Genomic DNA, 139,193 nt, shown 5'->3' on the forward strand with positions numbered 1-139,193 from the left:
TTTACCAATTTCAGGTAGTATCGAACATACTGGAATCTGAATGGAAACAAATGGGATTTCCCATTTGCTTTATGATGTATCAGAGCTCCTCCAAATGCGTGCTTGTTTAATTACTGCATGATCCCTTTACACAAAGAAAACACTAGGATGACATTGGTATTATCCAATAGTGGGCACTGGAAACTATTTTACAGGAACAGAAATGCCCTAACACAATCAGATCTTGAGTCCAGCATTCTGCCTCCTATAGCAACACCTACTAAACATTTCTGGAAAAGACGGACAAAAAGTACAATGTGGATTGGCTCATTTTTAATTGTTCCATCTTTACGCTAAAAGGAAAACAGAGCAAAAACAGCTGGCTAGAAAAAGTAACACTTAACTACTAAAGACTGGTGTGATAAATACTCTTTCTGGAAATAGGTTATAGAGCACATAAGAAGGAAAAATGCAATTTGAAAGGAAGTGCTTGAATCACAACAATCAGGGAGTTTTAGAGCTAATTCATCTGCAGTACAGCTATTTCATCTGCATCCTGAAAGTCTGCGGCTAAAATTTTGGTGTCAAGCGAATATGTGACATTCAGATGACAAAACTGATTCCTCCTCCTACCCCGTCTTCCCTTTTCTCCCGCCAAAGCAAATCCATTTCACCTAGCCACATCAACCCTTTCTCTTTACCTTCATGTGACTGACCCTAATGCTCGGAGTCTCATAACCTCCTCTGGTGCCACCATACGTAAACCCACGTCCTGCTTCACTTTCTTGTCTCCTCTGGAAGCTTCCTGCACCCCATCCCACCAGCGGTTTCTCTTCACTGTCCCCCAGCACTGCCCTGTGTGACCTGCTGTTCACATTGTGATCAGCCCTGGGTAGCCACAGGCACTCTTGGGCTTCCCAACAGACTACTTCAGGGCACGTGGACTCGGCAAGGCCAGTGCGGTGGAACTGGCAGTGTGAATTTCCAGGCCCAGCTGGGACTGTGCTGCTGCCTCTTGTCTCACAAAGCCACGTGTCTTCACAGACACGTGCTGACAGCCTCCATGTAGGCTCTCCAGTAGCTTCCACCAGGCAGACATATACAAATAAATCTGTAGAAGCTCAGGACTAGACAGATGTCTTTTTGACAGAGCAGGAAACCCCAGGCAGACCCCAGGTTACCCGTTGTCTTCCCAGAGGTCTGCCTGCACACAGCTGGGTACCAATCTCCACCTGGCAAGTGGAGATGTGGCAAGTGGACTGTCTGTTGTGAGGGCCCCAGTAGCACCACGGATTTCAGCCTGCGGGTTTCTGTTCCAGCAGCAGCGCAAGTGCTGCCTGTGCAGATCCGCACCTGCTTGCAGGCAGGTTCAGACACATTTAAGAAGGCCTGAGATGAACCTTTTCACATGTGCACGCTCTGATGGGTCCAGTTGATACAAACGCCTGTCATCATTAATGTTTTGAATCATTAATTCATTCCACCATTTGCTATGAATCAGGTACAATTAGGCTCCCGCACAGACCGAGACAACCATCTGACAGGGCTGTCATATGTAAGCCCTGCCAAGGAGGCGTGTATGCCGCCCAGCCTTCTTTTAAACACAACACTAAGCAGTTTCTCTGTAAGTCCAACCATACATACAAAACGTTTGTGAGTAAAACTAAATATAATAAATCTGTTCTCCCCAGAGACTCTTATCCAGTGACCCTAAGGACCAACAACATTCTTATGAATAGATCCTATATGAATAACATCATATACGGTGTGTTCAGTTCTGAGCCCCTCTGTACAAGAGGGACATAGAAGTGCTGGAGCATGTCCAGAGGAGAGCTACCAGGCTGGTGAGGGGTCTGGAGACCAGGTCATATGAGGAGAGGCTGAGGGAGCTGGGCATGTTTAGCTTGGAGAAGAGGAGGCTGAGGGGAGACCTCATTGCCCTCTACAGCTACCTGAAAGGAGGTTGTAGAGAGGTGGGGGTTGGCCTCTTCTCCCAGGTGAATAATGACAGGACCAGAGGAAATGGTCTGAAGCTGCGGCAGGGGAGGTTTAGGTTAGATATTAGGAAGAATTACTTTACTGAAAGAGTGGTCAGGCACTGGAACAGCCTGCCCAGGGAGGTGGTTGAGTCACCAGCCCTAGAGGTATTTAAAAAACGTCTAGATTTGGCACTTCAGGGCATGCTCTGAAGGGCAGAGATTGTAGGTTGTTGGGTTGGTTTTTTTGTTTTTTTTTTTTGTATGCGTATCGTTGGACTCAATGATCTCAAAGGTCCTTTCCAACCATGAAGATTCTATGATTCTAAGAACCACGAGAGAACAATGAAATGATGCACCAGACTATCAATGCAAGTAGAAAACTGCATATTGAGGTAAAAGGAAAATGAGGCAAAAAATTATGGCAGAATATTTGAGAATATTCCTCCTGTCCCAGTTGTGCCAGGCTTTGCTTGTGGGACCCAAACTGGTAATGCCGTTTCCCCTGTAATGTAATCCAGGCTGTGTAGCAGGTCACAAAAATTTAACTTTAACACAGCTGGATATGTTAATTTTTATTGCAAGAGGTGATATTCACCTCTGCTTTCTAGTTTGGCCATAACTCTCAGGTTCTGAAGAGACTGAAAAGAACTGAGGGTACAAAAGGGTGCAAGGGTACAAAAGCAAGGCTGTTTCTGCTGTTTGTCTTTTCTCAGCACTGTGCTGCTACTGGGCGGCCACATCCACAAAACCCTCACACAGAAAACAGGAGACTCTCACTGCAGAGTAGTCACTGACTTTAACTTCTTCCTACACATTGCAAGATAAAAGTAGCGCGTGATTAATCACCAACAACAATCTTAAGGGCTGGATTCAAAGCCAAGCGTTTAGGGACAAAACGTGGGAATACTGTTGTCCAAAGGAGAGTGCGTCACGGGCACTGCCTTTCTCTCAAGGGGCCCAGCACCCTCCCCAGCTGACATTCTTCAGGCTCAGTCCTTGGCCGTCTAGATGTCTGGGAGTACAAGTGCACAAATGTCACCAGAGCACGGCAGTGAAATGCCCACTTCAGCCTCAGGATGTTTCTCAACATGGGCCGAACTATTGGGGTTCCAGCTTCAGAAAAGGACCTGAGGAAAACCCTCAGCATGGTCGCTCTCAACTAGGTCCATGCAGGAGCTTCCATAAGAAGTGTCACTTCCCACCTCTGCAGATGCTCAGGGTGCTTCCTCTGCACCCTGCCACGGAGAAAGACGTGGAGCCCCGATCGCTCTACAAGGGGCAGGGGCAGCTCAGCCGCAGGGTACAGAGAGGCTAAGGTAAAGAGGCGGAGGAGAGGGTACCCTGGAAGGACTTCTGGCACAAAAAAAGGATCTGAGGGCATTCCAGAGAGAGTTTCTGTCAGTGCTACAAAGCTTTATCTTTCTCCTCCAAGGCTGCAGTGGGCTGAACCTGGTGCGTGGTGTTAGGACAGTTTACAGGCGCTCTGCTACAGCACAGTATCTCGGGCTGAGGTTAAACACCATTTTTCCCGGACCACTGCTCTGTGGCAATGATAAGAAAATGCCAATGACAGCCCAGGTGAGCACAAATACACACAGGAGTCAGGTGACGAGGCCAGCTGCTGACCTCCAGTGGAGGTACATCCATACATAAACACACTGACTCCACAGCATCTGCGGTTTCACCGCCTTGTACATAGCCCTGCAATCTGCTACTTTTCATATCAGATCCACATATGCAGCAACCTTTGTTTTATCAAAACCATCATCCTACTAACTGGAAGCACCTCCTGCTTAACAGACACATATTTAGCCATTACATTAAAATATCCTTGTATATGAACCATTTTATGAGTCAGAAAGTAAATTTGAGCAGTTACTCATGAATGAGATCACACGATTATGATAGGTCCTGAAAACGTCGGTTTAAATGTTCAGAAGAAGACAAAAAAGCACATCTGATATTGGGAATAACTAGAGAAGAAATAAAGAAGGCAGCAGAGAATGTGATTTTGGTACTGTTTAAACCTCTGATTTGCTTGTGCCTTGAATTTCACGGGCAGTTCTGGTTTCCTCATCTCCAAAAGAATAGAGCAGAAGTGGAAAAAGATCAGAGAATGGCAACAAGGGCATGGAAGCTTCATACGCGAAACAACAGAGCTTTGAGCAACCTGATCTAGTGGGAGGTGTCCCTGCCCACAGCAGGGGGGTTGGAACTAGATGATCTTTAAGGTCCCTTCCAACCCAAACCATTCTATGATTCTACGATTCTTCAGCCAAGAGAAGAGATCATGGAAAGGGAAGTTACAGGCATTATTACAAGATGATGAGCAACACAGATGTCTAATGACTGTTGATTGTGTCCTCCAATACAAGAATTAGATGATATTAAAAGAAGTTTGTGGGAACAAGGTTAAAAAAAATGGATGTGGGATGCAGCAGAGAAGGTGATTTAGCAAGGAGTTTTTATTTTTGTATACATTGCCTCTTGTCCTACCAGCGGGCACTGCGGAGAAGTGTCTGTCTCCTTCTCCTTCATTCCCTCCCTTCAGATATTTATACACACTGATAAGATCCCCTCCAGGCTGAACAGTCCCAGGTCTCTCAGCCTCTCCTCATAAGAGAAATGCTCCAGTCCTGTAATCGTCTTTGTGGCCCTAGACTGGACTCGCTCCAGTACGTTCATATCTTTCTTGTACTGGCAAGCCCTGTAAAGACTTACCAGTGAAGACTGAGGCACAGAAGGCATCGACTGCCTCAGTCTTTTCTGCGTCCCGTGTCACCAGAGCCCTGCTGCATTCAGCAGTGGGCCACATTTTCCCTGGTCTTCTTTGTGCTGTTTATGTACTCTTAGAAGCCTTTCCTGTTACCCTTCACATCGCCCACCAGATTCAAGTCCAGGTTGGCCTTGGCTTTCCTAACCCTACCCTGTAAGACCAAACAGCATCTCTGTCATCCCGCTGGGTCACCTGCCCTTGCTTACATCTCCTGTACGTTTCCTTATTATGTCTGAGTTCAGTTAGAAGGTCTATGTCTGCTCCTCCATGTCACTCCTCCATCATCTCCTCTCTAGCAGCTTTCCTACCTGACCTTTACATCAGGCTCTTCTCTTCACAATTCCCCAGCATGAATTTCATTTCCATATTAGTGAGCCATTCAGGTCCTCAGATATAAACTCCAGCACCATTACATCTGTGTTCCTCACACAGCTTTGGTTCAATCTTCATACTCCTGAAGAGTGCCGTTTACCACCCTGGGGCTATGCCTGTCTTAGCAAGTAGTTCATCACAGCAGGGTCAGATCTGTAAGGAGAAACCTGATGTCCAAGCTAAATGTTTCATTGAGTTTCATCTTGACTTAAGACTAGCTCAAGGCCAGCAGCATGGAATGAATACCCAACAGCAACTGTAGCATGTCAGATAAACTCCTAGAGCAAGTCTCTGGCTATATTCGATCCAAAAAGAATCCATTTCACACCCAGAGACAGTTCCATGGTGCAAACTAATGAGTGCCGGAATGCGAACTCAGATGGGCACTGGAATGTCATCTAGCCTGCTTTCGCTGATCTCCTTCTATTGTTGATTCTGTGTCCTCATAATTTCATCCAACACTCTTGGCAGAGTCTTGACTTACCTCACTGGTACATGCAATGAGTTTGCAATGACACCGCTCATCTACCTTGTCAGCTAACAACATTAGAGTTGATTTTCCTTAGGCAAGATTTCTCTGGCATTTCTGTGTTGTGTTTTCCTTCCTTTGACTACAGAAACACAATTAAATCAAGGAAAAGTCAAGCTAATAAATCCAGAAAGAAAATACGATTTTTGTTCAATTATATTTTTAGTACTTTTCCCCTCAATAAATATTTTTCCCTTAACAGTCTTCCAATACACTGGATTTTAGATAAAACAAGCGCACTTCCAAAAAAATTCCCAGCAACCGCTGACACCAAGAACAAGGGCACCGCTTATCACTAGCAGTTGAATCATTGTACTGAAGTTGATAAAACGTTACTGGAAGTAGGCATCTGAGCAGGACGCACCGCCCACAGACATCTCTGCAATGACAACAAGAAGGTTCTTCCCAACACCTAATTTTTTGTTCTTCTTTCCTTCCACACTTCCAAACAAATTGCAAAGCCCTCCTTGTGGAGGAAAGGCCTAATCAAAGAAGCGTGAGGAAAACAGATGCTAATTCCATAGGACAACTTGTGGAAAAAGGAGTCCAGTACTCCGCTAGGGCACTTCCCTGGCTGCACATCTCACTGGTGACACCACCAGGAGGAACATGTCCCTCTGTCACTCAGCTTTGCTTGCCTTCTCAGGGGGACTCCAGGGAGTAGAGGGGTGTCACCCCTCACCCCTGTGTCTGGACGTCAATGCTGGGGCTGGACTGTTTGGCTTGGCAGGCAGAGCAGTCTAATGGTCTGGCAAACTCTACCTGCAAGTCCTACTGCTTTCATAAAAGAAACAGTAATGGCAGCCTGGTCCAGACTGTCCTTTCACAGTTCCTGGTCCAGACTGTCCTTTCACAGTTCTTCTAGTCCTGTTAAAGCCCCTCTTAAAACTGTGTACTTGGAAGTAGTGTACCCTGAGGCAAAAAAAAGAAACTGTGAACAAGTAACAAAATTGCATATGCGTGTCAGGTCTGTTGTGGATCTTAATTCATACCTCCCGGTTCAGGGATCTTGCCTTCATCTGTTCGTGCTGCTCAAAGCTCTGCCACCGCAATTTTACGCCGTAGCATTTGTCCTGGCTTATCTCCTGGCTATGCTGTTTTCTGCCTCTCCCATTCCTGCACGAGGCTCCTACCATTCCTTTTTTTTCTTTTCTTTTTTTTTTTTTGGTATGAATCAATCTGAACCAACTTTTCCGCCAGTCTGCAGTTCTCTGCAAACCTTTTAGATTGACTCACCTTCAGAGAAACTTTTCAGATGCTCCTGTCCTACTTAGTGCCAGCTCTCAGTTTTAAAGTCGTAGGATTGTGGGAATTCCAGCTATTGCTTTTTCTTTTTTTTAAAGGTTGCCTTCTAGACCACTTGCTTGTAAAGAAAATCCTGACAGTGTCACCCGTAAGAAACAGCTGGCAATTAATTTATTTTTAAATAACATAGGCATCAACCTATTCTCAAGAAACTTACAATTTCTGAACATTGGGAGACGATAAATCAAATTGGAGTGTTATCTTTCTTTTCTTCATTGATACTCAGCAAGTGCTTCCCCCCCGCCAAATTCTGTCCCATTGTCTTTTCACTCAGAACCCTCTAAAGGAATCCTTGCCAACATTCAGTTCATTTTCTTGGCTCTGTCAGCTCATTTATGTACCTGTATTTTCAATATGCTTTTTTCAAGACTCAAGGTCCTGTATAGATAGCACATTTGACTGAAAACATCATATTTTATAACTATTTATATAATTTTAATGACTTTTTTCTATTACTTAAAATAATACTCCATCAAATAATGTACAGCCAATATTGAAGTTGACAAAAATTAAATTGTGTTTTGAGTCTTCCATGTGGATTTTAGACAGGATACTTTGTTTTTCCTATCTTTTTGTTTTGTCTGGTATAATTCCAAAGGCATTATTTCAATTTTTCTTTTTCAAACTAGGTTATCTACAAGTGACTGCATGCAGTCTCACCAGTGTTGTTCAGCACTGCCCATGAGCAGTACCTTCCATTTCCCTTTTTTCTTCTTTGCCTCTTAATTAGCACTTCTAAGACATGGATCATCATGCGTAATTTGAATACTACTGATACTGTTTTGCAAAATCCTAAAAATGACCAGTGTTAAAAGTTTGTGCGTAGGTAACGTCAAGCAAGAAGGCAAAGAGAATTCCCTAAATCTCCGAGATCAGCTGGAGCTGGAGCCTGTACTACCACCTTTAGGCTGTACTACCACCCATCGGCTTAAAGTAGAATCTACAAAAGCAGCAGCGGACAAAGCCTCTACTCGGCTGCTGCAGCACAGCCTGCCACCGTAACCTAGCTCCTACGAGGCTCTCAATCCCCACGGCTGAAGATTCCTCATTCCTGATGGATTTAGCTGCAGTGGCTAGACAGATTACTAACCCCCGTTACGGAAAAAGAGTATCCTCTTTGACCATAGCTAAATGTGACAGGGATTTTGGCTTTTCAAGGCAGAGTTTCTGTCTGGGCATATGGTATCTTCTCGGTAGCTGGTCCAAGACTAGAATTTTTTCCTACAAAAAACTGAGGGAGCGTGAAAGTGTCATCACTTGAGATGTTTGGGGTTTTTTTTGGTAAGAGAACCTTAAAATATTTACCATTTTCAAATGTAAAGTTATCTTCATAGCTGTAGATACAAGTTGTCTTGCTCTTCTTTCTCGTTCTGGAAGATGTTTCACTCAGGATCACTCTCTACAGGTCAAGATCTTAGTATTTGGAAACAGTTCCTGTGCAGGACAGAATCCAAATTAAGCTTGCTATATCCTTCTGTAATTTCTTTAGGTTTTATAGCACCTGCAGTAGCATTGCTTGAGTAGAAGAAAATGTGTAGGTCCAAAAATAATTACATACAAATATCAATCTTTTCATGCCTACTTCAGGCATAGTTTATCATATTACCTAAATATTTAGGTAAGACAGATCACATTTATTTTTGTCCAGGAGCTATGAAAAATGTGGACCTCTGAATGTTATTCAGTCCATCCTGCGTATCTTGCGAATGGAGCTTTTGTTATAGGTATCTATCTTTTTACATCTTAGAGTAAACAGGTGTCTTTTAGTAAGCTGCAGCATTAGTTTCAATTAGATGCTTGCCTAAAAAGTACCTAAGAATATAAAAACTTTTAGTATTATCTCCGCTAACATAACTTTAAAATTTTTGCTTCACATCACAGAAGAAAAGATTTGCATGTAGACTCTTTTGTTGGTATTAAACATGAGCTTGTTTCATACACTCAATAACCAACCCTTAGCAGCGCAGCTCATTAAACATAACATCTTGCTTTACATCAGTTCTATCTATCTGAAGAGTTCTTCATGTTAAAAACAAGTAAATTGCACTATTGTTACCAGTTTCATACCTCGGAACCCAAGCAAGAGGAGAAAGATAAACATTGTACAGAGAAAGATACAAGTACAGCTTTCTGGGCATACGAATATCGCTATCCATGGATTTTGAGATTTAGATTTTATTTGCAGCTGGCAAAAGTAGTAAATATTGAGCCTAATTCATAATATAGTTATTACTGGTTTTACACTAATACAAGGTAACAACGGCAGAGAGAATAAAGGAATATTCTATGAGTCTTTCTTTACTGAGTGTGAACACTTGGGATTTTTTTAATGCCATTCGTGCTTGGTGAGACTGACCATGAACAAGGAGACAGCCAAGGTCATTCAAATTCAACAGCAGACTGCACGTGTGGATCTTGTCAGTATTATGAGAATGCCTTAGTTTTATAACTTTTCTAGACTACTGTTCACATATGAACTGTCACCTTGTTATTCTGTATCATGTATTTTAAAAGCCACAATTTATTTATTGTCTGTACTTTTATAGCATTTCCTTAATAAATCTTCCATGTACTGTCCATTATTTTCAGTAATAAAAATATTTTGGAGCATTTACAACACAGAGCTATACTAGTTATAGGAGTTACATGGGTTTTGTTTGTGGTGTGCTTTGAAGGTATCTTACATTTTCCATACGGCTGCTTAACCTAACTGCCCACTTCAGAATACATGATTTTTTTTTCTCTTACTAATATGAACAAGTCAGCTGCATAAGCTTGCTGAGATCTTTATTATTGTCCTATTTTAAATTATAACATCAGTTTAAAAACAACTGCACTTTTGTCACATCCAGCAGAGGGCAAAGTTGTTATTTAAGCAGTTGATTGTTTAGTTAGAAAGGTATTCTAAAGTTAGTTTAATTTCTTTTTTGCAACGTCAGTATTAGTGCGTTTCAGAGTATTTGGCTGCAGCCTTACACTAAGTTATAGGCATGCAATTGCATTAGATTTCACTGAGGAGTGATAAATCTTCAGGGATTATTTATGCATAAACTGAAAGGTAACACACCTTTTGGAAATACAACTGTTACTGCAGCAAAACATCTAAAAAAATACACCTAAATAGTAAAATATGTAGATATTTCTGAAAGCAAGGAGTAGGGGGGGGGGCAAAGGGAAGCCCTTCTTCAAAGTTAAATGTCTGTTCCTTTCTGTATGTTTGCATGTAATTATCTTTCTAGACTTTTTATGTTAAAATTCAGGTAAGTTTTACATTAGAACTGCTTTTGGAGCCTACTAATTTTGACTTCACAATCTTTAATTTTTACTAAACGTTGCTTCAGATACCGTTGAGAACCCGGTCCCAGCTGTTGTTGGGAGACAAGACGATACAGTAGTCAAAGCTTTGTCCATTAATATATAATCCTTGCTCTACAACTGCATACCTTTTTCTGTGCTTGCAACACAAAACAGCAGACACGATGTTGCTTTCCTAACGCATTCCTTATTCCTCTGAAATTTGAATTTTGGATATTTGTAGTGAGTTGTATAGGCAGTAAAACAGCAGTGGTAAAATTGTTTAGAGGAATACAACAATTTATGATTAACACCTGCTAGATATTATACAAGGCTGTGTGCAAAAAAGGTTCTCTGAAACAATGGTGCGGTTTGATACTGTCAGGTGAAACGGAAGACCACAACAGGGGTTAGATAGCTGTTAGTTTATTGATAATATACTCTCACTGCAATCAGTGCGGGGAGCCCCAGTAACCACATGGAGGGTTATGAGGGAAAAGCAGACAGCCTGGTCAGGCACCCGATTGAGGCTCCGTCCAGGGACATCCCTGCCTCAACTTCAATACTTTTTGACAGGATATATATATAAAAATACATATATATATCGTGCCCACCTGGTTACACATCAAAAAACACAACGCTGCAATAATTAGAAGCTCAGGTCACCGTGACCTCATGATCATCAGTGGCAGCAGGATATTTGCACATGATCTAGTCCCAGTTCACAAAGCATCGAGCCATGTCCTTGACTCCTTGCTGATCTTCCGAGTCCTCCCCTTGCAACTTGTATGTCCCAATGTGGTGCATTTCTCTGTACAAACTGCAGGGACCAGGTTCCAAAACTTGGAGTAGATGATTTTATACAGTTTTTCTTTCCATTCAATCAGTACATTAGTGAAAAAAAAGAAAAAAAAAAAAGACATCCTTGTTGTATAGCTATTTACACTTGCAGCAGCACAGATATTTGTGTTAAAAGATTTATGTACAAAGTATGTTTCCTATTATTTCCCAATTCAAAAAAAAAAAAAAAGCAGATGTATTCTTAAGTTTCTTCACCAATATAATCTGAAAATTTATACTGTGTTTAAGGAAGACTTTTGAAATAATGTACACAAACAAAGATTACCTGAAAATACTGCCTGAAGGAAGACAATCAGAATGGCAATATGCCATCAATAATGCTCAGAAATGCAGCTATTTTGAGGTTAGCATTTCTTTTGTTCGCTTGGCTGTCTTTATTCTGGCTGATTCATATCAATCCCAAAGTAAAAGTCATCAATAAGGTGCTTCGTTAAGACATGGAAAATAGTCTTCAGTCTTGAAGAGGACTGGAGGTTCATAGAGGGTCTGTTGTTGTCGTGAGGAAGACGATTTCTGCAAATTAGATAAGTTTATTTTTCGCCTTCTTAAAAAAGCAAGTTTTAAAACAAAGCCTACAGAGCTAAAATGCAAAACAAGAAGAGTTTCAAAGGCGTATCTCCTTAGTCAGGCAAATTTTTAATCATGGCTCAGATGGGTCTGGCATGTTCTTAGTGAAGAAAAGCAGCCTTTGACTTTTGGCATTCTATCACCTGAACAGACCTGAAAGTGTAAGCTATGCCAGCTCTGCAGGAGCCAAATGGGTAATTTTTTCCAGCTGATGGTATAGTCATTGTAACCTTCATCCTTCCAAAGCCATATACCTTTACCTTTCCTGCTCCAGCTTTTGAGTTCTCCTCAGCTGCTTCCTTTGAGTTAACCCTAGCCGGTCTTCTCATTTACTTAGTTAAAAAAGTCTTCACATGGAAGCACACCTAGCAAATGTTTCTTTCAAGAAGGTTGCTGCTCCTGCTGAGCTTCTTCATCAAGTACACGCTAGAATATACGTACTATGACATACCGTTAAAAATAATATGGTAGTGGACTGGGAAAGGCTGTTACACTGTTTTTCAGGAAAAGCGAACACATTTCGTTTAAATATTAACTGTACGTTGTTTTGCTATACCAATGCTATATGCTATACTCCAATGCAATTTGCTATACTCACTTAAAGAGACAACAGCAAGGACCACTGCTGCCTATCATGTCAGCCTTCCTGCATGTAAGTAATGCTGCACAGCAACACACACCCAGTGTATGTTTTCAATACACGGTCTTAAATAGAAGGCTTGAAATCAACACTTCATTCATGAAAAATTCTTTTTGACGCAGGAAGTGATTTTGATGAACTACTTTGCAGAGCTCTCAGTCAGCTTGTCTGCAGAGTTCTTCAGGTACTTTTTTGCCTGTCTGCAATGAGGAAATTAGTCTTCACCAATAATAAAATTAAAAGTATACCAAACATCATTAGTATACCTCCAGTTTGGAATGATTTTACTGTACCAAAATGAGGATATAACTAAGCATAGCTACCAAACAGCTAAGTGGAATTTCTAATATTCAGTTGAGCTGTGTATTTGTACCCTCTATATGAAATCTCCTGTTATATACAGAATCACTGATTTATGACATTTAAATTGTATTTGTCTTTAACTTTATGATACCATTAATCTCTCTGAAATAAGCTTGGTTTGCCATTCAAGTTGTAATGAAATAAAAAAATATAAACAAACATCGGATCTATAAATAATGGACATTATCAATGTTCTCTGTATCTGAAATTTTGACAAATGTAAAAGTAATCTTTGAAATCAAAGTTCTGTTTTTAAAAATTATTTCCTATCCTGTATTGCCAAATAAGAAAACACCTTGCAAGCATGGGAAACTAAGGTCATGGGTATTCTGCAACTCATGACACTGATTTAAGAGGCACTATATTTGCAAATGTGAAAGAAGGGCATAATTTTAATCCAGTAAGGGAATTCATAGGCAGGCACAGTACTCACAGTTGCCTAAGTACACATTTATGAGTAGTTATCTTTGCAGCTGCTTAGGAGACATTTTTAACTTTTGAGAGAGTCTACATCCTTAGTGATATTGTAAGTCTTAACAGTACTGTACTTCACACTGCCTGGTATTCACAAGGGAAGAACTCGAGGCAAAATCTGAAAGGAAGATTTTGAATACACAGCTTGAGAAATACAAAATATATCCTTTGTGTAAAGAAACAGATACATTTAAATGGGAAGACAGTGAGGGGACTCAACTGAATTAAAATTGTAGCAGAAAAACATGAGCTATAGCTACAGTGAAAATCATGACATCAGTACAGCCTTCTTTTCCAAAGGACTGATATATTGAGTAAGCCAGTTAAATGTTCGACATGAGGAGAAATCTCTATAGGGATTTTCATTCAGACATGCTTGTGTTTACTAGTGAAAATAGATCTTTTACCATGCAATACACAGTACCACTGTGGAACAGTGACCTGCCTTTTAGTTAATCAATTAATACCAGTAATTTCTGAGGGCTGATTTTATTGCTATCCATACTCAAACCAAGAAACCACTGGACATGCCAGGTTCAGCTTGCTGACACTTTCAAAGACTTCCCACCTTATTAATTATGGTAAAAGTGCTAAGCTGATAAAAGCGTTTCCATGCAGCACTATAAAAGCACTTTCTTAGAACTTCCAAAATTTTCAAATGAAGATTATAATTCCATGGTTGACAACTGTTTTTAGCAATGAAATGGAAAATATTGTTGAATATTCAAGGCAACTGCTGCAGTTGTTTGATTTTGTAATTGGTCCATGAATAGCAGCTTTGTGTGTTTTTTTTTTTAAAGAAAAAATGACATCTCTCTAAACTTAAACACCAAAAACAAAGAATGGTGAAAGAAAAAGAAGGAATGAGAAGTTAACTAACTTAAAGACAGCATGAAAATCGCAGTGGAGAACAGGTTTCCTGAACTAAGTCTCACCAAGACAATATGAATTCTTTTTCCATCTATTTTTCTCTGCTGCCACACATGCTTGGAATATGTAGGAACACAAATACCTCAGAGAGCCACAAGCATCTTCCCCTCCCCTTCTGCAAACCTACTTAATTTCAGCATTCTCACCAGTACTATGACACAAAAACCTAAACTAGTACAGGATGAACACAGAAAAAGATAAAGAAAAGAATCTGGGAGCTGACAAGATGCAAAGAGGAGTACTTATAAATGGTGTATTGGTAGGCGATGCCAAGAAGCATGAGGTTTACGGAAGATTTGTTTTTTTATTTTTTTATTTAAACCAGGAGGTTATTTTAAAACTAGGGCACAGTGCCAGTTTAAGGTTAGGTAAGGCATCTCTCTGAAACATACTAGAGAGAGCACTTCAAGTCTTTTGTGGAGAAACAGTTCACCTGTAGTAACAGGGAAAGATGGAGAAAAACACACCCTTAGAAAGCTTAACAAGGTGCTTATGTGATTACTGAACTGTGTGGACTGAGTACAGGCAGAACCTTTATTTTAAAAATATTGTGCAGTGTAGCTTTCATGTCCTTTTCTGTAACATTTCTGCAGTGATATTATTAATGCAGTACAATCCTTTAACAGTGTTGTCCGTACAGGCTCTTCCTACTTGCTTTATATACCATCAGACATCAGGGATGCTTTAACATAAAGGCTTGTGCATTACGTGCTCGTTTCTGCCCTTCTGGGTTTTTTTTTACTAAGTCTGAGAACTTTGCAAAAATCCTAATACAGTACATAAGTGTTTTACAGTTAAATTCAGACATATGTGTAACAAACTTACTATTTTAATCATCCACTCTGGTAAGCAGAGCAACTAAGCTGGTCATGTGCTAACAAAAGCTTACTTACATTAAGGAAGGATGGCATGCTGATTGTGTGCAAGATTTTCTTGAATGTGCTTGGAAAAGCTCCAAGGTCTGTTTCTGCTTTTATGACCCGTTCTTCCAGTCCAGCTACGCTGTTTCCAATCATCTTCACAAAAGCCTAGTGTGAAAAAACCCAAAGAAATCCAACTTTTTCACTAACAAATAAAAATAGAAGATTATGTATTTCATGACAGTGGTGAAAGTTCCATTACTTAAATGAGAAGGAGTCAAAACCACCATGCTTTATTTCCCTTCCACCTACAACAAATCCATTTTATTGCTGAAAAATTACTTGAGATACTTAAAAGGCTGCAAAACCAGGTTAAATCAAACAAAACAATCAGTCTTCCTTTCCCTATTTTCAAGTAACTAATTTAGATTTCTTAGAATTTAGACTTCTATCTGCCTTTCTACTAAAAGTGGGAACAGGGATTTGAATCAGAGTTTTGAAGCTTTACCAGGCATCAACAGACTTCTCACTCAACTAGTTTCCAAATAGCTCCCAAAACAATAACTTTAAAAGAAACTTGACACGCAATTACAGTATATCATTGATTCTTCGCCCTATTGAGAAACAGAATACACCTAGAAGATATCAGATACATACCTCTAGTTTGTCAATCTTCCTGTATATCTGTCTCATTTCCGTAGCTTTTGTGTAAATTTGAGGTATACTTTCATTGACAACTTGAGAGGAATCACTTCGAATCTAAAATGATTCAAAGAAATAATACAAAAGCCAATGAATAACCCAAAATGTTAAGTAGTAGATTTTATTCTGGAAACTAGAGCTGTGCTCAAATTAACAGGTTAAAACTCATAGTTTAAAAATACTAGATTAGTATTAGTATAAAAATACTAGATTAAAAGTAATAAGCTAGCTTCTTTGTACAGTTTAGTAAGTGCCTGTGAATAAAATTTATTTTGTGTAGACAAGTATTTACCTTTATAACTGTATTAAAAATAGTCTGCCTCAGCCTCATAAGAATTAAGAGATGCAACATTTCCTAAGACATGCTCAAGACATGCTAAAGAATCAAATACATTACACTAAAATTTTTACTTAAATTTTACTACCTGTATATTTCCTTAACTTTGCTAAAAAAAAAAAAAGACTTTTTTATTATTGGTTAAAAAACAAACAAACAAACAAAACAAAACAGCAAAGTTCCCCTAGAGCAGTGCAGGAGAACCACATGTGAATGCTTTAAAAAGACAGCCTGTACACCAGTGTCAGCTTATAGAAAATTCAGTGCCCCTGTCTCCTCACATGCAAAAGTGAAAACAAAGCTGCCTTTCTGATGAAAAGGTCTCCTAAAGACAAATCTAGCTTTGGAGGTTTGGCAACTCTGATTAGATACTTTGATTACAAAACCCAGAGAGGATGGGTTTTTTGTTAAAGGAGAAGCAGCACACTATATTGTCCTTTCAAGTATCTAGCATTATGCCACCCAAAATTGGATTCCACGTACGTAAAGGACAAATATACAAACAGAATTATAGAACTATGCAGTTATACAGCTATATGGGTATATTTGCTCTGACATGAAAGTTCAGTAGTTTTCATCAATGACTTATTTAATTGTCAAGTGTGTTTTCATACCAGAACCTGTCTGTCTAGACCAAAGGCTGCTTCCCATCTCATGTTTTTAAATGAGAGAATACATATTAAACTGCATTCTGACTTCAAAACCACAGCTACGTGCAAGTTATACGTACCATGTCCAGCATTCCCACAAACTCATCCACTCTGGTCAGCAAATCTTCTAGACTCTTGTCTAAGCTTTCTATCTGCAAAATGAAAATCTTTTCAAGGTACTTGAAAACAGACTCTCCCAAAGAAAAACCTCCGAGTACAGACACCGGCCCGACTAAAAACAGTTTAATAGCAATCCCCCGGCTTTCCCACCTCCCGCCGTCGTTAAGCGCCCGTGACCAGCCGCACCGCTACGTCTCGGCCTGCCCAAGCGCCCCCCCAGCTCCTCTCACGGGCCCAGCGTGCCCAGACATCCCGCTCTCTGAGGCCGCCCTCCAGTGACAGCCCCGGCCCTCCCGCTCCCCGCCACAGCCAGACGGGCCGCGCCGCTGCCGGGGAAGGGCCCGCCGCTGCTCCCTCTCCCCGGGGAGCCCGGCAGGCCGGGCCGCAGGGGCGGCGCGGAGGCCACCGCCCGCCCCGTCCCCTCACCTGCTCGCTGAAGAGGCTGCGGTCGGCCAGCAGGTAGGCGGAATAGGCGGCGGCGGTGGCGCCGAGCGACGCCTCCCAGGCGTCCTCGTCCTCCGGTTCCCCGAGGCCGGACGCGCTGCTATGGCTCTGCGAGACGTTCCCGCTGTCCGCGCCGCCGGGGCAGGTGGCCGGCGGGTCAGCCCCAGCCCTCTCAGCCGCTGCCGCGGCGGCCGCCATGCTGCCGCCACCGCCGCGCCTCCCTGCCACGCCTCGGGCCGGCCAACGGCCCCTCACGTGAGCGGGGCGGGGCCGGCGCAGGCGCACTCCCCACCGGCGGCGGCCCGGGGAGAAGTGGGGTGTCCGGCCGCGCGTGAGGGCTGCTCCAGCCTCAGGCTCCGCGGGAGCCGCTGCCTGCCTGGGTCCTGCCTGGGTCCTGCCGGGGGTGGGGGGGGCAACGACAGAAAGGTGGCTACTCCTGCCAGCGCCTTTGTGGAGGATTTGTCCTTTAAAGAGGACTTAACGTCCCTCTGGTCCCTCAGCCACCCACCGTTAAAGCCCTGTCCAACAATTTAATGTCGTACACGAAGGGGCATCGATGTGTGAAACCTAAATGGTTTAGCCTTGCAGGGTGAAGTTCATCTTAAAAAGACAATTAGTATAAGACGACTTCAGTTATTGATATGATGGACAAACCTTATGAGGAACGACTGAGGGAGCTGGGGTTGTTTAGCCTGGAGAAGAGGAGGCTGAGGGGAGACCTTATCACCCTCTACAACTACCTGAAAGGAGGTTGTAGAGAGATGGGGGCTGACCTCTTCTCCCTGGTGACAAGTGATAGGACAAGGGGAAACGGGTTCAAGTTACGTCAGGGGAGGTTTAGATTAGATATTAGGAAACATTTTTTCACTGAAAGGGTTATTAAACATTGGAATAGGCTGCCCAGGGAGGTGGTGGATTCACCATCCCTGGAGGTGTTTAAAAAAAGGGTAGATGGGGCACTGAGGGACATGGTTTAGAAGTGGCTCTTGTCAGGGTAGGCTAAAGGTTGGACTCGATGATCTTAAAGGTCCCTTCCAACCTCAACAATTCTATGATTCTATGATTCTATGATGCATGCAAAACCAGAAGCTTTTTTTCCTTTTAGCTGATGCAAATGAGCACAAAATGCTTCCACGTCTTAAAAGTTACGTTGCAAAGTAATGTCAAAGCATCGATGTGTCAGCTTTGGAGCTATTCACAGCTTCTAACTGAAATCTTGGGTACAATACTTTTGAGGTATGAGATACAGCTTTTGTTTCCTTCTTCTGACACGCTGAAAGAGTCTGGATATTTTATTCAAGCCGGCTTTATTTGGAGAGTGACAGAGCAGGGCAGGGCAGCACTGAGCCACAGGCACCGGGGGCTTCTTCTGAGAATCCAGGTTTGAGTGTAGGAAACTACTTGGTTCCCATGGGAATCAGTATAACAGTACCCTTTAGTAAAGGCAGTACTGAGGAAAAAAAAAACACTATGGGAAGAAACTTGGTACCGGTAACAACCACAGGAATCAAAGTCTGTACTGGTAGAGAGAAAAGCATTACTAAAATGGTTACGTATCTGCAGAGTCATCAAAACCAGGTATCTTGTTTCCACAGGGAAGGGAGACACCTCTACGGAAAGATGTGCTGAGCATAAGGGAAAGGATATAGCATAGAAGTAAGACAGTGCACATTTTATTGCAGACAGTCACATTTTCATCAGTTAAATAAAGTAAAATGAGTAACTTCAGCCAGAAAAATCCACTTTTATATAAAAGTAATCTTATTTAAGGTGTAACAATTTTCCTGATAAAATGATCTGATTGACTGAAGCACGTCCAGGTATTCATTTTTTTACTGCCCCAATAATCAGATTTTTTTTTTAAAAAATGAAAACCTTTGGTAAAGTACAAACACAGCTTTAAGAGGAACAGAATCAATGTTCTTTTCTTACTGTGCTGTGAAAAATAAGTACAGTTCTATAACCGCTGTGATACCTAGAAGAGGTTTAATTATAGTACGTGAAAGAATTTTAAAATAAACTTTTAAAGCAAATCTAAAAGAAACATACTACGTTCAATGTCCCAAATATATTTAACAATGAGCAGAAGACTGGTTGTTCCACAGGTATTCTAAATGAGCAACAATGAATTAGTCCACACATCATTTGTCCAGCCATTACAGATCCCAAAATGGAATGTAATTTTTTTCAAACCAAGACTTCTGAATTTTCATATCCATACAATATTTAAGAAATGTCTATTCCACCATATAAAAAAGCTTTAATGTACTACAAAGTTAAAAACAAAAAGAAAATGACATAAGCTAAAAGTAGAAAAATACATTGTAAAACATTTCTATTTTGTTCCTTACACTGATCAAGATATAACAAAATATTTTAGATTAGACCACTTTCATAAGTTCACGGCATTTTCAGAAGCAGACAGTTATCGACTCAACAGCCACTGGTTACCCACTAGCCAGCATCCAGTGAAGATGCCTGGCCATCATGAACATCCAGTATATTTTAAGTTTCTAGAAATCCTGTGTAGATATTAAGCTTTATGATTACTAGAAGAGTCCAAAAATAACAGAACTATTCTAAGTTAGGTTTGACAGTCAGTCAGCACCCCTCCCCTGTATAGCAATTACCCAATCTTTTGTAAGGAAAGGCCTTGTGGATTTAGGTTGCCACAAAGGTACAAGCAGGGACCCGCGTCAGCTCTGAGGTGAAGGGGACAGTCCTACCACACTCTTCCATTTTTGTTGCTTTCTCGCTTGCATCCCTAAAATTCACATGAACCATGATATTAAAAAAAACAGACATGATGGGGAGGGAAAGTGGGAAGAGAGGTATTATCTAATAAATATCGAAAAAGAATACATTTACAGATAATGGTGCTGAACCTAGTTTTAAGCCTTTATTGTCACGTTTTTCTTGCCCTGTGCAGCACGTCTGTGCTGCAGGCAGCCCTGCCTCTGACCAGCGGGTGGAGCTGATCGCACAGCAATAACAGCAACATCCTCCAACCTTGCCTCCTCAAGCTTTTTAAAAAGAATAATAATATATATAGTTTCATTTGGAAAAGCTATTTGCAGCATCTCCTTAACGTTGTTACCACCGGAGTAGGAAACCGCTACTTTTATAGAGCTTGTCTGGATTAAACATAAGGTTGCAAATATGGTGTAAACAAGTTAGTGGAAGGTCTGTATGTAACACTAGAAGATCGGATGGCTATTAAGAAGCACTCTCTTTTAACTGGTGTTAGAAGAAAACCAGATTCCACCTCAAATAGACATGTCTGTTACTATTAAAATCTAATTTATATACATGCATGTATAAATACATCCACCCATGCATTCAAACCCAAGTATGTGGCACTGCCATTGGCGGCCTATACGACTGCTTAGATTTATACCAACTAAAACAAATTTGTGTTCTCACTTTAGGGCTGGGACATAAACCAGGTTTTACACTCTGTCATTCTCCTGACAAATTTTGCACTGCATGACAGTTTTATGTCTAACTCCAGATGCCACATTTCCTAGAAAGCAACAATTTTCTGCACCCATGAGGTCTATGAGAATATCAGCTCTCTGTTTTGTGCATAGCATGTTTCAAGAGTCAATTGTCCCAATTGGCACTTAAGACTGAAAGGAGAGTTGCGGGAATTGCTACTAAAGTGTAATGACTGTTCCATCCTCCTCGATACCTCCTCTGGGGATAACTAGACTGTGTCGGGGATCAGTTTTTAAGGAACTGAGTAGTTTGTGGATGTTGCCGTTGCTTTCTCGGCCAGAGTTGTTGTTGAGCACCAGGTCCCTTTGAAGTCTGTGGCTAAGGCTGCTGCCGTTGATTCGAGAGAGGCTACTGGAAGTAAGGCTGTGCAGTTTGGGAATGTGCTGTGGCTCCAGACCGCCCTCGATGACAATGTCAGCCTCTTCATCGCTCTCCATTTCATCAGGGTGGAAGTTCTGCAGCACATGGGACGTAGGCAAGCTATGGTGACTAGCAGTGCTGTCTGTCGACTGGCCAGAGCTACCAGACATCCTACTGCTTCGAATAATATTGTTCCTCTGGTTTGCTGGCTTGACTGTGATAATAAGATTATGGCTGTTGGCAATCATCATGTCTGTGACTTGGTCGAGAGTCTTTCCTGCTACTTCAATGCCATTAACTTCCAGGACTTCATCATTCACAGCAAGCAAGCCTGTGCTCTCTGCTAAGCCTCCAGGAACCATACGAGAGATGAAGATACCAGGTACTTTTTCTAGTCCATGAGGAGTAACCCTTACGCTGGTGCCATCGCGAATGTAAAATCCTAAGGGTTTCTCACACCCATGTCGATACAGCCTCACTCTCCTGTGTGTTTCAGGAAGGATGTCCACATCGATAATGGAAGACACTGGTCTAAAATCATGAGGCATGCTAATGTTAATGTGGGGACGCCGGCGGAGGTTGTCATTGCGGAGTGTCACCAGAGCTTTCTTCTTCCTTGATAGTGTGTTGGTCCCAAAATTACTGTAGTCCACTTCATCTGAAAGAGAAACAGTACCAATGTATCAATCAGAGAATAATTCAACAGGGCATTTTCCTCTTAAATATGGTTCAGTGAAGCCACACTCCTCATAATATGGAAAAAACCAAATTAATTCTTCCACTTACTCTGACCGTTTTTACATTTTATGTCTATCAGCACATCCTTCAGGATAAATGAGTTGTTTTCAATGACTACCCGTATTTCTTCCATATTTTGAGGGAAAAAGACTTCTGATTCTCAACTCTTGTTGTCAGCTGTGCAGAATCTAATTACTTGCAGCTGCAGGCTTAGATGTGAGACTGTATTTTCAGAGTTGGATTGTAATTTTACATAGACATCTCAAGTGGGCAAGGAGCGTATACACATTTCTAACCTAAAAGCCTAAATCGCGGAGTATTTTAACATCCAATACACAGCCTTAACTGATAGCAGACCTTAGGTACAAACATGAAAGCAAGGTGTGATAGAGTAGCTGGATATGCGTTTTTAGCCTAGCCTTTTTTAATAAGTGATTTATGTTAATATGCATCCCTCAGTACAGCACTTTTCTCTTTGGAATATTTTACTTCATTTTATTGCTGTCAGATTCAGCTGAAAAGTGCTAAAAGCACCAAGTACCAAAAAAGTTCTGTGTAAGCAAGCAGCCTGGTAGAAAAGAGAAGCAGGGAGAAAGAAACTGCTCTGCTGCCTAGTCCGTATGCTAAGGGTCCCAGAACAGACACAGACTCAGGCACTCCTGCCCTTGAGAGGAAGATCCATAGGAAAGCAGCCTACATAGGGTCTACTGATTAAGAAATTGCTTAAATATTTCTGTCTCTGTAGTGGTATCTCAGGGGTACATGCAAAATGATCACCTTTAAATCTGCCTAATAATATAACAAGTTATTCCATATAAGAAGCTCATGTTGTGCTTTGCATAAAAAAAATACTTAGCCATGAAGTTGTTAATGTACAAAATGCATCACTGCATTTCACATTAAAAATACTGTGCATATTTTAAGCATGAAGCATGCAGTAGCTGGAAAATTATTTCACCAGGAGTTTAAGCATACTAACACTTTTCAGATAAACTGACAGACTTTCAGTTTATTCCACTGTTGAAGACGAGCAGTAAAATACGAAAGTATAATTACAGAACTGCCACTAAGAAAATCTTCCCTCTGACAAATTCACCCTGCGTAATAATGTTCAAGAAAGTAAGACAATACCTCCACCTGATAATGGTTGAAAAAAGATGTGTTAGTAAAAACAAACTCATAATTACATTTTTATTTCTTGCAAGGTCTCCTTTTCAAGTCAGCTTTCAAGGCATATTATTGGCAGACTTCAATGAAGGGACATTAAGTCACACAACTCAAAGGACACTAAAAAAAAAAAAGTGCTAAGCAGCAACCTGATCTAACTGAGCCTGCGCGGAGCAGGGTGTTGGATTAGCTGGCCTCCAGAGGTCCCTTCCAGCCTAAATTACTCTGTGATCCTACATAGCTGGGAAAAAAAAAAGTCATTTTAAGATTTCAGAAAGAATATTTCTGCATACTCCTATAACTTATTTACACTGGCTTTACTAGCACTGAGGACATCACAAGGCATCTAGAAGGTCATCCTGAAGGAAAAGCTTCTGTGAAATAAAGATACTCATTGAAAAAGTTTGTTGTGTTCAAATTCACACTCACCTCTTGTCTCTCCTCCAAGGCCATTCAGAGCCATACCACCCATACAGGCCCTACTGTGTTATTTAGACTGCAGTGGCACAGAACTCCAAGTCTTTAAAATAACTCAAACATGAGAAGCTCACAACTGGTTCCTGGAAGCATACACACAGCCAAGACAGTGACTGTGTGGAGATGGCATCTTCTCAAGTCCACCTGGTGAGCAGAGTCCGTGCAGTTGTCTATGCTTTTGAATGCACAAGCCACCTGTGGCAGCCAAAGTCAAGTATTAATCCTTTTCTTTCATCAAGAAGATCACCATCATCTACACTCACCTAGACTTTAAGTTTTGATGGATGATTTTGAAGGTTGGCAACAAATACTTTCACCTTGTAAAGTATGGGTCCAGAAGAGATGTCTTTCATCACCACAGCCTCAAACACTGTGCCCTGCTCACCCTCACAATTTACTGATAAGGTTCTGCAACAGCCCTACAAAAACAGCTTGGGGATTCAGATCTAGAATTGAAATTCTTCCTCACTTGAAACACAGCACTGTAGAATAGTAGCACTGTATGTTAAAGCCCAAGACAACCTTTCTCCTAAAATTTCAATTTAAGATGGCAAATAAAATTACATGTGGGTTTATACGTTTAAGACTGTCTCTTGCAGTACTGGCAAACCAAACTCAAAATAAAAGCTGCATCCCTTAAAGACTCAGAAAATAAGGTTGGCAAGTGCAGTTTATTGCACTTGGGTGAAATGAAACACACACCTTACTTATCCATCTATTCCCTGAAAGCACCCAGGTAATTGTTCTCTCCCTCTCTCTCTACGTTAGTGTATTAATACTGAATTACTTTAAGGCAAACTTGCAAAAGCTTTACAAAATAATTTACCTGGGAAGATTTGTCGATAACACTGTTTTCTTGCCTTAAATTAACAACAACTCAAGAGTTCATTCTCACAATACGGAAGTTTGCAATGATCAGTCAGTAATGTCACAGGAGAAGTATGATGGTTGTCCTGACACGCATAGGTCATTTCTGAAGCAGCTTCCTTTGGCTGAACCACCACCAGGGCAATGGCACAAAAGAAATGGTTGTTTTGTGCCTGTGACCTCCTCACCTGTGCTCAGCCCACTAATCGGTCTCCCCAGATGACTGCCAGCATTCCTAACCTCTGAGCAGCTTCAAAACAACCACCTCCTTTAATAATGAAAAGCCCAGCTTACCACAAAAATCTTTTTTTCCTCCAAACATGAACCAGGCAGAAGCAAGGATGATATTACAAGTGATATAGGCTACTCTCAGTGTTGGACCACTGACCATTTTTGGATTTAGTATTTCACGGCTGAAGCACAATTAAAAAAAAAAAATGAAGTCCATGTTCTGTTGATGACTGGATTTTTTGTGTTTTTAGAACAGTGTCAAGCATTAGTTACCAACTCTGACCCTAAGGAGGATTACGTATGAGAAGGATGAAGTCCCAATTTTAACAGGCAAAACTATTAAAACCTATTATAGGTTGGAGAAATGAGAGCTAATTTGGAGAGCTTCTACCAAAAAAAAAATCAACTAACTATTTTCTAGAAAAAAGTTAAACTGCAGAATACATGCTCCTTGACAATACAGAGTTTATTACATTATTTGTATTCAAGATGACCCGCTCACTAGCAATTACACCTGCTTGGGACTTCACCTTAAAATTAAAAATGAAACAAACACAGAACAGAACAGCTCTCCCCTTGCTATTCAGAGCCACTACTGTTGCTGCAGAAATTAAGCAAAGTATCTCTGCTGAAGTTTAGCATCTTCTGTTGCTGTAGCTGCAGAAAGCCATCGGTTCCTAGCACAATGAAAAAAAGAATTTCCTTCCTCACAAGGTAACTGGGAGAAGTCAGTCTACTCCCTCTTATCAAGTATGGGGTGGTCAAACAGAGGTGTATTGGCTATTTCCAGTAATGCACTGTTCAGCTGGCACACATCAGACTGAAAACTATATCATTGCATAATTTACGACGACACACTTTTAATGGAAGGTCAGTACCACATATCTTAGGTTTTGAGTTTCTCGCCATATAGGATTGCAAGAAGGAATGCCACTTCAGCTAATGGAACAGACTGCTTGATGCCAGGTCTTACGAAGACCAGTATATACCATATGGAACCAGAGAGAGCTCATTTTTCTTGTTTCATTTGTTACAATATCAAATTCTCCTTTTGGAGAGCAAAGAGTCTACAGAAATCTGTATGCATACTGGCAGGAGAAGTGCCATCAAGCAGCCCACCTGAACAGTGCTTAAAGCCTCATATTCTACTAAGTGTCATGTTTTCCTATGTCTTGAATGAGGCTGGAGTGAGACATGCAGGTCACAGAGGGCGAATTAGTCTTTTAGGTGCTGGATATGTCCCACATTTCTTAGAATGGGTCAGATTACATGGAGCATTTTCATGTACAAGGTGTAGTGCTTTCAGACAAAGATGTACTATGAGCTGGATGGATAATCCTGGATAACCACTGAACTTTGGAAGACTTGGACCTGAATTTTACTTGTGCACATAATTTGCCTCCTACTGAAAATAGTGTTCCTGTAAAAAGAGGTGAACAAGAACATTTATTACAGCTGGAGACAGAATCCTCAGCTTTCCAGTTCTGTCCTACATAAAACCGCAACCCACAGCTACACAAAAAAATACCTCCAACTCATCTGTAGGCACTGAATATTATTACAGCTCTTCTCTCCAACAGCTTCAGTTTTCAGTACATTTTAAGAAACGTTTTGTTATCTGGCAATGAGTTACATAAAACCTTAAGTATTTTGGCTGCATCCTTTCTGTTAATATATGCTTTTTTTTTTTTTAAATAGAGTTGTCACTAACCATATACCCATGAGGACCCTTCTGTTAGAGAAGATATATGCTACAGGTCTCTTTGTGCAGAGATGTACCTGTGCTCACTTTCTTGACCGCAGTGGTGGTGTTGGTGTGTGTTTGTTTTTTTAAACTGGTAGAACTACCTCCACTTGTCCAGCAACAGCAAAACCCATTAAAGGAGGTTTTCACTTCCAAGCATGGATATTTTACTATCAGAATATTGTTATTTTTTTAAGCATATGTAGAAAGTTGTAGACAGTAACATCACTGAGGTCCTCTTCTATCGATTCTGTAGTCAGCCTGTGACTTTACAGACTTCACCTTCCTGGTGGGCATCTTAAATCCTGTATTTAAGTCACAGTACATAACAGCAGAGCATACTTAAAGGGCTATTTATAAGGGAAAGAAAACTGCTTAGAGCATCTGGTTGTAGCCAAAAGAATATTGTATTTCTTTAATTTACATGAAACAAGAAATTATAGACCTTCTGAAAAAACCACCAGGAGCACCACTCCCACTGCTTGGACAGCTGCTTTTCATAGGAACTGCTTGCCAGATGAAATACCAAAGCTTAGCCAGATAAGATTGTATAAACAAGCTGAATTCCACAGAGAAGCAGACTGCCAGGCTCCTATAGGAACAGTTCATTTCAGACTCTACGTTTTCAGTGTACATGCACTCATGGCTTATTATTTCCTCTGGGAACTGTGGAACATTAGTTGACAGCTCTGGAAAGTACTTCAAAGACAAAATTACTTCCACTAGGGAGAGCAGCACTTCAGGCAGCTTGGGAAGGAGGCCAATGAGTCATTAATAGTGACGGGTAACCCCTCCATCCAACAGATCTCTATTACTGAGCATCCAAATTAGCAGCAGTCAAAATTGTTTCAAGGGTATGCGTTATGTTTAACCCTTCTACCTTTTTGTGTCCCAGCTACAAACACTGTCCATGTTTGACACAAGTTGCGTTCAGCGTCTATTTTCTCAGAAAGATCAAAACCAGAAGCATTTGTAAAAAACAATCAGACAACAAATAAGTTGGCAGTATCTCATTTGTGACCTGTAAAGCTGACCACATGCAGAGGGATTTAAAAGGAAACAGATATGAAGTGAACTATGGCTTGGGGGGAGGTCCAGTGCCAATATCATTCATCACGGAGTATTCAATGGAGGGAAAAATAAGGTTATCTGAATGCTAACATTGCATTCTGTGTGTTACAAGAATATTAAAAAAAAAATCTAGCCATCACTGCTGCCAGCAACCTCTGAATGCACCAATCTGAAAAAACACACAGTCTGTAAATAGTTGTAGTTGCTATTCCATCAAAAGTCAAGTAATGTATCCCACACATGCTTACTCCTCTCTCCATTCGTATCACTGCATCACAAGGAACCGGACACAACGTCATTAAGAAATTCCACCAAATAATTGCACTAGAAGGAAAATTTGAGAACAACATCCTACTCTAGTCTAGCCCCTACAAAACCTAGTAAACTGCAATGTTGCAAAAGGCAACATTGCTTCTATAGTGATTGTCTTCTTAATTAGGAAGCATTCATTATCAGGTTAGGATTAAAATCTGAGGAACACAAATGCGTGTCTGTACTCCCAACACGTTTATAAACTCAAAATATCCTGCCCTCTTTCAAGAAAGTGAACGTTATTTTGTTCCTTGGCATAGCATGTTAGAACAAGCAAAACTATAACTGCATGAGGCTCAGTCTCTCTTTACGGTGTCAGACACACATAAGAAACATTTTTAGGCTGCTTGCCTTGAGGATGGAGACAACCCCTTGGGAATTTAGCCTGCATTGCTGGTGTGGCCTCCTGCACTTCTCACTGCTTGTCATCAGAGGCCACTGTTCCCTTGCTGAACCTCTTTCCTTCTCGGCAGAAGGCCCTTTATTCTTGACTAGCTGCACTGCTCCAAAGGAGCAGAAGTTGTTGCTTGACCTGCAAGTTTGCCCCACGAAACAAGTGAGGCATTTGGAGGAGAAGGGTGCTACTAAATGTAAGCAAGTGCTCAGGCCTGTACCTTCCAAAGCCACCCTCAACCTCACCAACATATAAACCCAGCTGCTCAAACTAGCCCAAAAGCCAGCTATGGGACTCCAAATTTTAGAGGTGAAGTTGTGGATAGTGTTTACTAAGATTACAGTTACTAGACTTGTCAGGGTCTTCCTCCTCTGAGTTTCAGATGTGACTTCTATTCTACTATAAACCATAACAGAAACAGCCCTTCTTCCCTTGTTTCCCTCCACAAACTACATTATGCAAAAATTCCATTACTGCAGCATTACAAAATTGTGGGGTTTGAGCTTTGGCTTCATTGTTGTTCAGTTAGTTTGGTGTTTGTTTTGGGTTTGGTTTTTTTTGTTGTTGCTTTGCAGGGCAGTAGTGGGAAACTGGGAGAAGTCATGTTCCCCTTGCACACCTCAGCCATCAATCATTATTGCATTCATCCCAAGGTCACAGGTGCTGCTATGGAGGCTTTATTGGTTAGTTGGTTTCCCAGGCTGGTCAGTAGTGCACAGGCACCCAGCAGCAGTAATGGGTGGGGGATGCATGCAGAGAGTAAGAGCATCACCTGTAACCAGCTCTCCTGCTGGCTGGAGCCTGGCAAATCAAGCCTACAACTCCCAGCAGCCATCAAAAATTCCATCCACTCAGTTGATGGTATCAAAATGGGAGGGCTATCAATCCTATTTAAAGTGGTGAAACACTGGCACAGGTTGCCCAGAGAGGTGGTAGATGCCCCATCGCTGGAAGCATTCAAGGTCGGGTTGAATGGGGCTCTGAGCAACCTGATCTAGTTGAAGATGTCCCTGCTCATTGCAGGGGGGTTGACTAGATGACCTTTTAAGGTCCCTTCCAATCCAAACTATTCTATGATTCTATGCTTAGGAAGAAAAAAACACCACCCCCACCGCCCCCCCCAAATCCCAACAACCATCACTCTCCAACCTATAATTACCTGCAATCTTTTCAGCAAGTCATCATTATAAACTTTAAAGTTATTAAAAAGCAACCCTTTAATTATTTTATTTCACCCACTCCATTTTTGACCTGCAAGAAGCAGACTCTTCTAATCACCCAGAAGATCAGTCAATTGAGGGGAGCACCATTTACTCCCCATACAGGCATAAAAAAGATCTCTTCTTTCTGAATGAAAATTTGTACGTTATGCAAAGATCAAACTACATTAACTGCAAATACAGTAAAAAATAAATCTTATTAATGACACAAAAAAGGAGTGGATTTTATTGAGTATTCTGCAAGTATTGAATGTAACTGTTTCCCAGCTGCTAGCAGCAAAATAGTTACTTTTTGTACAAGTCTAAAGTTTGGAAGATAAGAAAGGTAAACAGAGTTGACAGATTGAACTGAAGAGCAGATTTTTCGAAAATACCATTGTGTTTTTCACAGCTGCAATATTTGGAGAAAACATCACAAGTAAAGAAAAAAACCAAATTCACCTCAGGATCATATTCATTCAGAATACAAATTTTATACCTCTGACAAGAAAAAAAAATTGTCTCACAGTAGTCTCAGAAGCAGCTGCAAATGAAGCTTGGAAAGGCAGGACAAAAAGGTGGTGTATTTGTACTAGACTATTCACACAGCCATAGGTCAAAGGAGCAGGTCTGGAAAGACTGCAGTACTGAACCTGATCAGAAACAACATCCTATAGACCCTGATATTAAAGGGGGCCTTTTCCTCCTTTCAGAGGTAATTTTATCAACATTGAAGGCCATTTCAGGGCTCTGCTCAACAGGCAGCAGAGGTGAGCCATGCTGGGAAGACAAGGCCTGTATTACCCAGCTAACACAGCCTGTAGTTTGCCCAAGGGAAACTGAATCCAACCTGGTATTTCACATTTCCTCCTGCTGCTTTCTGCCACATACCCTCCTCTTCTCTGCTGGATGCTCTCCTCTTTTCCAGTCCACAGTGATCCTCCCTCCCCAGCTAAAACCTGACAGTAATCAAGAATTGTCTATTATCCTGTGTTCAGGTAATGCTAATCGCATCTCTGTAGCATGCCAGTGGTTTTTCTATTTGGAAAGAAAAGATATCCCAGAGCTGGGAGCACTAGCTTGGGATGAGGTATACCTGCAGACCTCCTGGGTAACTTGTGGCTGAGCCACTAAATTCAGAGGGCTTTATCCCCTGCACCTCCTTAGGATGCTTTTCTACTTTAAAAAAAAAAAAAAATAGTGTTGCCAGGACATGCACATTAAAGGACTTGAGAACTCACAACCACAGCAGTGGAGACATTTGATTGTTGCAAACATTAAATCTGTGAGATACAAGGGTACTACCAAGACAGACTGTTTTCTGTTCTGAAGTAATTCTTTCTCATGCGTTCTTTTGCTGAGTAACATCTTATTCATGCCAAGCTAGTTCAGACAGGCAAGCTAGGAAGCTTTTTTTCACTTGTACTTCTAAATTCCCCGTAAAAATAACTAAAAAAAAAAAAGAAGGAAATCCCCAAACTGTGAAGTTCATATTTAATGAAGACTACATCTCAAAGAAATAAATGGTGGTCTCTTCCACACTCTTTACCCTGGATTGTTCTAAAAAGTCACTACCAGAGCTTCTCAGAGAAAGATGTGTTCTTATGTAGTTAAAATTCTTATAGGATGCATTTTCTCTCGCTTCAAAAAAAAGAGGACACAATCATGTTTTTATAACTTCACTGTTGTGGTGTGATAATACCACATACATCCTGCAATGAGGGGGAGGGAGAAAAAAACATTTACAGTGCTTTACAAAGCACTTTTCTGGTTCCTGCCTCCAAGCCGGCAGATTGTAAACAAAGTCCAGATTCTGCCTCTTATCACAGAATTAAAAAGGTTTCAAAACAAGCATGCCATAAGAAATTAATTACACCACTTGTCTTTCAAGTCGCGACCTCTGGGAGTCTCCCAAACTTTGCTGGCTGGAGTCAGATTAGTCACAAGATAAACACCCCTCCTGGGCCAGCCCAGCGCAGGGCTCCGTGCCACTGCACCCTCTCCCCAGCCCCATGCAGTCCCTGCCCTGGATGCCCTGGGATGCAGGGCGCTGGCAGGCTCTCCCCTCCACCTGCAGCCTGCCGGATGCACCGGGATGCCCTCCCTGGCTGGTGGGACAGGGGAGCTGTGGGAATCCCACCCAGTTTATCTCCAGTGTCCTGCTGGGACAGGAACAGGCAGCACTGCCCCAGCACAGACACATTTTCCAGTCCCCTGCTCCCCAGGCTGGAGCAGGCCAGGGCGGGCAGGAGCAAGCCCAAAGGCAAGTGGAGAGGGAGCGGCAGCCAGCCGTGGCAGAAGCGAGTCAGAGCCAGTCATCCTCCACACCAAGAGAGTACGGTCAGTGCAACCCCGTGCTTCAAACGTAGGAATGACGGGATGGAAAAGGAGCGCCAAGAAGAAAAGCAAAAATGAGGGCCCCTCAGGTTGCAGAGAACAAGGGAGGAGCAACCTCAAAGCACTGCTAGTACAAAGCAGAAGAGTTGCAAACACATTTTATATAAATCTATTTAATGTCTATTAAATAAATCTATTTAATGTCTATCTATAAATCTATTTCTAATCTGGAGAATAAGCAAAGTCAAGAGCCCAATCTAACTATTACAATGCAATCTGCATCTGTAACACTTGACTTTCCCCAAGCTGCCCCTCCGGCACCCTTCCCCCTTCAGCGTACAAGGCTACTCATCTCACAAATGGAAATCATTGCTTCTTCCAGATATAAACAAAGCCAGCCAGGCAGCCCTCTTCCTGATGACACGTCACAAAGTAGTAAAAGCTGCCTGCAGAGTGCAAAATAAGATTTTTCCTGATTAAACAGTTCAAGGAGGGCTGCCTTGTCTGGGATTTGCCCCATTTGCCCACATCCTCCCTACAGAGCCAAGCACACGTTGGACATCTTGGTGGAGCGAGAAGCTCTACAATACACCTTTTTTTTGCAGCACAACAGTGGATATTTAAACATTAAAACCCTACCACATAAGTTCTCAATGTGAAGTTTATCATCACCCTTGTGATGTTCACCCCCCTCATATGGCACATTACCATGTGGTACCCATAACCTCTGCTGTGATGGCAGCACTTACCTGGGCTACAGGAGCGTGTTACCATTTTGTTTCCTCAGCAGCCATAAAAGCATGAAGTAAGAGGGTCAGAGCAACACCCCCACACCTCTTCCTCAAAACAGAAACAAAGCCTTGCCTAATATACAACTACCATGGCTTCTCCAGCTGAGAACAAAATAATTTTTTTACTTTTAGACTAACAATATCCTTTCTTGGCCATCACCAGAAAGCAAGGGGCACTTCATTCTCATCCCTCCTCTGTCAATAAAAACTGCTTGTTTTACTTAAGAGCAGCTTAAAGGATCGTGGCGATTCTGGCAGAAGAATCTGCTGTGTAGAGTTATTGGCTAAGTGATTTCCCCAACATTATTTTTGTAATGCTGTATTCCTTTCTCCATCACTGGCTAGGGCTCCATGCCCAGCTGTGTACACAAAATAATTAAAGGCTGCAGCCTGAGCAAACTTTGCACCTGAAGGGACTCTCCAAGAGCAGCGGATGTTAGCAGGAACTGCGTACTTGAGGGGTCCAGCCCTCAGATGACCACAAACTGGACTGTGAAGCTTCTCTTTTCCTAGAATATCAAGCACTGATGTGCAAAATTGAAAAAACAAACAAGAAACAAAACAACAAAATACACCAAGGTTTACACCACTGAAAAAAACCTGGCTTCTTTCTTCAAGCAATTTTTGAGACACTTCTTCATTATTTAAGTGTGGTAAACCAGTGGCTGGTGTACTTTTTCTTTAAAAAATTGTTTCTTCCTATGAGCACATGATACAAACAAGGGAGTGGCAGACAGGAAGTGATTATTCAGAAATTAACAAATTAGATCAGGTTCCATGATATCAGAATAAAACATGACATGTGGCAAGTGAAGCTGACATTTAGTGGCTCAAATGTAAGAAAACGCTTTCTTTATTTACTAAACCTAATTCAGGGTTCATAAAAGCATTTTGTCTCCTTAATGAACACCAGTGTTGGCAGCTTCAAGCATCGATATGCCTCCTGGGGAGCACAAGTTACTCCATGTATTTCACCAGCAAAGTTATACCAAACACTGCAGTACAGACTTCCAGCTTCTACCCAAACAAGTTTTTTTGGATGAAAGCATAGCTTTGCCAGTAGCAGCAGCAAGTCTCTGATGGCACTGCTGCTTGAGGTTTGACTGGCATGGCTGCTCCAGAGGTGCTAAATGCAGATACTGCTCAGGGTCAGCCCTCATCTCCACTAATAGCAATCTCCTGCCAGTACGAACAGAGCAGAGGTTTCCAGTGTCACCCTTGAGTACACCCAGTATTCCTGCCACTGGGAATTCTGTTCACGATCTCAATTTTCCTGTTACGCAGCAGGTAACACTGAATCGTTACTACATTTGCTTGTTAAGTGACATTGTTGGGGGGTAGGGGCAGACATATACCCGAAAGAACATAAAAGTGTTCACAGCCTGATACCTGCACTGAGTGAAGTGCATGGACCGTGCTGGGACACAGCTTCTCCCGTGCCTGGAAAAATTAAGTTGTGGCCAGACCACAGCTGTGCAACTCCTTAGTGTGCACTGACTGATTTACTACCATTGTAAGTTACAGAAAAGTCACCTTAAAGAAAAGCATCCCACGCAAGAGGGCTAATTACATAAAGCACTTTTCATCTGTGGATCCCAAAGTGCGAAGAATAAAAATCTACTGTTTGTGAGGGACTGAGCTCCCATTAGAATGGTTAAGCTAAAAACCTGGAGAATACATCAGAGGTTACGCAAAACCCAGCAGCTTTAAAGGAAGGAGGAGGGATTTGCATGGTTCAAAGGCAGGAAAGAACAGATGCGGTACGTTAGGACTTATTTTCATTACACTGCATAGCTTGCTTCCAAGAATGCTTTCAACAGAAGCATCCTCCCAATACAAAAGGCAAGCGCTTGCTAAGTTGACTCGGACAAGCTTCAATACAAGCTGCATCCTGGCCCACAGACAGTGAACTGCTACTGGTAACCTCCGCTCACCACTTACATCTCACTTCTAGTTATGAGACCTTCCTCCACCTTCAGTCCTTCCCTGTGTATTACTGTGAGCAGCCAGTTCATGTCTTCACTCCCCCCCGTATGAAACAAGAATGAATTAAAAAAAACACCAAACAACAAACCTCTGCTTTTTTTAGACAAAAGCCTAGTGTTCCTTTTCCGTGTCTTTCCTCACCACACTCTTAAATTGCTAGACAGCATCAAGAACTGGCAAGATCTTTAATAATAAGATCAGGCAGTATTACTAAATCCATACTAAATTCCCACAACAGGAGCCAAATGGTGACCGAGACAAGAATTTTTATTTGATGACGCATCCTATCTTCAGAAAAAACTGTTCCAAGGACATGGAAAGTGAAGACAAATAGTTATATAAAAAAAAAAAAAAGACTGGCTCACAGGTTGATGTGATCAATGCGTCTTCTTGCTAAGATGCTCTTTGGGAGGATACAAACACTGAGCACTAAGCTGTGCTTTATTTTAACATGTACTCATTAACACACTAGCTAAGGAAACAGCTTATTTAAAGTCTACCAACTACAAAAAGCTTTGCGGCTGCAATGTAGAGATCAACATTAAGAACCAACAACTCACTCTCAAGGTTAAAAAAGAAGTTTGCGTTGTGCTTATGTTAAGCCTGACAGACATGTTTAAATGTGGCCAAGAACTGAAGTGTAGAAGCTTTGTGTTTGGTACAGCACTCCGAGGCACAGCAATGAACACAGGGCACCTCCTGCAGAAACTGAAAAGACCCAAGTGCTTCCTCCCATGCTGAGGGACAGATAGAGCACCAAGGAGACAGGTTAAACAGGTTTCACAGTTAAAGACACCTGCCCTTGGCTTAGCAGCTACACCACATTAATCCAGAGAGCTGCAGTAAGGAAAACAATAAAATAGAGAGGTAGGAAAGCTTTTTTTACAGGCTGCTTTTCCCTTTACCCATCCATATTGTATTTATCTGCTTAGCTCCAGTTTTTCTTTCTGGGTGGATGCAGTTTAACATCCAGATCTCTGTGCTAAAGCTCTACACAAGACAGCTCATCCTGCCTTTGCCTGTATCAGTACATTTCACACAAGTTGGGCCTTTGGCCACAGCAAGTCAAATGATAGGTTATAGTTGAAAAGAATTCACCTCAAAGCCTTAGTCTCCACCTTTTAACACATAGATACAGTACTGAAAGTTTAAGAAAGAAAATGTGGAAAAAGGCTGTGGCTATGAATCACTTGCTTGTCCGGGCAAGAAAAAAAATCTTGAAAATCCTGATCCTAAGAGTACCATGAGGTACACTGAAAAAGTGATGAGGCACTCAAGACCAGCTAGACTTTATGGATATCAAAAAAAACCAGTCAATGGGAGAGTCTCATTTGTAACACACGTCTCCTACGAAAGCACCACCATCCTGTTTGGTTTTATGCCTCTTGTGTCAGAGCAGTCAAAGGCCAACATAAAGTTAACATGACAGATTTCACATCAGCTGCTTGCCCAAACAACTGGGGAAACTGTTTTAGCTGAGCTCTGCTCTTTTGCTCGCTTCTGATTGTTGCGTTAATTAAAAAGTCTTGCTCTTGTGTTACACAGCCCACAGGATGCGAGGAGGAGATTCCTAGCTTTATAATCATGTTAGTCAATAGCTCCCAGCGCTCTCACCGCTGCTACGCAGAGAGCCAGGACTGCACTGTTGGTTTGACAGGCTGTGGGAGGATGCTGCGTAGGAGACTTGTCACGTTATGCAGAGTCAGCCCGAGCTCCTTCACAATGGGAGCTTTCTGCAGAAGCGTAACATAAAAACCTCCCTAAAACTACAGGGCCATCTGAGCAAATTCCCCTAACAGAGAGCCAGCCCGGCAAAAATTCACTTGATAAACAAAATGCAATTGCTAGCTGGCAAGTTACTGGATATGGATGTGTCACTTTTGGGCTCACCCAACCCCTAATCTAACAAGTAAAAAATATTACTATTGTCACCTCCAAGCTTAGACTTAAGAATTTCCATCTTGGAAGCACTACAAGAAATGAGTCACTCTATATACCTTGGCAGTGATTTGCAAGCCAACAGGGAATATCCAGAAGGAAATAATGTCACCAATTGGTGAGGCAGCAGCTATGTTTACCAGCTTAAACAAGTTTGTGTCTCAGTACCTCTAGTTAAGTATGGCCAGCAGCAAGTCTCCAATTCAGAAGTCATCTACAACTTAATATGCCTGAAAATTAGAGCTCTTTAAAAGTTATCTCAATTGATGAAGAAAAATAATAGACATTAGGATCACACAAAGTGCCGAGTTCTTTTGAATACCTGTATTGCCCTTGCCCGATCCCTGCCCGATCTTTAGCAGAATGGGAAGTTTGGACAGTGGAGATGCATTTGGTGGGATGCGAGAGCAGCTGCCACCCTGCAATCTGTCTGGACAGCAGGAGGAACTTGAGGAAGCGCCAGCCGAAGGAAGCCTTCGCAAACAGGAGCCAGGCGTGGTGGCACAGGGCACCCAAGGGGACAATAACCAGAACTGCTCAGCATAGACAGGAACGGGGTGGGGAGCTGCCAGCCTGAGCGACTTTTGACAGCCTGAGGAAGATTTAGCTTTCTGAAGCTAAAGCTAACTACCGTCAAGAAACTGCAAGGTGTGAACAAGCTTAGAAGGAAAAAATAAAACAAACAAAAACCCCACCCAAACCCATTCTGTACTGATCAAGCTAAGTTCTGAGGGAGATACCAATACATGGAGACACTAAATAATTAAGAGGACTGCTTATGTGTCAAATGAGATGCTTAATACCGTACAAGATGACAAAGATTCACTGGCTAAATCTAAGAATAAACTGAGGAATTAAGGGCTCTCAATACATCCATTTACTACATAACCTCTAGCAATTTACATATTTGTTGTATGTCTGATGAGCAGTGCTAAAGGCGCATGGCACTGCACTTAAGGAAGTCTTCCTTACTTCACTGCAAACAGGTTTTTAATGTGGCTTACTCCAATTTTGAGCTAAAAGTTTACTTTAAGGGCTATAAGAGATGCATCAGCTTCACCTTTGAAAGAGACAGTAACGGGGACTAGCACAGAGCCAGGCTTACAGCATGGTAGAGTTTAGATGAATGTCAAACCAAAGGCTGGCTAAGAAGCTGTGAGAATACCACCAAACAGTCACTGGAGAAAAAGTTTATTAATTGAGCAGGGTCCTTAAGCTAGTTTTCCTATGTCTACTTCTAACAGCTCTATTATCCTTCGAGGATTTATTCTTTCCAGAGTATGACAAGTGCCTTCATTACCAGAAACATGTTATAAACAGTAAAAGCTGGACATTTGTACAAGCAAGGATCACATGGAACAACTGCCTATTTTCAAACAAGTGACTTGCAAAAAATGAGGACACAAATCCCTTCTACTATGTTGATTCAGAAAGCAGGAGCCGTATCTTGTCACCTTCTTCCCATCCCAAGGAGTCTTGTTATCAGACAGTTCTAACACTATACAAATATCCTTTCTAGCCTTTTTATTTGTGTATATTACTGCAAGCCTTTAGGATGCTTTTATTAAGGCCTCAAGTGGAAAAAAGTAACTATGAGCACATACTCTTCCCTTTTCTCCTCTGGAATTTATAGATGCCTTAAGTAGGCAATGAAATAGGGTAGAACAGTTTGACTAAGATGCTTCAATCCTCAGGTTTTATCCCCTTCACAGGAGATCCTATCAGCTGCCTGTGGTTAAGAGGCAGAAGGAAAGGTGGAATATGTTTTTAACAATGTAATCCCAAAACCACAAAATAAAAGCCTTGCAAGAGACTAATTTTCTTTAATAAAATACTAGGTCTCTACTTGCCTACTTAGTAGGGCACTTTAAACATCTGTATTTTCTAAGTAGACAGAACCTGTGCCTTTGCAAACACAAGGCATTGTTACAAGATCTGTGTTCATTTGTTCTCATGAGGAAACAGCTTTCCAAAATTTGCTTTAAAATTCTCATTTTTTGAGGTATCAGTCATGGGGCAGCACACAGAAAGTGTCCCTAACTGGCATTTACAGTTATTGCAGATTGTACTAGTTGCTCATGCAGATATTACAGCTGTCAGCACACACATATCAACAACCACAATTCTTTGCAGACTCTTCAAAAAAAAGCCTGCCCTTATACAATAGTGTTCCCACTATACCCATTTCAAGAAATCACTCAAGTTACAAACGAGATAAATAGATTTAAGTGACCATCTTGCTACGGCATTTACAATAGAATTAACTTGTAAAGTTTGAGAACTTGGTGTAAGCAAAACATTTGCACAGCAAGTTCTCTTCAGATGACTAAGCTGCCACTGAAACAGGCTGAAACTGTGAACCACAATTCCTCTCGCAGGGGGCTTTGCCAGCTCTGCTGCCTACTGCCAGTTTTCACCAGCTCAGCAGCAGCCACCGCCACCACCACCTGACAAACTGCTTCCAAATTCAACATCTGTATTGAGCCTTGCAGGCAAGGCAGTGAGGCTATTGAACCTCACAGGCAAGGTAAAACGTCCAAGGACAGCAAGAAAGTTCAGACTTCTTGCACTGTAGAGCACAATTATGCAGAATGAACGAGGAGGAGTTCTTTTGTTTCTATGAATTTACACAAGATCAATACTAATAATTTCTCTCAATTGCTGTAGTAGGGAAGGTCATATAAAAAAAAAAGGAAGACAGACTACTGTACCAGGCTTCTTCCCTCCTCCAACATTTTTATTTTCCCTTCTTCACATCTGTAATGGAGCATGAAAGCTGTTGCTCTGTCCCACCCGCTGTCACTCTGTGGCAGCAACACAGACAGGAGATTTTAGCTCTAAACTTTACAGACTAAGTTATAACGTGTCAGCACCTGATGTAAAAATATGCTGGATTGCACCCTTCAAATGATTTCCATCAGAGGAAGTCATGCTATCAGTGGGCTGGAGAAAATGAAGGAATTCCTGTTTACTGCTAGACTTGAAAACTTACTTGGGAGGGGACTTCCAATTAAAAGCTAGCACCTGAAATACCACACCAATTTGTATGTCATTAACAGATACATTTACCCAGAAGACCAACCTAAAGTTTGTTGATGAAGAATCATTGCAGAAGGTGAGCAGCGAGTAATGTGAGAGGAATGGGACATGCAGGAAACATGACTCAATGCTTGGTTTGGGTAGGAAGTGATATCAGACGAGCGATATGGTCCTGTCCTCTTGGAGGACACCCATGCAGAAAGGTATATGCTATGTCACACTATTGTGCTCCCAAATGTCACTGTCAGGGCTCAAACTGCTATACAGATTCTGATACTGAACTGCCAGAACGCAGAGACTTCAGCTTACAAAAGCTATGAGCTGTCATTTTATTTTAGGACAGGCTTGATTTTGTGATGTTCTAACATTTCGGGCATGCTGTATTACTCTTACAGGTCCCTTGTCCTTCCAGTTAAATCATGAGCTGTTAGCTGGACACTGGCTCACTAAGAGGTACCTTGGACTTGCAACTCAAACCTGACCATATACAGATATAGGCAAAGAGTCAATACAGTTTCCAAGTGTGAGAGTCAAATAATGTTGGCAAAGCTGGGGTTGCCACTGTGAGGAGAACCTACCTAACATCCCACAGCATGCATGAGTGGCTTCCACATGCTGCAGCCAGGGCTAAGCACAGCTCTGTCCTACTATCAGCCTAGATATCAGCCTATCACTGCAGAAGGGGAAGTAGACACATTGTGGGTCTTCTCATGAGCACTCCCACCCCCAAATAAAAGCCAGATTCCTACCCAGTGTTGAGAGAGATGAAGATACCTGCTCAGACTATCACCACAGCTCTCACAAGCAAGGGCAGCAAGACCCTCAAAACAGTAATTGGCTCATTACAGAACTGTAATACACACACAGCAGATTTGAATTCTGGTTATTCACGGATGGCCGATTCGTACTGATAGCGCATCTTTGCCAAACCCACCCAACAGGCTCAGTCTGGACCCTCCAATGCTGCCAGATTCCCATGGACATACCTGGTCTTTGCTAACTAAACTCCACCCTCCACTCTTTCATCCTGACAAGCAAATAGGTTGTCCAGGATACTCCAGGCTGATAAGCAAACTCCTTTTGATTACTGCTGATTGTATCAACACAAGGAGCACTTCAGCAGCTGGCTTCACATAACACAGAAAGGTTGAGGGGAAAAAAAAAAGACCACAACACACCAATAAAACAAGAAAACAGGCTAGCTATAGGTGAATCTCCTGGAGAACCACATAATTTTCCAGCTATTTGCCTGATTCACTTTGCTCATGCAGCAGCCCTTTCTGTCTAGTCTCTCCCGACAGAGATCTTCACAGCAGTGACTGCATCTGCATTTTTGGCAGCTTGAGTCTTCAAATTCTATACATAAAATAGGTATCATTCAAGCTTGTGGAAGAAAATGCTTGCAAAGAAAGCACTGGTTTGTAAACAATCTTCAAAATCTTCCTGTAAAAATAATGCAATATTTTTCACATTTATATACTAAATATATATACTCACGTTCATACATACACATGCATTTCACAATTTTCAATCACATCTTTTCACTTGCTTTGGCCCACTGCTGTCTGGAAGACAGCCACGCTATATTGAACATTTCATAGTTTCCAAATCTAGGCAGAACAGGCCTAAAGACAATCTGGATTTAATTCAAAAATAAACTTTGCCTCGACTGAACTTTATTGGTGATTCTGCTTGTGAAGAGGCAATCTAAGAAGGCAAGGCCCACCTCACCTTTACGTTCTACTTTGGCTGAAGAGAGACCTTCAGCGTGAAAGCTTTGCTCCATTTCCACCAGCAAGGGCAGAAAAGCAGTATGGAAAACACACTTGAGAGGCAGTAGGAAAGAAGTATCTATACTGTTAAGTTCTGAAGAAGGGCTCAAGACAGACATGTGAGTTACAAGGACCACATCCTGCTTGTTGGTAGTTTTGCTGGAAGGAGATTCTATCCATGAGCAATTCCAGCATGCATCTCCATGCCTTGCGCTACAAGTTTGGTCTCAGACTGAAAACTTTACACAACTGCTGCACCCAAGGTTGAATCTGGGTAGGCTGCTTGTCCATTCTTCCATCCAGCTTTTGTGGCTAATTCAGTCAGTCCCTGACTATCTTCTCAGGCTGCAAGTAGGCCATGGTATGGCGTGGCCCTAGCTTGATCTCAGGATTGCCACAGCAAGCCAAACGCACTGCTGTATCTTTCTCCAGTCAGGACAGTGGTTTTTGTGGCCAGCCTCTGAGCAACTGGGAGGAAGTCACTGCTAGTTGCTGCAGGTCACTGACTACGGCTTTTAGCCTCTCCCCATGGGAGTCTAGAGGTTTGGGATTCATCAGGTTAATGAAATAGCAGTAACACTGCCAGCAGTTCCACAGGCCAATATTATCAAAATTATTTTCAGCATAACCTTTTCTTGACTGTGGGATATCAAATGCATTAACTGGTTCTTCTTTTCAGTTCTAACTAAACAAGGAGAATTTTCCAGGCCAAGTCAACTCAGCCAGCCCTCTCTCAAAATTACCACCATGAAGTCCCCACTTCATTGTCCTTCTCCTCCCTTCCTAAGAAGTCCTGGGATGAAAAAAAAAAAAGAAAAAAATCACATAAATATTCCAGGAGTATAGGATTATTTCATGCAGTTTGTGTGCAAGTTTATAGCAAAGGCTACCAATTCAGGACCAACAAGTTACAGCTCAGGTTGAAAACATTGGTCCTGAGAGGTAAATATTCCTAGCTCAAAAGCCTGAGCCTAGCTTGCTCCAAGTCTGATTTTGCAGACTTCGCTTTGGAAAGGATTCTTTTCAAGTCAAATATGTATGATAGCTCTGTATCAACTATTTCTGTATGCCTTTACAGTAATCAGCAATCTTACAGATGTTATCATCTGACTATACAGACACCACCTCTAAAGCAGCTACTGAGGAAAGGCGACAGGAAATAAAGTCATGACTTCTGCTTTCAAGATAAGGGACTTAAGGAGAAATACTTGACGGATAACAAGCTAGTAATTGGCTGTCCATCTGTCCTGGCTTCAGAATAAATCTTTGAAACTTCTCTACCAATCTTTGAGGAGCTCCAGATCAAAAGGACAATCAAGAGCCTCTGCCCTCATCAAGCTCCTCCTGGGAAAAGAAATGTACGTGTACACACACACGCTGGGCCACAGATAATGAAAAGCTCTGCAGAGTACTCCCTGAAGCTAGGCCATGTGGCTAACATCAGAGGGATGGTAAATTCTGTGTGAATATATCTGCATGGAAAAAGACCTTTAAAGTAAGATTGCTGACTGCATGGCATGCATTGCTCCTACCGTTATTGGCCAGCAACTTGCTCCAAAAAGAAAACTATTGTTTGTACAGCTTGTAGCCTTCTAGCATGGAAGGGAAGCTGGCCAATGGATTTACCAGTCATGAATGTAACTCCCGAGTACTCAAATACAGGCCTATAACCCAGATTCTGCTCTAAATGTGAGAGAACCTCCTAGTTCAATCTGCAGAGAACTGACAGCATGTTACTTCAGTATGAGCAGAGGGACCTGGAGAAGGGACAGTGCCACAGCTCACTTTGACAATCTGATCAAATTTTGAAGTGACACCTTATAAAGAAAGGAAAAGGTTGCATCTGACATCGAGTGAGATCTAGAGCAACAGCAAATGAAAGACAGGGTTGTTTTTCCTAGGAGGTTCTGACAGGAGCTTAAAGCAATGCTTATGTTCTGGCCAGTGTCACTGACAGAGGCCAGCAGAGCCACAGTGATGTGCCGGCACATGAAAGCACTGTTAAGTGCTACTGTGGAGGGAGCAGAAAGCACTGACTATCTGCTGATCTCACTAAAACAGTGGCTACTTAAGTAAAAGAAAGTTTTCCAGAAAACCAAATGCAAGAACAGCTTGTTCTTCAGACTGTCAAGCTTATAGATATCCACTCAAAGAATCTGGATTTCACAGCAGAGGCATACAAGACAGTAGTCCAGTGTACAAACAGACAGTCAAAGGCTGTCATGGACACTCAGTCACAGAGATATTTAAAGCAGTACAAAGGCTAAAGAGAACATGAATCAAAATAAGTAGGAAAAGAGGACAGAAGGAAAAAAAAAAGGGGGGGGGGCAGTGCTGTGCTGATGACTACATTACAAGGAGTACTGACTACCAAAAAGAAGCACTAGAAGTATCTAGAAGAGTCAAAGTCTTTATGGTCCTAGAAGGTTGGCCACAGGGGAAGAAGATAAGAAAACAAGAGGGTCAGGCTTCAGATCATGAGGTAGAAAGAGCACTGTGGCCAGCACTGAGGAAATCTGAAATTCTTTATTCGGGAGAGGAAGGAACTGAAAACTATTGCTAAAGACTGAGAGGACCTCTGTAAATAGACCTAAGTAAGTTTCCTCAGTCATCTCACTTCAGTCTGAGATATGCTTTCCTGAATGCAGATTCCAGGAAGGAGATAAAGTTCACAATTCACACCACCTAGACACAAACTGCTAATTTATTTGTTTCGTCCTCTCTTTCCACCCAGTATTCAGGCAGAAACCCCTATTCCAACCTGACAACAAAGCCTTTTATTTTTTCCCCTAAAGAAAGCAAGCTTTAGCTTTTCTCTTCAAATGATACATTAAGAACTCTAGTTTGTAAGGCTTCCATCTGCTGTGACCAGATTTACAGGGCCACATCATCAGCTGTCATATATCATCATCAGTCTACTGAAGTCATGGAGCCGCAGCTGGATCTGCTTCATGAGCTTCACAGTTTAAACATCAGTCTGATCCACTGTTAAGTTGCAGAAAAAAAATATATCTGTCTTTCAGAAATTTATCTGTCTTTTAATCAGGACAGTGAATCCTGGCTTTTTTGGCCAAGTCTTCAAGGTCTGGGCCTAGTCTTTTGCGATCCTCTTCCTGCTTTGTCTCTCAGCAGGTATCAAGGGAGTTGCAGGCCTTTCACTATGCCAGGTTTGAAATACAGCACTTGGATTCATCATAAAATTCTACATGTTAGGGCCAGTTTGGGCCCATTAACTCACATTATGCAGTGGAACTCCACAACATCATGAAGCTCATTGAACTTCACAATCCCTTCTGCCTCTCATGAGAATCAGCTTCCTAGACAGCTGAGACAATTCCACACAGCAGTTATTTCAAGCTTCCCCACTCCATGAAGATGGGTTGCTTGAGGTACCAAGGATGGCCCAAAGTGCTTCCTGCTTGAGACGCCTCAGGGCACCACAATGCTGCTGCTTCTGGCTGATCTGGAAGCCCTCAAAGGTGGCGCCCACCTCAACTGTTCAGAATTGGACACCAACCACCCCTTGCAACCTTGCAGTGTTTTACTCTTTACTCTTTGCAGAACTGAGTGCTGAGATGTCCTCTCTGAACAATCCCCAGCATCTGCTAGGCAGCAGTCCCCACAATGAAGATTTACTGCTGGCAACGTGCAGACAGGTGGATTGCATGGCCTGAAGTCTGCATAGGTGTTCAAGAAACAGCACTTTGCAAGCTCTTTAGCCTACAGGGATAGATCTATCACATCATGTCTAGGTGACTTCTCTATGAAGACTGAGCATAACTTACAAGTGGGCAGGAGGCATACCATCCTGCTTCGGCGCTGCTGAAAGACAGGAGCATTGCTTAAAACCAGGACAAGACACGACATCTCCAACTCAACAACACATTATGCAAAATAAACTTTGATCCTACCCTAACGCCATTTCATGCCTATTCCCCATGCTTCTCCTTTCAGACACTGAAGTCACTGAGTTATACTGCTCTACTTCCACAACTGAGCATAATAAAAAAACAGTACTAAAGGCAGAGGAGACAGGAGGTATGGCCAGCAGCTGCGTTGCACCCAGCAGAGAATTCTTATTCCCTACAAAGATGAGACCACAGAGAAAAATCTAAGTCTGCACAGTAGTGTCAGGTGTGGGGAGGAGGGATAAGGGTGGTGGGGGTGGTGGCAAAAGATGATCTCACACAGCTATCAGGAAAAACAAGAGGGAGGGAAAGGAAAGAAAGCACACCTGACAGACATGTTAAGAGATGTCTGAACAAGAACGGGGCTGGCCCAAAACCACACTGAAGTTCCTTGGGAGCAGTGGAAGTAAAAGTAGTTCTGCAACTGAAGGCTTATCAATCGCTTATGCGTGAATGCTTTCCTGAATTCCTGAAGAAAGTGATTTAAAAGACAGGAATCAACGGATGACTCTAAAGTCTCTCAACAGGCAGGAAGAGGAGAGCAGATACGGGCAGAAGGGACAGCATAGGAAGAGGTGTGAACACTATGATCGGGAAAAGCCAAGACGTACAAAATGCCCATATGCCACACCACTGCCTAGAATGATTCTTATCTCCCTTTATTTGAATAACCAGTGCCACATTGCTGACTCCCTTACATCTGACTCTTGTAAGACATCCTTTCTTCAGGAGTGGTAGCTGCAACCTACGAAACAAGCAGCTGCTGAAGGAAGGATGCACTGAGCCTTCAGTTGACTTCTAAGTCATGCAACTCAGTCGAAAGAGAAAAATTCACAGAGCCATTCTGGGAAACAAGAGTATGAGAATTACATGCTGAACTATTGCCATTAGTTTACTATGCACGTTTGGATTCACTTTGTCCACAACTCTTGCAATCCAGAAGAGGTGGTCAGCTTACTTCCTAGGGAAGAAAGCAAGCCTGCTGACACTAGGTTACAGACTTAATCCTGCAAAAAATGACACCGCCTTGCGAAAACAGATTCCAGCCTAAGCTTGTTTAGGTAATTAAGACAAAAGATCTTCCACCCTACCTTTGCTATAAGGTATTCCAGTACAACTGTACCAAACACTTAGCCTCAAAACATGCCCATTCAAGTTTGGATACTGGATTCAACCCACTTAAAAATTCTTCTGCATAATTTGAAAAACTGAGCATGTACTTCATTAACAGCTGGTTAATTAGCATTAATCAGCCATTTCACTCCTCTGCCACCATCCTTGTAGCCAGGGGCTTAAAGTATTCATTATAGTCACTCAATTTATAAAAAAAAAAACTTTGTTACGTGATAATTATGATCATGACTTAAGATTTCCAACAGGCCTTTCTGAAGTCAACACCACCAGACTGACCCACCTCCTGCAGTGCGTGTCTGCCCAAGCCCAGCCATGTTACTCCATGAGTATAGACTCCAACTCTTGTATCTGGCAGAAATGCTCTATCCTCACCATAGCAGGATTTCGCTTGTGTTATAACTCCAACACTATCGCATAGAAGAACATATCTTTAAAGATGTAGCTATAGCTGTATGTCAGTAATCAGTGCTGCAGGAAGTTAAAAAAGTAGACAAGGTGCTAAACTCATTTAGTGCTTGTTATAGTTCATTCCTGTTTGCATGTATAATTCTCTAACAATTCTCCGGACAAGCATAGCATACTCAGTAGCAGCACAAGCCTCTCTCATACAGCTCCACCTCAACTCAGAAGCAGCAGCGCTAGAAGCACAGAATAAGGTATTAGTAAGCTTTCAGGTTTGGAAGGAATTTCACTGAGTACATGTGTCCAGTCTCTTGCTACCGCACCCAATATCAACGGGTGGTCTCCTGAAACCAGTTGGATCCCTTTCTCTACTTTGCATGATGGGAGGCGCACTCAAAGCGCCAATGCTCTGCTGACAGAGACCATTTGAGCAGAGGTATATTTCTGATCAGTTCATAGGCATTTATTCTTTTGCCAAAACAAGCCTTCAGCTTCTGCACCTCCTTCCCCCTCCACAGTCTCACCCATCAGTGCTTCATATATTGACACCTGTACAACTCTTCTTTACATGACTCTCTCACCAGGAGCAGTCACCTTTGGAATGGCACAGCCAAGTCTGCCATCTAATGAGCCCCTAGTTTCTATCTTTCAGTTGCTGGATGACAACACCCTGAAGAACAGTTGATTTGATTTCAAGGCATCTGCCTGCAAGGAGATGCATTTCAGAGCTGCTGTTCCATTATTTCACCTACAATGAAGTCAAGAGTTTACAGGAACAGAATAAGAACGGGCATGTTTGTTTTGAGAAGCTGGGGCTTGAAAATGTGAGTGGAGGAGAGGGCAATGGCAATTAAAAGAAAAAAAAAGTACAGTTCTCCCATTTTTACCAGAAGCTTACTGAGAAAACATTAATGTTTTCTGGGTATATTTGAAATGCCACCCTTCACTTTCACAGGGTTAACAGAAGACAATTAAGTCCTTTGTTTATTGCATTTGCTTATGTTGCAAAGGGAGGCGGGGGGGCACATAGAAAAATCCAGGCTTTGGCATCTGTTTCTCTCCCCTCAGCCCCCCTGATATTCCTTGACACACCAGAACTTATCATGAAGAAGTCCAACAAATTGCATGAGCAGATTCAAGTATGTCAAATTAGCATTACCACCCCTCACCCAGTCTGCCCTCCCACACCCCAGGTAAAGCTATTCATTGTATAAGCACCACCTGCTGAAAGAGTAGCTGTCACACAACTGAGATTTTCATAAGGTAGTGAGACACCTCCAGCCACTCAAGGAGACTCCAGGAGTAAGAAGAAAAAAAGGAAAAAACCAACCAACCAAAAAAAAAAAAACCCAAGTCACAGCTTCACATCGGCAGGACCCACTGTTTCTTCTGCTTCAGGTAGCGGGGTGAAGACATTTCACAACATCTGCCACTGTCCTTGTCCAGACTCCAACAACTGCAGCCCTTCCAGTCAGAAAAGATGCTTCCCTAAAGTTTCTCTCAAGAAGCCCCTAACTTCACAGGAGCAAGGAGGTAAGAAGTCAGCTGTCCCATACAGTCATGGTCGCATGAGATCACTGCAATGGTCAGCACGCATCTTGCCGGCACAGACATATTTGTAAAGAAATTAAAGCAGCTCAAGAAACCCACTGTGTGGCCACCTACGCATCTGTGAAAGTCACAGCTTGGCTGAATGTGCTGAAGAGACCTACGTAACGCTGGCAAGCAGAAACAGTGGCCAAAAACAGCAAACCAAAGTGGCATTAGCATCAGAGGGGAACCAGTGGTTAACACCTGCGGCTCTAAGTCAGACCTGCAAACGAGCAAGGTTACAGTGAACAGTTTTTCAAAGGCACATACGGGATTTAACCAAGTCCTATGGCAACGATAGGAAAACCATTCATTTTGGATGTTTCGAGCATCAAAACCTATTCGTTTTTATTCCACCATTAGATAGCAAAGGCATTTTCAGCAAAGCCAAAAATAAGTTAAAAAAACAAACAAATTCTCCCCTCCTCATACATAACAGGATAGGGTAACGTTGCTTTCCTAGTTCAGAGGCAACTGCTGAAAGAAGGCAGAGGGCTGTTCAGGGTGGAAGGAGCAGCATTGCCAAAATCAGCAACACAAACATAGGAACAGCTTCATCCCCAGCCTGCTGGTGAAGCAGCTCCCCTTCTACCAACACACAGGGGAAGGGGAGCCGCCAAAGAAGTAACTGAAACAGAGATGCATGCTGGGGATAGATTCCTCGAAGAGTCTCATTAGCAGAGCAACTAGAGCCTGATCTCCCTCTTTACTACAAAAACACAAAAACATACTCTTTATTAAACTCCACTTGCAAGTGATTTCAGAGAGACTGGGAAAAGGGCAAGCTTAATAACAGAACATGCCTGGAAGGGATAAACCTGATTTTAAAAGTCAATAAAGCGTGTGTTTTCATTTAAGAAACAAAACTTAGTCGTGGTTTTAATAAAAATCCAACCCTTATTTGTTTTGGAGAAGAAGGGAGATCAGTGTGCTGCTCCCTTCACCTCCACAATTTTGAATCCATCTCATTGATCCTGGCAATAACAAACAAAATTCTGCTCATCTCTAGAAGTTTGCTCCTAAAGAGAGTGTGAAACACAGGCACACGGTGGGTGGAGAGAGGAAAACCACTTAGAGATTCTTGCATTGCTTCAAAGATTAATCTTTTTCATTTTAGACCAGAAGCAGCACAGCAAGATAGGGATTTTTGTTTTTAAAGGGCAATTAGAGCCTTCCTCCTCCATTTGTTCTTTCTTTGGAAGAAATATTTCTATTGTCTTGACATTTTGGAAAGGAAAAGCCCCACTGTGATTGTTTTATGGCAGTTATGAAATGCAGCAGCCACACAATATGCAGCCCTAGGTTTGTGTTTTGGTTCTCTTTTAGGTGCCCAGCCCGGGCTGTGCAGGCATGAAATCATTTGCCCGACAGCTCAGCTTCTGGTCACTTATCTAAGGAGAAAATCACTGATGACTGCAAACCAAGATAAACACCCCGATGTGCACAATGGAAGAACTTTGAAAAACAATATGCTCTTTTAAAGAGAGCCCACACGTTAATGACCCATTGCTATTCCACCTTAGTCACTGACTCCACCATAGTCATATCTTGGTATCAGCCTATTCAGGCTCATTTTACTCCCATGGAAGATATAAAAATATTTGGTTTACTGAGCATACACAGAGACTAAGAACATGCTACCCAGAAAATCATGCTGCCACCTTAAACTTTAATCTTTTATCTTCAGAAAATTTGCCCGTACCAAAAGAATCACAGTCATGTTGCCTGCTAGCTAAGGTCAAGAGTTCTATAACGCATTGCTGTACGATTTTATCAGGCATGAAAAATGCAGAACTCCTCACGTGTGCCAGCAGCCACCCCACAACACTTGCAGTGAAAATTGACGTATACCAAGTGAGCGAACAAGGAAGATTAATTTTCTGACCGTAAGCAGTTCCCTGGGGATACTTCTGATTCCTGAAAATCTTGCTGCCCATAAGGTGCTTGATTTTTATGCAACATGACTGCAATTTTATTTCAGAGTTTGAACAATGGAATTTTGGGCAGCCCCAGCCAAGACACACCAGGACAGAAGACCACTGCATTTTTAAAGGCAAGGTCTTCATCCCATACAGCAGTCAAAAACAAAACCAAGAATCCCCAGGATTTTAGTCTCAGTTGGGGGGGGGGGGCGGGGGGGGGGGGGATTAAATAAGTATTCGATTCCAGATTTCCCACAGTGATTAACATGGTTAAAAAAAATGTTCTCTGGTAAGACACAAGAGCTGTACTTATCCAATCGATTTCACACCATGACACTGACAGTAAGAGGCCTTCCTGCCAACAGCTGGCTCTTACTAATCCTTCCACTCAACCTGCTGAAACACGATTTTGCACCCAAGGCCACATGCAAAAGCATTTGGCTCAGAAGCAGAAAAAGAGATGCTGTTAAGCAGGGTGAGTTCCACACCTTTCCTTTCTATCCCCACAAATGAACACAAATAGTGTCTGATGCCAGATCTCACAGGCCCTGTGATGGAGGAAACAGCCAGGAAATGCTTCTTTAAAAGTGGGGGTGGAAACTTACACTATAAATTAGGTACAGCCCAGTAGCAGGTGGGCACAAGACTGCAATGCAAAGCAGCCTTAATTTCAGATTGAATTAATCCTAAACCCAGAGATTCATAGTATGTTGTTGAGGTCTCTTCTGCTAACTAAGTAGAAGACACTGTGCTGTCAAGAGTCTGCTGTGAATTCCTTATGCCTTACAACTGCTGACTTTGATATGAAGATCAAGGATGTGGAGAGCAGCTTCCAACATAAGTGAACTCCAGCAGAGAGCATTTTAAGAAGTTAACAGAAACTAGGCTGGACAACAAAAAGTCAAAACCCAAGCAGGTTCAAGGCACTCCAGCCCCTTCCTGCTAGAACATGCCATGTTTAGTGGAATCAAGTTTTTATGCCTCGATCCAGGGAGGATTTCCTTTTCTAGGACAGAGTAGCATACTATTTCCTTCCCTCAAATAAAGGCAGCAAAACTAGGTCTTCTGAAGTTAACTTGATTCAGCAATGCTGGCATTGAATTCTCGTCAAACAAGGGAGAAATAAAAAAAAAAAACACAAAACACCACACATAATAGTTCATTCAGAGACTACCTTTACGCTAAGACTCAGGAAATGGATGGCAGAAGTTTTATTATAACTAGAGGGGGAGCATTTTTCTTTAATAATCTCCACAACTGAAGTTACTCAGGTGTGTCTCCAGCAGACCTAGTCCCAGACACATTACATAGTCAAAAGATGAAGTCATCAGTGCAAAAACCAGTCTAGCCACCAAAGACGGAGGCTCTTCTCCCACCCAGCTACTTCACAGCAAACATCTGATGTACCTGAACAGAGCAGAGCATGGCCAACCACCAATGCAAGCAGCAGGCTCACCAAGAAGAGGCAAGATAAAGAGCACAAGCTACAAACTCAGTAACAGAGAGCCCTGCAAAAGCCTGAGTTGCTGAGCTGTGCAACTGCATCACATCACCAGCACCCCAAGGGTTTAAGGAACGCTGACACATGTCCGCCTCAGAGCTTCAAAACAAGACGACTAGCAAGCCTTTAACACATTGCTTTCTCCTATGTCAGAAATGCATCCCAGCCACAGAGACACACAGCAATTAATGGCTGGTTAATGGTTGGAATTGCTTCCTGAGCTGGCCAAAGCCAAACATAAAGCATGATGAGCTTAGGTGAGGCATGTTCCATTTAGGACACAGCGTCCTTAATTCAGATTAGGTTTTGTTTATTGACTGTTCACATCAGTCAGTAATGCTCCCTTCCTCTCCCATTTTAGGCAATCTCAAAGGTGTGGGGGGAGAGGGAAGGGGAAACAATATGCTCTTCTTTCTTCCATTCTCCTAAAAAACCCAACTTGCAGCTTTGGGGTTTCAGTTTTAACAGTAAGCAAGTGGTTATACAGATGGTGTTGGGAATTGCAGTGGTGAGATCATAATCCAAGGACAACGGCATTGCACAAGTTTTACTTGCATTTTCCAACCTGCCCATCATTTGTTACTTGAGGCAAACAGTATACTTGGACTTCAGAGGGTCTGAATAACATACCTAGTTAGATCAAGCATGTTTGAAAACAAAGTCATCCAGACACACGGAGGGCAAAGGGTGAGGAGATCCATCTCCAAGAAGACAGCAGACTGCACCATGGGATCTCTAGCACGTATCTAAACTATGTTGTTTTGGAACAAAAACTACCAGTGGGATTTAGGAGACGACAGAGAAGCCGACTTGTTTTTTTGCTTGACTCACTCACACACAGTTAAGAAATTTGCTCAGCCAGACACTGGTTGCAGGCAAATTGCGAACACACACAGAGGACATACAGCACCAATTCCTCCCGCACCTTGCCAACATGAGGAAAGCTAGTACTTCACCTCTAGTGGGTCCAATCTTTCTAATGCTACTCTCTTTCTTACCCTGTTCTAGAGAAAAGCGTGCTTCTTCCCCCATTTTATTTTTTTATTTTCTCTTACTCACCTTCCTAACCATTTGAATCTGGGCAAAATACTCCAAGGCTACAATAAAAGCATACGCTTATGGTGAAAGCTACACATGTATTTCTAAATAGCTCTGTAGGAGTACACTGCAGCCATGGAAAACTCCTACCATGTACCACTTGTACAGGACTTTGATATGCAAGGTCTAGGAAGGCACCTCAATAGACCATTTAGTGCAATGCTCTACAGTGAAACAGAAGTCAATTATCTCCTAGGAAGGGAAAACCAGCAAGATAATGAGAAAAGGGCTCCTGGCAAGTTTCAATGACAGTATGAAAGGCAATTATAAAAAATAACAATAAAAAACCCAAATCCACTGGAAGGAAGCATAAAACTCTGCCACACATGCCCACTGTTTTGTTGGGGTCTGCACATAAGGTCTGCAGCCACAGATTCCAGCGTTCCACCTGGGCAGTCTGTCCTGCTATACCACCACACTAACGCTAGCTCTGCATTACCAAGTAGTTTGGCCCACCTGAAGCAATCTATAAGACAATGATATAGAAGGTCCCAACATCCAGAATAAAAGGTTTACAAGGCTTTTACTTCAGACCAGGTCTCCTGACACAGACCCAGCACGTCAGGTGAGCTAGGTGGCCCTTTTAGGTAGAAGGAACCCATCTTGCACACCCTGATGCTGCTCTGCAATGCCAGCCAGCACACAGGGCAGAGAGGGGGAAAATCAGAAGGTTTACTTCAGAAGTGCTCTCCTGATCAAAATCAAAACATGAAAAGCAGACATAGCTATCTTCCAATGCCTTTACCCCACACCAGCATCAGATGTATTTTCTCCTCCTTTGATTAATCTGTTTAATTTGGGGAAAAACAGAAGGAAAAGTTTCCTAAGCCTCTTCACCTTCTCTCTGCTCACCCCTGGACCTTTCTTTCCTGAGATGAAGGGTTAACAGCCAAAAAAAGAACACAGCACATTAAGTAGAGGCTCCCTCTGGGCCAAATTGCTTTTCAGATGCCAGCATGCTGGTTTTATTCATGAATACACCCTGCTGTGTTTGCCATTGCAGCATGTTTTTCTGAGATGTTCTCTAGTTTGCGATTGACCACGCTGTATGAAACTATTGACTTTAAGAGCAGCTTTAACAGCTACTTTTGAAGTGGACTCCCCCACTTGCAACATAGCTTACGAAGCGGCTCAGGCCTGGGAGTGGTGAGGGAGGAGGAAGACACTGCACAGAGACATCCATCACATGGGATAGGTGCTGGGCTGCTGCTGAAGCAGAGGGAGACGGTAACTGGGAAGCAGCAGCCAGGTCAAGGACACTGGCACAGAGGGTCCAGCAAGGCTACTTACTGGTGGCATGGGAAAGGTGACAGCTGCCCAGATGATCTGATAACTCGAGCTCCCCAGTCATGGAACTTCGCCCCCAAAATGGGCCTTATCATCAGCTTCCACCAGGCTTTCAGGACATTGCTATGCAGGGCCATACAACGAGAAAAGTTGGATGCTTTGCTAGACTGCAGGGTCTGAAAGCATAATTTGGCCCTTTATAATAAACTCTCTTTTAAAAAGAGATTGTAACTTGTGGGAAGTTTTGGCAGAGAATGTAAATTCCTCCCCCCCCGTTTTATATGCCTCTAAGAACTTCAAGCAATAGTCAAAACACTCCCAAGACTTTCAGTTGCTGTCTCAGCTTAATACTGGGCCATATACTTTTTCCCCTCCCACATGCATATCCTCCCCAGTTTTCCAAAGATCTACCTTTGCCAGGATGTAAACAGGCATGGGTTACACTTCTGAGGGAACAGGCTGCACAAACCACACAGCAGATCTGCAACAACTCCTCAGTGGACAAAAGAGTGCTTGGGAAAGGGGAGAGGACAGCACAAGGGGAGCAGTGTGCTTTTCTCCAGACTGAAGATACTGAGTGGGAGTGTTTTTGTTCATTTCAAGGGAAAAAACCCAATAAATTCTTATTAGCATGCATACTATAATTCAAAATCTTATGAGCCTCAATGCAATTGTAATGTGAAAGAAATTGCCAAGCAAAGAACTTCTGTGCTACAGAAAACTGTGTATAAGTGGAAAAACTTCAGCAAGTAAGTTTTCATCCTCTTCAGGAGTTTTACCTCACACTGGCATTTCATTTCCTCCCTCCATCACCCCCAGTCAGTGATGCTCTCAAGGCTGATGGCCATTGCCTGCATCATTCTCCCCAGCTAGTTCAGGAAGCTATGACCAAGGTAACTTGATGCATGCAAAGGGGGATTGAAATCAAACTAGCAAAACAACGTGAGTAACAAAGCCAGACCCCCTTGCTTTCAGAAGAGTTTGCTTCTCTGCCCTCAAACAGCAGCCTCCTTCAGTCCCAACTCCTTGCAGAGCCGCTCAGTTTTCAGTGAGGCCACCTTTCCTTTTAGTCCCCATGGTTCTGAGTAATCATCGAAGGACTGAGGTTAGCCTCCGGAAACCACCAATTTTCTTCCTTCCTATAATGCTTGGCAATAGAGCCCATACGAAGTTTTGAAGAAAAATCTAACCCCAGAGGGCATGCATTTGTTGACTGTCACCCTAGCAACCCTTTTTGGTGCACAAACACCTGTATTAACACTACTAAAGAACTATTCACACCACATGTGCTAGAAAAAAAAATCGAGGCATAGTAGAGCAAGTATCTGTTTATAGTATAGTGAATATCTGGTGCTAGTCACACATTGTAATTCCCCTCCTCCACTTCCTCTCCCAAAAAGAGGGCATAGCACAGGGGAAAAAAAAGAAATACACATAGTTCTGTTAGTTTATCCCTGGAGCGACAGGGCCACTACTCTCCTATCCACAGCGGACAACTGCTCTCCCAGCCTGCTCCAGACACCGGGCACAGGAATCCAAGCTTGGCACCATGCTAACCCAACTATGTGGCTTCTGGAGCAAAAACGGTTCATGTCCTGCCAAGAGAGCCCAGAAGCAGCCAAAATGCAACTGCCTGTACCACTGTCTGTGCAACTAGGCCCTTAGATACTCCTTCTGCTTGTGTTTTCAGGTCGAAGTTTTTTTCCTTGGTAACTATGAAAACTAGACAACTTGCGGAAGCACCTCAGAAGTCGACTACAAGCTCTAGAAGCAAGGGCTTTGCAAATAAAAATGACCAGCACTGCCAGAGCTAAATAAAGCAGATGAAGTTTAGCAAACTAGGAGTATGTTAGCTATAACATACTTTCTCAGGCATCACTCTTTCATTCTTTGAAGCTACGAGCAACAGCATGCACCACAGTGCTGTCTCCCCAGCCTGGATGAAGGATTTATCCTCTGCTACTTTAATTTTCTGCTCCTGGAGTTTTTCCTTGAAAGTCTCCGCCCCCAACACTGCATTCCCATCTATCTGCCCCCAAGCACTTGGACTAAATTAAGCCAAAAAAAATCAAAGCCAGATGATTATTTATTAAACAAACAGGATACATTTTGTCTTTGGTAGAATTAAGTGCTCCTGGTAGCTGTAAACTTTAAACTTTACTTGGGGGGGGAGGAAGGAAGCAGTGTTTCACTTTAGGAGAGCACACTGAGAAGTCGTTATTTTACTTAAAAGCCATCTGCCTGTAAAATGAAACTGTACACGCACGTAAGAGCTAACAAGCTATAAACAAGCATCAACAGCAACACTCATATTTCAGTGATAATAGCTGGCTTTGATCGCATTTCTTCAGACTACCCTCCCCTTCAAACCATTTTCAACTCTCTCAACTCCTGACAAGCTTATCTCCCACATCTGCTGATTAAAAGAAGAGGCAGAAACTGGAATTAATGGGGGTGCAGGGAGGGAGCTAGTGCACCTTGTTTCAGTGCGAAAAGCTTTACCAGGATGCAGAGAGGTCCCCGACAAACAAGGGCCAGCAACACATGCAAATGAAGAAAGCCAGTTATGTAAACGGAAAAGACATTCTTAATTTTTTCCAGAGAAATTCTGAATATTTTGTTTCCTGTGAGAAAATAAGCATTTGACTAGAGATCTCCTAATCAGGAAACAGACATGTCAGGTATTTCTAGAATGCTAATGAATGTACAGAACAGAGCAGGGATTATCTGCTGCCTGCCTCAGCTGACACCAGGGACTCCCAGCATCTGAACTCCCTCCTGCTTTTATTCAACTCACAGTTTGCACACAGATCTTTTGCATGAAAACAATACAATACACAAAGTCAGTTCCCAAACCCATAGAGAGCTACATGTGGAGCTACAGGAAGACAGAGCTTAGAAGCCACTTGCATCAGGGATTGTTTTCTTCTGGTCGGGGAAAAAGAGAAAACATATCCAAGACAAGAATGTGCAATAAAATCAGATTAAGGAATGTTAGTCACTCCTGGCTTCCCCTCAAAACAGAAGTCAAAGACTTTCTGCCATTCATTCACAAGATGTCTAAACAGTGAGTCTTGCTGAAAGAAGAAAAAAAAAAGAGAGAAGTGAAAGGAGGCAAAGAAGGTTGCTCTTCTGAACCTACTAATAAGCTCCCAAAAGTGTTTTTCCTTCGTCTATGTGCTAAAAGCCAAAGCAATCCCTGCAGCATCAGCAGGCACTGTGGTCAGGGCTGGGTTCCAGCCAGCCAAGAGTGCAAATACAGTATTAAATGTATTCATACTTTCCCACTGAGACAAAGCCTGAAAAGCCTAACCACTGCTCCATCCTCTGCGCTGCCTTTTCCCAGTTAAGCCTCCTGATATTGCTTCTAAACAAAAGTGTCCCTGACTGCTTCCATCCATGTTTACACAAGGAAGAGGCTGAGAGTCATGGGCTGGAACAGCTGAGAAGAGCAGGCACATTGCTGGAAACGTGTCCACTCTTCTTTGGATTTGGCTTAGGTACTTGGTGGCTTTGCTGCTGCAATTCGGCATCCATTTACACAAACACCAGTGCGGTTCTCGGAGAAAGGAGGATTGTAATTGAAACCACCAAAAATAACCATTGGCATACGACACTTGTTATTTAGCACAGACCCCCTTCAGCAGTTTTCATGGTCATGATTCAGCAGACACGGTGGCAACACTCCAAAATAAGGTCTCATTCTCTTTTTCTGCAAAAGGACCATGGAGCTGCACAGAGCAGCCTAGAAGAGGACCTCATGCCCAAGCTCAACCAATTTACCACCACACTGCATCCCAACCACAAGAAAAATACAGACTAATACAGCTGCAGACAGAGAATTATGCTAAGCTTTCACAAAGCATCTCCCAGGGAACTCTGTCCTCACAAGCAAAATGGACCTGGGCTACTATTCCCAGCAGTTGATGAGTCAAATAACTTTGTTACGAAACACTTGCTTAAGACCAGAGTTGTTATTTAAGGAGCCGGTATCTCACCTGCTTCACAACGATAATACAGGTACACGAGACAACACACCCAGAACATAGCTCCTCTCTACCTACAGAAGTGATGTGCTCTGAAGCTGCTTTTCTTTGACTGTTTTAAGTGTGTCACGCTATCAGAGGAGCTGTTTACCCAACTTCTGCTAGGATTGTATAGTTGGACATATATCACTTCCTAGTAGTTCCAGAAGCTAGTGAATGCACAAAAAAAAGCTGTTGGTTTTGTTGTTCTATTTTTTTTAAAAAAAAAAGAAGATAATTTAAAATGAAAATTCTTCATCAGTAACTTTTTCAGGCAGGCCCTCTTTCAGAATGGCTATATGAGGTGACATCTCTCTAATTTTTGTCACACAGAGAGCAGCAGGGGTTAAATATGCCCTACACTTCTTGTAAATATATCTCAATTAAAAAAAGGTTGTAAGCCACAGAGTTTCAGAACAGTTGAAATAAAATTCCCTTCCTTCCCATAAATCTGTGCTTAAACTTCAGGCACAAGGTACCATATTTAGCATTTCCAGAGGGATGCACACAGAGATGACCATGAGGAAGATGGCTGTGGTTGCAGACTTCCCTTTAAACACCTTCTTTTGCTGCGAGAACAGACAAACACACTGTGTCTGGAGAGAAGTAGTTGTTTACCAGCTCCCAACTTACACATCCACTGGGCAAGTGAGCTCCCAAGACATGAGGGTTTTTGTCTTGGCACTGGTCATGTCAGATCCTCTGAGCTGTCAGACACAACCGCCTTCATATATGAGGACTCAATCTTCTAAACCAATTTGGAGGAACGACTTTGCTCCTTGGAGTCTTTTTAAGGTTTGAATTGAACCTGGCACCTCAGCTTTGAATCTCATCATCGTCCAAAGGTCCTGGGCTGCTGCCTATTCAGAGTGTTACTGGTCATTGCCCCCTTTGGAAGGATAGGAATCACAATACAGATAATAAGCAGCAGAGCACAGGAGCTGTATTACACTGGTGAATGGAGAGACAGAGAGAGAAAGCTACAGACAGGAAACAAAAAAAAAAAACAACCAAACAACAGTGGAACTTTGCATTTGACAGAGTTTTGGGTTTGTTTTTTTTTTTTTTAATCAAAGTAAACCACTCAGAAATGTATACATGTGTTCTGAGCAGATTACTTATTGTAACTATTTTAAAGCCATTAGCTGGCAACTATTTCCCAGCTGAAGGTGCACTAGACAAAACACCCAAACTCTTTAGTTCTTTTTTCCTCATTTTGTCTTTAAAAATAACTAAGTGGCATGGGATCTAAATGTCCTAAAAACACTTGATTATTTTTTTTTCCCAATCAAGAAAAACCTTATCAGGCCAGTGCAACAGCTGTTCACTCAGCTCTTCGGGGGATGATGAAGTTAGGCATATGACTTGCCCATCACAAAAGAAAAAAAAATAAAAGGTTACCCACCTTCAGCTGTTGGGAAAGCAGAATTCTTCAAGTTGCAAAAGCACACGTTTTATCATGGAAATGATTAAATTATACAGGAGTGGCTAGTGGCAGTGACTATGCCACCAAACTGGCAGACGCACCACTTGTGTGAACTAGTAGCTTGGTAATTGTCAGCCTTACACCCTCTGTTTCCAAAAGAAACACTATTTTGAACAGTGAAAAGAAAAGCTCCCCATAGAAGCACTGCAATGCAAGCAAATTCAGGGGCTGTATTTCAGTAGCTCTATTCTTCCACACCTTACAGCAAAACTTGTCTTATTTTACTGACTTACTGATCCAAGAATTGATGTTGAGATTTAGATAAACGTTTCAAGTATAGACAAACATTACGTGCAACCACTCTGCTTTTTCCAAGTGCCAGTATTCTCGGTGCCATTGACACAGATAAAAGCTTGAAACACATTCTATACTTTACTACTCAAATTCAACTTCCAGCCTAATTGTGATGTCCTCCCTGGTGGGGTGTCTCCAAAAGCCAGATAGCAAGATATCAGCTCCTTAGGCCTCTCAAGTTGCTGTTCAGAACAGCTACTGTTTCTGCACGTATGTCTTCAAGCCAGCTGGTTGGAATCACTAAGTGCTATATAGTTAAGATGACTATTCCTTTTAAAGTTATTCATATTTGAACTACATAATTATTTATGTCTTGAAGCAAAAGATTTAGGAAGCAAAGTTGTACAGACAGAGTACGTGAATTCTGAACCCAAGGCCTTCCTGGGTTCCTTTTTAAAACCGGTGAGATTTTGCTGTGTTTTTTTCAGATCTTTCCTCATCTTTCCCATAGATGTTTATAATTTCCTGTGGGTTCTCTCTTCCTCTGCTTTTTGAATTGTACCAAAACTTTCTGTTTATGGGTAGGTAGATTCTGGAAGAAACCTCAGCGATATGAAGACTGAAATCTCGGAAGCATTAGACGCCCTCCTGCAAGCTAACAAAGCAGCCACGTGCACAGTTGCAAGTTACATGCAATGTGAGCGCAAAAGAGACCCACACTGCATCTGCACAGGGACAAGACTTCCGCTTCGACCCTGAACTCTGCCTTTGTGCTCTGCACCAAAGCGCACCACTTTTGGTATTCATGTATTGGATCAGCTCACAAAGCCCATCTGCATGCACTGCAGCCAAGTGTCACATTCAAGAGAAGAGGGATTCATCCACTGCATTGAATAACAAGCATTCCTGATTTATTTTAGGCTGTGTGAAAGCTAATAACATAAGCAAATCTCATGTTTTCCTTGAAACGGTACAAACACTAGGAGTCAGGAACCACATCTCAGCAAGACAGCAGGAACCAAATCTGAGTAACAGATCCCACAACTGCATGGTACAGAGTGTGAACATGCTCTGGTCTGTAAGCCACGCCATTCAGCATGAGCTGACATAGCCCCATCATGCAAGAGGGATGCAAGGCCGTGCTTGAGCTTTTATGCACCTTACAGACACAGGACTGTAGTGAGCTGCCTTTACAAGCCTTTGGACCTCACCACAGCCTCTGGAGCCCTCAGCACAGGAAGGACATGGACCTGTTGGAATAGGTCCAGAGTAGGGCCACAAAGATGATCAGAGGGCTGGAGCACCTCTCCTATGAAGACAGGCTGAGAGAGTTGGGGTTGTTCAGCCTGGAGAAGGGAAGGCTCCAGGGAAACCTTATAATGGCCTTCCAGTACTTAAAGGGGGCCCACAGGAAAGATGGGGAGGGAGTCTTTATCAGGGAGTGTAGCAATAGGATGAGGGGTAGCTGTTTTAAACTGAAAGAGGGGAAATTTAGATTAGATATGAGGAAGAAATTCTTTACTGTGAGGATGGTGAGGCACTGGAACAGGTTTTCCAGAGAAGCTGTGGATGCCCCATGCCTGGAAGTGTTTAAGGCCAGGTTGGATGGGGCTTTGAGCAACCTGGTCTAGCGGGTGGTGCCCCTGCCCATGGCAGGGAGTTGGTCCCCTCTAACCCAAACCATTCTATGGTTCTAACCCCAGAAATACCTCTAGCAGCATTCCCTCCACAGTGATCCCTCCTCAGCAGGGGTGCAACTTCTCCTTGTTACTTCTGTGTGCAAGCAGCTATCCAGCAATACATGTTACCAACACTGACATGCCTTGTAGCGCCAGGAAGTCTTTTAGGCAAGGAGACCTGGTTTGCTGGAATTGCTCATCCCACACCAGTTGGAAGGGTACCATTCAGCAAGTGCTAGTGAGCAACTTAGCTAACCAGGTTTACACTAGCAGGAAAACGATTTCTTCTGGTTGCTGCTGATGCATATACAGAAATATCACCTTTACAATTCTCTTTCAGCTCTTCTGAGGCATCCAACTGAAGCGGTCTGAGACAGAGGCAATAACGTTTCTGAAGACAGATGGGCCTAGTGACTGATCTTCCAAGATAAGCACAACACACCCATAAACCAGACCAACAAGACTCAAGAGCACACTACCCACACACTGTATGACGCCCATCAGTGTAGAAAGGCACCTGCACCACACTCTGCAGCTCCAGTACTTCCTTATGTTGCAATATGGCTCTGGGAACTCAGGAGGCAATGGATGAGAGGAAGGGTGTGGGACATAGCCACCACTTACCAACTGAGGTACAGCATTAGGGAAAAAAAAAACCACAAAAAACCAAACACTCAGGGAAATACCGCTGCTCAGCCTTACTCCAGGCCTCCACAGGTAGGACAAGTTAGTTGCAGTGATGCTCTCCATGTGGTCTGGGATTCAACACTGGTGAAGCCCACTGAAAGACAGGGCTTTGTGCGTACCTTCAACAACACCCTTCCTCTTGCTTGCCATCACTCTGCACTTCCCAGAGCTGATGCAGATGACACGTACCCTTGCTGAGGGTCATCTGAGCAGAGGAAGCCAAGTTTGTTGCGGCAAGCTGTTTCCTGTGATCTGCAACCCATGAGCTGGCTCCTGTGGCCAGCTGCTTCTGGGAATGTTTCAGGGAGGGGAGATGGGTTTTGAGGTACTGCCAAGCCACTTCGCCCACAGCAACAAATGTTAAATCACAACAGATATCCAGTCTGCAGCTTCTACCAGCGCTCCCCTTCTCCTCTCTATCCCCTCTGGATGACATGGCATGCCCAAGATGAGCGTAAATACCTCTCCTGTACTCCAGAGTGCCCCTCAGTGCTTGTACAACAGAGATCAGCATACAGCAATGAACAACATCTAACACAGAACCTCTATTACAACCCACATGTACCACACTTCTTCGTTACGCTGTATGTCCCCTGTAAGGTGACTGGGAAAGTGTGCATCTGTCAGGGGGAGTGTGTTATGGTATGGTAACCAAATAGATCAAGGAAGGAAAAGTCAAATCCCGCTTAAAGCAAAATACGGCACAGGCCAGTGCTCTTCTAGGGGGCAGGCTGGGACCTTCACAGCAGCCTGCAGACAGCTATTCAGTTCCTCTGCTGTATCCAGCGCAAGAAATATTAATGCAACAAATCCTACACTGTGACATGAGCTGCCAAGTAATGCTGTCACACAGCCTCTGAAGTCAGCCAAAAAAACAGGGAAGGGGAAATTCTGCAATACTCTCAACCAGCACCTTTGCATCCACAAGCAAAAGACGAGACCTAAACAGAAAACTGAAGTTAAAAAGTTTCCTGTTTTTCATAGTCATGGCCCAGTGCAGGCACAGATACCTTGAAGAGGTCAGAAAGGCACCAACCACACAATTACTCAAATAAACTAAACCAGAAGAGAACCTGATGTGCCTCTGGGCTTGGCCTATTTACACAAGAAGAGGTGTTAGCCAGATCTAGTGAAAATCATGACCAGAATTAGCAATTTCAGTCACCCTTGCAAGTGTAAAGATTGCTAGTAAATCAGCAGCAGCACTGTCTGCAGCACAATTATTGTCTGTCCAGGGGAAACCCTTGTGATACAACCTTTCAGGTACAACAAGCTGATAAATGGAGACATCATGTGGTTACCCCACGTGGACATGAAGCAACCTAACAGATGAAGCAGCAACTTTTCAACTGTAGCACTGTAGAATCCAAGTTCAGTTTAACACTGGAAACAAGAATATCACACTGTGAGAGAGATACAGGTAAAACCCACCATGAAGAGGTCATCTATAGCTTTGAAGCTCCAGGGCTTATGCATTAAGCCCCGTTCTCTCCTCAATTCAGGCTTGAGGACAGACCGGGGCTTAATGCATAAATGTTAAGTTGGCTTCCTGTATGCTACCCTCCCCTCTCCCTAGTACACAGGCAGAAATTTTAGAGGCAACGAGCACATTGCACATGTGTCCAGTGCACTTTTAAGTGACTGAAGAGTAACACAGGTACAGCAGAAATTGTCACTCCTCCTTCTATCGATAATCTTTGTCTCAGCTAAGAATTGTTCTGAAACAAAATTTTTAAAACATCTTGTTGCATATTGTACTTCAAATACGCTATACTTTTATTTTTTCCCCTCTACAAAGCATACGGCGTGTTAGAATTATGCAGCTTCAAGGAATGCAAGCTTAGGGAACTCAAATTTTTCTTGTTGCTAACGACAAAAGACACCACCTCTGGACTTATTTATGGGCTCTATTCAGATTCTTGCAGTTTGGGTGGAATTCTTTCTGAAACTTTACTGTTTTCTGGTTAACACGTGTTTTTTCCTCTCCTTCGCTCATGCCTGTTGCATTTAAAATTAGACCTTAGTAAGCACACGAAGGCAAAACCATAAGGATTACATTATTTTGTAAACAAAATCACTGCATCTGCTGGATACATACTACTAAAACTACCAAACTGCTTGGCAGAATGAAAACAGAGAAGCAATAAAGCAGGCTAATAAAGTGAACAAGCTGGTTGCCATCAGTGTCCAACCCGCATTCATAACTGACAGACCTCCTCCTATCACACCTCAGTGGCTTTTAGGCCTTTTCAAATCCTCAGCTGATACCTTAGCTTTAAAGGAAACAGTTGTGCTCACCTACAGCAGCTGAAGAAATGCAGTTTTGGAGCCTGCTGCTACCACCAGATGAGTAGCCTCACAGTGCCCTCACTCTGGCAAGATGGTGCCTTCCACCAATTCCACTGGATTCCAGCTCTCCAACTTCCACAGGCACCACATAATTTCTTATTCATACGTAAATTCAAATTAAATAAAAGTTCTCCTTCAAAATCTGACAATGTTTACTTTTTTCAAAATTCTCAACTCCTCCATTATTTCTAATGCAAAGGGATAATCACAGAAGAGAACGAATTGGTCGAAGACCCATGGTAACACACAGATTTTCCTCACAAGTTGCTATTTCCATACCTGCTCTATCACTGCCACTCCACTCACCCACTGATGTCAATATTCTCCAAGCCTTCTAGCACTTGGAGTAAAACAGGCACCAGCATGCTTTTACCCAACACACACTCTTCTGCCCAGTGAGCAACAGCCTTGCAGGGCAATTATAAAACTAAGGCAAGGAGTAGAAAGATGAGAGGAAGAAAGAGAAATAAGTGGGAGACAGAAGCAGAACAGAAAAAATACAAGAAAATTAAGGGGGGGGAAATATGAGTGGTGTAGAAGTTGTTCATATGAAGTTTTTAGAGGTTACTTAATGTCAGCGTATGTCAGGAGACTGAAGAGCAAGAACAACAGTGAAGTTTTCTAGGTTAATGGTTTCCTTAATATTCCCATGGGATTCTTTGCTACTCTAAACATAGCACAGAGGAAAAAATAAGATTCGAGTAGATCATCAGGGGCAGGTTCAAGAAAGAGTTCTTTCAACCTCCCCCAAACTGCTTTCTCTTGGAGTTGAAAAATACCCAGAGTTCTTACACACTATTAATGCTGATGCTGACATGCAAGTTTGGAGCATGCAATCCCAACAACACAGGCAGTCTGAAGACAAGAGGAGCTTTCAGTCACTTAAAAAAAATTGTTTGACTCGAATTATAATCGTTGAGTTATATTTCAAATTAATTTTTCAATGCCTACTACAAACACCTAACAGAAACATCCTTTCGGCACAAGAGTCTACTGATTAAGCTATCATAAGCCCTTTAGTGTACTTCAGAAGTTTACAGTACTTCAGAAATTTAGCAGAAAGCCTATTCCTGAAGGCTTAAGCCTTGACTTAATGTTTGTATTTGCATTGTGCTATCCACCCTCCCTCACTACATGAGAGTTACTTTGAGCTTGTGAGGTCTTTTCAGGTAAAATCTGGTGTCAAAGAAGAGACTGTCAAGTGCATTTCATTATCATCTGCACATTGTACTTGTTTCCATCACTTACAGAAGGGAAATGACAGCTAGGCACAACAGGAAAAAACCTGAGCCATGAGCAGGAAACAGAATCTCTTGTTTTGACTACTAAGGTAAAGAAAGACAAATAGTGGAAAATGCTCCTCATAGGGACTTTAACAGAGGTGGATCATTTGACAAGTCTTCCTCACCACTGCTTTTATACCATAAAGCCACCTGTTAGAGCAGCTTCACCACCTTACACAAAAAGGGTCAGACCAAGGAAGAAAACAAAAAATAGTTTCACTTAACACTATCTTTAAGTAGACATAATTTGGGGGTTCTTCTATTCGGCTTTTTAAAGGACCATCAAAGCAGCAATCTGCAACTCTAAGACAACAAACAGGAGTCTGGAGGGACAGAAGAGAGTGGTTATTTGCTTGTTCTTATGTGGGTTACCAGCAAAAGCAAAGCATGGAGTTGAGTAGAGGTTCCTATTCAAGGCTGCACAAGTTCCCACTGTAAACAAGTTTCTTTAGTCTAAATTCAGGAGAACATGTCGTGCTGGTACCAACTTGATGCAATTTTTAAGAAGCATCAACTGCTAAAGTCTATTTTTATTAATAAATACATTTGATTATGTGTTTTCAAAGTTATTAAACTTTGAAACTGAAACCAAATCCCATGTAGCTTTAACACAGAAGCACAACAAACATTTGCTGCCAATGGCAGAACAGCAGCAGCAGCAATTTTGCCAGGCTTCTGTTCCATGCTTACTCTACACTGCAACTACTAATATTTATACAGCATGTATTTCTGCAACAGTTCCCACTACCAGTTATTGACCAACACGACAAAGCCCATCTGTAGGCTATGGTATTTCCACACATTTTCCCCTCCTTTCATTGAAAATTCTGGCTTACCAGGGATTCTGGCTGCAATTAAAGAAACTGGTAATGAAAATCAAATATCCTTATACTCTAAAAATGGAGTTTTCAAGGAGAAGGAGAGAAGCAGCCTTGTGCTGGCTCTGCTCAGCCACCAGGTATCACTAACCATGCCAGCAACAAAATCCAAGACTGTTTTTGTGTTTATGTCTGACAAACCAGATTAAAAACATTGTTTTTAAAGATGCTTAATAAAGTAGTTGAAAGATAATGATTACCCAGTCTCATCATTTGCACATGAAAGGTGGAACAGAGAAGTTACAGTAATTTGTTGCCAGACTTCACTGGAACAAACAGCTGCATTTTACTTATCTTCAGATATCAAAGGACTTGAGTGGGACAAAGATTACTTGGCTTGACAAGCATTCAAAGACCCCTCCAGCTCAAAAACAGAGATGTTTGAGGAAAATCATGAAAGGATTTAATTTAAGCCTAGCAGCAATTCCTATTATACTAGCATGAAATCCACCACCATCCCCTAATCTTGTCAAAGCTAAAACAAGATGCTTTGCAAATACAGTGGCATTGCACATTTCCAAAGGCTACAAGCAGACAAGTTCTTTCTCCCAGGAGGCTTCATGTCAGTGTTAAGTCGCTTTACAACTACTACAGTCTTGCCCATCCTATGCTAGCTCCTCAAACAATTAGTCTTCTGCTGAAGAGCTGGCTCAGAGAGCACAGCTCCTGGGTCACACCAGTGCCAGGGCAGAGGAGACAGGGTAGCAGCCCTGGTACAGCTTGGCCAACAGCAGAACCGCATCCTCCTGTGTGCCCATGAGCTACACTGAGCATCAGAATAGTTTCTTCTCTCTCCCCCCCAACTCCCTTATGCAGTGGCAGATAAACTGAAGACCTCAAGTCACCTTCTTTGCATCCTTAATTTTATCTTACAGCCTCAGACTCATGTAAGACCACTGTAAAAATCTACACGGCTCAACCAAGAGCTGGACCAGAAGCAGTTCAGTATTTTCAACATGTGCTGCAACCTGCTTTATTATTTAATTTATCAGATGCCTTTAACAAGACCAGTAAAGTCACATTGTTCTTGTTTGAAAATACAAGATTTTTAGAAGGTGAAATCAATGTCTGTGGTATAAAATAAACAGGAAGGTTACTGAAGAAGTTAAAAGATGATACAAAAGACTTCAACTCAAACTTTTCCAACTGTACCCACTCTAGAAGTCTGGGCAGAAAGCTAAAGGTTTTAGGTAGCTGGAAATAGGTTTCGTTTTAGTTGCTGTCTCAAAGCCAGTTTTTGTGTTTAACACGTGGTTAGACAGCCAACCACCATTCCTGGGGATTATCTGCTTAGAGTATGAAAGACAATAAAACAACCCACCATCGGTTTTTCAGTAGGACCTGGGCATGATTCCCATTAACACATTTTTATTTTAAAACTGAGTGATTGCTCTGATTTTATAATACAAGAAAGCTAAGCACAGATGTTGGTACTTTGAGCAGAACAGAACTTTGCCAGGTAAATAACAAATTGCAGAGTTATGAACTACTTCTGAACATAGAGAAATACGCTGCATGGCACAGCAGTTTAAATACATTAGTCATTGCATGCAGTTGAAGAAAAACAACATCTTCCAATCTTTAATTTAATGTAAATTAAAACAAGCCAAATCCAAAACCCAGCCAGGTAAATGCACATTTCGCCCTGTTGATTTTGGATCAAGCTTTACATGAGAACTGATGGTAGACAGCAGCTCTAACCTCTCCAGGAGAAAAAGCAACAACTGGTGTTCAGTATTGGTTTACTGTTACAGTAATGAACCATAAAAATAAAACTACAAGAGAAAAGACACTTATAGGAAGTTTCTGAAGATTGTACTTAATGGCTTTTTACACACTATCACTTTTCCAGACCACAAAATGCAAGACAATACAGGTATCAGAAGACATCAGCCTTCTCCATCTTCAGGACACCTCAATTAACAGCTGCAGTTCGTTTGTGGCATTTACTAAATTACGTAAGGCCCTGCTCCAGTTAGCTGTACAGAGTGTTTTAGGGTTATTTGCTGTTAGAATACTCTTCAGCTTCTTCAGGATTTTTGGCTTTTATGTTCCTGCAAAAAGTGCAATATTTGAAGAAAAATACGCTGAAATACAGATCCAACATCTGACATTCCAGTGTTTTACCTGTCTTCTACTTGTAGGACACTTACCATAAAACCATTTAAAGTTTTAGAGAGCTTTAAAATTGTCCTGCTTTTAGCTGGAATAGAGTTAATTTTCTTCCTAGTAGCTGCTGTGTTTTGGATTTAGTATGAGAATAATGTTGATAACACATGCTGTTTTAGTTGTTGCTAATTGATGTTTACATTAGTCATGAACTTTTTCAGCTTCCCAGAGAAGCTGAGAGGGAGCATAGACAGGACAAGCTGGTTAAAGCAATATTCCATACCATAGACATCATGCTCAGTCACTGCTTGGGATGGGCCGGGCAACCGATCACCAGGTGGTAAGAGCAACTTGTGTTGTGCCACTTTATTTTGTATATTCTTTTACTATTATTATTATTATTTTCCTCTTCCATTACTGTTCTATTAAATTGTCTTTGTCTTAACCCATGAGGGGTTTTTTCCTTCCTTTTCTCTCTCTTGTCCCTCCCTACTGGGGGGACAGTAAGTGAGCAGCTGCGTGGTCCCAGTTGCTGGCTGGGGTTAAACCATGACAAAAATTAATTTTATTGATTGAAAGATTGTGAAATTGATCTAGAATCTGCTTTAGGATTGACAAAGTGCCCCCACATTCATTAATTTACTGTTATTTTTATGGAAGTTGCTTGAGAGCAATAGTAATACACCTGCTGATTCACAGGAACAGCAGCTGTACTCACACAACAGCCACATGCTGACAATCACAGTCCCTACTGACATCCCATGTGTCTTGTCAAGACAGCCTGAATAGTTAAGTTTGTTATTTCTCCAAACCCCAACTCCTTCAAGTTTTCCTTGAGAATTACTCTGCTGAGGGATATGTTTTCATCAACACTATGGATTTATATGAACAAGGCCACTTGCTGAAACTCAGGCAAAACAAGCAGAGGTCCAAAACCTCAAACCACCATCAGGACACACCTCCAGTTGTGATGGGGACAAAACAAAAAGGCTTCCCAGAAGAAGAGGAGCTCATTTGACCTCAGTCTGGGATCAAGAGGAGGCCCTGACATGCTGCTCACCGCCCCTCTGATCTCCTTTGCTACTTGAGCCACATCAGATTTTCTGTTACTGCCCATGCAAGCTCTATAAACCTCAAGAGTGGTAGGAAGTGAAGGTCCGTCTGGTCATCAGCAGCCTCCATCACTTCTCCCAGAATCAGAATTGCTATGTTCGAATTAGAGCCAAGTATCACTCCATTCACTATGCCTCCCATACTTCAGCATCTTGGTCCTGGATCTGCCTCTTTTCCTTGGAAAAAAAGTGCTGCCCCAAGTACTTGCAGGGTGATCAGCATGTTCGTTTTGCAACACTTCCCTGAGTTTCTGAACTTCCTAGGTTATATACACCATAGTATGTAACCCAAGCAAAAGAGGAGAAACCCTGAAACCTCTGTTATCTGGTAGACCTTCACTTACACCCTTATGCCCCGCTTGCAAAGTTCAAGGAGTCATTTCAGGCAGGTTTACAATGAAGAACTCGTTATAATTCTGCTATTTGTTGCATTCTATTTAAGAGCCTCAAATACAGCCTGGTTTGAACACATACTCTGCCTCTGGGAGACAGACATTAAAGCAAGATTTGATAATAACATCATTCAATTTAATCATACAAGGAAAGTGTAATGCATTCATAGTATGTAACACTAAGTCCTTTCAGTTTTTCTATTCTTTGTTTCTGCTTGGATTGATAGCTTACACTTAAATATTTTTGCAGTATTCAAAAGACTGTCTCAAGTGCTGCTGTTTAAATCATACACAGAACAAATGAAGTCTTGAAAAAGTGATGACCAACTGCATCATCAGATAAGCTTTTCCTTCATGCAGGTCTTGGCTAGAGTACAAGAGTTCAGTTATTACAGAGCAAGTCAAACACATCCATAATTCCTTGCATTGTTCTAAGATCTTTGGGACATCCGTCCTTTCCCCAGCAGCAGGCACCTTCCATAGAGAGTTCTGGATATGTCTGATACCAGTTACAGCCAAGTGAATAAATGCTTGGGCTCAAAGCATCAGCTGATATAAATCACTACTGTGCTAACGAAGTCAAAAGAGTCACATCAGTTTACAACTCAGGACATGACCCATACTTGCAGCCTGGGAAAACAAGTTAAAGGGAAACTGCCTTTTCTTTTTATAGCACGGTTCTCTAATTAGGATTTTTGTCTGCACTGTAATTTGGTATTGGAGAAAAAAGAACAGAACACCACATACTTTCAGCAAATGGATCCCTATGAGCTATAAAAACTTGTTGTAACTGAGTTTACTCAAATGCAACCTGCAAATGTCCCAAAGCCTTCAAGGCCCCAAAAAGTATGAACAGTAGCTGTTGGAGGCACACTGGAATGGCAATTCAAGTCCTTAGTGAAAAGGCTGGCTAATAAGCACTGACATCCCCTGCCTGGGGAGGGAACAGCTACTGTGATCCTGAAAAATTTGGGGCTCAGGAGACTTGAACAAATAGAAGGAAGTGGAATAAAACAGGCATCCCATACCTGGACACCAACCTGGCATGTAAGAGCCCAAACAGTGCACATGTGGCTTGCCTCTGGGGACAAGTGAGGGAAGTGCTTTTGAATTGAAAAAGTGCAAGACTAAGCTCAGATAAAAAACAACTAGGCAAACAAAAAAAATCAAACTAGCAAATTGTTGCTTGATTATTGTGCAAAGACTAAGTTACCTACTTTGGCACTCTGGGAACAAATAGTTAAGCTATTTTAACATGATTGTATAATTCACTTGACAAGATAAAAGGATAACCCAGCTATAAACTGGGAAAACAGATAAAATGACTAATCACGCAGTTGATAAACAGTTTGCTCTGCTAGAAAAAGACCTGAACTTCAACTATTCAGTCCTTCCGTGCCTGCATACTTCTGCCCAGTTCTCTCAAACCCTCCCTACTCTACAAAATCCTGCAAGAACAACCTTTGGCAGCCACCTCCCAGGACTTCTCCCACTGACAGGCAGTGATCCCTGACCCAACAGGCTAGACAGCACGTGCTCTGCGTCTCCTTCAATGTCACAGAAGCGGACCGGCCTCGTATTTTACTAGCATCCCTGTCAGCTTAGTTTCCTGCTTCTGAAGTCAGAGTTTAGGGTGTGAGCTGAAGCACTGGTGGCACACCACAATTCCCTGGATGGCACAATGATTTCTTGGTGCTAGTCACCTTGTTCTCTAGTACAGGTCTCCAGCAGAAGGATCAGCATGGCTCCATCACCCCAGTCTGAAGACAGGGAAAACAGCAGTGGTATGATGGAGCAAAGGAAGAAGAGACAAACAAGATCTCAGCATCTCCTATTATTGTTGAAGGGAACAATTTCTAAAGACTTCTTCTCAGAAAAGGAAATAGACATGATTGTTTGGGAGTATCCACAAGTATGGATCTCAAGTGTCCCTTATTAATTGCATCTGTAATCAAAGGGATGGGCCAGAATTTACTGTTTCCTTCAGCTTTAAAGAGGGACCGCAGGAGGATGTATGTTGGTAAAGCTTCAGGCTTTGCCACATGTGAGGAGGCATGGGCCTGTCTCCCCTCTTGTATGAGCTTCCTCACTTTTCAGCATTATTCTTTCCACTGAACAACAAGCAAAAGAAAAGCTTTTTAAAAAGTAAATTCTGCAATTTTCCATTAAAGTTACAAGTTATAAACACTCACAACTAGCATACTTCTACTGCAGAAGAGGAGGGAGCATTTTTTCCCCACATGTAGTCAACAGTTTTCCCTCATTTGACTACTTCTGCAATTAGCATTTTGGTGGCAAGCCCCCTCCCAACACAGAGTTAGGGATACTCCATGGCTTCAGCAGTCTGCCCAAGCAGAGCAAGGACAGCTGCATTTTGAACAGGATTGATCCAGAGACATGAATAAACTCGAACTGATGCAGGCATGACAAAGTCATGCAAGTGATTTCTCATGACCTGACCCACCATGAACATTCACAAGCCCTAACAGGCAGTGCAGGAAGGAGACTTAAATGGACTTGTCATCTACCTCCGCATTTTCTGCACAAGAAAGGAGAGCTAGCAGCCTAAGTCCTCTCCCACAGAGATTTCCACTCATCTGACAGAACACAAACAAAACAAACTGCTCTAGACCTCTTCTCCATTGCCTCCTTGAGCACTCAATCCCATTTAAAAAAAGGTGGCAGACAACATGCTCTGAATTGGGAGGGCCACACAGCCCTGGATCTCTAATAACAACAAATCAAACCACACACTATACCAGCTCATACTAACAAGCAGGCTGGAGCCTCCTGCTAAATCCTTATCCGTACAAATGTCCACACAGCAGAAAGCCCAAGCCAAAAAAGCTACATGACTGCTCGAAATCTCACATCAAGTCTCATTTCTGACTCTGTCACTGGCAAGATTTTAGTTCCAAAAGCCCTGTAATTAATCACTACATGACTGAAAAAACTATGGAAGTAGTGTTAACACAGTGTTAGGTTCCCCTGGGATTTGAGGAGCTCTGTGGGGAAGACACGTTGTTACAAAAGTCACCTGAAGCAACTGCCAAACACGGTCTTCAAGGAGAAGGTTTCATCTGCAATAAAAGCTTGACAAGAACAACACACAACCACTTAAACCTGATGTCATCTTGACATTTGGGCAATTCTGACCAACGTTTGCGTGATGATTCAAAACGGGAAGATTCGACACTCCTCAGGGTAAAGACAGAGGGGAGAATCATCATTTGTCTGTCTGCCAGTGTCAACATAGTCAAACAAGGCCTCATTTGTGACAAAGCTTTTTTTTTTTTTCTAACTACATATCTGTGTGCATTCACACACTATACTGGCATGAATCATTTGGGTATGACACTGACTATCAAGATGGACAGATAAGATTTCTAAATGTGAAGCAGTAGTACAACACTAGGATCCCCTCCCTCCTCAGCTCCCTCAAACAGGTGTAGCGGTGCAGTTGGCATGCTTGAGTGACAACACAGTACCAGCAGCACAAGGTACACTCCCCTTGGAAAAGAAGGTGCTCACGGTGATTCTGAGCATTCTATTACCCTTCAAACACCTTGCAGCCAGGAACGCAGTCCCTCTACCTGCCCTGAAGTCATACCATTCCCACAAGCTGTAATGAAGTGCCTGAAAGGAGGAGTAAGAGGGCTCCTCTTACATCATTTCAGCCTCTAAATGGGGGCCATAAATATGCTCTTTATCTCGCCCCAGCACACTCTGGGGCAGCAAAATGAAATTGCACCTTACCTTGTCTTTGTATAAAAACCCTGAGCAGTGGATGAGCACTTGAAACAGCCTTGAAGAAGTTGTCATCGTTATTAATAGGGAGAAGGTCTCCATGCACATCAGCATATCCGATCATCACTTCCAGGTTGGCTATGTGATGAATGTGAAGAATTAGTTTGTAGAAGTCTTCAAACTTTCCTGGCTTGTAGCGATCCAGGGAGAACCTTCGGAACTCTGCTCCAAACTGCAAGAGAAAAGAAACAGAGCACCAAATGTCACCACAGCTCAATGCTTTAGCTTGGCATTAGAACATGGTGTAGATCACCTCTCTCTTTCTATGACGAATATAGTCACATATTGGTGCTTTCAAGTCTACTAATCACCTTTCAGGTTGTCACATTAGAATATAACCATGGCTACCAAGACACCACCCTGCTTGACAATAGAATATGCTCAAGTGTGCCAGCTTAAAAGAAAGAGTATTTTTTAAATATTAAGTTGACATTGAAGCCTCTAGAGGATAACTGCATTTGTAAGGTTTAACTTTGAAGTTCCATCACTCATTATCATCATCTTGGGCATCCACAGAACCATTCTTCTCCGAAGCAGAAGTGTTCACTCTACTGCTTTCAAAAGAAGTTACTCAGCTATTCAAACCACCTTATAAAAATTCTTTGCACATTTCCCATCAATACCGCTGGGATGCCAACGACAAGACCTTTAAAGAAGTGTGGTATGCAAGCGCACAGCTTGTTATTAGGAAATACACTCACTCTACATGCCCCCTGAATTTCCTGATATCCCTACAGGAGGGGGGAAGTTCTATTCTAAGTTAGTTTTCATGGCTTAAGTATTTCTGTGACTCCACTGGTTTTCATTTTTGAAGTTTTACAGAACAGTAAGTGGCTGTTAAAAAAAAAAAGGGGGGGGTGATTTGGCACAAGACAATTGAAAATGTTATAAATCCCTCTGTGAAGTTATTTTAACTGCGTCAAAGACTGAGGAAAAGATTTCAATGGACCTTATTTCTGATATTAGATACCAAATATGCTATTAAGAATAGGAGGAAAAAAATTAGATTCTCTAATCAAGGAAAAGAAGAGAGTGTAAAAACAGGCATTTAGTTAAACTAAGTAGCTTAAATCATCTTTCTGGTACATTTAGTTTCGTAACTCAGATTGTATAGTACTAGTAAACTACTGTTCATCAACTGAATCTCTAAACCATTCTAACTCACTCCTGAAAGTGAGTGGAACCACATCCAAAAATCCAAGAACAAGGAAGACTGTGACTAGGATCTCAGGGAAGTTCTCATTTGCGAAGTCAGTCAGTACCAGCGCAAGTAGTCAAAGACAAAAAGCTAACAAGCAAACACAAAAAATAAACCTGAGAATTTTCTGTAGATAAATTCTTCCTCAAGATGGAGAATGACTTACTTAGAGGTTCTCAGATGTTAAATCAACTTATACATGCAAGCCACTCTTTTGCTGAGACTAAAAGAAGTATGAATCATCACCATAATCATCTTCAAGCAAAAAAAAAAAAAACAAAAACAGAAAACACCCAAAAAACCCAACAACCCTACTGGCTTTGGGTGCAAGCATGTTCTCAAATTACTTCCGCAGTTATGAAAATCCCATTCTTCAGCATCAAAGCCTAGTTGTGATCATCTGAAAGCTTGTTTAGTCAAATTATGCTGTTTGTTTGTAATATTAACTGCTAGTTACAGTTCCTATTTCAATTCAGAATGCCCATCCAAACGCACAAAAGCCGAACAAACCACAACTGGTTCCAATGGAGGAAAAACAGTCCTCCTTTGTCCTCCACCCCCTCCTCTCCAGAAAAATCCAAGTGGCAACTTACTTCTGTTGACACACTTCAAACTGAAACAAAGCTTATATCTTTTTATTTGAGAAGTATCTTAAAGTTTTCTTTTCCCTAGATTCAAACAATAAGTGACCATTTTCAAGTGACAAGTTTAACACGTACATGGTAAACTAAAGGGGCAGGAACAAAATCTTCATAGGCTTTGTCTAGGGCTGCATCTCCTGTTCTGCATACCTGAACAGGAACACAGGATTACTTTAGGCAAAAAAAGCACCAGGACAGGGTATTTGGATGCCAATCCCAGTAACCACTTACTGGTTAGTCCACTACCAAACAGACAACGTATTCAGGACCATTAGCATACACAGTACTTGCAAGGAAGCGAATGCTGTGCAGTCTCACCCCAGCTAGTACAACACCCATCCTACAAAACCACCCTGAGACCTTGGGGCGGTCCATCGGTCTGATCGATGTCAGGCTGCCTGACACATGACCGAGGCACAGGCCAGCTCCTGTGCTGAGGCATCACGCTCAGTGGGGAGGTGACATGGGAAAGGAGAGAGGAAAGAAGCAAGGATAGTTATTTTACACATTAGTATGACCCAAAGTTCAGCTTAAACTGCCACATGAGACACAGCTGGTGAAAGGGCCAGGCCTCCCAGCCTAACCCCCACAGGCAGGCTCAACACAACTGCATCGGTGGAGCATGACACATGGGTAACAGTGCACCCACAGGGACACAGATGCAGACTTAGGGAGCTGAGGTCTGATGCGAACACTGTATAGTCAAATGAACTCGTTCACATGTTCAGCCTCAGGAAAGCCCAAGAGACAATTTCCTTCTCCTAGGAACAGGACAATGGTAAATAAATGCAAGCAATTTCACTTGTGCTTTTTGCATGATGCAGCCCTTTAAGGCAAGGGAGCGAGAAGGTGATTCTGCAGAGAGGAGCACAAGGAGGCAAGAGTCTCTTCAAGAGAGATTTAAGCAGATAATGTGGACGATGTTGCTGTTTAAAGGTTTGTGTTACTGTAGTAATAGTTTAGCTGATTAATTCCCTCAGTGCATAACACAGACAGCAACCATTGTCAACAGGTCTTTTCAGAAGAGGGGGGAAAAAATGCTTCAGCAGTGACCATTCATTCATCATCCCTAATGAGGCTGATACAGAGTATCAGAGTAATAACAGGTTTTGCAGTACCGCACAGCTTGGAAACTGGGTACTCGGCATTGTATTCAGCCAGGATTTCAAGATAACATCCACCACGTATCTTCCAGAAACTACAAATTCTGAGGGCTTTGCACAGATAGCCAAGATTACTATCTGCTTTTCTAAGCTACAAACAAAGTTCATCTTTACTCTATCCCTCCACAGAAAGAGACACAATGACTGGTGTCTGTCAGCAGAGTATCTGACAGAACAATACTGTATTACACTGTTTGATAAACCAACAGTTTTAACAAGCAGATTAGTTTTCCCATGATGAAGTGATTCTGACCTATTTATCTAATGCAAATACAGCATCTACTATGGCAGAAGTCAGAGGACAGGATGGCCCAAGGGAACTTAAAAGAATTTAGTCTGACAGAGCTAATTATGACTGAAAAAAAACTAGAAAGAACTGTACATTTTTTTTTCCACAAAGAATAAGCTCTGCCCCAAGATCATCCAAAGTATCAGCCAGCCACTATGCTTGCTGTCTACAGCTAGATGACAGAAAGCACCCAACAAAATGCTACACATCAAGCAAGAAGACTGAGCAAAAACAGATGCCAAGAAAAATTAGCAAAAAAGAAAAAGCAAAGTGTTCTGATAAAAGTTGTGTCAAAAAAGAAGAAAGTCACAGCTAGCTGACCAAAACTTACACAGGCTGACCAAGAGCAATCAACTGCTTTTTTTTTTCTGGCTAGGAAGGACCAGAGGTCAGAGGAGAGGAGGGAGCAGGATTTTGAGGTTTGTTTACTTGGAAGGCTGCTAGTTTGTGAAATGAAATGGAAGAGTTATTTGCAAGCAAAAGAGATCAACTTTTCTTCTTTAAATTTGAAGTTTCAAGAAGTTTACAGGGTCAAAAAAACCCCTATGTTTATGAGGTGCCATCCCTCTAGTTTATTGCTGGTTTTGAGTTCAGGCTATTGTAATAAGAAAACATCAAAGAGCAACATTTAGCAATAAACATGAATTATGTTAGCCACCACCTACTTCTCCCATGAAGCAAATATCAGGAACAGAAAGAAAAACACACTCTTATGCTTGCGTAGACCGTAATTTCTGCTTACCTGTGAGATTTTCAAAATGAGGAAGACCTGATCAGGGTTGCTTTATTGGTGAGAAGAAGCAGAAGCCAAGAAAGAGGACGAGAGAAGACAATGTAAACAGTCTTGTGCTGGCTAACTTCCTCTGGGGCTTCAGAGCTCTGCTGTTACATTCATGTCTGTGTTTCTCTGCTCCCTTTTTCTCCTCCAGCCACGTCCTCCCCAGCTCACCCAGCACCTTCCTGCACTGCTCCCAGTCTCACAGCAGTCGGTGCTAGTGGCAGGATGCCACCAACTAGGTAGATTTTCTCTGCAACGAGTTCTCTCTTCTCCCCTTCAACCAGCTGCCCCAAAGCAGCTCTGCTCCATCCCAATGATCAAGCTGGTGGGAAGTGTGGGATTTCATGTTCTGCTCAGTGCTGTGCTCATCTCTTGCTATTTCTTCCAAGAGAACAGTCAACAAGAGCAAGACAGCCTCTGTTCTATTTGCCCTTCATAGGAACCCCACCACAGACACAATTTCACTACCTTCTCCCTCAAACTTTTTTCCTGATTGGCATCGTGCCATACTCCTACCTTTCTCCCTTGTATTCTCCCCTTTCACTCCCCCTTAAAAATACTGCCATGCTTTAATACCTTCAATTCTTAGAATAGTTCCTCTCCCCAAAGAAACTCAGTGGTTCCCCTTCATTTTCATGCTTCTTGGACACAATGCTTCACGTCCCTGCTTTTCATCTGAAGAACAGCCTTTGCAACCCCTCCAACGGTCTCTGTCCATGACAGAGGCTCAGTCAATGATAACACTTTTCTCTCATCTGCATCTACTCAGAAGATGAATTCAGCTTCTTTCTGTGTCCCCATCACTCTCAGACCAACTTGTGTTCATGAGACATACCCCCCATGCAATCTCTTATTGATTTCTTCACAAATGCTCAGCTGCCAACTGAAGGGCAACTTAAAGATGACCCTTTTCCCTCCTTCACCTACCTTCTTTCATGATTATTGGGTACAATACCATTACACTGCCTTCCCTAGCACCTGTAACTCCAGTACCACCCTTCATCTAGGCAGTTATCCAGGCATATATCTATATGTTAATTACACAGATCTTTTCTGACCAACATCTTAAATCCATAGACACCATTCAGCTACTTATCTGCAGAGCTGGGCTTTGCCTGGACTGCTGCTCTGTACTTTTCCCTAGCTTTCCTAAACACTCTTTTGCCTCACTACTACCCAACTAAGAAATAGTTGGGTAGTAGTTTGTGAAAGTAGCTATCCCCAAAAGCCATCCAGCCTGTCCTTCTGAACTCATCATCCCTTTCTTTGCCAGTCCTGCTCCAGTAGTTCCTCTCCTATCAGATCACCCACATAACTGCTTTCTCCCTACCATCTCTCTCATTCAGTACTGCCTCCAAGCAGCACACAGTGCCAGCCTTCCTCATTGCCAGCCTCAACTCTTGATATTTAAACCCAGTCAAGAAACCATCATTCACAGCAAAGCCTTTAAAATAAATCGTTGCCTTAAGTGGTTGGTCTACCTTTCCAGGAGCAAATCTCTCTTTTTTTTTTCTTCCAGTCCCCTACATCTCTGGGAGAAAACTGAATTCTGTTTGCAAAGGATGTAGACCAAGCTCATCCTGTATTTTTAAGAGAAGACAGAGCATCACACACACCATCGCACCACATAGTTTTAGCACAAATACAGCACAGAATGCATACATCCATGGCTTGTCACCATCAGCATGAGGGGGAAAGAAATATTTGGCACCTTGCCACCCAAAGGGACAAAGGACTACTGAATCAGGAGGTCTGGTCAACACTGCCAACAGCAGACAACTCCATGAGCCTAGCTTCCTGCAGAAAGGCAGCCCTGCACTAGTACACATCTCTAGCAAGAGCAGACCACTTTCTGAATAATTACTGAGAGATACCTGCATGATTACAAGACACCTGTAACCAGTATGGGCTCTGGCTGGTTGCAAACTTATTTAAGACCCTTTTAGTTTCCACCAGAGGTTTCCCCATGAGCTCAGAGCCAACAACAGCTGCAGAGAAGTAATTTGATGGATACACACACATACACACCTAGCCAGACCTGACGGGGGACTGGGAACAGTTGTGCAGGGCAGAAGCAGGAGGGATGGCCCTAGGCTGGGCAGCCCTGGGGCTGCTGCACCACACCCTGCCCAAGACATTTCTCCCTCAATTAACTTCAGGAATTTCCAATGGGAATGCAACCACCTCTGTACAGGGAGATTTTTCCTTCACTTAGAGGGAGGGAATGTCTCCAAAGGTGCATTTCATCTTTTAACTTCTGGCCTGCATTGTAAAAGTAATTAGGGGCAAGCAATCAATCCTTGGAAGAGTGTTTCTTGGTTACTAAAAGGCTCAGATTCAGTGCGCACAAAGTCTCTTACAAAGGGAATGATAAGGGACTATTAATTGCACCCCTGAAGAACTCCTTGGAGGTGGCTAGTCCTACAGCCTACCAGACAGAGCCTCCACAGGTATTTTAACCTCATACAGGAGACATTCCTTTCTGGCTTGACTGTAAACAACTTTTCAACTTTAAAGAGCACCTCAGCAAATTAAAGGTCCATTGTTCAGTGTCCTTTAGGACTGTTTCAGTGTGGCGAGACTAAAATTCAGAAGACTACTCGCATAAGACAGACTGTCTGGGTGAAGTTTTAAGCAGATCAGAAATTCCCAAGTTACTAGGCTAAAAGTTATTATGAAAGAAAAGGTGAGAACCTGGAGGCAGGATCAAGAATAGGAGAGTATGGGAGGTGCTGAAACACAAGGTAGGAGCCCTAGTTTTCTGGCCATTGCATCGTAGGGACATTGATAACCATCAGGTTAGCACAGCTAGCACCCAAGCCTGTAACAGTATATTAACTTTGGGAATATTGCCGGAGGAACTACCATCTTTCTGTAAATAGATTTTGACTTACTTTTTCTTTTTTGTTACATAGGGCATGGGGCTATAACCCTAGCACCAAAGCATACCCTCCTCCATCCCATGCTCTGTGAAGCCAGGTAACTCAAAGCACATTGCCCAGCCTTCCCTCTATCTCCTACAGGCACTATTGCTCATATAGCACCAGAGTACAGGTCAGAGAAGATACACTGTGCTAGTGCTTATTGCAGCTGTCATCTGAACTATCACAAAATAACATGTCTGCAACACCTTTTCAGATGAAAAGTCTGGCCTCTCACCTGTGAAGGGCAGCAAGCATGCACAGGGCTAACTATTGCAGCTCAGCTGCTGCATGATAACTTGTTCAGCTGTATTTACTTTGTCTCAAGTCACCTAACCTTTTAAAGACAGACTTGAGTTTACTGGGTAGGACCACTTCAGAAAGTCAACCTACTATGAAAAACAAAGATTTGTAATAACAGAACAACCAGGAGTTGAGCAGATGCTATTTAGCACATCAGAATAAATACAATACCTGCCATCAAAAGCCCAGCAAACTGGGAGGGAAAGGAACAGAGGCAAGACTTCTTAAGAGATTAACGTTTACAGTCTCTTTCTCTCAACACATTTTGCAACAATCCAGACCATCTCAAGTTGCTATTGCTGTGGCATACTGTCTTCATTTGAGAGGGGGAAGCATTGTGGTTTTCTAAGTCCGTGCCACATTTGGTTTGCATATAATCAAATATGTTTTGAAGCTCAAAACCAGAAGTTAAATCAGCTGGTTACAGGGCTTTTCACTGCACTTATTTTAGTTTTATTCTAGGTATGACAAGTATGACCTTAACTTGGAAGAATATGAAGTAATGCTTAAAAACTTAAAGCAGACAAAGTCCGTTTTAACATCCTGTAGGTTTAAAAAGAGTGATGCTTTTTGATCAGTTTTAAAGTGTGCCACACATGGAAAACATTTCTTAAAACTTCAGAAGGCCTGTAAGGCTTCAGGGCTAGAGCGAAATCAAAGTACAAAAGGCTGGAAAACACAATTTGTAGACCTCTCTCACTTAGTTAACACCAGACAGAGACAAAACAGATCTTTAAAATCTCTTTACAGGGGACTGGTAAAAGCAAGTTTACTCTTACTGCTATTTCTAGAGTTATAACACTGCTTGGTGTCATACTTTATACCTTTCAAATACATAATGTGTGTACATATACTGTAATAGCTAAGCAGTCATGTGAACATGCAAAGGTGTCTGAGCAGTATCAGCAACTTTTAGAGCAGGGGGGAAAAAAAAAAAAAGGATGTGAAAGGTTTAAAACAGCTATCTTTTATGTAACAAGCACAGGTACACTCCTAAGAAGAGATGACGACACATGAGCATGACGACACAAACCACCCACAAGCTGTTTGGGTATTACATCAGTCTAGCAGTTGGGTAGACTTGCTGAAGCACAGACTTCTACACTTGCCCAAGACCAATGCACATAATTTTACCTGCTAGCAACTTCATAAGAACACAGAGCATAGCTGATCCCCAACATGCTTCTCTTTGAGAACTGTAACACTATCACATCTATACTCTGGACACATCAGAATATGATTGAAAGTTTATTAAAAATCCATTTGCAGCATCCATCTGAACACCAACATTTACTGGAACAAAGTCAAAACAGGATGGGAGAGGAGAGCAAAAATAATACGGTTATAGTTAACTGGATATATTTATCTTAATGGGTTTGTTTATAGTAGTAGGATGTTAGTCACGTTAATGTTAATTTGTAAATCAGTTTGTAATGCATGAAAACATGATGCTATTAATAAGGCAGAAACGTCACAGTCAGCACTTGAGTCAGGTAGGTATGCTTTTATAATCCTCAGCCATTATCAAAAGTTCCATCAGCTGAGAGGGTTCAACAACAACAAGGGTTGTGGTTTTTTCCCCAAAGGACTATTTTTCTGGGAATCACAAGTGCATTCGGCCTCTTGAAAAAAAGAAAATACAATTCTTACTCACATATATAGGTTGCAGAAAATCATATAGTAGCAGCAGAAAAATAGTTCTCTGCTGCTTTTAAGCCAGAAACATAAAACTGTCAGTTTCAAAGTGGAAAAAACCCTCCACTTTCACAAACATTTCAAAGGGCTACCATTTAAAGGTCTGAGGCAACCTTATACCTCTACTACTACAGAATATCCAAGTGACTGGAAAATAAATGTACACTTGGTCTGATAGCTACCCTCCTATTTGAAAAGCTGCATATATAATTCAAGAAAAAAAAAAGTCTCTCTTCACTCAGAGCAGGACAAGAGAAGATTGGCTACGGGGAGCTATAACTAAAGAGAAGTCTCACCATTAATGTAGGAATTCCTATTTTAAAAGTACTTGTTCTTCTGTAGGCCTGCAGTCATGAGGAAAGGGGCCTGCAACCTCTCTGTAAAGCTATGGAGAGAAAATGAAAAATAGGTTTGGGATCTCTTGGCCACAGGCAGGATTCTTAACAAAACAAACAAAAAAAGTCCACACATCACACACACTGGGCCTGTTGGTAAAAGGGAGAAGAGGGAGAGAAAGGGTCATCTGGAAGCCTTTTTCAGAGATTAGAGGCAATTTCTTTAGAGGGGACTGATACTTCACTTGTCACCCAATGGGGGAAAGGAACCAGAGAGTACTAGACACATGAGAATACACAGTTGTTTTAAGTCAATGAGATAATGTGTTTTCAGATCCTGTCTAAAAGGGCTGAAACATTAATCCTGAGCTACACAAACACCACCAAGATAAGTAGTGAGCTTCTAATTTATTCTGTCATGAAAGACAAAAGACAAGGGATAAGGTGTAATTACAATTCAATTAATATTTTCCTATAAAATGTGCCAATTTCTAAGCAGGTTTCTCTTTATCCTTCCACTTTCCTATCTGGCAATAAGCTTTCAAGTGTTTTGATTATAAGGCCAGCTCTTAGGGGATGAGACAGAGAAACAGAGGAAGCACAGAGCCCAAAGGAAGAGGACTTCTTAAAGCAGAAGACTATAGCAATTTCCATGACTGCCGTGTCTGAAAACAGAGGTGTGCACAGATGGCTGATTTTCTGTTCTCCCCTTCAGTATCTGCCACAACACAGTGATTTGAGAGACTTCTGTAGCATCTTACAGTCTCCCAGAGAAAAACCAACCTGACATACGCCAAAGAGGTATTATACAGCAACACAAAACTCATCCTTCTGTAAAGACATGTAGCCAGAGAACATATCACTGAATGTTCCCACCAGGTAGTCACGGGGCATTAAAATATCCACAGACACACGTGTCAGGTGCTGAAGCACGCTTCTGGGCCACGTTCCCAGTGGGGGTGATGGGGTCAGGTTAGGTCCAAGGAAGGTACAGGCTGGTTTAGATCAACTGAAATCCAATCATCCGCACATCTACTAGACAAGGGAAGAGGAATACCATGTACAGTTTTTGGCCCTTCAGCACAAGAAGGATGCTGAAAAACTGGAGTGAGTTAAGCCACCAAGATGCTCCCTCCTTTCTTCCTCTCCCCCCTCTTTTTTTTTTTTGGTAATAATACTTTGACACACATCAAGAATCTTAAAATTTAAGGATACTTGGGGATTGCCAGAGAAGTGTCCTATCCAGTAAGGCACAAAGGATCTGACAAATTCTCCCCTTCCAATAATCAAGGGCACAAGCCAACTTTCAAGAACTTTCTTTTGAAGAAAGGGAAAGAAACTCAGGAAATCCAGGAAAACGTTTGTCAGTGCTCACAAGAGCCATTTCTGAATCGTGACTAATGCAACACATCAGCTGGAAGGTGATTTATTCTTTAGGAAGGAACCACCTGGTTATCATAACAGAGGCAGGGCTATCAAAAACCCAGTGTTTGCAGACTATCACCCATCCAACTTCCCACAGCTATTTTTTCCAGAGCTCCTTCACGTCCAACTCAATCTCCAGAAAAGGAGAAAAGCTATTTCACACTGTTGTGTAAAAGCAGCATTCACTCACACCCGGCTCCTCCACTAAAAGGGATTCCACCTGCCCACGACCCACCACTTCCCCAGCCTTTGAAAAGCCACCTGAAAATCCCTTGATCTCCAGCCAGCAGCATGCCCCAGCACAGGAGCTGAGCTGCACCCACCTCTGCTCACCTGGCAGGCTGCGCTCTCAGGCGATAGCTGCAAAATCAGGAGTTCTCAGACTCAACTTTCAAGTTCTCAGGCAGGCCCAGACAGGCCTCGTACTTACAAAACACAGGCAACCAAATGTTTAAGAGGCTGACTACATACAGCTCCCAAAAGCAGTATTATTGAATCTTCCCCCCCGTCCCCCCCCAGCCTTAGATAGTCCATTCAATCCACAAAAAAACCAATCTGTTTTTCTAGATGATCGCAGCAGGGCAACCCAGTGATCCACAGGGACAAGACAGACAGTATTGTAACCAACCCTACAAGATTACCATGTTTTAACAAGAGGTATAAGGTCTATATACAGTACCTAGCCAGGTATCATTGGCCAGAGCTTTTCACTGGATCTGCTTTTAAGCACTGAAGAGTAACTCCATGAGAGGGAAACTACAAGCTTTACAGACAAAAGAGAACTATCACACAGTGTCAGTAACAACTTCTGTTTGACAACAGCCTGCAACAGCCTGATACATAAACAGTCTAAATATCATTGCACACAAGTCACACTAACAGTATAACCCCACCAGAGAATTCAACAGCACAGCCTCCAATGACCCATGCTACACATTAATGGATCATCACTGAGTGTAGGCCCCCAGCAGGATACTTTGAATTTAGCCTCTATTTTAAGTTTCCTTACAGTATAGTTTTCTAAAGTAACTTCTGGGCCATCAGCAGCAACAACCCTGAGCTACAGAAGGCCCCTGGTAAACCCTTCCGACCCATACAAGTTTATTTTCCTTCTCTCCAGAAGTCCACAGTCATACATACACTTACAATCTCCCTAATCACTCTGTGTCTGTACAACTACATAGGATGCCCTTACAGGATTCCTGCAGCTATGAAGGAGGCTTTGAGGTGCTCATTATAAGGTTACTTTTTAATTGTTAATAGAACAAACTCAAGCTATGGCGATATTAAAGTAGAAGAGAGAGGATGAACTTAAAAATTCTTATATGCGGCCACTGTTTGAGTTTGAAACTCATGCAGCACATGGGGTATAACTCAGTAACTAGAAAAAAGGATCTGGAGCATTTGGGGGCCGCAATGAATGTTGTGGGTGGGTTACACCTTAGAACCATTACAGCTGGACTCAATGATCTTTTCCAACCTAAATGATTCTATGATTCTAAGCTGAACCAAAGCCTTCCAGCAATGGAAGCAGGACAGAACTTTCCAGACCAGCTGAGCCCTTTCAAATGGCAACAGGAGGTTAGGAAATAAGGGCCTCAACCTACACTTCAGGTGCCACCTTTAGAAACAACTGGAGAGTCCCTTGGACATAATGTAGTTCTCCTACTGAAGCCATCCCACCATCCTCAGGTCTGTGTGTTGCTCAAGGCTGTTTGATCCAAACGCAAATATTAACAGCAGCAAGGGATAAAAAAATAGGGAGCACTGAGCACAAAGTCCCAGAGATATTGCCTCCAATACCATCTCAGCAGGTGATCAGGGCTGTGCGCAATTCCAGGACATGCTAACACTACTCTCTGCTCTTTTCAACTTATACATTGCCTACACCTTTTCTGTTACGTGTATATAAAACACAGACTTCCAGGGATTTTTCTCAGTTTTGCTTAAACACTTCTTATTTTTGCACACAGAGGTGGCAGCCCAGATTTTGATGTGCTGGTTCAACCAAGAGTGACCAGAGCCTCTTGAAGAGAGCCCAGCAAAACCAACCATAGGCATAGCCAACTCATACCATCATTTCAAGAAGCCGATCTCCGGCAGGCAGCTGTTTCTCCACATGACAGCCCTGCAGACCACAACTCCAGCCCCAACCATACCAGCTGGCTGGCTGGCTTACGGCGGGTGCCGGCACCCCCAGGTAACGCCCGGTAAAGCCACCGCAAGAGGGTGAACCTTTTCCTCGCAGATCTCGCTCCGGCTTCCCCGACTCAGATCCTACACCAGGATTTTGACCGGGGAACTCCGACCGGCCCTTCTCCCTCCCAATCCTCCGTCGCTCCAGCCAAACCCTGCCGGGGGACCCGACCCACTACCCGTGAGATGCTCGAAGCACCCGGGCAGCTGCTGGGGCGGGGGGAGGCAGGACCACCCCGGGGGTGGCCGGCACCGCCTCCGCGCTCCCACCCGCCCACCGCCGCCCCCGGCCCGAGCCCCAGCCCTCCCGCCCGGCCCGGCGACCGCCGCTTTCCGAGCTGCCCCACAAAGTTAGCGACAAATCCCCTCGGCGAAACAAAAGATCGAGCGGGAGCGGGGTGCGCGGGGTCCCCGGCGCCCGCCCGCCTCGGCCACGCCGCCGCCCCGGGGGCGGGCGGGGAAGGGTCGGGTCGCACCGCCGCCGCCTCACGCCGGGCAGGGGCGGTTCGCCGGGGGCGAGGCCGGGAGCTGCGCCCGGAGCGGGGATCCCGCCTCTCCGCGAGCTGCCGCCAGCCCGTCACCGCTCTCCGGGCTGCGGCTGGGGCACGGCTTCGGCAACACCGGGCGAGGAGGCGGCGAGTTGGGGAGACTACCGGGAGACGGGTGTGTGCGGGGGTACTCCATTCATTTTCGTGAGAGGCGCCGGGAGCGAAGCGGGGCAGGGTGGGCGCCGCCGGCGGTCGAGGCCGCGCCGCGCTCTCCTCACCTTACTCTTCACTTCCACCGCGCTGCACTCCAGATACCGCAGAGTCTGAGATTTGTTGAAACTCCGGTTCATCTTCCCGGTCCCGCTGCCTTTCACTCACCCCCCCCTCCTCCTGCCGCCGCCGCCGCCTCTCCTCTCAGCGCCGCCGCTGCCTCCTGCCTGCCCGCCCGCCGCGGGCCGCGCGCCCCCGGGAGCCGTTGGCCCGGCACGCGGCGCCGCCGCTACCCCTCCACTTTTGTCCCCGGCGCTCCAATGAGAGCGGCCGCTCCGCTGGGCTCGCGCTCCGGCCTGCCGACAGCCGCGCGCCCGCGGCGGGCGGGGCGGCAGACCACACCCCCCCTTTGACCACGCCCCTTTAGTCACGCCCTCCCCGTTTGGTCACGCCTCCATTCGCTTGGCCACGCCCCCGTCCGCGGCCCCCTCGGCGGCGGCGGCCCACACACGTGTGCGGGGGTACGGGGTAGGGGGGCAGGGAAAGGCGGGAGGGATGGCGGTAGGCAGGGGGTTGCTGCGGGGATTGCCGCCATCGAGGGCAATAGCCGGGGCTGGAGGGGCCTCACGCCACCCCGGAATAAAGCGATTTTTAATTGGTTTTATTTTTATTTTGCACCTGCACCGCTGCCAGCCTTTCGGGGCATTTTGCAGGAAGCTTCCAGACGGCGCTGATTATTCATAAAGAGTGTCAGGATGCGAAAAGCGCTGCCAGTTGTTAATTTGAGACCACGGATCGTCAGGTTTGGGAGGAGAGTTTCCACCACTCCCTGCTGGAAATAAATCAGGGGATGGCCTCCCCTCTGCTAGCAGCCCTTATTAATTAGCCAGGTTATTAATTTGAGAATCTCGGAGGAACTTTACTTCTTTCCATCTCCTGCCAAGGACCTTTGTGATTCAAACAGACCTTTTTTCCTTTCAGCCGATTTCTTTCAGTAACGCTGAGAGCCCTTTGAGAGTGGTATTTTTTCCTACACGGTCCTGCCCAAAACATCAGTCGTGATGTAAAGAAGCTGAGGACAAGGCACAGACCTGCGCAACCAGTTCTCTACCGCTCAACATCTCCTAGGAGGATCGTCTGCCTATCTGAGGCAGGAGCATAAAAGTCCCATCAGACGTGACATCTCCCCTCCTCCAGACCCACTGGGCAGGTGGCAATGGCAGTGACGGGGAATACCCATGAATTTAGGGGCAAAAAAAGGAAGAACTAAGTTGACTTTTCACGCGACTCTAAGTGGGAGGATCAAAGCGTTTGCCCCAGCTACAAACTAGCTCCAGCTTATTGGAAAATGGATCTGAAACGAACGCTTGCCACATGTCCTGGGCTTGCGCTGTGTTTGGAAGGCTTGCTGTACGTTAAACTGGAAAAATAAAGTCTTAGAGAGCTGAGAAAAGAAATGTTTGTATGAACTCGATCTTTCCCTCTTTTTATCTTAGCGTGAGCAACACAGCGGCTTCACTTCCCTGCTGTGATGGTGGAGGCCGAGCTGTGGAGATACGGCGTCCCCAGGGGCGCTCGGGGGCTGAACGTCCTGTCCCTTTTGGGATGTTTCCATTTAGAGATGGACCTTGAAACCCAACAGCTGGATCCGTATGGTTTAGCGGTTTGACATCTGGAGCAACAAGGCCAGTTCACGGGAGTGAAGTTAATCAGTAGCTAAAGAACCGGTGTTGTCGTGTAGCTTCCAACGGGGGGGAAATACTGGTATTACTGGTATCGCTGGCAGCGTTAGCAGGGACTTCAGGTGGGATGTTATCTCAGCCCACCTGTCCTCCAGCTGACCCTCAGAAAGCGACCCTGCTGTTTGCATTACCTCCTCCGTCAGGAAAGAGCCGCGGGAGTGCTCTTACACATTTCAGGCACGTGGTGATGTGGGTGAATTCAAAATCACAATCCCAGAGAAGGGAAGAGCTGTAGAATTTTTTGTTTCAAATTTTTAGTTTACTTTCGTTAAGGAGAAGTAAGTTCTCAACAGCTGGCAATCAATAAGCAATTTAATTTTAGTCTTAACTTTAAATTTGGTACTTCTCGTGTTTGTGATGTTCATTTGAGAAGTAGAGATTAAACTCATTTGTCCTTTTTTATTTATTTTATGCTTCCTTCAGGGAGTGCATATGCTTCATTACCATCTCTTTTATATTAATAAAGACTCTTCAAATGAATAATGCCTACCGAGCTGTGTGTAACCGGAATGGGAATTCAATGAAAATGAACAAACAAAACATATATTTGGGGGGTGAGATAAAAGCTGGTAAGCCATGCTGGATTCGTAAAGAGTAAAGATACGATTTTCAAAGCGTAAGACAGGGGTTGATTCACCAGCAGGGCTAAGGGGACTTCCACGCTCCCTTCCCTGTCAGCAGCAGCCACTGAAGGTCCTGTTCATATTTCCACCACCACATGAATACACAATCCTCCTCTTCTCATCTACCCTGTCTTTGAAGCTGACAGGTGTATTGAGGACACAAATTACTGTATTTGGGGAGTGGAGCTAATGCTGTTTCTATTTCTTCTGTCCTACAAGAATTTAGAAGTGGTAGATCACCACCCCTCCTATTTTTTTTTTATTCACCCATAGGAAGAGCTACTTTTCTGCTGTTCCATTCCTGCCTGCTTTTTCAACCTTGCGTTAAACATTTATCGCAGTAAACAAGGTGAATACACTAACATGAGGAAATATGCTCTTTATAGCTCCAAAGAGGCTATTGCTAGCAAAAATTCTTTTCAAACTACTTCAACAAAATTTGTTTTCTGCAGCTTTTTCTGAGTTGATCTGATTGCCTCTTAAAAAAATTCCATCGGTAAACCTGAAAAAGAAAATTTCAATTGGTTTTGTTCAAGTTTTAATATAAGTTGCCATGACTTTAAGCATAACGATGAACAGATTTGTAAAATACAAGTGTTTTACTTAAAAAAAAAATCCAATTTGAGTTAAATATCCATTCTTTTGTAAGTTAATATAAATGCTTTTTACCCACTCTGGTCCAGGGAATGATCAGCTTCTGGATAGCTCGTTGATAAGGCTAAAATAGGTGCATGCATGAGTAGAGGGTCACGGTATGAAAAACTGGCTGTATACTTTGATTAGCAGAAAAATACAACAATAGAATGTAATTATGTATTAAATATTATATTTTTATTAATATTATTTTTATTAATATTTATTTTATATATATATTTATTAATAATTATTTTATTAATATTAGTTACTTATATAAGAATTTCTTAAAAGTGAATGCTTCTCAATGAAGCTTCCCTGAAATCCAGTTCAGCCCACTTTTGTAAATTCACTAAGATACACTTTCTTTTTTTTTTCCATTTCCAAATTACTTCCAGGTTTAATCCCTTTCCTCCAGAGCAGAGCTGAGGCACAACGACTAAGACAGCTTGAGAAAACTCCTTCTTCCCTTGCCTCCCCTTCCCATTCCTGCCCTGTGCTGTGACGAGCAGTGACTTCAGCTCCAGGTACCAGCAGGAACCAAAACACCGTGTGTCCTCCCAGGCTGCCCCGGCCCCAGGTTGCACCAGGCGCTGCAGCCCCTACCAGCTGTTTTTCTCCTCAAACTCAGTCACAAAGATGGTTTTAATTTAACTGCTTTCGCTCAGGCACCTTTCAGGGCCTTTTTTGTTGTTTTTTTTTTCTCATTGCTTGCCAAGGGCACCACATTCCTTTGACAATTTCTATAAATCTTCATCTGTTTTGGTAATCCATAGTTAGTTTACCCTGTTTCTGACCTGTAGGGATTTTAAATCACTGTTTCTTGCCGGGTGCCTGCCCTCAGCCCTTCCTTGCAGCCTTGTCCCCAGCTGCATCTGGAGCACGGGGACACGTTTGCTCTCCCCCCGCCACATAAGCCCCTTCCTGTGTGCAGTGCTGACACTAAATACTCTCGTTTCTTGCCCTAAATGTGGCAGGGGTGCCACAGCCCAGGGATCCTAATAGGCCATTTAAAAAATATTCAGATATTCCTGTTTTCGAGGCTTTTCATTTACCAGGCCAATGAAAAGAGCTGCAACACGTGCCTGACTCGCGCCCCTGCAATGCTGTTTTTCAGCATGCAAGGGGCTTCCCTCCGACTAGCTGCATGCCTCATTAGTATTAATACCTCGTCTGCTTGCTCTGAGAGGTGAAAAAATACCCCAGATGCACATCCAAGGATTTATCTTTCTCCTCCCTCTCCCCACGCCAAATTTGCATGAGTTAAAAGTAGCAAGTCCTGAGGCCTCGGGGGAGCTGCCGCAATGTCAGACCGTTTTCGGTTTCTTTAAATGTAAATCAAAATGAAACAGAGGAGAACCAGGATGACGGCTATTGTTTCGTTTGTAGCGAGCGGTGTTTCTGCCACAGCGAGGATGGTTTCTACTTCATCAAGCGCAGAGGACAATGCCAGGGAACAGCAGTCGCCCCAGCGCAGGAGCCTACCTAGAGGGGAGCAGGAAGGATAGTGCCACCAGCCATGGCAGTAATGGATGCTCCAGGACAGGAGCACCAGCTGCTTCAGTGGTTTTCCATTGTCCCGGCCCTTGTTGGGGTGAAATGTCTTCTTTTTCTTTCCTTTAAAGAGGTTTTGCCTTGGGGCCTTCAAGTGATGTCTGTGCGTTTAATAGCAAAAAGAGCGAAGAGAAGACGGCTGTTTGTTCTCAAGGGGTGGGGAAACCCGATGCTTCTTTTCTACCAAGATGATGAAGCACTGAGGAGACCTCTCGCATGACTTTACTACAAAACACTCCAAGAGGAGAGGCCAGGGCTGCAGCTGAGGGAATGCTACCTGCTGAGCTGCACTGCAGAGCTCACAAGCGAGCACAGAGACGGGTGTTTGCTATTGCAGCTCCCAGGATTTCTCCAGAGAACTGCTCCGCACTACCGATGTCCTTTCCCTTTTTTGTTTCTCCAGAACACAGCTCCCCACCCCACTGCTGGGCTTTGCCATCACAGCTGGGTGGCTGGCCGTGCCCCAGGAGGCCTCAGGATGGCGTGGGTGGCAGCTCTGCCCCAAAAGCAGGGGGGAAAGCCACCCTAACCTTCCCCCTTTGAACAGGTGTGCATGCTCAAAAAGGCCAGAAGCAGCACTGAGGGTGAGAACTTGGCCACAAAGGGATGACAGAAGCACTGTATAGAATCACAGAATCGTAGCATCACCTAGGTTGGAAGGGACCTTTAAGATTATCAAGTTCAACCATTAACCTAACACTGCCAAAACCACCACTAAACCATGTCTCTAAGCACCATATCTACCCGTCTTTTAAATACCTCAAGGGATTCCACTGGACACTTCTCTGGGTGGCCTGTTCCAATGTTTGATAACTCTTTCTGTGAAGAATTTTTACCTAATATCCATTCCTGGCGCAACTTGAGGCCATTTCCTCTTGTCCTATTACTTGTTGGGAGAAGAGATTGACCCCCACCTTGCTACAACCTCCTTTCAGGTAGTTGTAGGGAGCGATAAGGTTATCATGATTATTTCAGAGCTCAGTTTTCTTCTGTTTTGAAATAATGCCGGGACGGGAGCAGTGTGAGTGCTGCTGATGTGGCGGGGGGAGTGGGGGAGGTCCCCGTGCCATCTGCACGCAGGTACCCTGGCTTCAGCAGGTCAGATCTACATGCTCTTGTGTCAGACGAAAATTTGCCCCTTTGGCTTAACTGGTGGATATTGTGTAACCAGTTACGTGTTGACCGATATCAGCCTGCAAGTAATTTGGGAACGAAAGCTGCTGGGATACCACAATACCAGTGGGCACACTCTGAGCATCACCAGATACGGGTAACCCTCCCCAGTAGGTGGCTTGTCCTCCTTCCAAATTACACCTAAATTGGGGTTAAAAGCAACAGTGCTTTACAAGGATGGTAAATGTGAGTTTGATTCGCAGACGTGAGTTTGGGGGTGGGAGAAGGGAGGGGAGAGGATCATGCTTCATATTCTGCCCCCAAAGCATGCTCTGGCAATATGAATCACCAGATTAAGACAGTGCCCAAAAAATATAGAAATATTCAAACTATATTTGTTCTGCACATTATTTGCTGAATTTCATGATTTTTTCTCCCTCTCAATTGCTTTGATTCTTGGTTTTCCATTCGTAACTAAGGAGAAAAATACGAAAAAGCAATTACACTTCCCAAATGTCATTCATTTCAGCAGAAAAACAGATCTCATCATCCACCAGTTGTCCATAGGTATGTCCTTCTACTTCCACACGGGGTAAAAATGTTGTTTACAATGTGATTTATTGCCATGGAGCATTGGAATCAACACAAATTTTACGTGTGGTAGCTCATACACCTTGCATAGTGCCAGCAAGGTTTCCATGTCCACTGCATGCTTTTATGGCTTGATAGTAAGTGTAACAGAGACTAATTAAAAATAAACAAAACAAAAGAAACCAAAAGCCAATAGGAAGAAGAAAAAGGAAGAAAGTAGAGGTTCTAGCAAAGAAGATGGTTTTAATGCTCGGTAGTATGGGTTTGGGACATTCAATGGCTGTTCAAGAAGCACTGGGTTAACTTTTAGAAATTTTCTTTAAGTCTCTAGGTGAAAGCGGCTGTGCAGATAGCAGCTACTTATGATGTTAGAATGCTGACTGCAAATACTTTTAAAACAGAATTGATTTAAAGGCTGATCACAGGCCTGGGATGTGGGAGCATCTGCCTGGTTCTCTTCCCTCAAGAGAAAACTGCTTCACAGTCCCGTTATTGTTGGTCCTACTTCTACAATAAATTGAAGCATAACTGTAAGCTGGCAAGTGCAGGATACATCTTATAATTAGTCCACTGCTATCAAATAATTTATTCAGTTGGCATCACCTTTAACTTCCCAGGCACCTTTTCTGTGTGAAACTGTGAATGGGATATTGGGGCACACACCGTGACACCGGAATAATTTTTCTGCAGTAGTTACCAAATCTTCTAATGGAGTTAAGGTGACCAGGTCTTCCTTAAATTAATAAAATGGAAAGAAAAGTAGTACTGTTAATTTTCAAAGTCAGTGTCTGTACAAGAAAGCGGCTATCATGAAGTTATGATCATGCCTGCCTTCTGCTTACGTGTGTACTTAAGTGCTTATCCAACTTGCTTAGTGAACAGAGAAACTGCCTGTGGCACCCCTCTGCAATTCTTCTCAATCTCAAACTGGCTTTAATCTCTTCGAGGTAACCATTCAACTCCCACGGATGCCATTTACCACCCTTGTTAGTCCTGGCAGCTGAAGTGTGGGGTTTGGTAACAAGGTAGGAGAGTACGACTTTGCACAGCCTAAATCAGACCTTCACCAAAAGCACAGAGTGGTTGTTAGCCTGGCATGGGATGCAATTAAATGGAAGGAGCAACCAGAATCTCCAAAAAAATCTAATTTGTTATGAACTTCCATTTGGGAAGTGGCTAAAAGTCACTTCAAATAAACGATCGCAATATTCCTGAATTTCAACTTTAAGCAATTTGTAAGGTACCATGTCTAGTAGTGACTGTTCAGTCAAGCCCTCTCAGAAGTGGTGGTTAGTGGTCTCACCTGCTAATAAGGGAAAATAATAAGAAGCTGTCCTAGCCATGCGAGTCATACAACATACGACTCTTGACTGTTCACTTACTAATTTGAATTCCTAAAAAACGTAACACACCAGCTGAAAGCTTCTTAGTTAATAAAAAAAAAAAGGTCAGATGACTTTTTAAGTCTGCTCTTTGCAAGATTTATTTTGGCAGATCTGCTAGACCAGGGGCAGTGTTAAGATAAAGATAGATTCAAAGATGTAGTTCCTGATTAATAATAATAAAAAAAAAAGGTTAGAGGGAAAGGTCACATATATTCACATAGCAAAATCCATCCGATATTTGCCAAACCATTGCACATAGCTGTAGCAGGCTGAAATCACCTGATCCTGTCCGAACTACTGAAGCAAACTCCTGTATGATGAGGCACCGTGAAGCTCTGATTGTTTGTGACTGGACATAATCTCTTCCTCACCCACCTGATTTGCAAAGAGGCTTGCCAAGAAGCGGCTCACTACATTAGAGACGTCTTTCAGCATGCCTTTGTGCCCTGCAAACACTGAAGTTTTAAATCGTTTGTGCACAATCAATCCTTTCCAGAGCTTTCAGCGAGGGCAAACAGTCTCATGTGAGGCTTGAGGGAGTCCTTCAAAGCAGCTGTTTAGAAATGCATGAAGCATGAGGCACATTATATCCTCTTCCCACAGGCTGAGGGCCAGATGTTCAGTGGGTGTAAAGCGGTAGAACCTCAGTGTGACTCTTTCGGGGGCCACGATGATTTATACCAGCCAAGAATCTGGCCCTCAGTGTTTCAGCCAAGTGACTTCCCTGACCTCTGCTGCTGAAGGGCTCGGTTTTGTAATCTCTGGTCTCTTCTCTGATCTCCATCCCGCACCAATATCCTCTGTGAGGTGAGAAGGGATGGGAAGTGCTCAGGATTGCTGGCTCAAGGTGCTGAAAAGAGAAATCTTTCAGAAGATTCCTGATGCTGCTTCTCCAGGGCAGTTTGCTAAAGTCATCACAGGCTTTGGGTTGTGGTGCATTTACATGTTTTCCTTCACGTGTTTCTGCTGCTAGCAACATATGTAGGTCCTCTATACCTATTTCCCCTCAAAGCAAGTTCCCTTTTGCACCCTCTTAAGATCAGGAAATGAGAATATTTTTATGCAGGGGTGATGCTCACATACTTCTTTTTTTCCTTCATAACTTCCGTCTTCCTGAAGCGTGAACGAGGATTACTCCTATGAGTATGGATTTCAGAATCAGGCCCTTTGGCCGTTTTGATAGTGTCATGGGAGGAAAAACTGTTTCCCAGAACCAAACAATTTTATTGCATTCCAGAATCATGTGCAAAACAGGGATCCCATCTGTTCCACAGCATTCCCACTAAGTACAGTTCTGCCTGTAGCTCACCAGCGTAAGCAGTTCAACAAAGAGGCCTCAGTTTTCAATGATAAGGTTTTTCTTCAAAATATAAGACACCACTAAAAAGGGCTTCATAATAATTTGCGTGTTTGTCAATGTGTATTTTCTTAAATACTGTTTTGACTGGTAAGGCCACTGCAGAGTAGTACAGTGCTACAGCAATCGCTCTTAAATTAAGCTTTCTCTGAGATCAGTTTTGCCAATTCCTCTAAATCCGCAATAAATGAATAAATAATAAAAACATTAACCTCAAAACTGATGGATTAAAATTGGGCTGAAGTAGACTTCCTTATTTTTTTTCCCCTGACAGCTTGAAGAGTTTTGAACAGAAGGTGCTTGAATGCGGCACTCTAGGTCTGGGCCATTTTACCAGAGGGATTCTGAATAAAAAGATTATGAAATAAAAGTGAGATAATTTATTTTAGGAGCTTTGTCTAACTGAGTGCTGGTGCCTGGGATTTTTGTCATCACTATGAACACCAGCAAGTTGTGCTTAGCAAGTACAATGAAGGACTTCTGGAAATACTAGGTAAGGGTTTTGTAGTTGCTTAATTCTGTATCTCCCAATTTCTCAGTGTGTCTGCTTTGAGTCACCTTGAAGTCCTTTTAACGATCCCTCCATCTGACTGCTCGAGATTCCCCTGACAGCTCTGCTTGTGCTTTTCCTTTCAGAAACTGATCTGAGAAATAAAATGCAATTTCAGGGGATGCTTGCCTGGGGAAAGAGATCATTGTTTGGCTGGGAAGTCAGCCTTACTGGCGCACATGCTTTACCTGCAGGCAGGGAGCATTGCCCACCAAGCCCGGTTTGCCCTAGCCTCCCTGTTTCCAGCCTCTTCCCCATGGCTAGAGGAGCCAGGGAATATATGTGTGGCTCTCAAAAGACCCAACTCAAGAGAACTGGAAGGCAGTTGTCTTCCGAGGCAGAGGCTGAAGTTGTTTTCTGTTGTTCCTGTGAGGGTTTGGAGGGAGGGCAGGATATCTAGCAAGCCTTATTCTACTTTTTCCTGTCCAAAGTCCACCTGAGCATATCTGGTTCACCAGCATGGCCCCGTAGCCATGACAGCTCTTTCCTGTAGTCCTCACACGCACATAGGTCTAGGATGCGTTGCTGGAGGATGTCAGCAGCTTCCCTGGTCTCACAGGATGTTTCTCACAAGGTGTAGGTATTACAGCTGTCATCCATTGCCTAGATTTTTGTGCTGGCTGGGATGTTCCACGATGGAGGCAGTTTGGTGTGGGTGGCCTGTAGGACGCAAGGGAGACAGGTCTGACATTCACTCCTTGGGTTCATCTGTAGTTGCAAGCACCATGAGGGCCAAATGCTGGGCAATGACTGAGAGATACAACTCATGGACAATTAAGAGACATCCATCGCCTGACTAATGACTCATAAGGGTATGAATGCCTTTGGGAGTGCATCTGTGGTGAGGCCATGGCTGGCTCTCAGGATTTTGAAAGGGGGCAGCCCAACCTGGAGAGGCTTCCAGGGCTCCAAGGTAGGGAGAAGTAGTAAATGTTAAAACTCCTCGTGATTTTCATCTCAGTAAGAAGACTTTCTTAGGATTTTGCAGGGGCACAGTACGTGGTCTGTTAATTTTGTCAGCAACAGGCCAAAATGTGTTGATCTTCTGGCAGGTGGGAAGGCAGCTAGTGGCTAAGGTGGGGAGGCCAGGGGAGGGCTTGGTCTTCAGGAGACCAAGTAGCAAGTATAAGCTGATCCCTCAGCTTCTTCATTTGTAAATCAGAATGAAAAAAAAATAGCTGTACCTCCACATCACAGTGTTAGCATGCGGCTTAATTAACTTCTGTTTATGACACCCTGCTGAAAAGGTGTTAAGATAATTAGAAACGTAATTCTTACATCTGTTCATGCCTACTCCGCTGGGGCCACAACCCATGATTAGGATTTCTAGCAGATGTCACAATGCAAATGGTGACGACTAGTAAGTGGAAGTACAGTAATGAGGAACATGAGTGGCTCTCCTCCCTCTGAGAACAGGCACGCTCAACTCATTGCTGCTGCCCACACGTCAGGTGAGGTCCCTTCCAGGGACTTGGCCCTACGCCGTGGTGCTCCTCAGCTCGGTGTCCAGGGGGAAGGGAGTCTGTGCTGAAACATGGTGTTTTATGGTGAACATCTAGCCTCTGAAAAGCAGACTAATCCATTCCATGTCTTCTACCCTCACTGCAGGCAACTACGCAGAGAGGCATTCGCCATTGGAAAGGATGTTTTATTGATGCTGTTAAGGAATAGAGTGACATCATTTAAATTTTTTTTGAACAATGGCCTTTTCCCCACAATTGCCTTGGCTTTTTTTCCCTTTGCACTGGCGCCACGCGACTGGCTGGAATCTGACGTTATTCGTGATGCTGGGTGCCAGGAGAAAGCAGTGTCTGGAGAGTGGGTGATTGGGAGGAGTCAGCAAAACCCTGACGGGTCCTGGTTGGTTTTTTGTCTGTTGAGGGGAGTGGTGGTGTTTGGTTTTTGCCTGCTCCAAACTTGTAACTTGTTAGGAAAATGCCTGCCTGCAGAGCAGGGATCCAGCTTGTTGGTATTTGAGGCGCTGGAGGTAGTGACGCATATGGATGGGAGGGAGCCAAAGTCGGGTGCTCTAGGTAAGGGCTGGAAGCTCACTGGACCAGAGTCAGGCTGAAGGTCAGAAATAGACCAGGGTCCTATAAATAACAACATCCCTCATTACTCTCTTTCCTCCCCAAAGCAGCTCAGTCCTTTGCATCAAGGTGAATCTTGGTTCTCCAGCTCTTCCCCTGCTTCTTCCTTTAAGTTCCTCAGCCGCCTTTGCTGCACGGCATTCCTCCTCCTCAGCCTGACGCTTGTTTCTTCTGGTGCAACCTGGAGCTGTTTCTCATCAAGCCTGCGGTTCCTGCTGTTCACAAGAGTGACAGGTCCCCTACCCCATTTGGGTGTCCAGGCCCAGCGTGACCTGCAGGAGCTAAGCATGGCTAACCTGGGGAGGATTTTCTGCAAATTTAACCATTCAAATCAAAAACAGTTGTACTGAACTGTTCTGTGAGGACTCCTCACAGAATAAAGGTTTGGAAAAAATTAGATGCATGTCTGTGGCGATGTCGGAAGTCTCCTACTCAGCAAAATGCTGTGCAAATATCATCTGCGTGAATACAATCTTTTTCTCAAATCCTGCTAACATTAGTAATTTCCAAATGAAAGATCACACAATTTATTTCTTTTAAATATGGATAAGAGGTACATTCCCTAGCCTCTTCCTTGGCAATGGTGGAGCTGTTTTGCCTGAGAGAAACAATACAAAATAATCCCAAACAACCCCCACCAAACCACAAAAATCCCAAACTGAAATCAACTCCCAACAAGACTAAACTAGCCCGAGGTAGGCGCCCAGGGAAGATTTCAGCTCGCTCACTTTTGGCAGCGCCGTAAGAAAGCAAAGGCAGGGTCCCGTGCCAGGAAACGCCAGGAAACCGGAACCCAAGGCGTCCTGCCCGTCTCACCCGCTGCACCTGGCCGGGGCACTCGGAACCCCATTTTGGGTGTGCTGTCTGCGTACGAGAGGTAGTCTCGATTAGGAATTCCTACTGGCATGCTTGCACCTGAAAAGCAGCTCCAGCGACTTTTTTTTTCTTTTTTAAATGCAAAGCAGTATGAAATATGCGAGGCAGGAAGGAGTACGTGAGGCCGTTTGGTCAATCACTGTGCAGAGATCGAGTACTAGCTTCTAAAACAACAGTCTCCTGGGGCATTGGTTCAGTGCTCAGTAGTAGTTGAAAGGACAAATCAACTCTTGGATTTGTTAGGAAGGGAGTGGCAAAGCTTCACCAATGCCCTTAATAAACCCACAGCAAGCATCTTTCTTGAGTATCTGGTGTGTGGTTCTAGTCCCATCTCTCAAAGGTGCCATAGCAGAATTGGAAAAGGTTCAGAAAGGTGCAACAAAGCTGGCTGGAGATGTGATACAGCTTCTCTACTGCAGAAGATGAACTAAAGCTCCACAGAGAGCTGAGATGAGAAACTGGAGAGGTTATAAAATCATTAAACGAATGAAGGTGAATAAGGAGTAATTATTAACACTTTATCATAACACAAGAATTAGGAGGCTTCAGGTGGAGTTATCAGATAGCAGGTTTAAAGCAAACAAGAGAAAGTATTTTTCTCCCCTAGCACATCATTAAACAGTGGGATGCTGTAGGATGCTGTGAAGGCTAGAAGATTAAATGAGTTCAAAAGCACTTAGACTCATGGAAGAATGGCTACCAGGGCTAATAAACACAGAGCTGCAGATATGTCCTTTGAATCTAGGAACCTCTCTGCTGCTACAAGCCAGAAGAGCACACGAGGAGGAGCAGCACTGTATGCTGGTCCTCCTCCTTGATTATTTTTTTTTAGGTTCCTTCTGTATTCATTCCTAGCCTTTTGCAGAGAACACAGGCTGAGTGGCATTGCACATACGGTTGTTCTTCTACTTACAGTGCAACAGCTGTGGAAATACACCATCTATCATATTAGGCAACTGTGAAAGCAACGCGGCCGAGACGTGGTTCTCTGGGCTGGAAGTTCATTAATGCAGACCCAAAAGAGCTACATCAGGGATCAATTTTTACTGTTCATTTTCAACTACAAATAACTGCTTGGAACACTAGTCCTTTCCAGCTAGGCTTGGTGGATTGTGCTTCCTTAGAAAGATTACAGTCTATAAAATAGCCATAAGCAAGACAAGTACAAAGTACGCTTTGGCTGGATGCTAGTCTTCTCTTCTCATAAAAAGTATGAGATTGGAGTAATGTGCAGCATGTTTTAAGTTATGTTGTAAAGTTGCCTCAAAACCACTTCTTGGGGGAACAATAATTCTTGGGAAAAAGTGCCAGCTAAGAATTAATACTGATAAAACCTACATTTTTCTTCCTGGGGATTCTCATGGGGAATGTCTAGTTTTGCTATTTTATCTTTGGAAAATGTGCTACCAGTTGTAGGTGGTTTGGAAACAGATTAAGTGAAGGAGTAGGTGACAGGCATAAATATAAAACAAGAATAGTGAACCCTGTGTCACTGAGCTTGTCACATGTGATTTGAATACTCCTGAGAAGATAAGCAGTACCTTACAACCTGTTAGTTTTTGAGCCAGCCACCAGATTGCAGGAGCAGGTCTCCCAGCTTAAATCAGCTTCAAGGTGGATGAGTGAAGAATGTTCCTGGAAAAAAAAAAGAGGAAAAAAAAATATCTCCAAAGGTATCTTTTCCCTTTAATACACTGCCAAGGGTTTTCTTACAACAGGAAGAGTTAGTTCACAGGGACTGGAAAGCCAGGATCTGGGCCTCAGACATAGCAGTAGGAAAGTTAAAACGTGAAATTATGCTACTAATGAGCCTAAGACAACTGGCAAGTCATTATCTCCTGTCAGAGAAGCTGGAAAAGCAGTGTAAGGAAGAAGAGCCTGTGCTGCCTGCAGGGCAATTTTGGCTGTTAATGAACCTGGATGAATGAAAGAACATCAAATCCAGGCCAGGAGTCCTTCTCGTTTATTTCTTCCTGTAGGAATCTGTCTGAAGCTGCTTGGTACACTGCTGTCTGACGCCTTCGGGTTTCACCCAGTGTCATCCCACCTTTGAATAAAGGACCTCAAATCTGTTGCTGATGGAAATTACTAGCTTTAGACAACTGCACCTTTCAGATCCCCGTGTTCTGCCTCCTCTGTTGTGCACCATCGCTTCCTTGTGAGGTTGCTGATGGCACTGAAGTGACCACCACGGATGGGCATGGCCTGACACAGCACAGCACAGCTCCTCGCTTTTACCTTGGCGTTCCCCACCATCCTTCTTCTCCACACGGCAGCCTGGGCAATTTCGATTCACCTCCTTGTTTCCCCGGCTGGGCACAACCCGGTGACTTTGTGATACGAGTGTGCTTCCTCCTAGAAAAGAAAGCCATAGGGAATTTTTTTCCCTCTTTCCACTGACAATGTGTATTCACAACTTTCAGATTAATGGCATCTGACTGCCAGTTTAGGAGTGAGCTTTTCTGTTATTAGTAGCACGTCTGTGTAGGCATTTTGTTCGTGACTGACTGCAAGCTAATGTTCAGCTCTTTCTTGTCTTCCTTGGCGTCAGTGGTAGGACATCAGACTGGACTGTATTCATCTCGTCAGATTTCAGACTGAGCCTTTGATACCAGGCCCCACGCCATGACAAGATTTTCCTCTGGCCTTGAAGAACATACTGCCCCAAACTTCATCATCTCTTCTCCATCTGCATTTACACATCATCTTGTCATTCCCTGATACAAGATTTTCTTTCCCTCAGGCCATAGACCACTTACTCTCCAAATGCATTGTGTTCATTTCACCACGCCCTAATGATTTCTGACAGTTTTTCCCATTTATCTACCTATTTGGGCAATGTGGTATAAAGCATTCCCAGTTCGGTTTTCAAGAGGAAGGCAAAGCTCTCCTGCAGTTAACGTGTCGCCTTATTTTAGCACTTTCACACAAACCTACATTAGGGCCACCATGGGGTGATTAACTGTCACTCTAGCTTCCCTAACCGTTAGAAGATGGCTAGCCTGTATTTCCCAGTGGAGAACAGGAAAGACATCCAGAGCTCCCAGTGAGGATGAGGGACCTCTTGGTAGGCAGTGAAGCCTGCCCCCTGGCATTATGCTGGGTTTTATATATAAAACAGGATTAAAAATTTCACTAGCCTCTGTCGGGCATTTCACTGTCGGGTCCACTGTTGACAGGACAGAGAAAGCACCCTTACACCCAAGAGATCCAACATTCAATATTCAGTGTGAAAGGGGAATAGTAGATTCAGCTTTGCTTCCTGAAGCACAAGCTCGCGTGGAATAGCTGTTTATTTCCAGTGACAGAGGGAAGAACTCTTCTTTTCTCGGAGTTTATGGAAAAAAAGAAGCTGACAAGGGAGGGGAGAAATTATGGAGATGAAGTAGTCAGAAGAGCATGTTTCCCATCCAAATAAAATACACAGGCATAGTATTTTTTTCCTAAAAGAACCTGATATGAAAAACATTATCATTGCTGGGCTATGGGAAAGGAAGCATTTTGCCTTCTCATCTCAGCTTGGTTTCAGCAGATAGGCAGAGCTAAAGCTGCCTTGCACAGCTCACAGAAGATGAATTTGCTTATCTTAAAACTGATGTTTTCCAATTGGAGCCTGAATCCTGACCATATGAAGGCACCTGTGTATCCAGGGAAGCAGAGCATACACAGAGCTAGCTGTGTACCACTGGAGTCAATTTAACTTTGGTTCCTGAGTTCAGGAAAAAGTTTTATGGGTTGCCTGGGAATTGCGTATGCTCGGTACTTCATAAAAAGGGCTCATTTATTAAGGACGTTCAAAGTAGAGTCCTATGATGGGATGATTGATTGAAAGACAGAGCAAGGGGGTGAAGATTATGTGTTTTGTGGATGACACCAAGTTTGTGCTGCCTGGCTATGAACCTCCAGCTCTGGGAGCAAAGAGCGCGAGGCTGGGGCTCGGGTTGGGACTCATAAGCCGAGCTTCAGGAAGCAGCAGGAAGAGGAGTCACATGTGGACCCTGCTTTACTAACCCCGGCACACCACCACTAACGATGCCAGAGACCGTTCCCAGGAAACAGAACTTGCTTGTTCTGTTGTTAAACACTTTTTTTTTTTTTTTTCCAAATCATTGGACAATTTCAAAGTATTGTTAAATTGTTAGCATAGCTCCTGCCAAACAGCATCTTCCAAAGAGCTCCTGGCCAAGGGACCATTCCCAGAAGGCAGCTTGGGTGTAGGCACGCTCTTTGGTGGGTAGAAGAGGTTAAATATATGGTCATGGGGCACTTACTTAGTGCCAGGGAGTGGGGCTGGGCACGGTGAATTTACTCATACAGACATAGCTACAACTTGTACAGTGGAGTAGGTGACAGAGCTTGATTTGAGTGCTCCCGAACAACCTATTTGGGAACCGACAATGATTTTAAAAAGGGGTTTTACCAAGCCAAAAACAATGCCTGCAGCGATGCTCTGGATGATACCAACCCATGAAGGGCTGCAGGCATTCTCCCCTGATGCCTTGTCAAAAAGCCACACAAATAAGCGATCAGCTATCAGCCAGGGGACAGCCAGCCTCCGAAGTGGTACTCGCTTCATGCCAGGGAGTTTGGATACCAGGATACCAAATGCTGGCTTTGTGGAGGAAAAGGAAGTGAAATCACACATTATAAACCCTGTTTTTAATAAAGTGTTTTTTTTTCCTTTTTGCTATTGAGTTAAAACATCCATGCAGACAATCCTTTTGGGTTGTAAACATTTGCTTCTGGTAGATTAGCTTGGTTGTTGCCCAATTTGCCATGCTGGTACTTGAGAAACTGAAAGTGGAAATGAGTAGAAAACAAAGGGTAACAGCTGAGCTTGTGTTCACCCTCCGAAGTAAGTAAATCAAAAGCAAGTAAATAGCACAAATAACGTAACTGATGATTATAAGACTACATAGGATCCTCTCAAAACGTGGAAAGAAACGAGCTACTCTCTCAGCCTGCCTGCTGCTTATGGTGTTCTTGTTTAAATGTTGTTCAAATAACAGTGTGCCAAGAAATATAAACTGCAAACACAGCATTTTAATAAACACAAAGTGAAATAAAACAAGCCAGAACAGATCTGTTGGCTCTTGCAGTTTTTTGTTTGCAAGATGGGGAGGCTGGAGGTGGGGGGCACACAGGGAGGGTATTATTTCTTGCACATGTTTGCCTGGTGCTGATTAACAGGGGCGCTGTTAAAAACTTTCTGTGACTTGTTACAGGCTATAATCTTCAAATTTAGGGCCTTGTACTGCTCTCAATCTAGTCACACAATCCCCATTAAGGAGCATAGAAAGCCCGGAGGAGTTTGTGTAATAGGCTTTAATAGTGCCTAAGAAACAAAAAAATCTCCTTCTTAATTGTGCCCAAACCATCTTTTCTCACATTTTGCAGAAGGACCTTGGGTACTAATGTATTTTGCAATCATATAATCTGTTGTTCTTTAAGAGCGTTCATGTAAATATGGGCTTAAAACAGATCTGGTTAATAGATATGATCAGTTGACTAGTCAGATATAACAGCAACTACAGAGTAGAAATGTTAAGGACATCCCAAACGTGAAGGAAGCTGAGCAACACCCTTCCTTTCCCCCCATACACCCATTATTTTCCCTCCCACATGCTCCACCGTTTGTTAGTGCCGTGGTTAATGGCAGCATCTCTGAACTCACGTTGCTCAGTTTTACTTCCACTTTGCTCAGCCAAAATCCCTGTGAACTTCTGAGCTGAAGCTCCTGCTTCGAATCCCAAAGGACTGAGTCTTTTCCAACGAGTGGACAAACCGCTGCGGCTGTGGTGGTTCCCCTTTGCCAAATCGCAAATGTCATGAGTGCCACCGTCCTGTGCTGGTGCAGGCAGAGGGGCCTCATGGATGGAAAGAAGGGGACAGCTCAGAGAGCTTCTTTCTAAGCACGAGCACCGTCAGCATGAGGCTGAAGGTGGTGGGGCTCAGGGACCACAGCTCTGCTCCCTGTCCCACACAGCACAGCAGCCCCCAGGGCCATGTCACCCCAGGGCCGGGCCGGGCCGGGCCGGGCCGGGCCAGGCCAGGCCATGCCATGCCGCCCCTGCCCCTGCCCCTGCCCCTGCCCCTGCCCCTGCCCCTGCCCCTGCCCCTGCCCCTGCCCCTGCCCTCCCTCCTCCCCTCAGAGCAAGCTCCCGCCTACTGTTTTAGAAAATTAATGCTAAGTAGAAAATGATGAAAGCATATTACCTGTAAATTACCTGACTAATCACATTCTCTCTCCTGGGACCTATTATGCTTCCAAGCCTGCAACTTACTCATCCTTGCAGGCAAGCTCTCCTCGTTTCCCAGTTTTGCTCATCAGGTTTATCCAGAATATTTACTAATTTCTTTGTTTTCCTCCAAGCTAACAGTTCAGTCCTTCCAAGCACTCAGGTCTCCAAGCTCTCTCCGGGAAAGTAATTAAGCACATGCTTGACTTTAAGCATGTGAAGCTGATGGCTATTAGGAAAAGGGCAGGCTCTACCACATTCTCCTTTTTTTGCTAGCAATTCCTTAGGTAGATGGGAGGAACTGTCCTCTAGAGATGCCTGCCTCTCTCCATTGACTTATGAGGAAATCCTGACAGCCTGTACACCAGTTAGGAGCAGTCTGAATATACCAGCCACGACATAGCATGTGCATCCCTTGAGTAGGGTATTTTGACTCACATGGAAGATAAGTCAACCGCTATTTTTAGCATCCTTTATTGATTCCTGTATAATTTCCCTTGCTCTTCCTGTGGAAGTTCCTTCCTTTCCAGTAACACCAGCATTTGAAGTAGCACATCAATCCCTATTATGTGTCAAACCTGACTTTTTTTTTTCCCAAGCCTCAGCATGATGCGGAAACTCTTAAACACAAAGTCTTCCTGTAATTTAAACACCCAACTGTATGTGTAATTCAAATAAGATGTGGTGAGTACTAATGAAATTACCCCCGGGCTCAGCAGATAGTGCAGCTTTCTGGATTATTCGTGGGAGGGTCAATATAGACCCACAAAATACTTTATCTTGCCAGAGAAAAGAAGGAACGGCTCATTGAAGGCTAAACTCTAAATGACTTTGGCTCTGCTGACTCTGTAACATCCCTTTTGTGGTTCTGATTTATTCTGCCCTTCTGAAAATTGCAGGAAAAAAGCGGTTATTCACAATTTTATTGTATTTTCTCTCAAGCAAACTGGCTTTCTAGCCCCTCCAAAACCTCTTGGAGGAGCTGCTGCTTTTAAAACCCTTCCACCTCCAAAAAGAATTGATGTTTAAATCAAACCAAAATAAGGGAGGGAGTCTGGCCACTAGTTAGAAAAGTCAGATTTAAAGGTGAAAGGTAAGCACCAAGTGCCAGCACCTACTATGTCTTAATAAACAAGATCAGGCCATGTGAGATGAAGAGTCCACCAGTGTTTTCAGCCTCAGCAGTGGTGTATGTTACATCAGAGCTTTTTAGACTAAGATCTGTCTGTGCGTCTTTATCCATAAAGCACAGAGCAAAGCAAGTGCAATGCAGTTTGCTCATTAACTAGTTTTTCCTCACAGATTTGGTATTGGTATGCCAGCCTTTGTCTCAGGATGAAGAAAATGCCATCAATTCTGCATGGGATGACAGCAGACGGAAAGGACCTTGATCGTTTTCGCATCTTAAGGAGAAATAGCAGGAATTTCTATTGCTTCCACCAAAGGTCTCAGTGCCACATTTTTAAGAAGCATCCAGCCCTGTAAAAATGCCATGGGACTAAAAAAAAGCTGGTTTCTTTTATTCTACTAAGTATAAAAACTTTGGCCCAAGTCTGTTAGAGTTACATGCCAAGTTTTCATTGCAGAAACTGTGAGCAAAAGCATTGAATCACAACCGCATTGAGGCACAGGGACCCACCACCTCCTCAAGGTTCACAATCTACCACTCACGTGAGCACTAGAGGGAGAGAGACGAGCGGAGGAAGATTTAGCTATTTATGCTACATGTGCATAGCAGGGAAGCCAGCTATGGGGCGTGATGCTCTGAATTTTTGTCTCTTCCACACTGGTCAAAATCCTCCCATTTTGGGGAAATGAAGGGGTTAACTGAAGTGACGATGCTTGTGATCCTGCTGTGCCTCCCAGCAAATACTGCTTTTTGACCACTACATAGGTAAGGGCACCCCAGGTCCATGCTGAGCTGCTCAGTAAAACAAGGGGCTTCCTTTGGCCTCTCACTGCCCATGTTTGGTGACACAAGTGTGGAGCTGATCCACACCAAAGAAAGGAAAAGGGCCATTTTTTCCTCCTGAGGATATCATCACAGACCACAAAATATGGGAAAGCTGGGTAAGCTTTTTGTTAAAGCTGTTTTCTGTCCAGGTCAGGTGAGCCCTGTGGGGATATGTGAACCCCAAAACCCTCTGACGGAGGCTTGAAATATTTGGTCCATGGGGACAAACTGATACACCTAATGTCACAGAATAGTTTTCTGTGCTCGTACCTAGGTGATCAGTTTGGGTTTTGAATGCCAAGACCAGATGCTTAACAAATAATTCACAGGCTGCAATATTTTTATCATTTTCTTCTGAACTCTGAATAGTTTTAAATGCTTCCTGAGACTCAAGTAAAAGCTAAACAAAACAACTGCTAAGCAGCTTGCTCAAAAATTTAGCTGTCTACCTTGCTTCGCAGTTCTGAAATGCTTTAGATGAATGTTCTTGTGCAACACTAGCCCCGGCTTCCACGGTGGGCATTAGGACTGTTATAAATAAGTTGGGAGTTACATGGGCCTGACATGGTATTTATGAAAAGATCATATTTGCTCCTTTGAAATAGCCACCCAGCAGAAAGTCTGGCTCTCGTATGAAGGCATTTATTTGGTGCATCCCCTTTAAAGGTCAGGGAAGAAAACTGAGAAGATGGTTAATTGCAAAACTGGTTCTGGAAATGTGCTCTTATCTGCTGGACAAGAGAGGAATGCCAAGAAGGCAGGGAGGTGAGCTAAACCAGGCTCAGGGAAGATGCAAATTCCAGGACCCTCACGTAGGCAGATGTTATAAAAAGAATTCCTCCTGCCTCTGCCAGCTCCGACGAGCGCTGCGCTGTCTCCGACCAGCAGCGTAGGCATCCAAGGGGGGAAAGTGCCATACACCATTTACCCCACCTACCAATTTTTTGCAGGAGTGGGAACAGGGAGGAAAAATTAATGCTATATTTTAACACGGCATTTGGTTTACCTTGTTTTGGTATGGACTGTCCTTTAAAATCCCAAATCAACCTTCCCATTTGGACATGAAATCTGAAGTGGCAAACATTTCAATGCCAGACCCTCTTTTCTGTTGACTCCAGTGGATTTAAGGAGATTTTTTGACCAACATTGCTGTTAATTTCAAATAGACACGTGGCCTATCTGGTAAATAAAAATTGAAAAACCAACCTAGTGTTATTCTACTCCGTCTTCCTTAGGATTTGTTCTTTGAGACTGACATTAGCCTGTTTTGCCTACTCCAGTACTTTCTATCCACATTCTCACTGATCCCCAAGTTATGTCCATAAAGCACTTTCTGCACTTTGTTAGATGTGGGTGAAGACTGGTGTTTCATTCTGTAATACATGGAAGCACCTAACTAACTTTTAGCACATCTCGCCTTGACTTTGTTGGGACTTACAGACTTTGCTGAGTAGAGCGTTATTGCACACCTGAAGCACAAGCCTCAGTCCTTCCCCTGTGGCTGGGCTTGTACCGATGTGTTGATGGGCTCGGAGCGGTCCACCACCAAGCGCAGTGCAAGGTTTTAAACCAGGCTTTCTGGGGCAGCTCCAAATTAGGTACCAGGATGCAGGAAGTAAGGATGGGCAGAACTGATCACTATGGAAAGTTTCTTACTCAGGGGTAGATGTTCTTGTTGCAGGCGGTGCTTGTTCTCATGAGTAAGCATAAATCACAATTTCTGAGTCTCTGGCACTGGTAAAACTTACTGAGCAGACACAGAGCCCACCACAGAGGTGCAGGGGGGCACTGAGTACTGCCTGGATTCACTGACCCTCAACTGGAAGATGTCCAAGGACTCCTGAAGCAGCAAAACTTCTCCTTGATAAAGACCAGATGAAGATGTAGTTACTTTGAAATCACAACATGTGTGTAATTCCTCCGTATACACCAGCTGTTTCTTCTGTTTTATTCATCTAGAAGTAACAAAAGGAGATGTCAGAGCTTGTCTGGAGTTAGGTGACAAGCACCATATGATGGAGGTCCACATTTCTTAACTGTAAAATGAGACAGGCAGCATGCCAGTGAGACCACAAAATAAAGGAAAACAAATATTCATTTGTGGTAGCACTCTAAAGCCCCCACAGTTTCACGTCTCCCTTTTATATACAGTATTGCTGGGTTGGTACCACTGAATGAATCTGAACCAGTTAAAGAAAGCAGAATTAAACCCCAAAGTGCTTGTTTCTGAAGTGAGGTGGGCCGTGTCACCCGAGAGCTCTGGGTTGGTTTGTGCACCCCGTGCTCTGGTCAGTGGGTGCAGCACTGAGCTGGGGCAGAGGTGCCTGGAGCATTGCCCTGACCTTGGGAAGCCTCTGCGCCCCCACTGCCATTATTCCTTTTTTCACCCTCAGGAAGGCATTAATTGCGTCACGCTTCCAAGGGCTGCTCTTCTATTAAGCTACGGCTTCATCCCCTCAGCCGGCTGGAAACGCTGGGTTTCGCTGGTGTTTGCACCGATGCAGCCGGAGAAGAGAGCCAGGCACAAATCAGGCAGCAAAACATGTAAGCGCTGAATGGTCTGGGGTATCCAGCCACCTCCTGCCAAGTGAATGAAACATTAGCGTTCTGCTCTCCATCCCACGCCCGCGATCGTTAGGGTAAGAATAAAATATGAATGTAAAGCGCTTGCACAACAGCCATCAGGCCCTAATGAGATTTCTATCCTGTGGTCTCTTGGATATTTTAGACTGTCAGGCCCAGCACTTCACAGCATATGGTTTAGATTTATGTTTTACGCATATCAGACTTAGGGCATGCATCTGGAAGAATGCGTTTAGAGTGGATAGAGGTGAGCTGTTGTGGAAAAATCTTCAGTGTCTCAAACCTGAGCTTTGCTTCTATTCTATTCTATTCTATTCTATTCTATTCTATTCTATTCTATTCTATTCTATTCTATTCTATTCTATTCTATTCTATTCTACTCTATTCTATTCTATTCTATTCTATTCTATTTTCTACTCTACTCTATTCCATTCCATTCCATTCCATTCCATTCCATTCTATTCTTTTGCCTTCCTGTATCCCATCTAAAAGCAATGTGGAGTCCTGCCTCATTTCTGTCCCTGGAAAGCTTACAGTAATTACTAAATTACAAACCTTCCCTTCTCAGCATTCCTAAACCAACCCACAGGAAAAATACTGCAATTAAGCATAAGGAAACCTAAATGCTGGGATGGCTACTTCAAATGCGTGTGCCAGAAAAATGTTTATTTGTGGATAAAAAGCCAAGTACTATTATTTACCCCGTTCTGCACCTGGCCAAATACTGTAACCATCACTTCCAGCAACTATATGGATTTGAAAAGCAGGGCTCCACAGTAAACTACCTGCCCCATATAACAAGTGGTGAATAAAAAAGGGGAAGGTGGAGCTGATGCATGGGGAACCCTTTTCCCCCCTTAGCTTTGGGCCTCTGCAGGAGCACAGGCTGGTGCTTCGCTGGAGCACAAATCTCATAATGCCGGGATGGCACAAAGTGTGTCCCTCACAGTTGTGCCGGTGGTGGCATGTCCGTGTTGTTTCAAGCCAAATGCACGGCTCTTGAGACACAGGTCACAGGTCTGAGATCCACCAAATGGGCACTGGCAACTGCTGTGATAGATCCTGGCATCCCCCTTGCACCCGCTTTCCTTCTTGAATGAGTTACACTTGTTGGAGGAAGACAAGAGGGAGGGAAGACATGCAGCTTGTGCTGCTCAGAGGAGTCTCCTCGTGGTTATCCCTGGAGCTCCTTGTGGAGCTACGTGATGATGATGGGTGCTGGCACTCATTTTAGTACAGCTAGTAACTATCATTTTATCCTTTTAGGTTTTTAATTTACAAGCAGTGGACACCTACAGTCATCTCAGTGGCTCTGCCCATCGCTGAAGATATTCAAGAGTCCTATCTGTATCCAGAAAGGGGGACCAGGTCCTTAATTCACTTATGAAAGGGCTTTGAAAGTGTATCTATCTATTTGATGCTGTTGAGAAGTGGGAGCCATATAAGGGATGTAAAGAAAGTAATATAAGCCTTGTCCTTCTCTTTAGTGAGTATAATTGACTTGGTCAGTATTTCTCAAGGCCACTAACCCCAAGATAGCATCACTGGGAGGGATAACTGAGAATCACCTGGAGGCTTGCTGAAGAGGACAACTGGGCTTTTGCATCACCTCTGCTCTGAGGGAGCATCCCGTGAGCCACACCAGCACGCCAGTGAAAGTGAGCCTTCGTCAAGAAGGCGGCAGCAGATTTAGTTCGGAGGTTGCTTATGCCTGTGGTGTGAGCAGGCTGAGTGTCCCTGGCCCGGGGCCCCTTCCTTTGCTTATTCTTGGTGTCTTGTGTCCATTGTGAAGTGCCTGCTAGTGGCTCTCTCTTGACTAGGTCGCATTTTCTACTGCATGCCTCCGTAATATTTTCGATGAAAGGCATTTTAAGGATTATTGTTCCCCATGAGGATTCGAGGACTTTTATGTCTGCTTTTGTTCTGGAAACAACCTTTCTGGCATCAGGGAACAAAGCACACAGGCTTAAGGCAAATTTTAAAGCGAACCTCATTCCAGGAAAGACTTTTCCTGCCATACTGTTGATAGGCAACCTCTGAGGAGACAGTAACAGCTGTCCTCTTTGACTTGAATGCCTAGGATATTTAAAAACCTAAGTAAGTTGCTTTCTCTTGAGAGGTGCTGGACAATGTCCCTTTGTTTGTCAAAAGATGCTAAATATAGATCTCAGGGACTGCACCGAGGGCTCCAAATTTGAAAGCGCTGGCTGATATTCTTGCTGTCTCACTGGGTCAGTTCCTGGTGGCAGTGACCTAAACTGGGACATGAACCGCTTTCTGCTGATCTCAGTCCACCATGTGTCTGTATTTATAGGCATGGGTAGCTGAGAGCAGAATTTGGGCTACGGCGTGGTGTGGGAAACTGCAGGCCCGAAGGCACTAAGAGCTCACCGCAGATCATGCTTACACATAGTGAGTCCCCCAGTGCGTGCTCTAAGCTCAAGACAAATTTCAAGTGATTTGAGTTGATCAGCTAACCGTCTCTTATTGAGGGTTAATTCAAATTACTTAGTTTAACTCAAATTACCTTGGGCTAAAAGCACACATATGGGTAATTACCAGGAATCACGTGGAGCACTGACTACTCTGTGTGCCTGAAATCCTCTCTTCTCCTCTGGTCTGTCGCTGAAGTGCGCACTATGGCTTAAGAACGGATTCTGGCCCTACCAATCCTTAGGCAGCTCTGCTGTGAAAGGCAGTGAATCCAGCCCCAGTCTGTCCCCTCCTAAATACACCTCACTGCCGCTGAGGTTTGGTTACATACAGTTACTGAGATTTCTCGCTATTCATCATGCCGTGCACTTTCAGGAAAAGCTTTCTTTGCGCAGACCCCTGTTAGCTGTGTCTGAGGTCTTCATTTTGCAGCCTTTTATCGCCAAAATGCTGTTTCACTTAACAAGGTGCTTCCAGCCAAATGACCCTTCTTTATCCCCAGATATGACTTTGAGAGGAGTAACAGAAAGTTCAGCTCTGGTCTTAGACTGGCTCAGCAGCCAGGATTTCGGTAGGAGCTGTGTGAAGTGAGCAGTTAATCTATATGAATAACACATTGACAATTCAGCAAAAAAAACCCCTAAAATGTCAGGAGAGGTTTGTTTCTTCTGTTCCTCCTTTCTATCCCCACTGTAAAGTGCTATTGAATAGGACACAATCAATATTTTCTTCTTAACAGGAAGCACTTGGCGTGGCCAGGCAGGTTTATATTTAGAATGGGAGTGGTTTAAGATTAGGGCTGGGAGTTGCCTCCAAACATTGCTATTACTTCTTTAATGAAATATACAGCTTGTGTCCCTCTTTAAATAGCAGAATGGCCCTGTATAACCAATTATTAAAGCTTGCAAGCCTTCCTCAGGCCCATAGATGGCACATTCCAACTATTTGTGTTCTGTGAAACCAGCAGTGGGATCGAAAGCAGAACAACCTAAAAGACAAGATTAAAACTGAAATGTTTCTTCACAGGCACAAGGGAACGGGAGGGTTTTTTTCCCCGAAATTCAAAGGCAGAGAAGTGAGGAGCTCAACACAGACTTGCTGAATGCCCTCAATGGATTCTCACCATTTGCCCCTTGTCTAACGATAGACAAGAAAAGCAATGTGATGGCACAAAGCGTTTATGTTTTCTTGAAAACAAAAGCAGACTGGAAAAGGAGGCACAAAATGTAATGCAGATGGGAATTACAAAAAAGCACACCACCAATGAATCCGGGAAGAACCACAGGCTCTCTTTCATGCTAGCTTTACAGTGTCCCCAAGCACTGCAGTGATCCTTGTCACACTGGAAAAGCTGTTGAAGGCTGATCAAGTGTTACACCAGTGAGTGGCCTTGCTGGACAAGAAAGGCAACAGAAGGGAAAGAAAAAGGACCAGGGCCCAAGTCTGTTCTGTGAGAGAGCTAGCTGTTAAAAAGCCTGAAGAGGATTAAAGATGGGCAACATGAAGTAGGACCCAGCTGACCCTTCTGGGCCTGTGGTCTTGAGCTTCCTATGCCAAAGTCTAATCCAAGAGCTCGCGTAAAGCTAAAATTGGGTCTTCCTGTTCCATCTCAATTTCACGCAGATTATGCATGCAGAATCTGTATAAAGGGTAAGGGAGCTGGGAACAAAAAGTGAAGTCATTTGGGAATTAGTTATGGATGAGCAAGCTGGTTTGTGTGAAGAAAAGAAAAAGATTTTATGTTCTCAGAGCATTTTACAAGCAGACCTAATTACTGGCCTGCTGTGACCATCAGTGCTGTGTTCTGTTACGTGGAAACACAGGGAACAAACCAACCCCACACACTGCAACCTGCAGCAGGGGTAACCTGTTAGGGAGGATGTTCAGGGCTTTTCTGATGACCTGTGTGCCCACCACAGAAGCCAATTTCACTCCTAGCTCAGCAAAACTGATGTTCAGAGCTGTTACTTATTTTGCTGTGCAATAGGAAGGAATGATGCTCCCTGACATCACTGGTGGGGTAGATTTCAATGTCTTCAGATACATCTCTACAGCCATGCCAGCAGCTACGGCAGAACATGACCCCCAGTGCCCAGGTTAAGTAGCACGGAGAAGGGCTCATCCATGCCACTCATGGTAGCCACCCGCAGTGCAGCTTGATGACACCTTCCCTGCAAGGTACGTGGCCTGGCTCTATTGTGCCCAATGTGCACCTCAAAAATACCTTTATTTTTCATTTCAGTGCACCTGAAACAGGTGTATTACAGGCAGAGTGGGAGTTTTAATAGCAGGATGCTGAAGTTAATGCATTGCATGCTCTAACACGTGGCATGAGGGGCAGCCTGAGAGTACAAAATGCTGTAGCGGTGAGTGGGACGGAAACCTAGTGCAGTCCCAGTGTTGTTCCTTCGAACATGAATCCTTTAGCCCTTTAAAAGATGAGCCCCAGACATTGTCCTAGGGGAAATCAGAAAGCTTGTTCCAAAGGGGACCCTTGGAACTCAGCATCCCCCGTGTGGTGTGGATGGTTAAAGGACTACAACCCAGCAGCAGACCAGGCAACAAATTTATCTGGCATTTTAAATGTACTCTGACCACTAGCTGGTTCATAGGTCAGTTAGGCCAGAGTCAAATAACCCTTTGGCTCCATCCTTGTGAGGAAAATATGGCAGAGATCTGCTCATATGCCTCGTCTGTGAGGAACATACTATGCTAGCAGAGAGCTCAGCAGCATGTCATTTTAGTAAACATGTGCTATGCTGATGAGTCAAGCTTCATCGAGGTTTGTCACACTTTTTTGTGGATTTTGGCACCTTCTGCACTGTAAATAAAAGAAGAACTTGTGTTTTACAGAGCAAAGTTTGCTGTTGCAGGGTTAAAGGTACCTTTGTAATCTAAACTGCAATCCAGCTGGAGATCTGCAGCAAGGCTCACCAAAACCTAATAAAATAAACAGTGGATGGAGAGAGTTTATATTGGAAATTATATCAATAACAGCATTAGCAAAGCAGGCCACATGCAAGGGTGCTGAGAATTCATCAGAAATTGTTCTGATGATCCTCAAATAACAAAGACTTATTCTTCTTTGTTTGTGTAACACATGCAATGGTGAATTTTCCAGTGTCCTTGAAGCCTGCCAAGAATGGGGAAAAGGGAAGGAAACTTAAGGAAAGAGAGGGGAATGTACTGCAAATACAAGATGACAGAGGGCAGAGAAATGTGGAATGAGCTTTGATGTGGAGCAGATGTACCCCTGCATTCCGCAGGCAAAACCGATGCTGGAGCTGCTCCGAAAACAACGAGAAGGGAAACGTCTCCCGTCTCCCTTTAGCTTTAACACAGAACCATTCCAGAAACTAGGATGGGTAGCAGAAACATTTCTAATAAACCCCCCAAACTTTTCCCATCGAAGGAAGGGAGGAAAAAAGCAGGCGGAGAGAGAATTACACTCTTGGGTACACAGCAGCGCTTTTCCAAATTACTTCTGGATTCAGACACTTTGCAAAGTGCCCTGTGTTACCCTCAATCTGTGAATATTTGCTCTGCCTGCTAAAGATAAAGCTAGAGAGTCATATTTAATGCATCGTATGAAAGTGTTCAATTGACATAATATGCAAATAAGGAAATGTATCTGGGTTTTTTGTACATTGCAATAGCAGAAAATACAAGACAAAAGCATAAGCAATGGCAAATTACATTATCAGTTTGAAATATTTTCTCTTTTTCTAATAACATTAGAGATGATCCTTTCAAGCTGTTAACAGTATTCAGAAAGGGATGGGGGGAGGGAGCGTCCACAGATTATTTGGTATCAGCACTGAATCCAAACCCACGTGGCAAGCCCGTGATGTTAATTTCTGTTAAGTCAGTCCGGGCAGAGATTGGAGCGCAGTTCTGGCCTCGCAAGAAATTAATGGCAGAAGCTACACTGACTCCAACAGAACTGGTGTCTAACCCTTTGCATGGTTCTGCTTTGTTAGAAACATCTGTCAAAGACACAAAGAGCTGACAAGGAGGCGAGAGGATTTTCCTCGTGGTTTTGCATCTAGAGTTATATAGAAATATAAACACATACATCTGTGTTATAACATATGTACTTATTGGGTATATGAGTATGTGTACATATATATGTAAAGATAGGATGGTTTGAAATGCCTTTTTTCCATGAGTCAGATTAAGTATATTTTAAAACCTTCACAAATTTTTAATAAGGGGGAAAAAAAGCCCCATTGAATTAGATGAATAGAAAAAACTAAGTAAGAATCCCAAATTATGCAGCATAAGATAATTTTTCAAACTGAAGTGACTTTTTCAGAGAATGAGTTGTGCATCGTGCATTATTTCTGTTCTGCCATTTATATGGTTGAAAGTTAGAAGTGTTTGCAATCTTTTAAATGAAAATACTCTTCCCTTTCTTTAGCCTAGTCTGTTCAATAGGAAGAAATTACATATTCCAGCAGTACAGCAATTTCATGTAAATTTCGTGCCTGATTTAATAATTTCTATTGCATATGTTAGGTAACAGTTAAAATAAAAATCAAAATATAAGAGAACAGTAAGAATGAGAATAGTTACTGAAGACACACACAGGTGTCAAGAATGCATTTGGGGCTCCAGCGCAACGTGCTGTTACCTTTCCATGCCAGCCCCGGTCCACAAGGAGTCACGCAGGACCAGAGGTTTTGCAAGCGGGATATGTTGGCCAGGCCAGGCTCACACAAGAGAATGCTTAACAAATCAAGCAGCCATGGGTGAGGAATGGTGTGAGAAGGGCTACAAGCACTCCTGTAGTAGAATACAACCCAAAGCACTCAGCACCGTCAGAAACTTCCCCTCATGGGGAGCAATGCCGTGTCATAGAATCATTTAAGTTGGAAGGGATCTTTAAGATCATCGAGTCCAACCATTAAGCTAACATTGCCAAAACGACCACTCAAACCTTGTCCCTAAGCACCACATCTACTCGTCTTTTAAATACCTCCCTCCACTTTCATCTGAAACTCCTGATGGTGGCTACATCCAGGAAAAGAAGCATGGGACCTTGCACTGGCTACACGGTGGTGGTACCCCGGAGCCCCAAACAACCAGCTTGGAGTAACTGGTTCTCCAAGGGTGTGACTGTCTCGTGGCATTTTTTCCTTTTGCTGTTATTAGCACCAGCTCCTGGAAACCAGGAGAGAAGCTATGGGTGAACCTGTACAGATGTGCCTGAAAAGACCCCCTTATTGATTCCATGGGAAATGTAACGCTGGAAGAGAAGGCTGTTATGGAGGTGTCCCCAGCAGACCTGTGTGAGAGGTCCTCACAGAAAAGCCAGAGCCACCTACTCAGCAGGAGGTCTGAAGAAAATAGTTAGTTAGTACAATCCTTTTTGGTTCAGGACCCACGGGCCTTGTTGGGCAAGTGTATGGAAAGCCACCAGGCATTCACAGCCTATCCTGACCAATACATCCCACAGAGGAGCCCATGGGGGAGGCAGGATTGGGCCTGAGAATATCAGTTAAGGTTTAAGATGAAATAAAACCTGCCCTATGGCAGCAAGTAAAGTCTGATGTTTTATTTCAGATGTGCTGGGGTATCCGCAGCAAGGGGTTCTTCGCAGTCCCCAGTGCCTGAATGAAATTGATTGAAGTGCAAAAAAAAGTCAGGTATAAAAAAAAACCCTGAAAGCAAGGAATTGCTTCCAGATGTTTTAAAATTGCCTTCAGAAATGAATAATCAAATCCTGCACGAGCAAGACACAATAGCAGAGGCAAGAACGGTCAGGAATATTTATGAAGAATGCCAGGGAGGGCACCTCTTCTTTCAGCAGGGGCATAAAAGACTTAACAGCCAACGGCATCCAAAATCTGTGTTTTGGATGGTGGCTTGCTATAGACTTTCAGACTGACAGCTGGTTAAGCAGAAAGGATTGACATGCTAATTACAAATGAACACAGCCATGACAAGTGTTGCTGGCCGCAAGTTTTTCAGGCCTTAATTAAACGTGATAAGACACACAAAGCCATGGTTTATTGAACCGACAGCATGGGGCCGCTGCCTGTCACTCATCTTTGCATGTGGTCTTATAATAAACAGAAAGGTAAACTTAGAGCCTTATTTCCCTTTCGACTGATTTAGTACATGGAATATTTAGGTTCATTTAACTTTATTTCAAAACTAGGATTTTCTTATTATGTCAGTCTGCATTTTTAATTTTTTTAAAAATAAAATCTTTAAAAAAAGACATCTGCATTACAGTTTAAAGTGTATGTACAGTTTAATGACAGATCGCTGCAGAGAGCTGGATCCGATGCCTGCAAGCCCTCCTCCACCTCCTGCCCTTTGGTGCAGATGCCAGGCTCGGGTATCACAGTGTTCCACCGTGTCCTGAGTCACACAGTCAGTGTAAAGAATCGAATTATCCAACAACATGTGTTAAAAAAAAAAAAAAAGCAGCCCTAGAAGGCCTTCGGCTTCCTAAATATGATTTTTGAGGGGCAGTGCCCCTGCTCACAGCATACGCAAGCCTGAACTGAGTACGAGAGTGCACTACCTTAACATCCACTGCCCAAGAGCTATTTAACAGGACTGTTTTTCGAGAAACCTGCACCCACTATGAATGAGCAGTTTAAAACATAATCCATATCAGCAGGTACCATACTGATTGATAGACTTACATGCAGTATTTAAATAATTGAATGGAGTATTGCAGGAAATGAGGGAAAAGATATGGCCACAGTAAAAATATCAAATATAGATTTTCAATAACATTTGCACAACCGGTTTTGTTGTGCTGTGGTTTGGTTGTTTGTTTTTTTTGTTTGTTTCCTTTTTTTAGATGAACATCTGTATCTATGTATTCTTCAGCTTAAAAGGCAAGCAGAAAACAGAAGGCAACACAGCTGAATGTGGTTCCCATACAGGGATCAGTGTGGTGGGAGCACAGCTAGTGCTTCCATGCCAAAGTGGGGCTGGAGAGGTAATCTGTCTCCCTCTGGGGTAGATGTTTGCAATTAGGACACCATTCCTCATCAGCCCCTAGCAAAAATAAAAGGTGCTTTGTTCTCTGTGGTTCCAACAGGCAGCTGAGGAAAGGATTAAAGAGATTAAACTGAGCTGAACTGCCGCAGTAATTGTTTCTGAGGATGGACCATGCATTCGCCCACCTCGGACCTCAGCCGCAGATCCCTCCCCGGCGGTGGGGAGCTCCCCAAGCACGTGTGCCTGGCCTTCATGCACCAGTGAGGGGAAGGAGACACTGTCAATGCTCAGTGTCTCCAAGGCCATGCTCTTCGCCTCCACCAAACTCTCCCCCGTCAGTGTCATGAGGCTGTTTCCTGGTACTGCAGTTACGGTTTGGCCTGGTGCAGCTGCACCTCCGGAAGGAGCTGCACAGCAGATCTGCGGAGAAGGGACGAGCAGAATAGAGCGGCCAAGTGCTTCTTTCTTGCACTCACAGGTCCAGCGGTCTACCGTTTTGTCCACTTTAGGGTCATTTCCACTGATGCAGGTTAAGTACAAGATAATCCAGGTTTGATTTTGTAGCACACTGCTTCTCTTATAAAGACATGAACGGCCAGCTATTGCAAATGATGAAGTTAAAACTGTAGAGCCTGGTTCTGTCAGGCAACATTGTCACAAAAACTCAGAAATTAAGTTGTTGCTCCACCTGCCAATTCAGTCTTCGCTCTGAAGGGAAAAAAAGACCTTCCTAAACTGTTTGTGGCCAAGATTGATGTTTAAATTGTGTTTCTGTAGAATATTTTAAGCAAAAGAAAGAAATTTTTTTGCAAATGTCTTTATGACAAAGCCACTGTAACTTATTTTTAATAAAAGCTGAGATCCTGGGCCAGCTTCACTTTTAATGGTTACAAAAATAGTGAGATAGGTTATGTTGGGGACTAAATTTGTTGATGAGGTCTGTATCACTTTGCAAAGGCTCCTTATGTCTGACGTGTAAAGGTACATTCAGGACATGTCCATTCCATCATATTCACAGCTATACTGTGGCTATCTGCCCGGTCCCGAGTACAGTCATTTCTGAGGAGGCTGATAGGTGACCAGGCTCCGCATGGGGAGTTGTCCCCATGGTTGGCTAATGATGCTTCTAGTGCTTTACAGAAGCAAAGTCCTCCAGGGAAAGAGATTCTTGATGCCAAGAAGGCATCTGTGTGTGCGTGGGGCAAAAGATGCAGCCTGGGAGAAGCAGCTCTACAGCGCCGTGTACCCACGTGCCTTTGTTTTGGGCAGCCCTAGCCCAATCACCACCTGGAGAGCACCCCAGGACCCTCTTTTTGGCAGCCTGATGAGGCTGGCGTTACATCCCCACGTTGACCAAGGGGGACCAAAGCCAGACATCAATTTTCCCTCCCCAGCTTTTGGTGTTTCTCGTCTTTCTGTCACCAGGCACCTCTCTGCTCCTTCCCCTGACCCTCACCAGAAGGACATAAAATTCAGGCTCTCAGCCCGCAGGCTGGCTCTGGCTCCCAAGAAAAGGCAGGTGGCTCTCAGCTCCTCACTCAGCCCTTTATACCCACTCCCCATCCCGGTGTGAAGCTCTGCGTGTGCTGGCTTGGCCTGGGCATTTGTGGTCACTTGACTTGGGGCAAAGGGCCCCTTGTCCCAAGGAGGAAGACTTCTGCTCCAGGGAGACTTACGCTAACCAAATAAGTAAAACCTCCAAGTGAGAGAAGCCCACTGCATTAGAAGAGCCAAAACAAAATAAAAACAAGAGGTCCCCAAAGATTAAGTGACACCAGCCTCCCTAGTGGAATTAAGGCTGATTCCAGGTTTATCCCTAAACCTCACCCTCTGGCTGTCTGCCAATACGCCTGAGATTTACCAAAGCAAAGTCAGCTCCATCATGACCCGCTGTCAGACATGCACAGGGATACCTCAATGGCTGGCAGCCCCCATGTCTTTCTACTTCCCCCCGGCTTGTATTAACATGGCCCGCGACTGCGTCATGTGTTTTCCAACTAAGTCTCTGTTACATCAAATAAACCATGCCAGAAACAACCACCTCAGCAGCCTTTGCCTCACTGTTATGCTGCAGGCAGTGAGCCTGGGAGCCTTCCCTCTGGAGCCAAGGGCTTTGACCTTCTCCCATTGGCAGCTGGCATTAAAGCATTTGTCTCTCTGCAGCAGTTGTGCACCAGGAGGAAAGGGGGAATGAAAACCTCCCGTAACCGAGCTTGCTCCTGCCTCTTTGATGGGTGACTTAATCTTTCTGACACAAATCCTCCCTCTTGCAAAGAAAACTTCTGCTTTTTTAAACAGCTCTAGCTACACCGCTAAAAGCAGCATTTGAAAGCAGAGACCATGGATGCACAGTCGGACTTCCTTTTAATTGTTCAGAGCTTATTTCATGGCTCATCTATGCTTGGACAGTCCCCTGCCTTCACAGGCACTCTGGAGAGCCCGGACTGACAGCAAAAGCAAGGGCAAAACTTTGTATTGCTACAGTGCACATAAATTCTTAATTTCCCTGTCGAAACATCTCTCCTGAGGTCAATGGGATGGGAAACTGGAGCACAATTAAATACAAGCTTACGTGTTTGCAGGACTTAGACCTTAAGCAAGCAACGTGTTGTTCCACCTAGAAGGAATGATTTGTGTTAGTCTTTCAGGGAAGGCAGGCAGAATTGAGCAATGGTTCAATACAAGATAAAATTTTTGTGCAGTGAGACACAAGCCATTATCAGCACAGAATTAACTGGGAAAGTGATAAAGATCACAGTGATTTTCTGGACTCAGGATTGACTACATTTCTACTCATCCTTCACAGCAAGCCTTTTGACAGGTTAATTAGTGTGAAGATGTCTGCACAAACAAGAGAATATTGATGAAATGAAGACATTCTCCATCCAAGAAGTAGAAATCATTCTTTCCCTTTTCAATCATTTTCCTCTCTCTTGGGTGCAGAGGCCCCTCTGCATGGGTCCTGCTGGTCCTTTTATTGTAATCTAGGTTTATTTTGCCCTCCAGATTCTCCTCTTCTGCTGCCTGCTTCTCTCCCAGTCTCTGCAGAGGGTACAGCATATGAGGGTAGAAAGAATTCCCACCGGCACTGGTTAGTTAAAATGCTTTTCCAATATAAAAAACCTAAAAGAAGGACCATAGGGAAACTTATAGGGAAGGAAAAAAAAAAAGAAAAAAGAAGATTCACTTCCCATAGGGATACTTCCACTGTTTGGAGTTTGTTAGATTGGCAGAAACTCTGATGCAAACACAGTTTCTGCAACTAGTGCTAGAAGGTACCATAGCCGTCTTCCTGCAAGAAGATTTTTTTTTTTCCAGGAACTTTTCTGCTGTAGAACTGTGGCCTAGTGCTTCCATAAAATACCTTATTATATGGTGTAGAGGAAGTATGAAAGATGATAGAAGCATATAATGTGTGATATAAACCTCTTTTCTTTCAAATACCTGCTATTTTCTCAATTAGATGGTCCCAGTTAGTTTTCTGGAAGAGAGATGAGTTAGCAAAGGGGATATATAGCCAAGGAAAGGGAAAAGGTTTGCAACAAAATTCTTCTTCTCAGCGCTGCAGTGAACACACGTAACACTAAGGAGATGATACCAGAGAACAATGCGTAACTCTGCAAAAAAAACCCCAAAACCCAACCCAGGGAGACAACATGACTTCCAGCCATTCAGTGCCTTCACCAAACCTTGAGAAAGCTGTAAAGACAGAAAAGTTTTTTCACAGAACAGGATCACTTTTGCCTTAACCCAGGAAAATCGTTGGTCTCCTGATAACAGTAAATCAAGGGTAGAAGAGAAAAAACAGAAGGGGCATTCCTACAAGATTTGCCACCTAATCAACCCTTCAAGCAAAGATGGCCACCATCACTGCCCAAATTTTTCATGTGATATAGCTGAGGACACCTCAGCTACTTTGAGGTAAGATACACCACCTGCTACTTCGAGGTTATCAGCTTTTAATCATCAGCAGCTGCATCAAAATGTGTTCTAATGGCTAATCTCCTAACTCCTTGAGAGGTCCATGTTGTTCAGTTAACCCATTTTGAACTTCATCTCTTGTAGGCCAGTAGAAGCCCTGCTTTTGTAGAAAAAGCTCTTATCTATAATTGTTCTTTCTCTTTATGGATCATTTTCCTGTCTCTCAGGTGCAGAGGACGCTGTGCCTGGCTCCTGCTAGCCCTTTATCACAGTCTGGGTTTATTCTGCTCTCCGTATGCTCCAGTTGCACTGCATTATTGTTCAGCTGTTTCCTGCTAGCAACAATATTTCTCATTTACATCAGGTGTGCTTTGCGGTTTGAAGCGTCTCGTTTTCAGTGTACACAACTTAAGAACATGAGAATCAAATAGTGCTAATGTAATGTTGTCAGCAGTTAGATTATGGCATCCAAGCTATGATTAAGGGATACCCCTAGGCTAAGATACTGGTTGGCAATGGCTGAGTTCAGTCAACCTCAATCTTACATACTAAGCAAAACTGCCACTGGAAGCCTCATTATGTGTCTCCTATGCATTTGTCACAGCAGGAACCTTATCTCTAGGTTACAGGCAAGAGATCAAATGGAGAGGTTTAGTGACTTCTAGGCCAGCAACATCCAACCAATATCCCCATGGGGTTTTTGCAGCCTCGTGAGGGGCTCCCTGGGAAGTGGCACGCTCCGGGCTGCCCTCCTTCCTGGGAGCACCTCGAGACCAGGCTGGCTTTCCGAGCAGCTGTCCTGGCCACGAGTGTGAGTAGTCAGTCGAGCAAGCCTGAATTGTTACTGCCTTTGCTGCTCATATCTGGTTTAAAATCTTTGTCTTCAAAAGGGATACTGTAAGATTCTTCACCCAGCGGTCACCAGTTAATTACACTTAAAGTGAGCTAGTTAAATATTCACATTGGCATTATGTTAACCACAACATTAACATCTGTTTATTTATCGGCATGCCTCATTAAAAGTAAGCAAATAATTATTTCCAAGAGTGTATTGCAGTCATTTACATACAAGGTGTGCTAATGCTAACAGAGAGAGCTCATATGGACCAGAGGCAGGAGTCGTCTAGAAGCCACACTGAGCCTGAGTTGGGTAACTAGGTTACGCAGCAAGCCTGCACTTATCAGCAAGGACACACTTGCTTCTTCTCAGGTGCCAGGGCAAACAGCCTCCGGAAAGCAAAGGTCTCACATGCATCTGCCTCCTTTGCTGCAATGAGCTTTCCCGGTTTGCTAAGTGACTTTTGCCGTCTGTACGCTGTCTTTGACGGCTGCCTGGCAGAGAAGCATCTAAACAGCTCCGAAGGCAAATTATGTCCTGTAAGTGCCATTCTCGGTGTTCTACCTTGAGAGGACTCAGCTAACTGAACTAGCATATTCAGTCTGTGATACCGCAGCTAAGCAATGTTTGTCCTGAATAGCTGAAGTTTATTGTTAGAAAAAGCAGTGCTGGCTTTGTTAGCCTTTTCTGTGAATTCATGGCTGAGCGAATGTACAGGGCCTGGGGAATTGGTGCCCTGCCCTACAGTAGTCCACGTGAAAGTATACATTCTAGAAACAAAGCTATGGACAAGTATGGGGACCTTCTATCACAGGTTTTCATCTTAACAGGATTCTAACTTTTTGTTATGAATGCCGTTGGCAGCTTTGGCCTAGAAGTTTGAGAGCAAATGGTCTGAGCAGCTCATCACTGCCTTGACTTTAAGTGCCAGGGCCGGGACATGAGGGTGAAGCACTTCTTGCAGGAGACCTGGTCACAGCCCTAAGTGTGGAAGGCAATGCCAAGGACTGTGAAGGAGCCTGAATTTCCCCATATACCTTCACCCCTACTTTTGTACATCTACATAAGTTACTGATGGCACGGTGGTTTTACAGTGCAGATTAACTCAGAGGAGTAAGTGAAACCTGAGATGATCCTGGCTTCTCAGCTAACAGCACACAGCAGCTAGGGTATCTCACCTTCTCTAAGAACATAGAAGAGGTACATTTGTGAATCTGAAAATTAATTAAAAGTAACAGAATGGAAACAAATAATAAACTATTTTACAGTATTACCACAACCTGGGATTTAAGACAGGGTACCATTCTTATAAAATATTATAAAAGACCAGCTCACACTGTCTAAAAGTCTGGCTTGGGACCAGTGGGCACTGTAAACTGGAAAAATGATAATTGCTGTTAACATCTGACACGTGTTCCTCTGTTGACCTTTCTTCTCAGTCCAGCTTTCTTGAAGGGATGAAACAAATTTTGTCAATTGAACTTCGGTCCTTCAGGGCCACTTACTCACCTGCCATAGAGTACCTTGACCTGGGGCATGCTTTAGGGGCCATTTTGAGGCAGAACAATTTCTTCTGTCCAGCTCTCTCCTTCCCCTGTATGGTCTCTGCAGGAGGTGGAGTGCCGTGGCTGCTTCTCCAGATGTCCCTCTGCAGGGATTTAACCTCACAGCTGTGTGTGATCAGTGAGGAGTTCCCCCCACCATTACCCGATAAGGATTAGTAGCAGCCAAAGTCAGTGGTGAATCTGTAGCATTTGGAAACCTTTCAGCACAGGGAGAGCTCAGATAAAGTGGTAGAGAGTTCATATGTTGGCTTTTGTATGCTGCGGTGGGTGTGCCTTTATAGCAGAGAAAGACCATTACAGCACAAGGTGAAGGAAGGTCAGCTTATTTCCACCAGCCCTATCACCAGTAACAGACAACAGAGAAGTCTGTGGATACTGTAGAAATTATGCCTGCCTATGTCCTCAGTGCCTCCTCTTGCCAATTCAGTCTTCCATAATACTGTGAAAAAGGACCTCGGTGCATTAAGCTGTCTGCTAGTGTGAAGGAGAGGAGCATAAGAAAAGAGTAAAAAATGGCATTTGCTCAGAGGAGATAAGTTCTCTGTTGTTAGTGGGACAGAGGGTGCTTCCACCGGCCAAGTGAATTTCCCCTTTATATTTTATGAAGAGCAGCTGCATCGTAGCAGATTGAATTTCAGGCACTGTGGCTGAAGCTGTCGCACGGTTCTGTCACAGCTTGTGCACTTCGCTCCAGGACTGTCTCCTCGTCCCAGCAGACAGGGCCCTTTGTGGTGCTTTAGACACGCTCTTTGGTTGTGCCCTTGAAACACGTGTAGATGATGTGCCTGCCTGTGGCTCTGATGGGGCTGAGGCTGAGTGTTTAAAGCAACCTGCGATAAGCCACACGTGGCTGCAAGGGAGTTTCTACCTCCTCACAGCTGCACATGAATTTTCCATCCCTGTGGTCAGCCATGTGCTGACAGTACCTACCACAGTCGTCATCAGTCTTCAACAAGCGTCGGAAGGTCTGGTAGGAAGAGGTTAAGAGAAAAAGAGTCTGAAATCCTCCCAGCCAGGCAGCTATCTCTGCGCACGTACAGTTCCTGGCACGGCAGTGACCCTGATCTAATTTGGCATCCCTGGGGTAATACCTTTTAAATGCCATTACTTCGACAGTAATGATGTTGATGTTTAATGGACAAATGATCTCAGGCAAAGCAAGATAGTAGATTTCATAAACTAAGGCAAAGCTTTAAGAGAACAAGCCGGACACGAGTGCTTCTTCAGAACAGAGGGTAAATGGATTTTCTGACCGAGGAGGCCTGCGAAATGACCTCACAGCAATGTCTTTCCAGGATTCATGCTGGGACCCCTATGTGTCTGGTTTGCTTCTGCTGAGGTGGGTTTTCACAACTGGCCAACAAACACACGGCTCAGGAGGATTTGCCTTTTTATGGTCTTCACTTGAAATGCAGGACTTGGAAGCAAAGGAGATCCTGATCCCACAAAGAAAGGGCCACCCGCTCTGTGAAGGGCCAGCACTGCAGGAGCCTAAATACAATGCAGACCAGTCCCCCCAAATGAATCCTAACTGGGGTTACCCTCCTCAGCCAGACTTTCCGAGCACTTACATGTACCATGCTAAGCCACTATGCAAGGTGGTTTAGCCCCTCTTAGCCTGTCAATAGTCTTTAATGATAGCCTGAGAAAAAGCTGCCATCTATCCCAGTGGGATACCTTTTTTACTGAAAAATTTTAGTGGTGATTTCTGTGATGAGAAAATGTATCCAGACAGAAATGAATTTAAATCCTTTCCTTGTTTTACAAAGTACATTGCAATGATTATACCTTTGATACCTTTGAACAAGTAGTCCCCCGGGGCCATGATGCTATGGAATCCAAACCCTGTCCTTAATCCACCCTGCGACTGCACAGAAACAATTCCAATTGGGCCAAACACAATGAAAGGATGTTTTTCATCTATATGTCATCACCTAGTCTTGCTATGTTTTGCAATTATTCAATGCTTTACACACTTTCTTTTGAAACGTTGGATGTGCTTACCCCTCTCCAGGAGTAGCAACGGAGGCCGGCTCAGCGATCTGCTGGTTGCAGGGAGCAGGCAGGAGCCTGGAGCTGAGGTGAAATTGTTCATGTCAGGTCACTTTGGGAACCCCTGGTTTGTTACAAGCCTCTTATAAGGTGGGATGCTCTCCCAAAATTTGTTTGCAAGGCTTTTTGCAAACTTCCCCTCCACCAGCTCACCTTTATGAGTCATGCTACCCAGTGGCTGAGGGGCACATGGGGTTTGCAGGTGCTTATTACAGAATTCCCCCTGAACTGTAAAGTTCGAAACACATTTTGTATTTTTCTGGCCACACCTTGGGAGCAGTCACCGAACACGGCTGTAAGAACTTGGGGCAGGGACGTCTTCCCTCAGGTGTATTGATTCAGGAGCTGGCACAACAAGGTTTTCAAGCCTAATTCAATAATTACTTGCTACTAATAATTACCACCTGTGCAGTAGTAATTATGCAGGGTAGCTTTAACGAAGGGTTGGTCTGAAAGGTGCTGTTAATGCCGGGCACCCTGTTTACTCAGGGACACTACCCAGCAGCGTTGTGGAGCTTCCCGGCCACGTGGCCGGCGGATGCGTGCTGCCCAGTCCTGCAGCTGGGGAGAAGGGATGTCAGAGCCTTCATCCCCTGCCAACAACAGAAACTGGCTGCTGGAGCGGGCTGGACCAGACTCGGTGGCAGCCAGCTATTCCTAGCTCCGCAGTGGCTCCACGGTTCCAAACCAATGGAAATTAAATGTCGGCCTGACTGAGCTGCTTACACTAGAAATGCTAAATTACAGTGTAAAGCAAACCTCCAGAAGATTTGAATTGCTTAGAGGATAATTTTATTCTGTCTCTGGCATGCTGTGCACGCTTCCATCGTGGTTGTCCCAATAAGATATTCCTGTTGAGTTTTGTTTGATTGAAGTGCACAAGCAATCTCAAAATAAAATAAATATGCACGTGCTTACATACTATACAGAAATTCTGGCATTTAATGTCTGCACGTATGTTGATATCTTTGCACATACACAGCCACTATATGTAGCAACGTGTGGCTGGTGTAAGCTGCCCCCAGAAATTTGGGGTTGTCTAATTCAAGTCACAACCCAGTTTTGGATTCCTGCTTGTGGAGCCCTGTCACACACCCCAGGCGTTACCGGCACCAATGCCTCCTTGGTACACGGGGCTTCAAAAGTCAAAGGCAAGCCCTCAGCCCAAACTGCACCCTCTGGAAAGTGTTCCTGAGCCAGGAAGGTCTGGCAAACCTGCAGGTTGTGGCTCTGCCCTCATACAGACGTAAGCAGCAGTATTAATTTGTTTCAACAAAACAGGCTAAATAAGATAGATAAGAAACCAGGAAAAATTCTGGAATGCATGATTTATTTTGACATCAGGGTAGGAGTAAAGCATATCTCGCTACTGCTAACCATCAGTCTTTAAGAACCTCTGTCCTGGCTTTTCCACATATGCTCGTAGTCTACAAATTAGGAGCTCGCTTACAGTGATGCTCAAGTGTCTTCTGTAAAATATTTACTCCAAGTTCGATCAGTTGTGAGCAACCGGAAGGTATGAATGTGGCGTTTGTAGCATTAACTGAACACTCTAGCCCCAGTCCAGAAAAGAGCCTGAAGCTCGCGCTGCTGAGCTGCGATCTCTGGACAGCAAGATAAAAAGGTTTTTTACTTCTGTTGTGACAAACAGCTGTTGAGCAGCCCCTGAGCTGTGGATGCAGCACTAACGCTGCCACCGTGCCTAGTTGCTTCCCCACTACCTGCAAGTCCCCATGCATTTCTTTTCCTTGCCAGGCAGGGGTCATTTGGGACTGCCCTGGAGAAGAACTTCATGGAGAGCAAGGAAAGCAGGTGAAAGTAGTGAACCTTGCCAATTCTTCACGAGCTCTTCTGTCAGTTTAACACCGGCTCCCAGTGTTAATACAAGGTGGGAAGAGGGCAATGAAAGCCTCGTGATTAAGAACCAATTCCTTGCCCATTGTAATTACCTGAAGTAGTCTCCTGGCTTTCACTGTTCCTTCATCTCCAGCTATGAAAAAAGCAGCCCCTCACTATGGCTGCTCAGCAGAGCTGCCGTAAATGTGGTTTTATTATGCCTCAGCATCATTTATAAATAGTAAACAGAGGAACCAAATTGCCTGTTCTTAAAGGAGAGAAGCACAGAATAAAAAGGAGAGGGATGTGAATGGACTGATCGTCTCCTGCAAAATGAAGCTGAGGTTGAGGTGGGAGGTTTCCCACACTGGTGGGAGACTGGCATGTTGGACTGACATGAGGGAAGAGCCTGGCTTGGCACAGGCTGGGCCCTGCGAGATGCCAGCCTTGCACTACCACTGGGTCCAGCCAGGAGATGTTCAGCCATGTGCCGTGGGGTGGAGGGACAAGAGACAGCTTGTACTGCAGTCAAAATCATACAGAGATCACCCCTGGCTCTGCTGTGTTCGATGGAAATCTTCCTAGGCTGCTATTTAGCAAACAAGTGCGTAAGTTGTGAAATAAAGGCTAAGACAAGCTTAAGCTGGTACTTCAAAAATATTATTGGCCATATCCTCCTTGGAAAAAGATGCACTCTGATCGATGTAGCTCTAGCTGGCTGAATGCAGCACGATAACACTGCTTTTCTGTGCTTGAAGAGAAACACAGAGAAAGTCCTTGCAAAGTTATGAAAAGCTCTCTTAGTCCCACAGGCCAGCATAGAAGCCTGACTACGGCACACGTTAATTTAAATATACTGCATTTAACTGCAATTGCAGATCATAAAGGGGCGGCTGTGCAGCCCACTGCAGGCATGGCAATATATTCCAGCCAGGAGCAAAGGTCCAAAATCTGTCCCCACTGCGGCACTGTGGGCGTATGTTCTACAGGTGGCATTTTCAGCATATCTCCCTCCCTGTTGCTCCGTGTGTTCACCTTTGCAAAACCTCTAATTTGTGCGTGAATTGGCCATTTCCTTCGGTGCCATGAGGCAATCGCATCTAATTTTCTAATTTGTAGTTTCAAATGCTTGTTTGCACGAGGGGTCATGTCTGTGGGCAAGGGGGCTCGACCATGCAAGCGGAGACTGCTACACATCCAGACAGCGGGATTTAAAGAGTACCAATAAAATAAACCTCATGAAAAGGCTTCAAAAAATAGCATGACCTTTAAGTGGCAATGTTACCAATAGAAAACATAAGGGGAAGGAAATGGGGAGTCATTTAATTTGAGTTGGTTCTCAAATATAATGTAGTTCATTTATAGTTAATTTCATTTAATGTTAATTTTAATTAGCTCACATCTGTTGCAGAGATCCACAGGACCGATTTAACCTGTGGACTTTGGCTGCTTTTCCTGGCAGTCCTTTATATCAATTACAAAATCCCACCACACCAAAACTGCATGTCTAATTGCTCTCCTGGGAAGGGAGCAGGGAGAGGATGGGCTATGCAGGACGGACACCAGTTACGTTGTTTAATGTACAGCTACAGGCCATATAGATTCTGTGCTGACAAGAAGAAAACGGCTCTGACATACATGAGACAGAGCCTGCCCAGAGCTATAATTCGTCTTAATATTGGCCGGTGCACAGTTTTCTGTACAGATGAAGATGTGAAAACACTTCCATAAGTACTGGCTGAAATTTAAAAGAGCTTTGGCCCCTGGACTCGCTTCTTTCTTTTCTAGTGTGCTTATGACTGGCTGAAGTCTGCTTTTCACATTTGCTCTCGGATAGTGAATTTTAAGACTGTGAAATAGTCCACACTGGAAAATTGTACTGGGGACTCGAATAAGCCCCAGGGGAAGATGATTTTTCAAAGCCAGATTAGATTTTTCAAAGCTGATGATGTGCATTGTGATGATTTCATATGGATGTAGGATTGCAGTTTATGGGAATGTTAGCAGAATTGAGATCTGGATGCTCTAAGTACCCTTGACACAACTCTTAAATGCAATGTGCAGCAATTTAAGCTAACCAGTCACTAATTTCCCTCTCTTTCAAAGAATTCCCTTTATTGTGATAATACTTCATAAAAACGCATGTACACATTCCTGCTTATTTAACGGCTGGGCCTAAAAGTCTCAAATGTGACCGTTAAACAGGACCAAGAGCAGCTGAACGGTGCAGTTGTAGCCATGATGGGCTTCATCAGATCTGCACCCAAACACTGCATTTCATAGCACACTCATTTTTCGAAGGAAGGTTCCTATGGCAGGCTTACGTGGCCCTAAAAGGGAAGGCTTTGACATTTACAAAATTTCCATTTCTTCCTAGACTGAACTCTAAGCCTGACAGGCTCATTGGCTAAATTAATTCCTTATGCCCTTTGCTCAATGATAAAACTTATCTGAAGAAGAAAATGGAGACGTACAGTGTGCTTTACAAAGCGGATCAAAGATCCCCCTGAAATTGCTGAAGCAATCAGAATGAATGATCTTCTCCCATGGATGGGAAAAGTGGATATTTTAATTGCATCAATTATTCACCACCAATTATTTGTAAGAATTCTTTTATGTCTGGGAGATTGAGAGGCCTATCTATGTCTGTTAAAATAAGCTGAGTTTCCTGTTATTTTTCTGTGGACACCAAGTTAGCTGTGGTGATGGATGAAATACAGAGATGGAGGAGCCTGCCGAAGTCTGGAGCTGACGGCTACTGTGTGGTTCCTTCCCTACTAAAACTCAAAAGAAATTAACAGTGTCGTAGGAAACTGCTCCTCACCGAGCTGGCCTTTAACAAAAGGAAAAACAGACAACCATGTACTGTATTTTAACATACTAATATGTTATTATCCAGCAGAGGGTAATACACGCAGAGGGTGCTAACACAAGCCATTTCTTTTTGTTGTTCTTCCAGTAGGATATGAAACGTCTTTGTCACTGACTAATCCATCATCCTTTTCACATCCATTTCTACTGACACACAACATGGCTTTGGGGACTTCTGCTTTCCTGTGTTTTTGTCAAACTGTTCATCGCTGCTAAGGAAGAGCAGTGCCCATCTGGTCAACTGGCAGGGAGCTCGTCCCTCCTCAGTGCTTCTCCATCCTGTGAGGACCCCCATCTGTCTCACCTTGCATAGGCTTTGGGCTCCTCAAAGCCAGGTGCAGGATCTGTGATGCTGACTGTCTTTAAAAAGCTCAGCAGAGGAGTTTATATCCCAGGCTATTGCATTTAGAATCATAGAATCCTTTCATAGAATCATTTACGTTGGAAAAGACCCTTAAGATCATCAAGTTCAACCAAACTGTGGTGCCCCTTACAGATATGAGGCTGAATTTCTTCTCAGTTCCATTAGTGGACTTGCATGGGTTGAGATGAGGACAGAATCTGACCTGGGAAACATCTGACTGTGCAGCCTGGAAGGGTGAATGCGGGTGTGGGTAAATCAGCCAGCTTGCTCACACCATTGGCCACAGATGAACCTGACATTTTTCTGTGACATCTGGGAGCAGCCCCTGTTTGGCGGCTGCTGTTCCTGGCAGGGATTGCCCATGGCATTTCATAAGGAGCAGATACCTACAGTATATCTGCCTTGTGAAACAGCCTGTATAGACCCCGCGTCTCTAGGAATGGCAAGATATCCTCTACCCAAGTTGTTTCCTGAAACAACCTGCATTTTCTGCAATGCCATTGTTGGCCAGCTGTGCCTGACATGAGCAGCGGCCAGCATGTGTAACACATGGCTGAACCCCAAAATCCCCCGGAGATGGTAGTTGCCACAGAGTGATTTAAGACTCCTTAAGCAGAGCAGCAAGAGATCAGAAGAGTGGAGGAAAGTCTACTTGCAAAGCTAAAGAAAGGCATTGTATAGCTGGGGCAGGGAGAGCAACAATTGAGAGGTAATGGGAGACACTGCCAGACACAGGCACAGGACTAGTAAAGTGACAACTAGTCCCAAGAACAGAGGAGCACTGAGCCTGCAAACACTTCAGGGCTTGTGACCACTTGGACACAAAGGTGTGAGCCCTCCCAGATGCCCCTGACCATGAGATGTCGCCCCCACACAGTGAGGAGATTCGGGGAGAAGGACTATATCACAGCGCTGCCTCGCTGCTGCCTGTGGTCACCAATATAAGCCTCTCTGTAAGGTTACAGGACTTTGTATCACTTGCTGCCCGCTTCCCAAGTTTATCACTTTAGGAAGACTGCTGTTAACTATTCAATAGGTGTCCTCTGCTGAGGTGATAAACATTTATGTGTATTTATTATGGCATTAGAGCTGAATTTTAAGGGGGGAGGGGGTGATGAAAAGCTGATGAAGTGGCAAAAATCAGCATCAACAAATAGATCCATTGTGAATGAATTTTTGTCGCATTTTTTTGTGGAAAAAATTAATTTCAGGAAAAAGCTTGAAGTTCAGGAGAGCGTAAAAATCACCCCACTGGTGTGAGCCACCCCCTCCGTTGGGAGGGGTGCAGTGCTGAGCCATCAGTCGTGCCCTGCTGGTGCTCCTCTATAAGGTACGTGACAGAAAATGGATTAGGGAAAAGCCATGTGGCAGACGCTCAGCTACCTGCTCCTCGTGTGGCCACAGCATGTCTCCAGGCGGCACTGGGGGGCTCCATGCTTGGGAAGGACCCATTTTGCGGCTTCATTTCCAAAATCCCTCCAGCTAAAAGGCAACATTTTTGCCACTCTTGGGGCACTTTCCCTGGATTACTTTGAAATGCCAAAGGTGCAAAGAATTTCCTTAGCTTCTCTCCTACAGCCCCTCGCACGCAGCTTTTGGGGGTTTCTTGTGGTCAGCAGTGCGGCTTCCCATGCTTGAGCCCAAGCAGTGGCTGCCTCCAAAAATACAGCAGGATCACGAGGACTCTTAAAAACTGTGGGTGTGGCCAACAAAATCTAGATTTAAGGTTGCGGCAGAAGGTGCCCCCAGCACCAGAAAGCCCAGAGGTAGTGGAAAGAAGAAGTTGAGAGGAAAGCCTCAGGCATCTCTCAAGGCCATGCCTTTCACCATCCCTCATGGCCTCCTCCATGTGGACCAAAAAGCCATACACCTCCCTGCTTCTTTGAGCTCAAGCTCTGATGGGAACCTGGTGAGATGTTAACCAGCGCCCCAGAGGTGTCTCCCAAGTGCAGGCGAAGGAGAGCTGCACCTCTGGCAGAGTCAACAGAGGTGTTTAAAGCTGTGAGTTGAGTCAAGGATGTGTGTTTGGTGATGGCATGGCATACAATGCTGCCATCTGGCAGCAGGCTGGCGAGCATGGCCTCTGTTGTTACTTCTTCCCACTTTCTCATCAGGCTCGTGACACGGGGAATCACCTTGGAGCCTGAAACAGGGACACTGAGGGAGAGTCTCAGCTTTCTGGAAAAATAACAACAGTAAGAAGCAGATGTAGTGCTTTGCATTGCAGAGCAAAGCTTGCAGATGTGGCAGCTGAGAGGCTTTGGACCCAGAAGGCATGAAAGAAAGAATCCCACAGGTTCTTTTAAAAAGGAAAAGCAAGGAAAAGGTGGTGGGAGGCAGGGAGAGGAAAAGGTGGGGGAAAAAATAGAGATTTCATAGGTTTTAAAGGCAGCTGCTTGATCTTGTGCGGCCTGATTCAGAACCACTGCATGCCAGGTGTTGGCAGTAGCACTTCTGGATTCCACCAGCAGGAGAGTGGAAGTGGTGGCCACGGAAAGCACATGCTAAATTTCATAGTCAGCAAGCAGGAAGGAGGCAGAAATGCACTAACATTTATTGGAACCTAAGAATAACACCTACAAGACAGTTTCAAAATGAGGCAATTTCTAGCTCTTAAAAATTTAAACACAGCTATATGAATGTCATTAATGGTAAGCCCATAGGATCTTACATTCTTTAGATCTAAAAAGAAATCCTCTCTGAAAGAGTATGATCTCCGCCTTATACAGAGAAGGTTAAAGAAATTCTGGAATGCATCTCTAAATGCCATCCTGTCATTGTATCATTCACTTAAGATCGTTGTAATATGCCATGCTTATTAGCATTTTATGCCTTATGATAAAAAATGAAGTATCTGTTGATTTGTTTATGATCTTCTACATAGCCCAAACCAAAGCAGATCACTCTCAGCTTAATGATGAGGAAACATCCCGGACTCATGCCCATGCTCCTGTACACATTTACTCATCAGGAAGGAGGAAGCAGTTGCCTTTGACGATCTCATTAATTAGGTCTTAGGCAAACAATCAAGTTATTGTGGTGCCTTGGCAAGCACCGTGTGTCATCTGAGCCGTCGCGTGCAATGCTCTCCGCTTGCAGGAAGGCATAAAAAAAGATGGATTGTCCTGAACTTCGTGTGCATTCACGGGTTTCCCAATGATCCGGTTAGCGTGTCTGAAGAAGTTGCTGCTCTTCCCCTAAGCCGCAGCAACCAGCTGCCCTCGCTCCGGCTGCCAGCTGAAGCAGGGCTCACCTAAAACATGGGTGCCACGTTCCTCCAGGCTCCTCATCTGAAAACAAGATTTCTCCAGGCACATCCTGGCCCTTGCTGGCACACAAAACCCCGGCAGTCTGCTGGCTCCTAGTTTTTATCTGCCAGATAGATGAACCCATTTCCTAAAGATTAACAACAGTAAACAAAAACTGTGTTTGGCCACACCATCAAAGTTAGAGACATGTTAGCCAAAGTGACAGATGACAGCAATCTGTTCAAACAGCTAATCAAACAGGATTTCTGAGTGCATCTCTGTTCTCCATCTTCCTCTCTAGGAGGCATTGGGAGTGATATCTTGCGTGAGACTTTGCAGGAAATCAAAACATGAGAACATGTTCCCCTTAGCTCTACCAGCTGCAAGAAACCCCTTGACAACTGCATTACAGCCCTTTATTCGTGTAAAGCAGACACAGTCTTAGTAACAGCCTCCCTCAGAGCTAGAGGTATCCGACTGTGGTGCCAACTTGAGCAAGCCTTGATGCTGACACTTTCTAGCCCAGGCACTACTTAATTTAGGAACCCCCAGCTTTAAATGCTTTAAAATACGTCTGGTAATGGAGCCACGGCCACGTCTCCTGCCATCCTGAGCTGGCCTGGTTCCATCAGAGCTAAGGGGGCTCCATTGGCTGGCAGCAGTTTGGGGGCAGAGGACTCAGCCTTGTGGCCGCCTCATGCAGCTTCTGTCTGCGCAGCAGCATTAAAATTCATCACCCGTCGCACACAGAATTGCAGGAAGGGTGATTTCTTCAGATGCCATCAGCGGTGACCCGTGTCTCTCTTTTTACACTCTGGTATTGATTACTTTACAAAGAAGGACCATGGAGAGTTGGTACAAACATTACTGTTAGGGATGCAGGCTGCAGCTGAATTTAAAATAAATGTAGGGATTAAATTCCCCATGTTCCACCATAACACCTGGAGATCCTTCCCTGGGCTTTGTTACTGGGGTCTGGTGCAGGAGGAGTTCAAAGGGGCGACGAGGTCTACCAGAAAGCACACCCCATGCCTCACACTGCATGTGGGCACTGGGACCTTTAGCTCTCCTCTGTTTGGGAACGTGATGGCCATTATTGGCAATATATCCCTTGAAAATACCCTTCCAAACCAAGATGGCTAATTTTCAACATGTGGTTATGTACTCTTGTCATCCACAACCGAAACCTTCCCCTGGTAAGACTGAGCAGGTTGAAATCATTTGAGCTTCACAGCCGTGATACCGGACAGAGCAGGGACCCCCAAACCAGGTCTTTCTGAGCCTGGGACAGACGCCTGCTCTCCAGCCACCTTGCCTAATAATAATAGCTCTCATGGGCTGTGGTGTCTCCATCAAACCCAATCGGACTGATTTTTTCCTGAAACAGCTCATCTAAAGAGATGCCAGATGATGCCAGAGATGCAGCCTGAGCATTCGCCCGCACTGTGTCTGCCATCACTCCAGCCATTTTTCCTGGGCAGAGACATCTGCTCTGGTTCTCCCACCACCCGTGCGAAGTTTCCAGCACAGCAGCAGAGCAGGGCAAAGCCTTTTTTTTTTTTTGGAGAACAACAAATGTGAAGGAACAAACCTGAGAGGAAGGGCAACGCTTGAAGCCAGGATAAAGGCTGAGCGTAGGGCAGATGGGCAGCAGGACGCGTTGCCATGGGATGAGCTCATGAAAACCAATGCTGCCCAGCTAAGTGGGAGAGGGCAAGGAAATGGTTTTCCTCTGGGACCCAGTGGCATCTCCCTGTAGATGTCTTTTGGCGTTAGGCAAATGGTTCCCTTATTTTTCTCTCATAATGGTCGTAACTGGCACTCTTCCCCCCGCCCCTTTTCCCATGTGCAAGTGTTCCTTAAAATGAGATGCAATTCTCCATGGAATTAATGAAAATACAGGTGCAATGAAGAGCCGGAAAATGAGAGCTTTTCATTAGCAGTCAGCGTGGCCCTCATACAAAAATGACTTTCATAGTTACTTTACCCCGTGTAATTACACAGCAAAGCCCCATTTAACATCTCACCACGTAACAGCAACTTTCTGCTTCAAATCAGATTAATGCAAGAGTTACCCAGCCATTTTAAGAGATAATAGCTGTAATTAAGGTGTTTCTTGTGATGGGTTCCTATTATAATGCGGCAGATGATTCTCTGATAGTCTTATTGGCTGCATTAGTCACA

The 139,193-nt window shown here is 43.6% G+C and overlaps 2 protein-coding genes across 6 annotated transcripts; both read right to left on the reverse strand.

The window, feature by feature from the left end:
- Positions 1–8,245: 8,245 nt before the first annotated feature.
- On the reverse strand, positions 8,246–17,438 carry BLOC1S4 (biogenesis of lysosomal organelles complex 1 subunit 4). 5 transcript variants are annotated; one of them, XR_012585686.1, is made up of 6 exons: positions 17,165–17,438; positions 16,699–16,770; positions 15,587–15,688; positions 14,963–15,097; positions 11,361–11,608; positions 8,246–8,374 (listed from the first exon to the last, which is right to left on the reverse strand). XR_012585686.1 is itself a non-coding variant. In XM_074576481.1 (5 exons), exons 1-5 carry the CDS (start codon positions 17,378–17,380, stop codon positions 11,510–11,512), a joined length of 624 nt encoding a protein of 207 aa, XP_074432582.1. In that variant the 5' UTR covers positions 17,381–17,438; the 3' UTR covers positions 10,645–11,509. The 5 variants fall into 5 exon arrangements, 2 of the variants coding, with proteins under 2 accessions (XP_074432582.1, XP_074432583.1); XR_012585685.1 differs by lacking the exon at positions 8,246–8,374 and adding an exon at positions 10,645–11,105; XR_012585687.1 differs by lacking the exons at positions 8,246–8,374; positions 11,361–11,608 and adding exons at positions 11,718–12,502; positions 13,099–13,257.
- Positions 17,439–18,838: 1,400 nt separating this feature from the next.
- Positions 18,839–87,998, reverse strand: PARD6G (par-6 family cell polarity regulator gamma). Its single transcript, XM_074576485.1, has 3 exons — positions 87,697–87,998; positions 73,936–74,158; positions 18,839–21,698 (listed from the first exon to the last, which is right to left on the reverse strand). The coding sequence occupies exons 1-3, from the start codon at positions 87,766–87,768 to the stop codon at positions 20,839–20,841; spliced, it is 1,155 nt and encodes a 384-aa protein (XP_074432586.1). The 5' UTR covers positions 87,769–87,998; the 3' UTR covers positions 18,839–20,838.
- Positions 87,999–139,193: the final 51,195 nt, after the last annotated feature.

This window comes from Larus michahellis, chromosome 2 (genome assembly GCF_964199755.1).
Source record: "Larus michahellis chromosome 2, bLarMic1.1, whole genome shotgun sequence".
In the NCBI taxonomy this organism is placed as follows: Eukaryota; Metazoa; Chordata; class Aves; order Charadriiformes; family Laridae; genus Larus; species Larus michahellis.

Coding starts and splice junctions, on each gene's coding strand:
- PARD6G (XM_074576485.1), bottom strand. CDS start 87,768: ATGAACCGGAGTTTCAACAAATCTCAGACTCTGCGGTATCTGGAGTGC. Junction 74,159..87,696: donor CGGTGGAAGTGAAGAGTAAG/GTGAGGAGAGCG, acceptor TTTCTCTTGCAG/TTTGGAGCAGAGTTCCGAAG. Junction 21,699..73,935: donor GGTTTTTATACAAAGACAAG/GTAAGGTGCAAT, acceptor TTTCTCTTTCAG/ATGAAGTGGACTACAGTAAT.
- BLOC1S4 (XM_074576481.1), bottom strand. CDS start 17,380: ATGGCGGCCGCCGCGGCAGCGGCTGAGAGGGCTGGGGCTGACCCGCCG. Junction 15,689..16,698: donor TTGTGGGAATGCTGGACATG/GTACGTATAACT, acceptor GAATCATTTTAG/ATTCGAAGTGATTCCTCTCA. Junction 11,609..14,962: donor GCATGCCATCCTTCCTTAAT/GTAAGTAAGCTT, acceptor TCTAATTTGCAG/AAATCGTCTTCCTCACGACA.